A 131,992-nucleotide genomic window follows, 5' to 3' on the forward strand; every position below is an offset into this window, starting at 1 on the left:
GGATTTAGCCGAATTCCGAATGCAGGGCGGAGCGCAGCAAGCTTCTGGCACTGTGTGTGTGTATGCATGTGTGTCTGTGTGTGTCTGTGTCTGTGTGAGGCTGCCATTCGAACAAGTCCACGCCACGCCCCGCATTAGCGCGGCCGCCATTGTGGGGATTTGTACGACCCGCGGGGCAGGAATTTAAAATCTGGAGTGCGTGTTCTCTTTCATTTTTGCTGCCCTCGCCTCCCCCTCTTCCGCCCAGGAAGTTTGGGCGCTCTTTTGTTGTTTCGAATCCGCGCGCGCTTTGGGCTTAGTCCGGGCCAAGGGGCGACACGACGGGCAGACGGGCGGACCGAGGGCCAGACAGACAGACAGACAGACAGACAGACAGACAAGACACGACAGACGACACAGACAGACAGACAGACAGACAGACAGACAGACAGACAGACAGACAGACAGACAGACAGACAGACAGACGGGCAGACGGAGAGCGCTGCGGCGGCGGCTCGTGGGTGGCGGCCGCGATGCGTTCCTTGGGGACTTTCGGCGGGGGTTTCATACAGAGCAAGAAGGAGAGGGAGTTTGATTCGGCTGGTCCGTGGAGGGGGTAGCTCGAGGCAACGCGAGGTAACGCGAGATGAACCGAGGTAACGCGAGGTAACGCCGAGGTAATTATCGCCGCTGAATCGGGAGAACCAACAAGCGGCCCGACTCCACTTTCAACTTTTTGGCGCGGCGCGGCCGATCGCTGCCCGGTCCGATCCAACTCACTCCGGCGCGCGCGATCGCCGGTCCGCCGAGGCGTGAACAGCGCGCGCTGCACGAGGGGAAATCACGGATTAATTAGAAAGTTGGTTTTGGCGTTTTGGCGCGCGGGGCGTGGCGAAGGGGAGGGGGAGACCTGGAGGGCAAAAATGCAAGGCTTTTCGGGGAATTATTAAATTTGTCAGCTGGCTGCGCGCGGCCCACGTGGATCCCACGAAGGGGTGGCGGACCTCGGTGCAGCGCTGAAACGCACACCCGGAATTTCGGTGGGAAACAATTGTTTTTTTGTTGTTGTCAGTGTACCCGCGGCAAACCAACAACGCGACGCCTCAATGCAAAATTAAAACTGCGCGTACGCGCCGCGTTTCGAGCCTCGCGGGGTCGTTGGGGGCGAAGCCAGGCGAAGCAGGGCGGAGTAAAGTTTGAAATCCACAAACGACTGAATAAAAGTTGGGGCGGAAAAAGCCGTCCTTGCCGTGGAAGAAGAATAGAAAAGCAGGGACAAAACGGGCTGCGGCGGCAGGGGGCTGGGCTGCCTGGGCCGGCCGGAGTCCCTGCTTTTGGCTAACTGCTGCTTTCCAAAGACGCCCGCCGCCCCGCCCCGCCCCGCCACCGCCGCGCGTTCACCCGCCTCACTGCACCACTTCAATCACCCAAAGCAGGCGAAGCAGGCGAAGCGGGCCGTGACGTGCCGTGCCCGGCGGCTGGCGCTGGCCGCTGGCCATTCCAGCGGCCTTTTACTTTTTGCCCACGGCGTGTGCCTGCCCCGCCACGCCCCGCCCCGCCCCGCCCCGCCCCGCCACGCCCCGCCACGCCCCGCCACGCCCCGCCACGCCCCGCCACGCCCCGCCCCGCCCCGCCCCGCCACCCCATTGTGCGGCCACCTTTCTTTTTCGGGCCTATAACACCAGCAGCCACCCCCCGCGGCCCTGCGCGCCGATTGCTCAGTGGTGTGAGTGAGGGCCGAGGCGGTAAAAACAGAGCGGACTACACTGATGAGCCATCGACAGAGTGCCGCATGCACTACATCGGCAAGGCCGGGTGGATCCTGGTGGCGGCAGGCTGCTGCGTCGGTTCTGCCGCCACCGCCGCGTTGGCGCGATCTGTGGACGCCCGCCGCCTCCCTGCGCGTCACCTGCCCGAATTTTCCGGAAATCATCACCCGAATGGAAATTACTGCGGCCCTTAGGACTGGGCGCCCTCCCTGGCGGCCGGGCCCGGCCGGGCCGGGCAGGACGAGGGAGGGTGGGCGAGGCGCGGGCATGCAGACGAATCTGCCGGGACTTGATTAAAAGCTGCGTGGGTGTGCTGTGCTGCCGGTGGGCGGCCCCCGCCAGACTCCGGCCCGGGCCCAACCTGGAGCCAGCGGACCGGAAGGAGAATCTGACGGTGATCAACGGCAGTGCAGCGCCACGCCCACGGCGCCGGCCTTGATCGGGAAACGATTAACGCGGCCGGAGGCGAGGCGGCGAGGCGCGCCGTCAGCCCCAGCAGGCATCGGTCGGCATGCACGGGGCTCCCCGTGGCTGCGCAGCGTCCCGTTTTTCTCAATCTCCATCATCCGCGTGGTCCTGGCCGGGTCCCCGCGGAGTACCTGGGCGGCGGGCGCGGCGGGCGCGGCGGGCATTACCCCTCATCTCTTCATATCTCCACATTTAGCAGCGCGACGCTCTCCTGAGCCTCCCCCGGCCTCCCCTCTGGCCGTCTCTCTCGCTCCACCTGCATCACCGCCGTCCTCTCTCCGTCGCCCTCCCTCCCGTCGCCTCCCTTGCTCTCCTTCCTTCACATTTCCCTACAGTCGGGGGTCGCCGGCGGACCGTACACAATTCCTCCTAATCGTTGCCATGACGACGTCGACGTCCCCCCTCCCCTCCCCTCCCCTCTCGCGGCGCCGTGCCGCCGTGCCCCGCGTCCGTCAGGGGCGTGCATGGCGCAGCGCGGCGGCCCGGGGGCGTTTGAAGTGACTGTGTACGGAGCCAAGCCGAGCCGAGCCGGGGGTCGTTTACAGTGGCGTTGTGCGGCCAGCCGAGCGAGCCTGATGGGGAACGCAAACGTGCTCGACGCCGAGCTCGACGGCGCGCTGCTCCGATGACTCGACGACTAGTGCCTGTCCGACTAGCAGACAGACGCGCCCCGCCCCGCCCCGCCGGAGAGGTTATCGGCCGTTTCTATTCAGCGGTTCTTTTGAGGGATGGCCGGCCCGGTGGGCCCGGTGCCCGGCCGGCAGGGTGGACGACGATGACGACGACGACGCCCTTTTCGCCCTTGGATGGCCACTCTCGCCGAGGGCCGAGGGCGCCGTCTTGCCGCCAGCATCGGCGGGGCGGCCGGCCTGCCAGCCTGCCAGGGTGGCGGGGTGCGAATCCGCGGCCTGCCCATCATCCACCCTGCAGACCTGCATGGGGCGGGGCGGGGCGGGGCGCCATGGGGCGGCGTCCTTGTTTTATTGGTACTTAATTGCTTCGTTTGAGGGGAGGCAGTAGGGCCGCAGCGCAAGGCACCGAGGCTAGCCGAGGCCGGCGAGGCCCTTAGGGAGGACAGGGACCGTTATCGTGCAGCCTCCCGCCCCGCCCCGCCCCGCCCCGCCCCGCCGCTTTGATACGTGAGACAGCATGCCGCGATTCATTTAGGACCGCGAGCCAGCGGGCGGCATGCTCATTGCGAGAGAGACGGCGACAAAGCGCTTTCGGAACCAGCCCGCGGGGGGAGACGAGCAGACAGACACCGCTGCTGGCTGCCCCTGATGAGCGCAAATCGAGTTTCGCAGTGTCATTTTGTTTTGCGCACCTGTCCGACGGGGACGTTCCGCGTGCGCCGAGTGCAGCGGGACTCAACCCTACCGCGGGCCAAGCGCAGACTCCAGGGCCGGGCCTCGTCGCACCGGGCGCGGCGCGGCGTGTGCTGGACGCGGTCCACAGCGGGGAGGGGAAGGGGAAGGGAAGGGCATCTGTTGATGAAACGTTATTTCACCGCGGCCTCCCGCGCCGTTTGGTGGGGCTGCTTCCCCGAACGCCCCGCCGCCCTGCCGCCGACACGGCCCCCTGCTGATTGACAGATCTCCTCTCGCCGCACCTCGGCCTCGGCGCCGGGCTCCGCGCGCCCCGGAGCGTGGCGGAGTTGGCGGGCTCACGCCCCCCGGCTCCGTCTTGTCGGCGGCCGGGGCGGGCCGCAGGGCGCTGCTGTCACTCGCACGGCTCCTCTCTCTCTCTCTCTCTCTCTCTCTCTCTCTCTCTCTCTCTCTCTCTCTCTCTCTCTCTCTCTCTCTCTCTTACTCTTACTCTCTCTCTCTCTCCCTCTTGCCGTGGATGTGACTGCCAGGGGTCGCGAAGCAACAAGCCAGCCGCGGCGGTGTGCGAGAGAGCGCGCGGATAAGTTGGCGGTCTGATTGACGGCGGCCCTTGATACGACGCGGCGCGTGCAGAGCGAGGGCCTTGGCCGCCGCGCCGCCGCGGCCCTGGATGTCGTGGATGTAGCGGCGCTGTGTCGGAGTGCCGGAATTTGCTTCCCTGGCAGATTGAAAATCGTGGCCCGCGGCGACGGGCTGCCAGACTGCCAGGGCGGGGCCGCTGCGGCAGCATCTCGGGGCTCACGACGCCGGCGGCAAGCCTCTCGGGGTGCTTCGGGGCAGGCCGAGGCGACTACTGCAAGTGGTTGTCGGGGTGGGCGATCTCGTCGTAGAGGCTCGGGGGGTGCAGGGGCTGCGCGGGCTGCAAATCCCCAGAGCAGGCTGCAGGCCGCGCCTTGTTTAGATAGCGTCGGCCGGACAAACAGTGGCGCGGCACTGCCAGGGCACTGCAAGCACAGCGAAGATGGCGACTAATGCGCTTGCGATGTTCGATGTTGGACCCCACAAGACGGGGACTAGGCCTGGGGTGCGGCGCTACGCGGCGCAATCCGAGGCACGCGCCGCCCGGCCTTATCAGCGAGGCCTGCCGCCAACGAACGGCCGCGTCGTAGAGCTGCCGCGTTAGCCGCGGGCACTTAGTGCTTGACCGCCAACTTGCAGGTCTCTGGTTCGAAACCACGCACTTCTGGGCTCTATTTCAATTTTTACGTTTGTTGATGGGTCCGACTTCGAATTCCCTCTTCTTGATATACTTCTTGCTGTGCGGCACTGCGGCGTTCTCCAAACTGGTTACTCAGGTCGTCATTGGCACTTCGTTTTCGTCCCCGCGCAGTGTGCTCGTCTCATCGTGCTCTTTGATACGGTTCGCTTTTCTCCCCGACACGCAGCACGCTCTCGCCAAACATACGCACCCCGCCAGAACACATTTCCTCACTTAGCGTACTCGTGCCGGCGGGCTGGCGGGCCGGCGGGGCGGGGCGTGCATCCCTCGTCGTCGAGCTCCCTCGCGGCCTCGAGGGTGGCGGCGGTGGCGGGCCGCGCACCCAACCCAGACCCAGCCCAATGAGTCGCGGAAGGGCGTCTCCTTCTCCCTCTATCCCCATTAGCTTCCCGCACAGCCGGCGGTCTCCTTCTCCGTCGCTCGCATTTACGAACTTGCAAATTGGGCGCGAGAGTGACTCCCTCTCCCTGTCTCTCGCTCTCTCCACGAGGCCGCAGTGGCCGTGGCCGCGGGCCAGAGGGAGGTGCGAACGCGAGCGCCACGGCGGTAATCCAAGCCCCGCGCCGCACGCCCTCGCGGAAGGTTGCCGTGTTTTTACGCCGACCATCACGTCGGTAATTTGGCCAAACCGCGCGGCGTCCACCGGTGCGGTGGCCACGCCGTCCTCGCCGTCATGCACACTGTAGCGACGGCGGCGGTCGTGTCGCGTAGGCGTCGCCGTCCCCCCCCCCCCCCCCCCGCAGAGCCTGGCGGAGCCCTCGCCGGCATTTTTCTGCCCCCGCACAACAATGCCCCCCCCCCCTCACCTGGGCCGCCCCTGCCTCCGCGACCTTTGCCTCCTCCGCCATTAGGGGACTCCGTAGTAAATTTGCCGTCATAAAATAAATAAAGAGAGCGGCCCGGCGCTCCACTGTGCGCTCCGCTCGCCCCGCTCCGCTTTGGCGGTGCTGCCCCGCTATATAATTACTGCACATTAGTTTGCGGGGCGGCCGCCAGGGAGCGCCACCGAGGCCACAGTGCAGGTGCGGCCGCGGCGCGGCGACCTGTGGACGGTGACGGCCTCGACGGGGAGCCTGGCGGTCCTGCAGACTGTTTCCGAGAGTCGTCTTCGTCGCTCTGTCTCTCTCGCACCCATACGGCACGCACTATGAGTGCGAGAGAGACAGAGCGACGAAAACGACTCTCGGAATCAGTGTGCTGGCCGTCCTGGCGGCGGCCGTTACTCAACCCGCCGGCAGGCGGTCGTCCGGCCAAATCGCCGCCATTTTCGGCGCAAACCGAAATACGTCTCGTCGACGTCGTCCTCGTCGTGAAGGGTGAGGCGCCGGGACTCGTGGCGGGGCGGGCGATGGGAGGGGGAGGGGGATGGGCGACGCGGGGCGACGCAGGGCGAGGTGCTTCCCCGGGGACGACTTATCGCCACCGCCCCACGATCGCATTGTAATACCCCACAATGCCACACAGGCAGCACCAGGCGCCAGCAGGCCGATGCCGAGAGTCGCTTTCGCCGCTCTGTCTCTCTCGCACTTATGTGCGTCCCGTAACGGTGCGAGAGAGACAGAGCGACGGAAACGACCCTCAGCCTGCAGGCCGGCGTCCGGCGCCTCTCGGCTCCTCTCGCTTCCCTCTGATTCCTCTCGCCGAGTACATCATGCACGAAATTGGCACAAAAAAAGGGGAGGGGAGGGAATCTGACAGCAGCCGCGCGATGCACCGAACTGCCTCGAGCATTTGCAAGCTGCTTGTGCGGTGCAGCGCGTTTTCGTGCTTGTTTGTCTCGTCCCATCTTTTTCGGCAGAGAGATGGTATCCTGACGGAAGGCTGGTGCGGGACGGCGCGACGGCGGACAGGCGGGCGGCAACGACAGCAACTTTTAAGGCCCGCCGCCTCGCCGCCTCGCGCGCTGCAGCCCGCCCCGCCCCTGGCATACTCCAAATGAGCCGGTTATTACCCTTTTCGCGCACAGGCATTTGGCGTTGTTGCCGCCGCTCTCGCTGTCCTTGTCGTCTTTGCCGAGGAGGCGCCTCTCTCTCTCTCTTGGCGAGTCACCTCCCGAGCTGCGTCACCAGGCTTAATGTCAGCGCCGCCCCTCTCATCATCCGACGCCTACGCCCCCTCCCGCCTCGCACAGACGACACACACACACAGACACACACACACAACACACACACACACACACACAGACAGACACACACCCACACAGAGGGACAGACGCACTCACACACACACAGACGCACGAGGAAACAGACAAAGACAGAGACACCGACGCACGCACGCGCACACTCGGCCGTCGACATTTAGCCCCGAGTGGGCTGGGCTGGGCCGGGCCGGGCGTCTCCCGGAGGGCTTCTCATAATCTTTTCTCCACCGAACGGCACCCGCGGTCGATCCGCCGGGACAAGACTGCGGCGAGAAAATGAGAGGCGGAGTGCGGATTCGAACCCGAGACTCTGCTAAACCACAGACCAGGGTACCACACGCCAAAGGCAAGACTTCTAAAATGGCCTGGGTCCGGGCTGCACAGACGACATTTTCGGCGATGCTACCTTTAGATTCTAGCCAGACTAGGACCTAAATGCAGGGATTCTCTGTAGAACTTGAACCGGTAATAATCCACGTCTCCCGGGATTCCCATGAATCTCGGTCAGTTCCCAGGACTTGGCTTTTCCTTACAGTGTCCTGCGCGTCCGACTTTCCCCGCGGCAGGACCTGCCATTCCGCCGCGTCGTCTTGCTGCCGAGCAACAACGACGACGTCAAGCACAGTTTTGGCGCGTCATGAAATCTGGCCGGAGTGCTGCCGGGTTATGCGTCTGCTCGTATAAGACGCGCGTCGTCCGCGTGTTACGGCCGTACACGGGATAATGTGCGTGTGTGAGTGCGTGTAGCGCGCCCTGGCGCATGCCGTATTGGCGCGAATGCTGCTTTAGGCCCGGGTTTGGGACCGCCAGGTGCGTTACTTCCGCGCTCCGTCGTACCTCCACTGGAAACGCCTCGGAATCCGAGAAAACGGCCGACGTTCAACCAAATTAAGCAGTTTGACGTACAAGACGTATTTTGTCCTGTTACCCACCAGGTGGATCGAAAACCATTGCGAGCGGTAAGGGTCGTGGGTTCAACTTTTCATTTTTTGTTCAAACAAATTAAGGAGTGGCCTGTGTTTTTCGGAGAGTTTCAGGACGAGACTCCTCCGTCTCCCCGTCCTGCGTCGAGGCTGAGCTGAGCCGCCGGGCGACAGCGAGGCGCACTCCCGCTTCAATGCCTGAGTATCGCTTAATCCCATCTGGGAGACTAACTACTTTACACCTGGCCCCGCACGTCAGCCCGACTGCCAGGCCGCCTGCCTGCCTGCCTACCCGCCTGTCTGCCTGCCCGCCTGACTGACTGGACGTGTGTACAGTATTTGAATTTGGCACGGCGGTGCCGAGAGGAGGCCATTCAGAGCAGTAATGGGGCAATTTCCTGTGGCGAATTGAATCCCCATTGTGCATTACACCCCGCCCCGCCCCGCCCCACCCCTTGGCCGGCTACTCCCTGAGCGGCACCTGACTTGCAGCCCCTCCCCCCCCCCCCCCGCGGCACAAAGCGCCGCCCTCACACATACTCACTCACTCTTACACACTCCCTCATCACACAACTACTCCCCCACCCACTCCCCTCGCCTCATTCTCTCCTTTTGGCCCGGCCACCCCAGGCGGGGCGGGCGGGCCGGGCGGGCCGCCACCAGCAGATTATGTCTGCCATTCAACTTTTCGTTCAAAAAGTAAATTGACTCTTTGAAGTGTAAAACAAGCTATTACCGCGGAGTGCCAGCGCTGGCGGCGCGCACCATCTTGGCGCGCGGCGCGGGACCCCCTGCTGCGGCCCGCCACGCCGCCAGGCCCGCCACGCCCGCGCGGCGTCAAGGGTCGCGACGCGACTAAGCGCGCCAGACACACTGTAAGGCAGTGCACAGACCTCCAGGGCCTCGAACTGCGGTCATCGCGCAGTTACTTTTCTTTCCCAACACGTCACGTGTTTTCGAAAAAGAAATGGAACTGGAAACGCGGAGGAGTGCGGTGAAACGTTCACGTTCTTGCCCCACCTCCGTAACAACGGCGTGCTCGGTGTCTATTTGCAACAGGCTTATCCCCGGGCCCCCTGCTGTCGCCCTTCGTTTTCGTCACGAGGACGCCAGCGGGGTGGCCGGAGGAGCTTCTCGCCTCCCAGACCCCTCCCCTCCCCTCCCCCGCCTCGCAACCGCACGTCCCCCAAAGCCCACACAGCCCTTTTGGAGAAGGGCACAGGCCAGCCATCCCTGCATTAATATAAGTCAACCTTCCCGCAGGGAGACCCACACCTGTTTCATTCTCTGTCTGGGAGGGACGCCGCCAGCCGCCTCCCCCTGCCCGGCGCGCCTGACCCTGTTCCTCAAGGCAATATTTTTCCATTCCTTCCCCCTTCGTCATACGGTTGGAGTGCTTCCAGGTCCCGTCGCACACGTGGCGGGGCGGGGTGGGGCTGCATCCCTGGAGCCTCCAGGCCGGGGAGGCTTGGCGTCCCAGTCGGAACGCCGATGACACAGTCAAACGCGCTGCCGCCCTTGCAGTGCACGGTGCAGGCAACCGTTGCGGGCCTCGGCGCCTGCACGCTGCGGGATAGGCAACGCTGCGACGCGGGTGCGGCCGGCTTGCCTACCCGCCGGGCGCTCGGCGGCCCCGCCGCGCCGGCCCCGACCGTTAACCTTAATTCGGTCCCGGCCTCCCTCAGCCTCGGACCGCATGGGGCCGTGTGCCCGGCGGGTCCACGAAGGCCATTATAGTGTATCGAGGCCGCAGTGTCCTGCCGCCATGCTGCCCATGGTGCGTGGCGGCGGGCCGGGCCGGGCCCGTGTCCAAGCCTCGTCGCCGCGGGTCCACGGGGTCCACGACGGGGTCCACGAGGCCGCCGGCAGCGACAGCGCACGAGGCTAGGAAGCGGTGCCGCCGGTGTCTCCGGAGCGGTGAGGGGTCGGCCTGCCGCTCCTTGAGCCTGCCTGCATGTTAATTGCTAGTTAATGTCATTAAAGAGAAACAAAGCGCCCCCTCCCCCCGCCGTGATGCGTCTTCCGCGCGCACCGTCACGCCGTGTCGTCGCCGTGCCCACAACTCCACCAGTTGAACGCCGAATTCATCATACTACCCGCCGGCTCGACCATTCTGACCCTTTTTCGAAGCAGTTTTCCTCTTCCCCAGTGGGTCGGAAAACCGATGAGGTCGGACAAAACCGAGGTCGAACCTAAAGAACTTGGATCGAAAAAACGACGACGACGAACCGACTAATGCAGTCCCCTCCGAGCGCGCTGGATGGGTGGATGGATGGGATGGGATGAGTGGGATCGGATGCAGAGCTAGAAGCGGTAGCAAGACCGCTTAAAAACAGGTACCTAGCCTACCCTGCACCTCCTGCCCTGCTTCCTGCTCCCACTCCGCTTGGCTCTGCTTGGCTCACTGTGTGGCGAGGTGCTGTGTGGGGCTGCTCTGCCTTTCTCTTTCTGCGAGTGTCGGCTCGGAATGCGGCCCGTCTGGGTGACCCTCTGCTTTTATTTCCTGTGTTATTCTGGAATAAAAGTGAATGCGGGCGGCGCTGGCACTGGCGCTGCCTCGGCGCTGCATGGGGAGAATGAGTGGATTCCGCCGTGACGCGCCCCCGTCAGCCCCGCGCGCTCTCACTCCCGCTCCCTGCCCCGCCCCCGAGTCATCCCTCTCTCTTCGTCTCGCGCGCTGCCCACCATAGCCACCACAGCCCGGCCGCGTGGAATCCGCCGTATTAAAAGAAATGGCTCAAAAATTGCACAAGATTTTATTATTATTATTTTATTTTCTTCTCTTGGCGTCCAATTTTGAGGCGGCGAATTTGAATGACTGCCATATATTTTGGCGTCGATGGCTTTAGTGCGGCCCCACGGCGCGTGGTCCAAAGTTTATGGTGTGGGTGCCGAGCAGTTCCAGTTTTTATCAGAATTTAATTTTGGGGAACATTTTTTCATGCCCCAGTGTTGTGTGCGAAACCCATTGTAGTTGCGTGGTACTAGGCGAACTCTCGGCCCTGCAGCCCTCCGCCCTGGCCGGGCCGGGGCTGTCCTCTCTGGAATGTGATTAGCAGTGCCTCGGCCTCTGCCCCGGCACTGACAGTGCTTTTGGGCGGCGAGGCCGCGGCGGGAATGCCTCTCTGGCCTCTGACCACCCTGCAGACCGATTCCGAGAGTCGCTTTCATCTCTCTGTCCCTCTCGCTCGAACAGGGGACGTCTCATGAGTGCGAGAGAGACGACAGCGGCGAAAACGACTCTCGGAATCAGTCTGATGTGCTCTCTTTGCCAGTGGCGGAGCCAGATCTAGCGTGTGGGAAATTCCAGTGGAGTGGCCTGTGATGGCCTCTCGATGAAAAATTATTTTGAACGACTTGGAGGTTCGGACTCGGACAAGGTTGAAATGAGTGTGACACAACACAGTTTATGCAAAAAACATCGAATTTTAATAATTGAAAACAGTCGATCATACGATCAATATACCAATGTCTTACCAATGAGTACCGAACATTGAAACAGTATCTATTTTGTTTACAGCGCGCAGAGGCTGATAATACAGTAAAATGAGATTTTATCATGTCTAGACATCTAGGGTAAAAGATTGAGAGTGACACAAAGAAAGTTCTGATTACAAGTAACTGTGACGAGTTGTTGTGTTCTATAGAGAACTATCGACATTAATCGAATGAATTGTAACAAAACATAGCAGAAAAATTTGGGAAAAATTCCAATATGTCTCTTCACTTTGTCTCATACGTGACAGAGCTAAATGCCCACAATGATGGTCCAAGCAGTTTCTTTTTTAGACGTTCATGTTTATGAGGTAATACTGAATGTTTGAATAGTCTACGGCGACATGAATAGAATTTCTCCCAATAACAATAATGTAACACATGGGATAACAGAACAGGTATTTTCTCACTGATATTATTGGCACTAAAATATACACCGAAGAAGAGACGAATGCAACAAATATCGACAACATCTAATAAGGTACATATTAATTATTTCACAACTTAAAAAACATATAACTTCAATAAATATACTTTAATTAAAAATTCTTGACAAATAGTGGACTAATAAGAAGTATTCACAATAATAAACTAGTGGCAGTTGTATCCACTTTTTTTTCCCATTTGGGTATTTACGAACCAAAAAAATAAAAGTATCACATTAAATTGATGTAGCCAGAGTGGCAGCCGGGCGTCTCACCGCCAGGAAAGAACACTGGTTAACACGATCATGCATCACGGTATCACGAGGGGGTAACGACTTCGGGAATCCGGCTGACAGCAAATTGGTAATCCGTAATCCGGATGACCCGAAATTTTGAGGTAATCCGGGATAATCGGGGAAAATTTTGAGGTAATCCGGGGTAATCCTGCTAAATCGAAAGGTAACCCAGGAATTTTTGTTGTTGTATTCCGGAGGTAATTCGGGGGTAATCCGGGGTAATTCGGGGTAATCCGGGGTAATCCGGCTGACACGAAATTCACCATTCGTTGCCCCCTCGCGGTATGACCTCCACGTCCCCGTCCGAGGAAACGCGGTGGGCCGAGGACGCCGGCGACGTGTGCCGCCGGGTGCACCGCGTCGCACTGCGCGCAGGCCTCGTTGCGGGCGGCCTAGATGTAGTGGCCCAGGGCGGCGCTGAACTCCTGCAAGCCGGCCAGCAGCTGCGTCATGGAGGGGCGGTCCTCGGGGGCGGTCACCCAGCACGCCGCCATCAGGCCGTACCTGCGGACAAACCCCAGATTGTCAATCCCCCGTTGCGCCATGTTCACCGTGCCGGCTGTGTCGGTGGGACTCACAGTTCGTCGGGGCAGCTGGCGGGCTGCGACAGCCGGTAGCCGTCCCGGAGGAAGTCGGCCATCTCGAAGGGGTCCACCTCCTGGTAGGGCTGTCCCGCCAGCGTCACCAGCTCCCACAGCAGCACTCCCCACGCCCACTGCAGGCAGGACGACTCATTAGACCATCAGGCAACGCGCTTCCTTGACGCTCGTCTCTGTCTCTCTCGCACTCACGGGGTGACGAAGCGCGAGAGAGACAGAGCAGCCAAAACGACTCTCGGAATCAGGGCGGCGTACTCACCACGTCCGACGCGGCGCTGAAGTGCCGCAGCAGCAGGCTCTCCGGGGCCAGCCAGCCGAGCGGCCGGTTGTCCGAGTCGCCGAGGCAGTGGTAGTCGTTGGGGAACAGGTCCCTGGACAGCCCGGGGTCGGCGATCTTGACTCGCAGGTCCGGGTCCACGCTGCCGACAAGGAACGCAACGCGAGCCGTGGATTAAGGGGATCAGCAACAACAACAGCGTGGCGCCGGCGGGCCGGGGGACTGGCGCCACCCCACCCCCACGGCCCCCGCCCGCCCCCGTCCCCGCCCCCGCCCCCGCCCCCGCCCCCGCCCCCGCCCGCCCCCGCCCCCCGCGGCGACAGCGCGACGGCAGCGCGGCGGGAGGCTTCGGTTTCACGCGGCGCCACGGGCGGAGGCCGCAGACACCGAGCCGATCACGAGGCACCCGATGCGCTCATCGACAACAAGAACCACCACCACCACCACCACAAAAACAACAACAACAACAACAACAACAACAACAACAACAAGTCAAGACACCTACATGCAGTTGCGGGTGGCGATGTCGCGGTGCCAGACGCGGTGCGTGTGCAGGAACGCCACGCCGAGCGCCACTTGCATCGCCATGTGCACCATGTCCTTCGTCAGGATGGCGAAGTGGCCCTCGCCGCCGGTGCGGTTCTGGATCAGGAACCTGTGCAAAACGCGACAAAGGTGTCAGTACGCTTGGAGTGACCTGAGGAAAGGTGAAACAGTTTGGCGTTACCGACCTCTTGAGGTTGCCGTACTTGATGCTGACGGAGTACGCCAGCAGGGGCCGCTCGCCGGGCTCGACGGACACGGCCCTGGGTGCCAGGATGTGCTCGTGGCTGAGGCCGGCCAGCGCCAGGCCCTCCGACAGCAGCACCGAGATCTGCAGCTCCGAGGCTTGGTCTGCGGAAGCAAAACGATTCGCAATTGTCACCAAACGACGCGCCCAGCAAGCGGGCAGGCATGCGCACAGTGGGCCAGAAGCACGGTGGCCAAAAGACTGGTGGAGGCGGCCAAAATTCCGAGCGCATTTTGAGCTCCAGAGTCCCTGAAAGAGACTTGAACCGAACGTGTGACTCCTCCATCAACGGATTGCTCTCCGAACGAGGAACTCATTGGTGGGGTCACACGCTCGGTTCGAGTCTTTGTTCAGCGACTCTGGAGCTCAAAACGCTTTAGAGTATTGGCTGCCTTTGCCGGTCTTCTCGCCCACTGTGAATCGGCGGCGAGACCTTACCTGAGACAGTCTTGACGATGGCGTCCTCCTGGTGGCCGGGCCTGGCGCGCCAGTGGCCGCGGAACACCTGGCCGAAGGTGCCCTCGTACAGCAAGTGCGTCGTCTCCAGGGTGTGGCGCGGCACGGACAGCAGGCGCACTCTGTTGAGGGGCTCGCGCAGCCGCGCGTCCACCATGGGCGTCATCTGCAATCAGGGCGGCAGAGAGTCAGAGTCAGGCCGGGTGTCGTCAGCGTCAGCACCGCCCCGCTAACTACCCCGGACGCCGGGCCGGGCCTCCAATGAGCGCCCCGCCAGCCTCGCCCCGCCTTGCCCCGTCGCGTCGCGCAAGTTTTATTTCGGCGGCACTCTCCAAGACTTTGCCGCACTTTCAATCCCGACTCGACGCGCCCGGCCGCCGCGCCGCCACCCTCCGCCCGGACGTCCGAGGGCGCCGGCAGGGCGTGGTAACTTAACCGAAATCATGAAATAACGTTAAAGTTATTGTTAAGGGGTACAATTTTATTCCATAACGCACGGGAAGGAATTAACGTTATTGCTTTGGCTACAATACAGCCCGTTACAAAATTACCGGTTAACAGTAATAACTTAAAATGACGCAACGACATTGTTATTGGGTATGCCTGTAACGTTATTATGATAGCCGAATAATGGCCGGTATCATTTAATGTTACAGAAGAATAACGATAAATATATCCCCCGAATATTTTCGTTATGTTAATAACGTTCTTTTACCCTGAAATTTTTGTTCTGTTGTATTGAAACAAACCGTTTTCGTCTGTGGAAATACCGGCTCCCGCTGGCACCGACGCGGTGCACTCCCCCATTCTCACTTTTAAGTTCAATTGGGCGATTGGAATCCCATTTCGAATTTTGTTTGTTCTTTTCGAACCTGGCGCACCAATGACACTCAAAGATATAGGTGACAAAACCAAGACTGAATGTCTAAGCAAGCCAACAGCGTCCGCGTGCGTTCTGCATGCCTGCCAGCTGCCCTGCGGATCAGACGTGGGCGATGAACCCACTGTCCGACCGTGAGCCGGCACCTCAGCCTCAGAAACCCTCACAGCCGATGATCATGGATACTGAGAAGGGTTGGTGGGTCGCGCATCCCTGCGTGAGGGAGAGACCGTCCCTGCACTGATTGAAAATGTAAGAAACCTCTAAACGCGAGGGAGGCGCTGTGAGGCGACGCGCGCGCCACCTAGCGGTACACTGTTATTTACCGAATAAGACGTCATTTCGCTGAATGTGAATTGTGTCACGTCCAAACGATTGATTAAGTATACTTAACGGCCGTGCATCGTTCCAATAAATGTGACATCGTATTCAAACGAGCATGACAAAATACACATTCAAACGAACATGACGTCACATTCGTTGAATAGTACGCGTCGGGCACGGGCACTACGACTGCTTGTCCAAGCAAAAGCCCCAGCCGTCGCAAAATTTCTCCAAACTTCTCTAGTGGTACGTTGTTGCCATGTCAACGTCAACGCTGTCGATCGAGACAGAAATATTTCTTTCCAGCATCATTCGAGACAGAAATTTGAACCTGGCGGGCAAGAAATGTGAGGTAGAACCGAGCCCAAGTGGCAAGCTTGCAGAAGAACAGAGCAGTTTCCTCATTTTTTTAATATAATTTGATGCGTTTTAACGCGATTGATCGCCACCAAATCGCATTGAAAGTCACGCACCCGATGGCCGATGTCCCAATACGGCCTTCCGTAGTGGTCAACAGCAATGCCGCCGCTAGATGGCGCGCACGTCTTTACACGGCGCTTCCCTCGCGATTGGAGGTTTCATGCGTTTTTGGTTAGAGGAGGGAGCGTTCGCATACCACGCGCGACCAGCACGGGCCGTCGCATGAACGTCTGTGTCACTTCTGCTCAAAAGGTGAAAGACTTGGAGCCTGTCCTGTCCGCCTAGGTCTGCTGCATGGCACTGTGACCGATCCACAACCTTCCACGGACGGATATCACTGACAGGAAAATTCAGAAAACAAACTCTCAAAAATCACCAAGTTACTGGGTAGAGGAATTAGGCACTCTGAATCAGGCCGTCGTCATGGCCTTGTCAATAACGTTATTAAATTTGCGTTCCCTGGTTCTTGTTATAACAGTATCAGAATATGATACATAATTTTCGTTATTGTTATAACTTTAACATTAAAGAAACGCCTCAAAAATTAACGTTAGTTGAAAAACAACTTAAACATGTTACAAGTATAACGGTTACTTTCATCCCGACTTTATTTTTTGTTACTCTTTTATCGTTATTTCGATCACTTTTAAGTGCCTTGGTATCTGCTTAACGTTAATGCAAATGATGCCCGATTTATGAAGAAAATATATACCCAACCGAAAAAAAATACCAAAAATTCTGGGTATCCTCGAATTTACGTTATGTTATTGTTATGTTAAGTTACCACGCCCTGGGCGCCGGCCGCCGCCGGGGGTGACGGCGCAGCGGCGACGCTGCCGAGGGACGGTGACCCCACTGCGAAGCGCTGCGGAGCTTAGCGTCGGCCCGTCCCACTCCCAAACAGTCTGGACCGGTGCGCGGCACACTGGCAAACTTGCGCCGCCTCGGCGCGCCCACGCGCTCGGCCCTTGTTCTTGGAGCGCCCCGCCGCCCCTACACCGCGTGATTGTCCACGGCGGCCGCCAGCAGACTGATTCCGAGATCCGTTCCCGTCGTTCTGTCTCTCTCGCACTCATGGGGCTTCCCGTATGGGTGCGAGAGGGACAGAGCGACGAAAACGACTCTCGGAATCAGTCTGCAGGCGAGGGCGGGGGCGAGGGCGGACAAGCAGGGCGGGGGGCGGACGGCTCGGGTGACCAGGTGGCAGGCGAGCCTCTCCGGTGTCGCGGTGTGGCGCGGCGTGGCGTGGCGGCCGCGGGGGACGAGGGCTGAAGCCGCAGGGGAGGCTCTGCCGCTCCGCCGCTTGCTGCTCGCGGTCAGGAGTTACGGGAGTTACGGCACCGGGCCGTTCCGGGAGAACGCGGCGCAAGTTTCCCTTAAAAGAACGCAGCGGCCGCCTTGGCGCGGCGTTGCTGGACGACGAGGACGTCGCCAAGCCGATGCTCCGCGTCTCCGCTTCCCTTTGACCGTAAAGGCGTCCCGCCCCGCCGCCCTGGCCGAGCAGCCAGCACAGCCGGCACAGCCGGCAGCGACGCCGAGACAGAGGGGCAGAGGGCCCTGGCCGCCCAGGCCACCCTGGCCCTATAAAAGCACATGGGCGGCCGACTCGGGAGACTCGGCCGGCGTCGGAATGCTCGAGGGCCTGCAGGACGGGGCGCCGGGGCTGCGGGGGCCGCGGGGGCGCGGGGAAGGTCAAAGCGGACTCGAGTGTCGCCCCGACTGCTCTGCCTGCTCCGAGTTTCGCAAATTGCGAAGACACTACAACCGAGTTTGCACTGCACTGCGCTTCTCGCTGACGGGCTGCCCCGCCGCGCTGCTGCAGGCTGATTCCGAGCTCTGTCTCTCTCGCACTCGTGGGGCACCCCGCGTACGTGCGAGAGAGACAGAGCGACGGGGAGAGTGCCGCCTGAAAAGCGCAGCGGGCCATCGTCGGAGCAACAGGCCCGCGAGCGTGGCGGGGCGCGGCGGCGCGGCCGGGCAGGGCTCCATCCACAATCATTCGTTTGTCTGTTTGTGACGGATGTTTCCATTTCCGAGGCCAGGCGAGACGGGCGGGGAAGGGGGGGGAGAGACGATATGAAGAAGCGCGGCGGAGCAAGCGAAGCGGCGCTGCGACAACACGGACTCCTGGGTGATTATCAGCGTAGGTTGTCATTTTAGCCCGAGGATACTTTTGAAATAAAAGGTTCCCGAAAAAATTTCTTTTTGCACGGAGGCGATATGGGACTACTAGAAGGATAAAAATACGAAGCCTCCGCGAAATCGGCCCACGGGTTTAGAAATGACAGCCCAAAAAAGATTGGAAGAAATTAATAGTTCATAATCAAATTTCAAATTGCTGTTTTTTTCAAGTTCTAAGGCTAGGTAACGGTCGTAGATTATGCCAAAGAGTGGTCAAAACAGAAGTGGAAGAAAGTAAAATGATCCCCAGCTAAGTGCACAGCACAGCGCTGAACAGAACAGAGAGAAGCGCCGGGCAAACCGGCAACCATAGGTGTATGGGTGCCATGCGCCGTACGGCAATTTGAGGTTATGTTCGCCATTTCCCCTTAAAAAAAAAAAAAACGATTTAAATGCAGGTCTGAGGAACTGTGGTGCCTATTAAGTGCATTTAAGTGACGACACAATTCATTCTGATCAATCTTGTTACGGGACAACCTGATTTTTATGCTGAAATATGCAGTTTGAAAAGGGGTGGACGGAGTTCATTTCTTGTACCGTTTACAACCACTGTATCTCGCCACGCACTGGTCGCTAGGCTGAGATACGATTCTTCCGACCAAGCGCTTATCAAAGGGGCCACTAAAACCTAACTTTTGAAGAAATCGGGGCACTTTTGGAACATTGGTTTTCGAGAAAAGGGGGTGGACGGAGTTCGTTTTAAAAAACATACGCAGCGGAATCGAAGACTAAATTCCACTTGGACTCCCTTCGCGCAACACCAGCCAGCTGATTTTGGTGGTGGCGGATGGAGAACTGAAAGATGCACAATTCCCGAGTCGGGTCGTGTTATTAAAGCTATTTTAGCGATTTTGGTGCCTAAATAAGCACTGTGGACGGAGTTCACATGAAAACTGGGGGAACAATTTTGATGACGTGCTGTTTCACGCTTGTTGCTTTCAGAAAGTCACCGTGGCCGATGATGTGACCCCACATACTTTTTCTTTCATGTTGGTCAGAAGAAAGTCTGCTTTCATCTCGCAGGAGGTTGTTAAACACCACTTTTCGAAATCGACTTGGTGCGGGAGAAGTGGACGGAGTTCACTTTTTGACCACTTCTCGATATTATTAAGGCCGATTCAGAAGTGGCAGCTCAAAACTCAAGATTGAAGGTGGTAAAGGACCCCAAGGGGCGACCTCAAAACAAATTTCAACATCCTATGTGGTCTAGTTAAGAAGCACTTCCCCGGGGAACGCGAGTGACAACCTACGGTGATAATCACCCTCCTAAGACAATTTGTTTTCGGAGCGGCGGCAGCGGCGCGGCGGAGAGGCGCTGGGAAGAGCAGCATATTGAGAGCGAAACATTCCTTTATCAGCACTCCACTGGCTGGCTGTGCCCCGGCAGTGCCGTGGCAGGCAGTGCCTGGCAGTGCCGCCGCCTCGCTCCGTTGTTCGCCTGGCAGGCTCTCCTATCGTGATGACTGCCTGCCTCTGCCGCGTCGCGCCGCCCCGCCGCCCCGCCGGCCCGGAGTCAAGAGACGCGCGCTACATTGTACTGCTCGCTTTCGCTGCTCGCGATATCGGAATTTTATTATCGGCGAGGCGTGTCGGCGTGTCGTCGCGCCCATTAGGGCCGATTGCCTGGCCATGGCGGCCCGTGGCCGTGGCGGCCTTTGGCCTGCCTGCCGACTAATGAAAAGGGAACAGGGTGATTATCAGCGTAGGTTGTCATTTTAGCCCGAGGATACTTTTGAAATAAAAGGTTCCCGAAAAAATTTCTTTTTGCACGGAGGCGATATGGGACTACTAGAAGGATAAAAATACGAAGCCTCCGCGAAATCGGCCCACGGGTTTAGAAATGACAGCCCAAAAAAGATTGGAAGAAATTAATAGTTCATAATCAAATTTCAAATTGCTGTTTTTTTCAAGTTCTAAGGCTAGGTAACGGTCGTAGATTATGCCAAAGAGTGGTCAAAACAGAAGTGGAAGAAAGTAAAATGATCCCCAGCTAGCACAGCACAGCGCTGAACAGAACAGAGAGAAGCGCCGGGCAAACCGGCAACCATAGGTGTATGGGTGCCATGCGCCGTACGGCAATTTGAGGTTATGTTCGCCATTTCCCCCTTTAAAAAAAAAAAAAAACGATTTAAATGCAGGTCTGAGGAACTGTGGTGCCTATTAAGTGCATTTAAGTGACGACACAATTCATTCTGATCAATCTTGTTACGGGACAACCTGATTTTTATGCTGAAATATGCAGTTTGAAAAGGGGTGGACGGAGTTCATTTCTTGTACCGTTTACAACCACTGTATCTCGCCACGCACTGGTCGCTAGGCTGAGATACGATTCTTCCGACCAAGCGCTTATCAAAGGGGCCACAAAAACCTAACTTTTGAAGAAATCGGGGCACTTTTGGAACATTGGTTTTCGAGAAAAGGGGGTGGACGGAGTTCGTTTTAAAAAACATACGCAGCGGAATCGAAGACTAAATTCCACTTGGACTCCCTTCGCGCAACACCAGCCAGCTGATTTTGGTGGTGGCGGATGGAGAACTGAAAGATGCACAATTCCCGAGTCGGGTCGTGTTATTAAAGCTATTTTAGCGATTTTGGTGCCTAAATAAGCACTGTGGACGGAGTTCACATGAAAACTGGGGGAACAATTTTGATGACGTGCTGTTTCACGCTTGTTGCTTTCAGAAAGTCACCGTGGCCGATGATGTGACCCCACATACTTTTTCTTTCATGTTGGTCAGAAGAAAGTCTGCTTTCATCTCGCAGGAGGTTGTTAAACACCACTTTTCGAAATCGACTTGGTGCGGGAGAAGTGGACGGAGTTCACTTTTTGACCACTTCTCGATATTATTAAGGCCGATTCAGAAGTGGCAGCTCAAAACTCAAGATTGAAGGTGGTAAAGGACCCCAAGGGGCGACCTCAAAACAAATTTCAACATCCTATGTGGTCTAGTTAAGAAGCACTTCCCCGGGGAACGCGAGTGACAACCTACGGTGATAATCACCCAACATCGACCCGGCGCCCTTCGCTTCGCCGCGCTTCGCCGCCTCGCCCTCCGGCCGCCACACTCGCCTTCCTGGGCGAGAATGCCGCGCAATCTAGCCGAGTTCGTCCAGTGCCGCGGCCGGACGGCCGAACCAAACGGCGGGCTGGTCGACCCGGTGGCCGCGCCCGTCACGATAATGTTTCTGGCCCGCTCACCGCACTGCCTCACGGCCGACAGCTGGTTGCGGCGGCCCGGCCGGCCGGCCTTACCTGGGCGCGTACCTGCCAGCGCTCCACCGGGCCGCCGGGCCGCCGGGCCCCCGGGGGGCCTCGTCAGCAGGGTCCCACCCCACAGGGACGGGCGTGACCGGCCCGCAACCACCCCACCACCTCCACCTTCTCATCCTCAGCAGCACGGGCAATGCAACGACCGCCGCCACCGCGTCACCATAACACCACCGCACGCTGCCGAGGGGGTATGCACTCGCGTAATAGTCGGTACACTCTATCTGTAATAGCACGCGTAATAATTCGCGTAATAGTCGCGTAATAGCCGAAATTGTCAAAATTTTATCAATTTTGGTGTGTTTTAGGCCGTTTTTAGCTAAATTCCGATGAATTTGTGGCGTAATAGAGCGTAATAGCGTAATAGTCGGTACACAGGTTCAGAGAGCGCATACCCCCTCGCACGCTGCACCTTCGCACTTCGCCCTCCTCGACCCCCACACCCACATGCCGACGGCCGCAACACACAACGCACACGCACGCGCGCCCTCACACACACGTGCAACTTGCGCAAACTAACGCTTGCCCTAGTTTGTGTTCGGTCCAGATGTCCCTCAGGGACTGCGTGTTGCCGTCCGACTCTGTAACGACGGGGGGTTAGTTTAGACAGGACCCTGCGCTGTCCCCCCTCCCTCCCCCTCGCTCCGCACTTTTGGCCGTGCAGGTAGTTGCCTTGTAGTTTGACGATTCGTACAGGCGAGGTTAACGAGGGTTTGATTCTGGCCGCGGCGAGGTGAACCCTGGCCGTGCGGCGCCCCTGCAGCCCCCTGCAGCCCCCCGCCCTGCTCCACGTCCTGTGCGATGCAAATGCGAGGCAATGCACTTCCAGGCGGCGGGGTGGTGGCGCTGGCGCGGCCCTTGCAGCCAGCCATTGTGGCTCGGAGTGAGATATCGCTGTAAAACCGGTAGCCGTTTGCGTGTCGCCATGTCAGCCCGCTGCACACCTGGCCGTCGTGCACCTGCAGCCAGAGCCTGTCTCTCTCGCACTCACGCTGCGTCGCGTAGGGGTGCGAGGGAGACAGGGCGACACACGGCCCTACACGTGTCTCCGCGTGCTACGCCGTGTTCCGCAACGTGGTGCCACCGCACTGCCAAGGCACGCCTGCCTGACCTACTTGAGGCATTTCCCGGCGCCTAAAAAGGCGAAGGGCAGCGTTCGTACGGCGCGGCCTATCCGCGGCCCAATCTCTTTAATTGCCGACCTGGAAGGCCCTGGAAGGCCGGGAGCCGCGAGTGTGAAGGATGGTAATATTTTAAGGGGGAACGTATTTCTGCGGCGAGGCGGAGTGGCGTGGCGGCGCGGCAGGATGGCAGCAGGGCTGGCCTGGCGCGGCCTGGCGGAGGCATTATTTGATGCTCCTCGGCACGCGAGGGACCGACAGCACGGCCGGCGCGCCGCCGCGGCCTCCACGCCGTCCTGTTCCTCTGCCGGGTTGCCTACCTGCGCCTCAGCGGGTTGGAAACAACCTTAGGTTGTGTCGCTCCCCGTGTGGGGTGGTGCACCCTTGCTGGCACAGTACAGTGGCCCCTCCCCCGCAGTGATATGTGTGCGCTAGGGATGCGAAGGACGGTAATATTACCGGTAATTACCGGTAAATAACGGTAATTTACCGTAATTTACCGCGACGTCGAAAATCCGGTAATTAACGGTAAAATTCAATTTTTGGCCATATAGTTGTTTTCGTAAATTAAATGAACTCGGGACTCAAATAGAAGCAAAGTGTAACATATTATCATCGTAACGGATTCAAACTGACCGCCCTTCACCACCAGGGCCTTGTGAAACAGTCCACATAGGAGCTTTGGCTAGCTAGCAAGAAGACTGTGCCTGCTGAAGGGGAATACACCGCTGCTTTGCTCGTCGATCTTTGTGTACGACGGCACTGACAATCCAAACGCTTTAAGTATAGCGTCAATTTGTGCAATGCTTTTGCATTGCCTTCCCATTCCCATGCATATGGCTATGGCATTGCACGTATGGTGCGATATCTCAGTGCATTGCACCATACGTGCTATACTCATAGCGTTTGGAATCTCAGTGGGTTTCTTGTAAAATTCAAATTGGTTGATCAGTTAATAAATATTGACCCTATCTGCTGATTTGTAAATTTTGTCGATTTACTGTCATATCAATAAAAATAACCCCTTTTTACATTTTAAAATACATAGGAAAACATGAATATTTGATAAATCAGCCAAAAACTCGAATTTTACCGAAAATTACCAATTTTACGGTAAATTACGGTAAATTACCGTTTTTTACGTAACGTTGAATTTTACCGGTAATTTAGCATCCCTAGTGTGCGCGCACACATCGGATCTGGGCGTGGGCCGCAGCGCATAGCGCATACCCCGGACCGGTGGGGCAGGCCGGGCAGACCGCACACATTAAGCTATATCGACCGGTATCGAGGCTTTCATCGGCCGGCCGAGGAGCACCGAGGAGCCTCGTAAATTAGGATTGCTTGCAGGCCAACGAGATGCCCGGCGTGGCCAGCGCCGTGCGGCAGCGCCCCGCAGAGCTATCAGCTGCAGCCCTGCGGCGGGCCACACTGCCCCGATGAACGACGTCCCCGCCGTGCCGGCCCGGCCGGCCTGCGGTACCGGACGTCCCCCCTTTGTCCGGGATCCCCTTTCTCTGGGCTCATCTACTTGGGTCCGGCTGCCCGCCCGCCTGGCCGCCTGCCTGGCCAGCTTGTCCGCTTGGGGTGCTCCATCCCGACGACCGGCCGCACGGCCGCACACCGGATCGGCTCAGAGCACGGGGCGGAAAATGTGGGAACGCACAGCAAAGCACGGCCAAGCCCGCGCGCTCCATCGCGGCGCCCAAACTCGTCCAATGCGGTGGCACTGTCAGGGCGTTTCGGCCTCAGCGGCCTCGACGGCCACCCTGCGCGCCGCGCCTCGGCAGTGTCGCCGGTTTACGGTGGCCTCGGCGGCCTCGACGGCCCCGTCGGCCTCGGCAGCAGCACGCTCCATGAATCAAATTAAACTGACGTAATGGCGCTCCGATTTGACGGGCCGCCTGGCTGGGCCTGCTGCCTGCTGGGCGTGCACGCAGCGGCCCCGGCTTAACCCTTCCGCCCCGGCCTCTGCCCCCTCCCTCTCCCCCCGGGGGGCTGCGCTGCACCCGTAACCCACCTCACGGCCTGCTCGGCCTGCTCCACCTCCACGCCGTGTGATTCATGGACTCCGCTTATCATCATCATCGTCATGTCCGTGTCAGCGCGGCGCGCGCTCTCCGTCTCTCTTATTGGCTTTCAATGAGCCTGACGGCGGCATGATGCGCTCCCTCTCCCTCCCTCCCCGCGCCGCGCCGCGCTGCCGTGATGCGGTGCTAAATCACTGGCCGCGGTCTGTAGCACCGCGCCAGCCGCAGCAACAGCAGCAACCTATATTTCCGAGTTATCCCATAAACTCGAGCAAAGTGCCCTCTCTCGCAACCTGCTATGGCAGCGTAGGCCTCGGCTCCGCGCTGGCTCGGTGGTGCGGCCGGGCCGGGGTTGGGTTGTAACCCCGCAGCGTGGCGCGGCTTATACCCTCCCCCCTCCCCCCGGGGTGCTAAATCCGGGTGGCAGCGAATCACTCACGTATACCTTTACGAGCCCCTCCCCCACCCCGCCCCCGGACACAGATCACGGCGGGCGTGCGCCGCTGTCATCACCCATTTCCGTGGGCGCCGCTAATGATGGTTCTGGCCGCGTGGCGGTGGCGGCGCGGTGCCGAGGGCGGAGCGATACGCCGCCGGATAAAACGTGTTGGCGCGGCGGGGCGCGGCTAAACCGCGATGAGCAGATTCGCCCTTCGCTCCGCCAGGCCGTCACCACCGCGAGGATTAAGTACGCACTGCCGCGGGTTCAAATCCCGCAAGGCCAAGTTTTTGGTTTTTGGAGTTTTCAAACGCTGCGCTACTCACCGCTGGCTTTCCGAAGGAGTTGACGCTGGAGGCGGCGTAGTAGGCCACCCTGCGCGGGCAGTACGAGGAGTAGGACGAGTAGGCGCTCTCGGTCTGCGGCGTGGGCGGCGAGGGCGAGTACAGCCTGGTGACGACGGGGCCGGAGCCGCCGCCGCTGGTGGCCACCACGGAGGTGGCGTAGGGCGAGGCGGCCCTGGACGAGGCCGGCTGGCCGAGGCTGAGCCCCAGGGCGCTCTTGGTGAGGGAGCCGCTGGCCAGGCTGGACGCGCCGAGGCCGCGCGACGCGGAGCCACCCAGCGCAGACCCGCCCAGCGCAGACCCGCCCAAGGCGGACCCGCCCAGCGCCGAGCCCAGCACGGAGCCGAGGCCGAGCGCCGAGCCCAGGCCCACCTTGTGGAAGGAGGCGATGGTGGCGTACGAGCCGCAGTCGCTGTCCGAGCCCACGGCGCCGATGAAGGGGCCGCGGCCCGAGCCCGGCAGCGGCGGCTTGCTCACCAGCACGCTCGGCGGGGACCCGTACGCGCTGGCGTAGCTCGTGCTGCAAAGGACACTGCGTTAGGACACTGTCGGCCAAAGCAGAGCTGCACCTACACTGTCACCGCCAGCGGCAGCACTCACTATTGGCACTCCTGCGGCCGCATCTTGGAGGTGTCCCTGCGCTTCCACACGAGCACCATGAGGAAGGAGGACAGCACGAAGAGCGCGCCGGCGATGCCGCCCGTGGCGTAGAGGCCCTCCGTGGCCTCGAGCAGGACGGGCCGCCAGCCGTCGCCGCCGCCCGCGCCGCCCGCCGCCCCCGGCACCGCTGCGCCAACGGAACCGGCAGCGCCGCCGCCCGCAGCGCCCAGCGACTGGTGGCCGATCTCGTTGGGGTGCGGCCTGCGCGGCCGGTCGTCTGGAAGCACAAGGATAGCGTGATGCAGACTGCGAGGAAGACTTTCCGTTGAGTCACGGCCACTGCATGGCGGCGGCCGCCCCGGTGGCGCTGCGAGGCGCGGCGCGCAGAGTCACCTCAGTTCGCCGCGCGGCCTCCGATCCGATCCATCATTTCTGTTCCGCCGCGCCGGAATGGATCGGAATGGACGCCGCGAGAAAAAGGAGTCGTTCTTTTGCCGCGATCCATTGCGAGGATAAACGCCGCGGTTTTTCATACATCATCATCAGCGACGGACGCGAGACGTCACTCACCGAACAGGCAGATCTTCTTGCGCATGAAGTTGAGCACGGTGTCGTTGATCTTGCGGTTGGGCGACGTGACGTTGAGCTGGATGAGCACGTCCACCTCGGCGGCCTTGCGGCCCGTGCACGGCAGGTGCACCTGGAACGTCTCCAGGAAGTCCGGCACGCGGCCCCGCGGCGGGATGTCCAGCGTCGGGGGGTCCATGGCCTCCTTGTCGCCGCGCTCGAGTCGGAACTGGTACAGCACCTGCTGACACACGAAAAAACACGGCACATGAAACACAAGGACCAATCCGCCGCGCGTGTTCGACAAATACATCGGCACCAATTTCCCTGGGCTTTCTTTTTCGGCCTTCCAACGAATGCTTAACCTCTCCGCCGATGCGCCCCACGCGACCCCGCGCGCCGCGCCGGCTCCCCCAGAGGGCCCCGCCCCGCCCCGCCCCGCCCCAAAAGCAGCGGGCATTAATTAAATTCTGCCCCTGATGACTCCCCAGAGCGACGCGCGCCCCCCGAGTCTTTCGCGCTTTCCACAGCAGAAGACTTTCCCCCTTTTCCTCCGGTCAACGGCGTCGCAGGCGGGAGAACTCTGGGGCTACTCCGCGCGCGAAGGCCACTTTCTGGCGACCCCGCGCGGGGTATCGTATCGACGGGGTCACCGCCACGCACGCCGGTCCGCGCCTCGCAGCACCTGTTTTCGGGCCTCTCTCTCGCACGCATTGTGGGGCCGGTGATGGATTAGCGGCGGCTTCTCGTCAGCCCCGCGCCGACGCGCCGCTGGAACACTTTGAGAGTCCCGACAAAAGTTGGCCGCGTAATGACTGCCATGAGCCTCGCAGCCCCGCCGCCTCGCCTGCAGACTGATTCCGAGAGTCGTTTTCGTCGCTCCGTCTCTCTCGCACCCACACGGCACGGCCCATGAGTGCGAGAGAGGCAGAGCGACGAAAACGACTCTCGGAATCAGTCTGCAGGCCGGGCCGGGGATGATCGCGGGCCAAACGAGGGGCGGCGGAGCGGGGCGGTTCATCAACTCCAGTTTGGCTAAAAGCCCTGCCGGCCGGCGACGCCCCCCCCCTGGGTACTTTCACTTAAGGCTGCAAACTTGCTGCCGGCGGTTAAAAGGGTTACCGCGTACAGCGAAGAACGCAATCATTTTCGCGCTAATCCGAATAAATGGATCACCATTGTAAACTCGATGTCACGGGCGCGGCGCAGGTCGCCCTGGCGTGCCCTGGCAAAACGTCGTTCGCGTCCCTAAGGAGATCCACTGTCGCTGCTTTGTTTTTTTTTCGCGAATTAATGGAAAACGGAGGCCAAATAAGAAGGCCCCACGGAGCGCTCCGGTGGCCGTAAGCCCTTCACTTGGCGAAGCAGGTAACACGAGGAAGGGCGGAAGAAGGCGCGCCGCTTGAGCGGGCTCCTGTTCCTGGTCCTGGCGGCCCTGGCGGTCCCGCCGAAGGGTTTCGTCTTCGCTCTGTCTCTCTCGCACTCGTGGGGCGCTCCGCAAAGGTGCGAGAGAGACGCGGCGAGGAGAACGACTCTCGGAATGAGCCCGCTGGAGGGTAGGCCGTAACGAGCTCGTCGATGCCACGCCACAGTGGGCCAGAAGCCGGTGGAGGCGGCCAAAACTCTAGACGCGTTTTGAGCTCCAGAGTCGCTAAATGGGACTCGAACCGAACGTGTGACCCCACCAATGGATTCCTCGTTCGAAGAGCAATCCATTGGTGGGGTCACACGTTCGGTTCGAGTCCCATTTAGCGACTCTGGAGCTCAAAACGCGTCTAGAGTTTTGGCCGCCTCCACCGGTCTTCTGGCCCACTGTGCCACCCCGGCATCGCCGCCGCTTCCCGCTCCCCACGGCCGATTACATGGCGAAAGCTCGTCGAACCGTGTCGCATTAATTCGCACGCAAACTTGTGTTTTTCCGTGAGGCGGGCGCCCCTCCCTTCTCCCCCCGTCGTCATTTAGCCCCGCTCGAACGGGCTAAGCAACCAAACCGCTAATGTTTTTGTTGGCGCGTGGGAGTGCGTGCGTCGCGTGCAACGAGCGCGGGACGCGGCCAATCTAGATTACACATCGGCGTCGTGCCGAGGAGAGAGAGAGAGAGAGAGAGAGAGAGAGAGAGAGAGAGAGTGAGAGAGAGAGAGAGAGAGAGAGAGGAGAGAGAGGGGGCGGAGGGAGAGACTAAGTGAACACTCGTTTTCAAACCCCCGACGAGGAGCGGCGCGAAACTAAGAGAAAATTGTAAATTGGCGGTGGGCGCACTGGACTGCAGGCCTTGCAGTGTGGGGCCGCGCGCGGAAGGAAACACGTGGCGGACAGGCGGCGTCGCGGCGGCGGGGCGACGGCGGCGGGACAAGTTTAAACGACGCCATATAATTTCCCCTGGGCAGCCCACCCCGCCCCGCCCCGCCGCCCCGCCCCGCCTGGCCACCGCTCAGACAACACGCCAGACTCCTTTCATAGGCGGCGGGCGTCAGGGCCGCGAAGAGCGCGAGATGGGCTGAGCAGCTCGCACCACGGGGCAGCCCCACCCCACCCAGGCCCGTACACAGACCCCCTCACTTATTCACCAGGGGGGCTGCGCCGGGCTGCGCGCTGCGCGGGGCGTCGTCCCTGCGGTGGACCCCGGCCCGCCTCGTCAGAGTGGCAAGAAGACGACGGCCTCGTTCGCCATCCCCGCACACACACTCACACACACACGCACACGGCATTAACCGGCACTTTATAGCGCCCCGCCGCCAGGCCGCCAAGCCGCACAACGTTCTACGGGCAGATCCGCACCGCCCGCCGCAAACTTCCGCCATCGGGATTGCGCACGCACGCACCACTCACATTGGGCGTGTTTTTGCCGCGGCGGTCCGAGGCCGTGCCTTGGCCGTGCCTGATGAGGCGCAAGGAGCCCATTGAATCTTGCTGAGAGCAGTAATGGGGCCTAATCATCCCCCCGCGCCACGCCACGCCGCGCCACGCCACGCCGCGCCACGCCACGCCGCCACGCCGCCACGTCCAGACATAAACCCCGGCCGGATCATTACTGGCAAGGCCGACGGCACGCTGCGGACCTGGCGGACCTGGCGGACCCAGCGACCCCGGGGAGGGGAGGGAGGGGGCGGTGGGGTAATAAGGCTGGCCTATGCAAACCCCGTGCCCCGCGGGGCCCTGCACAGTGGGCCAGAAGACCGGCGCCGGCGGCCAAACTCAAGGCGCGTTTTGAGCTCCAAAGTAGAGGACTCGAACCGAGCGTGTGACCCCACCGAAGGGTTTCTCGTTCGGAGTGCAATCCATTGGTGGAGTCACCCCTTCGGTTCGATTATCAGCGACTCTGAGCTCAAAACGCGTCCGGGATTTTGGCCACCTCCACCGGTGCTTCTGGGCCGCCGACGGGATGCCTCCGAGGCCCCGCCACAAAACGGCGCAGCTGGCCGCCGGGCGAGGACTGGCGGCCTCCGGCCTTGCCTTTGACGGGGACGTCCGCGCTGAGATACGGCTCTGTGGATGCTCGGCGCCGAACAGTCAGGCAGCGCAGCCGGGCAGGGCAGGGCAGGGTTGACCACTGCCTCGGCCTCGGCCCGCTCACTGCGACTCACTGGCCGGGCCCCCCGTTGGCCGTTTTTGCCGGCGCCGGCGCCTTTGGCTTCGCAGAAACGGGGGGGGGGGGGGGAAAGGGGGCTGCCTGCATAATGGATGCCACTGGAACATAAATCACGACGTCAAAGATCCCCGCCGCCGCCAAGCAGGCCGCCGAGCAGGCCGCCTCGCGGCAGTGAAACGCCTCGCTAAACACTAGGCGATTAAGGCCGCCCGCCTTGAGGCCTTTGGGCCTTTACGCCGCCCCCCTTGAGATTCCAAACGCGCTGCTCCAGGAATGAAGACCGTGCCGCGGCTTTAATTCACACGCGAGAGAGAGTAAGCGGAGAGTGAGAGAGACTCAGCCTTCCCGCAAACAGTGAGCATAGTGAACGTCTCCGAGGGGCCAGATGCCGCCACGGCGCCGCGTTGGTGGCGGTGCGGAGATACGGCCCCAGACGGTGCTCGCGCTGCGCTGCGGGTTGCCTGGAACACCCTTCCCTCCTCTCCTCTCCCCGTGACGCACGACACCCATATCTCTGGCGCGACGTGTGACGCTGCGCTGCGGCGCTGCGACGCCTTGGCCACGCCCTGGCGACGCCATGGCGGCGCCCCCCGCGAGGCGCCGCGACGCCTTCCGTCTGCCGCGGACGTGCGGCTGGCGTGTGTCGCGATATGCAATTCCAGATTTATTCTCGGGCCGCCTTGCCGCCTCGCCGCGCGGCGCATCTTGACGCCGGGATCAGCGGCAGGGCCTTCTCGGCGGCGGCGGGGAAGAGGGAGAGTCCGGGGAAAAGGGTTGCGACAGGCGCTGTATGTCAGTGTGCCGGACAGATAGCCGTGATGGCCACCCTGCCTTGTATCTGCCCCCCAGGCCCCGTCCCGTGGCCGTCCGGACGCGTCCCCGGGCCCCTAAGCGCCGCTCGGCACGCCAACGCCGCGGAACAGGACAACCAGCACGACCGGCCTACGAGCAGCGCATACCACCCGCCCCGACAACGGAACAAGGCTGTTGAAAACAAAAAGCTGATAATGCCTGCTGCTGCAACTCGGCGAGCCCGAGGCGAGCCACAAAAAGCACCAGCGGGCCGCCCGCTAACGGCTAACGGCCAGTGCAACACCAACTACTCCACTGGGAACGGCATTACAGACATTACACGGCCGGAGCGCGTTTTCTCGCGGGGCGAGTCAAGTTCCGCTTCGTCGCCGCGCCGCAGACTGATTCCGAGAGTCGCTCTGTCTCTCTCGCACCCATTCGGGACGCCCCATGAGTGCGAGAGAGACAGAACGAGACTCCCGGAATCAGTCTGCTGCTGCTGCGGTCGTCGAGACTGCGCGCCGTGCCTGCACGCCTCGGCACGCACAGTGGGCCAGAAGCCGGTAGAGGCGGCCAAAACTCAAGACGCGTTTTGAGCTCCAGAGTCGCTAAATGGGACTCGAACCGAACGTGTGACCCCACCAATGGATTGCTCTCCGAACGAGCGATCCATTGCTGGAGTCACACGTTCGGTTCGAGGCCTGCTTCGCGACTCTGGAGCTCAAAACGCGTCCTGAGTTTTGGCCGCCTCCACCGGCTTCTGGCCCACTGTGCGCCGGCGCCTGCAACGACTGCAGCATCGTTGGCATTCCGGGCCTCGGCCGCATCGGCCTCGGACTGATGACTCCGGGCGGAAAAAGCCCCGGCCGTTCGGGTGCCGCCACGGCCAGCACGGCCAGCACGACCACCGCCCGGAGCGACGGGGACGGCGACGACCTCCGCGGGGCGCGCTTTGTTTTCTGTCGGCGGGCAGCGCGGAGGCACAATGGGTGTCGGCGAGGGACTCGAAACAAATAGCCTCAATTACTCGCAGCAATTAGGTCAGCAGCGGGCAAACAGGCCGAACCGGCGCGGAGGCCGAGAGGGCCGAGAGGCTCGCAGAGACCGATGAGGGCAGCCCGGCGCCGGCGGGGGGTCGGCGGCACACTGATTCCGAGAGTCGCTCTGTCTCTCTCGCGCCTACACGCCACGCCCCACGCGTGCGAGAGAGACAGAGCGACTCTCGGAGTGAGTCTGCGGCGGGGAGTCGCCCCCGGAGTCGGAAGCCCGGAATAAAGCGACAGGGATTATGAACCGGAAACGCGCCGAAAGGGAAAACGCGCCGCGCCGCCGGAAACTTGCCTCAATGCTCCTCGCCGGGGACCTATCGCCGAGCTGGCGGCCACAGCGCGACGGCCGGGCAGACCGAGCAGCCAGGCGTCGTAACAAACGACCCTACCTCTCATTTGACATGCTGCCCGCCTGGCCTGCCTGGCCTGCCCCACTTTTGTGGCAACTGGTTGACGGACGGGTGGGGCGCGGGGAGGGAAGGGTGGGAGGGAGGACGTGCGCCGAATGATAGCGAGTATCTCCTCGAGGCAGCCCGGCGCTGGCGGGGTGCGAGATACCGGCCTGCTTGTGGGCGGGGCGGGGCGGGGGTCGGGCCGAGTTGACCCAGAGTGGCGTTTGACGCGCTCAGTGATTTATCGCAAGGGCGACCTCCAGGCCTCCGGGCTGATGAGAAGGACGGCGACGAGGTCCTGGGTCCTGGCCTACTTGCACGCCGGGACCTGCACTAGCACAACAGTCCGCCCAGCCACCGCGGCGAAGCAGAGCAGAGCAGCCCCTGGCAACTGCCTAGCCTGGCTGCGGCAGGCTGCATGGGCCTGCAGTTGTAGCCCGTAATGAAAATGGGCCCAGGGCCAACCGGGGCCAGCCGGCAGGCCGATTCCGAACGGTGCGATCCTCTCTCTCTCTCTCTCTCTCTCTCTCTCTCTCTCTCTCTCTCTCTCTCTCTCTCTCTCTCTCCCCTCCGGACCGCTCCGTGAGTGCGAGAGAGACAGAGCGACAATAGTTGTGAGTGCAATCGCCTGCCGATTGCCGTGCCGCAGTGCGGTAATGACGCCGCGACGCGTTTTAGTAACGCGCTGCACTGTAAGCCGAGGCTCATCCAGCAGGCGCTTCCGGCCGGCCGAACCGCATTCAGAGCTTTCAGAGATTTCAGAGATTTCAGAGTGGCAGTAAAGCAAAGCCAGCGCACACCGCCGACGCGCTCGCTGCCGTGAGCAGAACAGGGAGGACGAAACAACAAAAAGAACAAAACACCACCAACAACAACAACGTGCGCGGCAAACTCGTTCGGCGGTGCTGCCCCGCGGCAGGCCGGCAGGGACATGTAAGTACTCGCGTACGCCGAACACGCCGTGCTAGTACACTGGCACGGACACGCTGCGCTCCGCCAAGTTAGTTACTCCCCACTAAAGCGGGCGCCGCAACTTAGCGGGCCGAATTCTCTCGCCGTATCAGGCGGCCCTGCCCTCGCATGCAGGACTCGCCCTTCTCTCCCTAAACCACTTTGGCGCTGCTGTCTCCAACAACGCCCCGCCCCGCCCCGCCCCGCCCCGCCCCGCCCCGTTCCCTGCGGCGTGCTCGGAACAGCACCTCCCTCATGCATCGCCGCAGCCGGGCGGCAGCCACCTCACATACCTGGCTCCCCACCTCCCCTTTCCCGAAATCAAGTCCCCCAGCGCCGCCACTGAATTAGTTTCGCACTGGCGCTGCATTATGGACGCAGCGTTTTAAAATTAACCCACTCGAAGGCTGCTCGGCTCGGAGGGTAGCCCCGTTCCCAAGACGTGAATCCCGGCCGGATCGGCTCGGCTAGGCTCGTCCTTGGAACTCCGTGACCCTCCCCTCCCGGCCTCCGGCCTCTGCGGGGCCATGGGCGGCGCGCAGCTGACCCTCGCGGTGACCCTCCGGCCGGGCGAGCGGACGGAACGCACGGACAGACAGACGGACAGACAGACAGACTGGCGTACGGCCTCTGCGGTCAGGTCAGGGGATTGAACAGGACAAGGGCTGGCGAGGTTGAGGGCAGTGTTTGCCGAGTTGACCAGATTTCCGGGCTAGGGCAGCGAGGCGGCGGCAGTGACGGCGCGGCGCGAGCGCCTGTGACCCACGGCATAGGCAACCCGCGGACACGGCCGCGCTGCGGGCCTGCCCCCCTGCCGGGCGCTGAGCCGAGCCGAGCCGCCCGCTGAAGCTCAAGCTGAAAGGCTTGAGGGATTTCCCTTTCCACCGAAAGCGATGCGGAAAATGCGATGACCGGGCGGCGGGTGGAAGGGGGGGGGGGCGGTGGCGGGGAAGGCCGAAATTGTTACCCCCGTCACGCCGCGGTGCGCAGCGCATGCCAAGCCGAAGGTGAAATCTTGCCACACCCTGCCGTGCCCGTGCAGGCCGTGCCGGCCGTGCCGGCCGTGCTCGAGGGCCCGGACCGCACGCGCGCTCCAACCCCAGCCCGTCCGCCCCGCCCCGCACTCACACACGCACTTTCACACGCATCAGCCCTCGGAGGAGAAGAATAAAGGGTGGCGCTGGAGACGCTGCTACTTGAGGGTCCCGCGCAGCAGTAGCGCAGCGAGGAGTGTCAAGTGTGAAGAAGAGCGGGAAAAAAACAAATAAACAACGTTTCGCACAAAAGGAAGGCAGCCGTGTTTGTGCACGCCCCGCCCTCGGGCCGTCCTCTCGCGCGACGCCACGCCGGGATCGCTTTGCTTCCGCCTTCTTCCTGGCCGCCTGCCTCTCCTGCACCCTCGCTGTCCAAACTCCAACTCCATCAGCGGCAGGAACAGGAATCAAACACCAACAAACAGACCGGCCCGGCCCATTCCGCAGGACCGCGTCGTCGCTCTGCCTCGCTCGCTGTCATGGGGCGGCCCGTAGGAGTGCGAGAGAGACAAACCGGTCCACCGGAGGCTGGGGGACGCGGTCCACTCCACTCTGCTGCACACCTTGCCGGGGAACGTCGCCAACCCTTGCTTTGCTTATTCCCGTTCCATCAACACGCCTTGCCGCGCCCAACCCACGCAACTCCGGGCTGCCGGCAAATTCCTATCTTATTAGACTCTGTCTATTCGCCCGCTCGACGGCGGCGCACGGCGGCGAGGCGCACGCGAGGGCCTCGGTACACTGGAGGGGGAAAGTGTCTCCGGCGCGCCTAACCACACCACACCCACCGCGACACCGTAGAGGGCGAGGGGAAGGGAAGGAGGGACATCCCTTACCGCCCCGCCGGAATTGAAAACGGTTGAGGTGGATGGTCGGAGTATTTGTCACCCCGACTTGCCGCCCGTCCGTCCAGCTGCCTCATCCCGTCTGTCTGTCTGTCTGTCTGTCTGTCTGTCTGTCTGCGCCTGTCTTCTGTCTGTCTGTCGGTCTGTCAGTGTGCCTGCTTGCGGACTGATTCTGTGAGTCCCGTCGCCTTGTCTCTCTCACACCAATACGGCACGACCCACCAGTGCGAGAGAGACAGAGCGACGAAAACGACTCTCGGAATCAGCGTGCTGTCGCTCTCCGAGCGACACGCTAAGATTGATAATTGGGCACAGTGTGTGTAGCGCCGCTCGCCGCTCCACCGCGCCTGACGGACTCCCCAACCCACCCCTTCCTTTCCGGCGATGTCCACTGGACCGGAGCGACGCAACAGTCGCTAATAGGATTGCCCAGAGTGCGGCGCGGCACGGCGGCGCCGGGGAGTGGAAAAGAGGAGGGGGGAGCGGGGGGGACACCGGGGACATCTCACCGTTCAGGTGCTTCGGCGCGTGATGCCGCTTTCTATGGATTCGCTCGGTAATTTGCATCGGGTAGGAGCAGAGCGCCCGATTCGTCGCTCTGTCTCTGTCGCACTCACTCGTGGGGCTCTCCGTGAGGGTGCGAGAGAGACAGAGCGCCACGGCGCGGCGCGCGGCGGGTTCAAACACCTCGCCGCGGCGGTGGCGTTCTTTCACCTCGTTCCGGGAACTGCCGTCATCCCCTGCAACGCGCGACTTGCGCGTACCTGGCGCCGCGGAGACAGGGGAGGGGGATTGTCTTTGGGGACGGCGTCGTCGGAGGGGAGGAGGATCAGACGACGGGCCCGTCACATAACAATCGGAACACGATAATTACACCTCGCCTCGCCGAGACACTGGGGTGGCTGCCTGCCTGCCGGGGACGGGGCGGGGCTCCAAACGGCCGTAACAAGCATGCTAACGAGACTGGCGGGGCTGGCGGGGCTGGCAGACAAACAGGCATAACGCCATTGCATTGATAAAGGTGGGCCGCCCCGCGCCCCGCCCCGTGCACAGCGGGGCGCAGCGGCCCGGGCAACCCGGCGCGGACCAGAGCCGTACGCGGACGGGCCGCGCGCACGAAACTGAAACACTTCTCCTCCTCGGCTCCGTGGCTCCATGGCGCGGTGCGGCGCGGCCCCGCGGCCCGTGCAGGCAGGCAGAAGCGGCAGCGAGGCGTGCGTACAATCGCAGCCAACACTCTGGCAGCAGGGGCTCCGGCAGCTATCCAATTTCGCCGAATAGAAACACCGTCGGGGAAAGCCCCCTCCCCCTGCAGGCGCTGCAGGCCGCCTCGGTGCCCCGCTGCGCCCCGCTGCAGTGTACCGCCGCTCCGCCGCGAGGCGACGAAGGCCGCAAAGAAGCGCGCCGGGAACACGCTCTCGGCGATTAGGCCCTCGATTAAGTCAAAACCGTGGGAACGCGGCGGTGGTGTCTCTCTCGCACTCGTGGGCCTGCCCGGAAGGGTGCGAGAGAGACACGACGAGAGCGACTGGGGCACTGCTCGGAATGAGAATGCACGGGGAGGGGTGGAGGCGCCTCTGCATTCTGGGCGATTCTGGGCACGTCCCGGGGATTACCCAGAGGGCAGTGGCGGGGCAGCCCGTCGGGGCGCGGACTGGTTGCCGCGCCGGGGCGGTAAGGTGACCCTCCCAGCCCCACCGCGTAATGTACCCTAATCGAGAGATTAATTCATTGCCACCCACGACCTCTCTCTGTCTCTGTCTTTCTCTCTCGCACTCGCGGCGTGACGGGTGCGAGAGAGAGGGGCCGGGGCCGGCGGAACCCCCACTCGAAATCAGTCTGCTGGAGGCTTTCTGTCTCACTGCAAGGGCGGGCTCGCCGAAAGGAACGCAGACCTCACCACTGGGAGACGCGTGGTCCAAGACCGACTCCAGCAGCAGGGGCGCTGCCCTGCCACCGGGCACCGGGCCCTGCCCTGGCCTTCGAAAAGAGAGACCTCATCGGTGTGCATATATTTGCACACAGGAGGCAAGGCGGCAGGCCCCGTTCCACTACACGAGATGGGAAGGTGCATCGCCGTAGTTCGGCGGGGAGGCCAGGGGAGGGCGAGGCGCTGCCTGCAAACAAACGCCCTCCTTGGCCTGCCTGAGCCCTCGGAGCCCCTCAGCAGGGCGGTTCCGCGAGTCGTCTTCGTCGCTCTGTCTCTCTCGCACTCATCGGGCGTCCCGTATAGGTGCGAGAGAGACAGAGCGACGCAAGCGACTCTCGGAATCAGTCCTGCTGCCCCTCAGCCCCGCGCGCGCAGCGCACAACAGGACGCCGCCCCTCTTCGACGGGAATCCTCATAAGGATGTGAATCCGCTCCCAGATTGTGCCTCGGGAAGAGGCGAGTAATACAGTGTAAGAGACGACCCCCTCATCCCGGCTCGCCCGGCCCGCCCGCCCCACTCCAACCAGACTACCAGGCAGCACGGCGCGCGCCCGCTGCAGCAGCGCAGCGTGCTGCAGCAGACTGATTCCGAAAGTAGTTTTCATCGCTGTCTCTCTCGCACTCAAGAGGCGTTTCGTACAGATGCGAGAGAGACAGAGCGACGTAAACAACTCTCGGCATCAACGTGCAGCAGCACCGGCTTAGGCGAGGACGACTACCAACTGCCTCACGAGGCGTTACAACAGAGTAAAACCTCACGCGAAACAGGAAAAAGAACACCAACCTGATGCTTGGCGACGACCTGCCAGTTGAAGGTGAGGTTCTGGATGGCGGCCTTGACGGTCACCTTGAAGCCCAGGGCGTACGTGTTGACGACGCCGTCGCGCACGTAGTACAGCTCGTGCGACGTGCCTGCAAGCAGAGAAGGGAGACGTCGGTCAGGAGGAAGTTGTCGGCCAGAGCAAGCACGGCAGCGGCCGGGGCGGTGTACCTCGCGGTGTACGTCGCCCCCTCCGTCTACGCCGTCTCCGCGACCCAATCTGCTGGGCGCCGCCCTCGATCGAGTCAAACAAATGCAGCGGAGACACTCGAGCGCGACGGGGCGGGGCGGGGCGAGTGAATCAAAATCCCCAGCGCCAGCGCGGTGCCAAGGAATCCGGGCGAGCGAGGGGAGGCCGCGCAGGCAGGCCGGGCAGGCGGGCAGGCCGCGTTACTCAAAGTTGCCGCAACACAAATACGGCCGGGGACAACGGGGCGGGGCGGGGCGGGGCGGCAACGCATCGGCGGCAAACAATGGGAAGATCATTGGATGCCGGACGGCAAAGAAACTCCCAGCCTTCCCCGCCATTCAGCCAGAGGCCGGAGGCGAGGCGAGGCGAGGCAGGCCAGAGGGCCAAGTTCCCGATAAGTACCGCCCGCCTCCCCGTTCCCACGATCCGCGCTCCGGCAAAGCAAAAACCCGAGAGCGTCGCCGCATCTTCTGTCTTTGTCGCGCTCATGGTCGAGGCCTGGCGGCCCTGGCCCGGAAGGCCGAACTAATTTGATTGGCTTCCGCGCCGCGCCGAGAGATGTTGAATTCCGCGCAGTTTTCAATCGACGGCTAAAAAACGCGGGAAGAGTTCAATTTCATTAACTTTTTTTGTTCGGTGCGTTGCGCGGGTGAGTTGGGATGGGACTCCGCGCGCCCGTACTGTCACTGTCACTCTTCGGCGCGGCCATGCACCCCGTGACAGAGGGTGTCTCTGTCGCACACTGACGGGACGCAGCGTAAGTGCGAGAGAGAAAGAGAGCCGTGTGCACAGTGGGCCAGAAGCCGGTGAAGGCGGCCAAAACTCGGGACGCGGTTTGAGCTCCAGAGTCGCTAAATGGGACTCGAACCGAACGTGTGACCCCAGCAATGGATTCGGAGACCAATCCATTGGTGGGGTCACACGTTCGGTTCGAGTCCCATTTAGCGACTCTGGAGCTCAAAACGCGTAAAGAGTTTCGGCCGCCTCCACCGGTCTTCTGGCCCACTGTGGTGCGGGGCGCCAGGGCGGGCCGACAGGTGCGAGGCGTCAATCGATGCGGCGTTGTAGTGCGGGCCTCTTTGAATCCCCCTGCTTGCCGCCACAGCGCCGAAGGGGACCCCGTCGCCTTTGGCGCCCCGCGCCGCCCCGCCCCGCCCCGCCCCGCCCCGCCTTCCCTCAAAGTTTCCGTCGCGGTGCGCAGCCGAGCGGAAGGCAATATGCCCAGCGCGTCGCGTCGCGATGAAGACGCAGTGGCAGGTGCGTCGCGAGGGTCCCTTTCACTTCCACCCAATCGCCCGGACGGAATTCTTCCGCACCGCGCCGGGCCCGGCAGACAGAGACACAGACACCAGTGTAGCGTCTCTACCGCCGTCCTCGTCTAACGCTTTCCGAGCGCGCAGTGTTTGCGCCACCACTTAGTCCGACGCGCAGAGCGGCACGCCGGCAAAGCCCTTGCGACGACCGACCGACTCGTCATAAATCGCGGCGAGCAGCACACTGATTCCGAGAGGCGTTTTCGTCGCGCTGTCTCTCTCGCACTCGTGGGGCGTGCCGTACGGGTGCGAGAAAGGCAGAGCGACGAAAACGACTCTCGTGACCAGTCCGCAGAGCGCCTCGCGTCGCGCTCACTCCCACTCCCGCGGATTGCCCCTGTCAATAAAGAAGGCAGTGATAAAAACAGAGACAGCGAGAGAGGAGGGGATGCGGCCGAGGACGTGGCGCGTGCGAGGATGCAGGCTCCGCGAGCGCCGTGGCGGGTAGGCCATCCACCAGCACCCCTGTCCGCCGGGACTGCCTACGCGCCATTACCATTACCACTAAGGGATAGACCACACATGATCGTATGCCATTTCGGGCCCGGACTCATGCTCGCCTGCACTGCAAAACGAGACAAGGTCGTCCTTACTAGGGTGACACGTTATACCGGCGGGAGAAGAACCTCAATTGGCTACGGTTACCTCCGCGCAGCTTGATTGCCACTCTCAGAGGATCTTTCCGTCGTGCTGTCTTTGTCGCACGCACGGGGCCTGCAGCAAGGGTGCGAGAGAGACAGAGCGACTCCACGCGCCGCTCCAGCCCGCCGTAGCGATAATGGCCCCTTCGACATTTTGAACAAACACTTCCAGTCTGTTTACCCTCCTCAATGTTTCCATAATGTCTCTCGCCTCGGCGCGATAACTTGCCCCCGCAGCGCGGCCAGTCGAGCGATGCCGCTCACTCTGTCTCTCTCGCACTCGTGGGGCGTGCTGCGGGGGTGCGAGAGAGACGGGACTCGGTCGACAGATACCGCGCCGCCATCAACGAGGGCGAGGCCACGGAGCCGGAGAAGAGAAGACTGCTCTCGCCACAGAAAACGCTTTGCGTGGGCTCGTTTCCTGGTGCGCGCCTCGCAGTGTAGTGTCTGCAGCAGCGAGGCCGCCGCCAGGACTGCCGTGTTCCAGGCCGTGTAGCGGAGCAGCCAGAGCAGCGAGAGGAGCCAACCCGTTGACGACGTCGCGCCGCGGTATCTGATGTGAACTGTGCGCTCGTGCAAACACACGCTCACACGCGCGCCGCTGGTTCACACACACACACGCACAGACACACACGGCCTCCTCTCTACCCGCTAATACGCCTCTTTGTTTCCGTTCCAAAGTCGAGACTCTCTCCTTTGTGCCGCCGAGTTTCTCATTTCCCCCGCATCGTTTTATTTGTTTCTGCGCGCCACACGGGAGTGGATGAGGGGGACGGCGGAGGGGGACGACGCCGAGCCGCGCACCTCGAGCCGCGCCACCACCAGCAGCAGCGGCACCAGCACTGGGAAATGATTCCGAGTTGGAGGCCCGGCATAATGCTAACGTATTCATCCAGCACGACGCGCCTCCAATCACTGGCATTCATCTTCGGAGAGGCCGCCGCACTTCGGCTGCGGCAGCAGCACGGCCACGAGGACGACGAGGAGCAGGACGCCCTCTGCGGCGACAACTTGGAATCTGTTCCTCCCCGGGCGTCGTTTGGGCCCCATTGACGCGCCGCGCATCCCGCCCCGCCCCGCCCCGCCCCGCCATCCATTCTGCGGCACGTCCAAGGAGGCCGTCAGCCACAACAAAAACCGCTTGCCGCCGGAATCGAGCATCGGGGCGCGGCGATCAATCATGCGGCGGCAATGCGGTCGACGGGGCGACGCCGAGGAGGCGCATACGCACCGCCCCCGCCAGCGCGTGCATCGTGCATGCACTCGGCCTGCTTCTAGCGCGCCGGCAGTGCCCCGCCCGGCTGCAGCAGCCTCGCTGCACAGTGTGGCGACAAACTGAGAGCATTACGCAAACCGCACCGTCGCCGAGACATCTCCCTGCAGGCCGCGACACCCCGACGGCCGGTCCGACGGGGAGGGCGGCCGGAATGGAACTTTCGTCGAGGGGGCCACCACCCCCGTAATCCTGTGTACAAGTTTGCTGGTAATCTCTGGTAATCCAGACTAATTTCCCCAGTCCTTGACAATTTTGTCATTTTCAACGCCTTTGAGATTTTCCAAGTTCGAGCGATTATTCAACGTTTCGAACCATTGTCGAAAATTCACGGGATTACCCCGTAAATTCCCCAAACCCGACTTGTGTACGCCTGAAGCAGTGGCCGCCACCACGCTTTCGTGCGCCGTTCGCACCGCGCGACAACCGCACGTTCGCGTTGCCCTTCTCTCCGCAGGCTGATTTCGCCGTTGTGAGTCTCTCGTCCCGGGGCCGAGATGAATGCGAGATGGTAGGCGCGACTCTCGGTCAGCGCATAGCGCTGCCGAATGAAACGGAGATTAACCTTTCCTTCGCCCAAAAAACGCACACGGCCCCGCCCGCCTCGGCCACGGCAATGGCCGCGAACACGCATGGGCCCCCTGCACCGTGGGGACAAAAGCGGGCGAAGCCGAGGCGGGAAATGTTTAGTCAGAGCGGTGGGGCTGTGTGTGAGTGTGCGTCGGTGTGCCTCGATATGAATGTATGTATGGTTGCGCGGTGCGGCCGCGCGTTAGCATGCCGGGGGATCATGGCGGGCGGACAGACTGACTGACTGACAGACAGACAGACAGACAGACAGACAGACAGACAGACGGATGGGCAGACACATCGACAAAGCCACACACAGCTGGGCGACAAAAAGACGGCGAGTCCGAGCGAAAGGTTTAAGGGGGCAGTAGCGTCATTTGCACGTGTTTTGACGATTTTCGAACCTCCTGTTTAGACGCTAATATAAAGATAAGTATGAATGCCAGAGACAACGGCAGGCACCATTTGAAAATAAAAGTTTTTACAACATTCAAAAAAAATATTTTTTTTGCATTGATTAGGATGTTGTGTTCTATGCAAAATGGTCTGCAAAATTACATGGTGTCACTGCGCGCACGATTGCAGCCAAAGTTTAACTTTTTACCATCGGTAAAATGCATCTGAAAGCATGAAATTGCCCATAAAATGACCCTGTTCAATATTGGGCAAGAAAAACTATTGAAACGCTCATCTTCAACGTAAGACCGGAAACGAGGGGCCACATTTTTGACTGGATTCCAAATTAAAAACCCCAAGGGTTTGCTTTTATTTTCCGCAATTTCCCCTGCTTTTTCAGATGCATTTTACCCGATTGGAAAAAGACGAAGACTCTCTGCAATCGTGCGCGCAGTGAAACCATGTAATTTTGCAGGGGCCGTCTCGCCCCGGAACCCCAAACGCATCCTGCCCTTCCCCAGCTACAACCCCACGTCGTTGCTTTTTGAAGCTGTTGTGAGCTTTTATATTTAGTATGGTTTCCTGGGGGCCCTTTGCCTCTGGCACAGACTGATCAGATTAACGTCAAACAGGAGGTCGACACATCGACAAAAACACGTGGGGAAAAAAACGGGGACTCCCCTTTAACGCCAACAAGCACATCGCGTTCTCGTGCCACGCTAACACACTGCGCCAGCCATTACTCGGCGATCGTAATCCGGTCCGCAAACCAACAACAAACAACAACAAGCGGACTCGGCAGTGTCGGCGGCCGTGCAGGATCGGACGTCATAATTGATGAACGCGCAGTGATCGTACACTGCGCTCCGCACTCCGCACGCGTGCGAGAGAGACGGAAAGAGAGAGAGGGCGCTGCAGCACGTCATCGAGGCCGTGTCGTGTCACTGGCCGCTGTTTGGCCTGCCGGTGTAGTGCATCACGCGCTACATCACGTCGGCCGTCGGGTCCAGCACCTCATTACCACACCGCCGGCAGGCTTTGCGTCCGCGCGCATGGCGCCCCGTCTCTCTCGCACTCGTGTGCCGGGGGTGCGAGAGAGACAGAGCACGTTTCGGAATGGACACGCGCGCGAGGGCTAATTGCGTGACGGCCCAGCGCGTCGTCGGCGTGCTCCACCGCACCGCCGCCACCAAGAACCGCGCCAGCGTTCACAGTGTCGCGGCCGTCGGATCGGATCGCGAGCACGCCGCGCCGCGCCACGCCGTCGCGCTGACAGTGTCAAAGGATTTGTCCCGAATCGCATTTCCGAGGCTGGCGTGGATACAGCGGCAGGCAGAGCGAGGCAGCGGGGCGCCCCTTAAGCCTTTTATTCCCGTCCGGCAGACCGACTCCGAGAGTCGCTGTCGTCGCTCTGTCTCTCTCGCACCTACAGGGGGCGCCCGTGAGTGCGAGAGGGACGAAAACGACTCTCGAAGTCGGTCCGCCCCGCAGGCACGAGGCGCGGCGCGCATAGCGGGCCGGGCAGCGTCCAACGCGCCGCGGGGGAAGAAAGAATTTCCGACGGCGCGGGATAGGACGGCACGTCGCGGGCCGCCGAATCTTCAGGCATCCCTTTTCATGCTTCGCGGGCGGAGCGCGACGCGACGTATGCTCTGCACAGTGGGCCAGAAGCCGGTAGAGGCGCACGGAAAAAAAGGATTAGTTGTGACAACTAACATGTTAGTTGAAAAGCGTCCAAAGAAGATTTTAGTTTTCACGACTAAAAGTTTGCTGCTCGAACGAATTTATAAGTTGGAACGACTAAAAAACTACAGTTGGCTCAAGGATAAAGTTGATTGTGCCTACACTATGTTAGTTGTGATGACTAACATGAGCGTCACGAGAGAAAAGAAGCTTCGTATAAGAAAAACCTTCAACGGGTATCGATCGCGGAATCTGTGATCTGAGAGCTGCTGAGGCTATCCACTGCGCTGTGGTGAGCTGATAGCGGGAGAATGACCAATGACGCTGATACAGCAAACTGACCGATGCTAGGACAAGCGACGATTAAATGATCGCCCGAAAGTCGGGTCTCCTAAGAATGTCCGCAGCGCAGTGGGCAGCGTCTCTGATTGACAAGCGGCGCGTCCTTAAGTTTATTCCCGTCCGGCAGACTTTTTTTCGTGTCGCTGTCGTCGCTTGTCTCTCTCGCACCTACGGGGCGCCCGTGAGTGCGAGAGGACGAAACGACTCTCGAGTCGGTCCGCCCACAGGCACGAGGCGCGGAGCGCATAGCGGCCGGGCAGCGTCCAACGCGCCGCGGGGAAGAAAGATTTCCGACGGCGCGGGATAGGACGGCACGTCGCGGGCCGCCGAATCTTCAGGCATCCTTTTCATGCTTCGCGGGCGGAGCGCGACGCGACGTAGTTGCACAAGCAAGCCGGTGGGGCGGCCAAAACTCAGGACGCGTTTTGAGCTCCAGAGTCGCTAAATGGGACTCGAACCGAACGTGTGACCCCACCAATGGATTCCTCGTTCGGAGAGCAATCCATTGGTGGGGTCACACGTTCGGTTCGAGTCCCATTTAGCGACTCTGGAGCTCAAAACGCGTCCTGAGTTTTGGCCGCCTCCGCCGGCTTCTGGCCCACTGTGCTCTGCCTGCATGCGGAACGGGGAACGTGGAACACACACCGCAAAGCAAACACGGCGCTCCCACAATTACAGACTAATGAAGCGGCATGCCAGAGTCTCCCTCGGCGGGCAGGTGCTGGCCGACATCGACTGGCACGCGCCGCGCACGCCGCGCACGCAGGGGCCGAGGCGGTGTGAATGATTGACGCGCTGTCGTCACAAGACACGTGCACCGCTCCGCGGCCTCCACGTGGCCGCTCTCGGTTTCATTTCCCCACCAGACCGATTCGTCGCCGCGTCTCTCTCGCACTCATGGGGCACCCCAGCGGTAGGTGCGAGAGGGACAGAGCGACGAAAGCGACTCTCGGAATCAGTCTGCAGGCGCCGGGCGTCCAGCGCCGCCCAGCGCCACGCGCCGCTCAATGCTAAATGAGCCGCTGCAGTCGCCAGCAGCCTGGGGAAAAAAAGAGTGTCGGGGTGATAATGAAAAATGAAGCGGCAGCAAATTGTAACGAGTCGCGAGAAAAAAAGTAAAAACGGTGGTGGGGCTCATTTACGCGCGAATCAATAGCGAGATATGAATGGAAAGGCCGCGTTATTCCGCCACGTTGGCCGAGGCCGGCAGACTGACCCCGAGAGTCGTTTTCGTCGCTCTGTCTCTCTCACACCTGCAGGGGAAGTCCCATGGGTGCGAGAGAGACAGAGGGACGAAAACGACTCTCGGAATCAGTCTGCTGGCCGGCGCTGCTTGGCGAGGCGAGGCCCGCCGCCTCCCCTCCGCATTTATCACACGCGGCGTGCACTGCACGGCCTCCTCCGGGAGCCCGGCACGGCCTCGGCAATCAAAGCGCTCTCTGCTGGAAAACGAGGCCGATAATGCGCCCTTAACGCGCTGGCCGAGGCCAAGGCCCGGGCCGTGCTGGCCGTGCACAACCTGGCCGTCGCGCCCGTCACCAGGCCTCGGTCAAACGGCTACGCTGCACGGCCTCGGCCGCGCGACACATGTTTTCCCTGACGGCCGTGAAATGTGGCCCAAATATCGGATCGGCGTGGCGGCGCGGCGGGCGGGGGCTCGGCGGCAGTTCGCCGTGCTCGCCTCGCGCTCGGGGTGCTGTAGCTCTTTCCCGCGCTGCCTCCCCCCTCCCCCGCCCCCTCGCGGCGTTAAATCATCCGCGGCCGAGGCATGCTAGTGGCACACCGGCATGCCTGCCCGGCCCGCGGCCCGCCCGGCAGGCCCCCACTCGTTCCTTTTGTTTGGCCGCCTCTCGGCGCGGACTCGCGGACTTTGGGATGCAGCGCTGCAGGCCATCATCAGTTCAGCACTGATTCCGAGAGTCGTTCTCTGTCTCTCTCGCACTCGGTGGCGCTCCGTAAGGGTGCGAGAGAGACAGAGCGACGAAAACGACGGGCGTGGCGCGCACCAGCATTCCGACGCACGTGCGCGCGGCCACGGCGCGAGGAGCATTGCATCACTCTGGCGCTCGGGTCACTTGGGAGGGGAGCGGTGCATTCTCATCGACATTCATGCATCATAGCGCGCATACGTCGATAATGAGGCGTGGCGGGGCGGGGTGGGGTGGGTTGGGGCGGGCTGGGCGGCGAGGTGCTACCCCCATTCGGCGTTCCTTCTCGTGAATATCGAATGATGCGCATGCAGCCTTGCATCCCCTGCCCAGCGAGGCACCGCCGGCCTTTTCGATATATCGTTTTGTGGCGTATCGGACAGAGGTCGGGTCTCAAGTGGGTGCCATCGAGTCGCCGGCGATGACGATGACGAATCGATTAACTATTTACTGCGTTCAAGTGGAGTCGAATGGAGTGCTGCTCCGCACTTCCACTTCACAGTGGGCCAGAAGACTCACGCAGGCGGCCAAAACTCCAGACGCCTTTTGAGCTCCAGAGTCGCTAAATGGGACTCGAACCGAACGTGTGACCCCACCAATGGATTCCTCGTTCTGAGAGCAATCCATTGGGGGGGTCACACTTTCGGTTCGAGTCCTGCTTAGCGACTCTGGAGATCAAAACACGTCTAGAGTTTTGACCGCCTCCACTGGTCTTCTAGCCCACCGTGCACCTTCCGCAGGGTCGAGAACACAGCCGCCGCCAGCGAAGCTGCAGCAGTAGCAGCAGTTAGAGGCCATATTTCTGTCGACGGCGAGATTAAAGCGGCCGCGGGTACGTATTTACGTTGCGCCTCGGCGGCCCTGGCGGCCCCGGCCCGGCCGCGCTTGACGGACCGCGAAGCGCAAGTTGCAGTGCGGGGGGAACGCCACCACCAGCGCCGCCCGGCCGAGACGGCAAAGAAACGCAAAAACACGCCGCGCCGCGGAAAAAGGAGTTAGTTGCGGAGTGATTTTCTTTCCCCCGCTCCGTACTTCGTAATTCCCTTGCCGGGCGTCCCTGTGCGTGCCGCTCGGCGTGCCGCGCGCGCAATTTAAAACGTTCATCTCGGAGCGCGGCCCTAATCCGCTCCGGCCCCGCGGGAAAGCGCCGGAAAAGCCGGAAAACTGGCGGCCAAGACGGCGGGAATCGTTCCAGGCGCTGCCTGCCCCTGGCCCTGCGCTGACGGGCTCCTCGTCCGCCCGCCTCCGATTTCCAAAATTTCCGCGTACTCGTCGTTGTTGCCCCAGGAGGCCCCGGCAGCGCCCGGTGCGGCGCGGCGCGGCGGGGCCCGTTCCGCCACGCTGGGACAATATTGGTCGCGGAGAGGAAAAATTGAGGGAAGCCCGTGGGAAAAACGGGAAAACACGGGCGGCCTTCCCTGCGGCGGACGGGACGGGCCGAGGACGCGGCACGGGGCGAGTTCGGCCGTTCGGCCACGGCCTCGGCCAGGGCCCTCCCTCGGACTCAAAGCCCGCGGCGCGGGGACCGCGCGTCCCGATTCCCTCCGCCCCACTCCGCCCCGATCGTCCTCCGGGACAAAAGCACGCTGCCTACGGTTTAACAACGGGCACACGTGAATGCGGCCTTGTGTGTGTGTGTGTGTGTGTGTGTGTGTGTGTGTGTGTGTGTGTGTGTGTGTGTGTGTGTGTGTGTGTTGTGTGTGTACGTGTGCGTGTGCGAGTGCGTCCAGGCTTGCCGTTATTCGCATTCCGAGTGCGCTAGCGACCCCCTCATTAAAAGCCCTGCCGACGGTGGCGCTGAGCTGCGCTAACAAACACGTGTCTCGCTGCACCTGCCGCACAGTGTTCCGTCGCTCCGTCTCCCTCGCACCCTCACGGCCCTACGGCGCGCCTCGCGAGAGCGAGAGAGACGGAGCGGCACCAGCCTGCTGCAGCTAACGACGCGCTGGCTGGCTGCGCGCTGATCGCCCCCAAGGCGGCCCAATCGAAGAGCCCGTCGCGGTGTTCGAACGGTTTCGTCGTCTGTCTCTCTCGCACTCATGAGGCGATGCGTAGGCGTGCGACAGAGACAGAGCGACGAAGCGCCGTGCCGAATTGCTTTGCTCGGATGGGCCCCTCGCGTGGGTAGCGCCAGTCAATCCACTGTCTGTTCTAATCCTGATCGCCGCGCGACCCCGTCAAACCGGCCGTCAAGCTAAGTGGCGACGCGGGTGGTGGTGGTGGTGGTTTTTGTGGTGGTGGTGTGGTTCTTGTGGTGGTGGTGTGGTTCTTTTGGTGGTAGTAGTGGTGGTGTGGTTCTTGTGGTGGTGGTAGTGGTGGTGTGGTTCTTGAGGTGGTGGTGGTGTGGTTATTGTGGTGGTGGTGGTGGTTATGGTGGTGGTGGTGGTGGTACTGGCGGTGCTGGTGGTGGTGGTGTCTCGCACAGTGGTGGTGGTGCCGTGCGGGCAGGTCACCGCGTCACCGCCAAATGCTGCCGTTTTAGGGCGTTCTTTTGGCTGGAACGCGAACCTCGATATCCTGCCCCAAGCACCTGCACGCCGAGAGGGCCGGCCGAGGTGGACGACGGGGTGCTCGACGTGGGGTCAAGGAGCGGCGGCAGGCCCGGCAGGCGGGCCGGGGAGCCAGGCGGTGGCCTGCAGCCAAAGGTCCCCTAAAGGGCCGCAGAATCTTATTCCGCTGTGTTCAGCAAGGGACGGGGCCGCCGGGTAAGGTCAGTCTTTGCAGGGAAGGGAGCTGGGTGGGGCGGGGTGGTGGGCGCGGTGGGGCTGGCGGGGCGCGTAGCGGTGCAATCCCGGGAGACGTAAAACGGGACATGCACACAGCCCTGGTGCCCTGCGTGGCTGCGTCCGGGAGGCGGGGCCAGGGCGGGGCCTCGACGGCCACCCCTCGGCACGACGCGGCCTCCAGGCGGCCTCGCTTCGGACGCGGCCAGGCCGCACAGGAAATGCGTGGCGGCACGGAAACGGGCGGCGGCGGTGTTTGTGGAATCCCTTGTTTGTCAGTGCGCCCAACGTAAAAAAAGAAACGAGGAAAAAAAAGCAGGAAAAAAGTAGGAGCGATTTTCTTAGTCGGTTTGTCTTGTTAGCCGCGCAGACGATGATGCCGATTCTGATGATGGTGATCACGGAGCGTGAAACAGGCTGAGGCATTTGTAGACGGAGTGGGCGGGGTGGCGGGGCGGGGAGGTGGCGGGCAGTGCCGCGGGCCGTTGCCTCCAGTCGACTTCCACCCTCGCTTTGATAAATCGGACATCTGCGGTTTCGCCTCAAACCGCCGCGTGGCGCCGCTTCCGCGGCTAACTGTCTCCGCGCACGAAGGGCCCGGCGAAGGGCCGTCTGTCTCGGATCGTGTCTCTCTCGCACCCCTGCGGCACGCCCCATGAGTGCAACAGAGACAGAGCGAAGAAGCGATCCCCCGGAATGCGGCGGCAGACGGGGGAGCCGCTAGAGGTGAGCAGCGAGGCAGCAGACGCGCCCCCACCTTTCTTTCCCGGTGACCTGACGGCGGCGCGGACCCCGGAAATAAACCCCGCAGAAGTACCTCCGGATCAAACCGCGCGGAAAATACGCCCCTCTGCTCGGCTGGACCGCCGGACGGCGGCGTCGCGGCGCCGGGGCAGGGCAGGGCAGGGCATGCCAGGGCAGGGGTCGGAAGGGCGGCGGCCCGGACACTGGCAAGGGGGCATCCAGGCATCCTGACGGTGGGGTTATACTGCCGCCCCGCCCCTCCCCGCGACCAATCCCCCGACCTGTGCTGCTGATCCGAACCCCGCAGCGCCACCGGTCCTGCCCCGCCTCGCCCCGCCTCGCCCCGCCTCGCCCCGCCTCACCCCGGCCCGCCTCACCCCGCCCCGCTGGCGGCGCCGTCACGTCCGAGAGCCGCACCATTCCAACACACACATACACACACACATACATACACACACAAACACACACGCACGTGCCTTGCAGATACAATGACGACGGATTTTCCAAAGTCATGTCATATTTTACTTTCTCATTTTTGTTTTTTGTTTTTTGCGTTTCATTTCTGGTGCTCTTCATTCCCGCCTGCCTGCTCACCCTCGGCCAGGACCTTCAGCCAACCCTACGCTTCGGGGTCGCCGTCCTGTGGAGTCCTGGACGGGCAGAAGAAGGTCAGAACGTCGAGAGGGAGGACATGTTTTTGCAATATCGATGAACCGCAAGCTGAAAGCTGAACGCCGGTCGACGTGAAGCTGGCCCTGGCCGCGGTCCTCTGCGCGCCAACTGTCCGCCCCAGGGGTGCCGCACAATGGGCCAGAAGACCGGCTGAGAGGCCAAAATTCGAGACGCGTTGAGCTCCAGAGTCGCTAAATGGGACTCGAACCGACCCGTGTGACCCCACCAATGGATAGCTCTCCGAACGAGGAATCCATTGGTGGGGTCACACGGTCGGTTGGTGTCCCATTTAGGGACTCTGGAGCTCAAAACGCATCTCGAATTTTGGCGGCTCCACCGGTCTTCTGGCCCACTGTGTGCTATGTGCAGCTGCCGGCCTCCAGTGCTGTGTTCCTCGCGACCCCAGCGCGGCCCTGCTGGTCCTGCTGGCCCTGCCCCTCCCCGTGACCCTTGTGAACCACAACATGCTGCCGGTTGGCCCTGCAGTGCCCCGCCCGCGCCCGTCCCGCCCCACTGCGAGTCCTCCACGATTGTCCGCCCGTTCGCCAATAATTCCGCGATTCTTATGCCGCCGCGCTCCGCTCTGTTTTCCTTGGCCGTTTACACAACTTTGCTTTTTGTTTTTGTTTTTGCTTGATTGGTCCGCTTGTAGTACGGAATAATATATGGTCGGCGGGGCGGTCCACTGAAACAACAGTTCATCAAGCATTCGATATCAGCAGGCGCGGCCGATTCCAGGGCGAAATGCAGGCAGAGCCGCGCCGACCGAAGGCCGGGCTAAAAACGGGTTCGTTTTATCACCGGTCCGTCCGTCTGTCCGTCCGTCTGTCTGTCTGTCAGTCTGCCCGTCCGTCTGCCTGCCGGCTGAATGCCCCGCTAATCAATCGGAATTAAGGATAGTCTGCACAATAACTCATCCGCTCCATTCGTTGCCGATGTTTGTCACGTCCTTTTTCGCGGACGTGCGCGCGCGACCCACTGCAGGCTCGGCTGACTCGGCGGACGCCGCTTTTATTGTTTTATGTCCGTTTCCGGCAGCCACCGGGGATTCCGGATTTGGGACTCGGGATTCTGGCGGCCGCAGCGAGGACGGCAAAGCTCACAGTGGGCCACAAGACCGGTGAGGGCGGTCAAAATCCCGGACGCGTTTTGAGCTCCAGAGTCGCTAAATGGGTTTCAAACTGAACGTGTGACCCCACCAATGGATTGCTCTCCGAACGAGGAATCCATTGGTCGGGTCAAACGTTCGGTTCGAGTCCCACTTAGCGACTCTGGAGCTCAAAAGGCGTCTAGAGTTGTGGCCGCCGGCACCGGTCGTCTGGCCCACTGTGCAGCCAGCGGCAGGGACCGGCGGGGACAGCACGGCTCAGTGAAAAAGCATCCACAAGGGATTGCCGGGGAATTATGAACCCCGAATCGGTTTTGATTTCCAACGCGCCGCACCCGGGGAGTGGAATCCGTGCTCCATGTGGCGCCTGCTGCACACAAACACGGGCACACACACAGACCCACACAGACAGACAGCGCGTAACGCCATTCCATAGTTGTCGCTGGGGAGCAAGCGTGTGCTGCGAATAATCATCCCCTCCTGCCAATAAGCTTTCTGCCCTGTTGTTCCCGCCACATTATGAACGAGCCCCGCTCGGCCCCGCCCCGCCCCGCCCCGCCACCGAGGGACACGACACGGAGGGTTGATACGTCGCCGTGCGCGCTGTGCGCTGTGGATGTGGCTGGCCCGAGGACAATGAGGCCAGGCCGATAGACCGGGTTTGCGGGATCAACGCTCCGGTCAGCAGAGCTAGCCTAGCTCACGGCGCACACAGCGCGCAGTCTCGCATCGCGCTGTCTCTCTCGCACCTCTACACTCTCAGACTCGCTTCATGAGTGCGAGAGAGACAGAGCGACGGTAAACGACTCTGCAGCCTAAATAACGAGGAAGGCAGTCACCCGCCGCGCAGTGCGCGTTGCTTTGCCTGCCGCCTCTATGAGCGAGCACCTGACGAGGACGTCTCCGCCGCGCAGATTCACTGGCATGGAAGTGCAGACGGACGGACAGACAGACGGACAGACAGACAGCAGGCGGGCGAACGGCCGGGCTGCGGGGAGACAATCGCGCGTTGTTTCCGAGCGAGTGGCGAGGAGCACACCGCCGTGCCGTGCCGCCGAGCCGCCCCTGGACGCGGACGCGCGGCGGGCAGGATTAGATCTTGATCCAGCTCTGTGTCTGCACCTCGCGCTCCGCCGCGCTCCGGGGCTTTTGTTCACATCCGCCAAGGGAGGGGGGCGGTCCTGTTTTGGAGCCGGCGGTGCGGTATTGCGGTTCGATGGCACATGGCACGGCAGGCACGGCGCCCCACGTGGCGCGCGACGCCCACACTGCAGTACGCGGTGGCGCCGCGTGGCCAGCGCGCCGAACGAACAGCGGTTTAATCCCCCAGGCGGCCACCCCCGCCGCCACCGCGGCCCGACGCCCTCGCCGCCCCCAAGCAGCCACCCTCGGAAATCCATAAAAAAATCTATTTGAATCAATTTATGCCCAGTCCGGGCGAGAAATAGCAATGGGCTGGACTGCGGTGCCGGGGCGGCCGTCGCCGCGCCTCATCGAGGCCACAAAGTAGCAGGCAATGCGGCGGCGTGGCGCGGGGACGGAGGATCGGCCTGTTCTGCACTTTGCAGCTCCGCCGCGTGGCCAAGGAGGGGGCCGTCAGCTCCCCCGATGCCCCTCTCTCTATCTCTCTCTTTCTCTCTCCAGGCGCCCCAAGGTTATTTTTCCCCTATTTTATGCGAGTCGCCATCCGGCGGCAACCCCCCCCCACCCCCTCCTCTCTCTCCGACACCCTCCGAGAGGGGCAATCCATGTGTCCTCTCGCCCCCGTCACTATATTTCTCCGGCCGAACTGGCTGCTGTCCACATCGCTGCGGAAAAGACGACTGCAACTCAGATGGGAGAAAGGGGGGGGGGGGCGGAAACGGGGGCACGGTGCAGAAAGCAGGACGCGGAGCAGGCCGCCCCCGCGAGGAGGAGTGCCTTGCCGCGCAGCCTCGCGTACTTATGTATCCGCCAACACGCCAGCAATGCTTCAGGCAGGCCGACCCACTTCCCGAAGTTTTGCATACGCGAATATGTTGCGCACTGCCTCGAAGTGAGGAAGGCCGTGACCTCCGCCACCTCTCTCCGCACACAACACACACACACGCACACGCACACACACACACACACTCACACACACACGCACGCGCACACATACACACACACACACACTCACACACACACACGTACATACACATACACACACACACGCGCGCGCACACACACATACACACACACACACACACACACACTCACACACACGGCACGGCGGACTGTGCTGACTTTGTCGAGCGGTATTGAAGGGCCCGGCACACTTCCATATTTGCGCGCACACACACAGACTCACCGACTCACTCACACACGCGCACACGTGAGAAAAAGTAGCGGCGCCCCACACCTGCGACGACAAAGTTGGCCTCGGCCCGCGGTGCCGGCCAAAGCACACACAAAGCACACACAGGCATAAGGGATCGATTCTCTTTCTGGCTGAAGGTCTTTCTCGAGGGGCCCGCTACGCCCCACCCCACCCTACTTCGGACGGAATTAAATCAAAGTCTTACATAATAAAAGCCGCGCACCCTGCCGTGCTTCCGCAGTGCACCTCCGCCCCGCCCCGCCCCCCTCGGCCAGCTATCACGTATTGAAAAACTTTCCCCTGCACTGTGGCGACTGCTGCTGCTGGCTGCCTTCTCCCGCGGCACGCCGAACGCGGCCGAGACCGTCATGTCCTGGGACAGACGCCGCGTACACCGTGAGTGGAGACGGCACTGGCGGGCGGCCCGGCGGCCTCCAGAGGGCAGCACACTGCCGTGTCGCGCGCCGCGCCCTGGGCCACATTGTAAGAATTCTGAATAAACATGAGACGGGTCGCATGTATGTGTGTGTGTGTCTATGTGCGCGCGCGCGTGCGAGAGAGATGCCAGAGCGAGAGCCTGGGACTCATATAGGCGGAACAAGTCGTAGCCCTGCAGGGCCCAGCAAGATGAGGCCGTCCAGGCGGCTAGACGTGTAATAGGACACACACACACACACACACACACACACACACACACACACACACACACCACGATGCGCTTCAGGCTTTCTCCAGCAGAGGCGCATGTGAGTGTCGCGCAGGCCCCGCCCGTCCTGTATCCTGGAATTACTCCCTGGAAGCTCCAGGGAATCCGCAGGCGGCGGGTCCTTTTATAACAGCGAGCAGCACAGTGGAGACTTCCAACAGCGGCGTGGCGCGGCAAACTCCAGCGAGACGGGTGTTGTTGTCTGGACTGGAATTTTCCAGTGACCCCGGCCCGGTGTGCCGTCCACTGTGACTCGCGGCGTGCGCGACCTCCTGGAGCGGGCTGGAGGGGCGGAGCGCGCTGTGGAGTCGGTTTGCGTTCGGGCACGCCGCGCCACGGGGGTGCTCGGTGCGCGCTATCGGCAGCACTGCCAAGCGATTCCGCGCCGCCAACTCCTCGCTCTGTCTCTCTCGCACCCGCTCCATGAGTGCGAGAGAGACAGAAAGCGGGTGGCGGAACCGCTCGACTGGCATCTCTATTCGCAGGAAAGCGTGCAGGCTGCTGTGCGCGCTGCAGCGGCTCCTCGACCTCGCCGAGCAAGCAGGTCGCGCTGTCTCTCTCGCACTCACGGGGCGTGCCTAGGCGGTGCGAGAGAGACAGCGCGACGAGGCGTGAGCGTGAAACGATGAAGCGCCGAGAATTACAGCGTGCGCCGTCGTCGCGGAAAGGGAAAGGAAAGGCTTTCGGGAAAGTCCGACTCAGCCTCGCCTGTCACCACCAACTTCTGCGCCGGCTACGCGCCATTAAAACAGCGGCGAGAGAGAGAGAGAGAGAGAGAGAGAGAGAGAGAGAGAGAGAGAGAGAGAGAGAGAGAGAGAGAGAGAGAGAGAGAGAGAGAGAGAGAGAGAGAGTGAGTCTGATTTGTGGCCCGGTGCGGCCTAACGAAGATCTAACCACGGCCTGTCGGCCTGTCGGCGCCGAACTTGACTCGCCGCCGCTTGTAGTGTCGTGTCGTGTCGCGGTGCCGCCGATGGAGGCGTCAAGGACGCCGAGGTCGCCGTCGACGCGAAGGCCGTGACGAAGGTGCTGTCATGTGACGCAAACTATCGGCAAAAGTATGGACTGGGCGGCACGCGTGGGGAGGGCCACGCGCGCCGCCGGGCCGGAATTCTTTTTTGAATGACTCAGTGAAAACTTTGGCCGAATCGAAGCCAAACCGAGCACGGGGCGGGCCCGCCAGGGCGGGGTAGGCCCCCAAGGCCCCGAAGGCCCCGAAGGGGGACCAGTGTCTTTAAGCCAAACGCTTGCGAAGCGAGCCAAAAAGTGTGCGCCAGCCGAAAAGAATATTCCAAGTCGTCGACGCAAGTGAGAGGGGAGCAGGGCGAGGGGGCAGAATCCATGCCACGCAGAGCGTCCCGCTCCCGCTCAACTTCCTCTCCAGTCGGCTTCGATCAAATTTATGAGCGGTCGGCATCGCTCGCGTCAAGTGTGGAGTGGCCCCCGGGAGGGCGTGTCGCTTCGCAGCGCGCGCGTGTGAGAGAGAGTGTGTGAGAGTGTGTGCGCGTGTGTGTGTGTGTGTGTGTGTGTGTGTGTGAGAGAGAGAAAGAGCGAGAAGGGGCGGGCAGGTCAAACAATAGCCGCGAAGTAATAGACCCCCTCGAACGACTTCTCTATTGCGATGCATGCGATATGCCTCAAGACCCTTCCTATTTTCAGTCTCTCCGCTCTATTACTCTCTCACTCTCACTCTCTCTCACACGCGCACACGCGCACGCGCGCGCACACACACACACACACACACACACACACACACACACACACATTCACAGTGAGCCACACCTCCACCGCAGGCCACAGCCGCGCCCCCGAAGCCACTTGGCCCCGCTTCCTCGACTCCGACTCGCCCCACCCCGCCCCGCCCCGCCCCACCCCGCCTCCAAGCCATTCAATTCCGACTCGAGTTCATATCGAGCCACTCTCTCAAACTGTCCTAAACCTGTTACAAGTTCCGAGATGAGCGCCACGCCGCCGCCAGCGCACTCTGTGGGGCGGACGAGGAACCAGACGGCACGACGCGACGGGGCGCAAAACTAGTCGGTGCGTCCCCGCCGGTCCCCGCCCCGCCCCGCCCTGCGACAGGCGCGCTGTAAAAGCGTAACCAGGAACATGACCCGCGCGCACACCTGCCCCTCGACCGCTTGGCATCAATTTTGAATTTACGGCACCCAGTGCAGGCGAGGCCCGGCGAAGCCCAGGCGAGGCCAGCCAGGCCGCCAGGGCGTTGCGTGATGGGCCAAGCCTGGCGACCGTCCCCGTCGTCCTCGTCCCCGTCCTTGCCCGGCGGCTGTTCCGGCAGTGTCCCCGCCGCATGCGACGCCAAAACATTTCTCCATTTTTAAAATCACAGACGGCGTTTTCGCCGTCGGGAAATCGATGATGCCAATCCATTATGCATGTCTCCGTCGTCGTCGTGGTCGTCGTCATGGTCGTCGTGCCGTCGTGGTCGTCGTCGTCGTGATCGTGGTCGTCATGGTCGTCGTGCCGTCGCGGTCGGCCCGGAGGGGACGGCGGCACAGGACAGCCTGTAGCGACGAGTGTCACTTGGCGCTGCGTTCCACGCATTGCCCAGAAGCCGCACAAGGGAGGGGCGCACCCACCGCGCAACGCACACCGCGCCAGCAAGCCAGCGAGGCAGCTACACTGCCGGGCGGCCCGCGGCCAGGGACTCTTGTTTTTTGGCGGGACAGGTGTACAGTGTACAGGCGGGGTGGAACACAGGAGATGGATTCCAGCGCTGCGGGGGCCGTGCGGTGCACCTGAAGCATTTCCCGGCGAAATGAACATCTCTCTCTCTCTCTCTCTCTCTCTCTCTCTCTCTCTCTCTCTCTCTCTCTCTCTCTCTCTCTCTCTCTCTCTCTCTCTCTCTCTCTCTCTCTTCGGCCCGGCCGCCCCCGCCGGAAACGCCACAGCAGATTCAAACCGCAGTCCGCATGCAGTGCCGAGCTGGCGTTGTGTGCGTCAGTGCGTGTGTGTGAGTGAGAGGGCGGAGAAACCATACCGGAGAGTAGTGTGGGGCCGGGCGGGCCGGGCGCACTGCGCGATGGGTAAGTTGGACGAAAGGATCGCCCGGTGGCGCACGGAGGGCGCGGGGGGTTCAGGGGTGGAATGCAGGGCTGTGGGGTGGGTCATACTGGCCACATCCCAAGCCAAACACGCCGCGCAGCCAAGGCGTATACCTCATCCGGCAGAAAGCTCTCCCCACCCCCGCCCCCACGTACACTTCCCGACCTCGCCCACAGGTGTACAGCGAAGGCCGTAGGTGAAAAAGCCGGCGCGGCGGCGGCGGCGCCTCAAATAAACTGCGGGTTTTTCTTGTGCGGTTTAGAAACACGCGATCCCTCACTCACGGACGCCGCGCGGCGAGCAACGACCGAGCTGCGGCGCGCACGCGGGCATGTTGGCGAGCAGCAGACTGATTCTTGCGTCGCACAGTGGGCCAGAAGACCGGTGGAGGCGGCCAAAACTCTAGACGCGTTTTGAGCTCCAGAGTCACTAAATGGGACTCGAATCGAACGTGTGACCCCACCAATGGATTGCTCTCTGAACGAGGATTCCGAGGGGTACCTCACTTCGTCTAGTCAGTGTACACCCCTGACTCTAGTCACTGCCTTGTTTCAGTCTAGTCACTGAAAAAGTCGGCAAAACCACGTAAATTTGTCCCAATTTTAGTATTTTTGCAACGCATTTCGTGATATTTTCAGTCTAGTCAAAGTGGAAATTGAGTATAGTCACCAGTCAGTGTACACCTGTTTTCGAAGTGAGGTACCCCTCGGAGGATTCCATTGGTGGGACGCTCAGTTCGAGGCTTGTTTACCGACTCTGGAGCTCAAAACGCGTCTAGAGTTCTGGCCGCCTCCACCGGTCTTCTGACCCACTGTGCGTTGCTCTGTCTGTCTCGCACCCAGCCAGGACGCCCCATGAGTGCGAGAGAGACACTCTCGGAACCAGCCTGCAGGGCTGCCCAGGGCGGTCCGCATCCTGCAGGACCTTGCTCCCTGAATAATGGACGGGAGGACCGGGACGCGACGGCCGTGTGGCCGAGGTCCGGGTGCCAAGCAGCGCCAAGCAGCGCCAAGCAAAGGCACTGTGGCGCCGACTCAAACTTTGTTAATATCCACGAGGAAAGCCAGTCCGCCCCTTTCTCCCTGCCCTCGCCAGCGGCGCCACACCACAGCAGCAGTTGGCGCCCAGCTGGTGGCGAAGGTCAGCGCAGACACTGCGAATTCACTCGAGTGTTGGGGACCAGAACCCCGACAGAGCCGCCCATCACGCACGACGGAGTAGCGAAAAAAAAATGTTGCGTGCGCAGCCGGGTTTTGAACCCGAGTCACTGCGCGGGCGAGAATAGTTAGCGACCCCGTGACGAACTGAGCCGCGCGTAAGTTCTCCGCATTCAAAACCAAGACGGGAAAAAGAAATATCCGAAAGCAATTCCGTGCAAGCTGTGCGCAGTCACTTCACACATCGTTTCTGCGGCGTGCCAGCCGCGCCGCGGCAGCATGCCTTGCCAAGCCGCAGCAGTTACCAGCGAGTTTCACAGTTTCACACCTCTCCATCAATTAAGGGCAGGTGTGGCGCTGGCCGGAAAGGCCGTGGGAGAGAGAGAGAGAGAGAGAGAGAGAGAGAGAGAGAGAGAGAGAGAGAGAGAGAGAGAGAGAGAGAGAGAAATTGAAATTGAAATTGTTTATTTAAAGATTATATACAATAGGGCTATGGGAGCCCCGTTCCCGTACATAATCTGCTCTCTTTAAAAAACTTAATAGACATATAGAACAAAAACAAAAACATCTTTAACATAAATAAACCTATCTTGCAGCTCAAAACGGAGATATATACATCAACTCAAGAAAAATATCAAAAACCTAATCATAATCACAGCAGGCTAAGGCTCCCTAAGGAGCATCTCCTTCATCCTCATTTTAAACCGGTGGTAACTTAGGGTGATGAGATCATATATTTGATACTTGTTCCATATTTTGGATGCAACTATTGTAAATGACTTTCCATATTTTACAGTTCTGTGCACTGGTATAATTAGCATTTTATCTGATAGTCTATTTTTTCTACTGTTTACTTGAGATGACATTTTGATAGTTTTAAAAATATACATAGGAGTTTGCGACTTCATTACATTAAATAATAATGATGCTGTTGACATGACTCTCCTTTTCTCAAGTTTTAGCCAGTTTAGCTGAGTATAGTACGGTGTGATATGATCATATTTTCTAACATCAAAAATAAATCTAACGCATGCGTTCTGAGAGAGAGAGAGAGAGAGAGAGAGAGAGAGAGAGAGAGAGAGAGAGAGAGAGAGAGAGAGAGAGAGAGAGAGAGAGAGAGAGAGGAGAGAGAGAGAGAGCGCGTGTGTGCTGCGCACTCCAGCCGCCACTCCGCGACCTGGAAAAGCCTGGAACCGCTCAGCCTCGCGACGGCCCACCTGCGACAGAGCCGCCTGCAATTTGAAACATTTTTTCGCGGTTTTTCCGCCTCCGGTTGCTTCAGCCATAGCGGCGGTGCGCGGCAGCGCTCACCGTGGGAACGGATCGCTGCGTGCGCTCCCCACACCGCCACCGCCACCACATCGCGCAAAGAGGAGAGGGGGCTGCAATTTGTGGAGGTGCGCGGAATTTTGATGAAAGGAGTGTCTCACCGGGGCACGGCTGGCTGCGGCTCCGCTCCTGCCTGCCACTTCTCCTGAGAGCTCCCCCCTCCGCCCTTCTCCCTCCCCACCAATCCCTCCCCGAGGCCCGCAGCTCTCCGTGGGAAGAGAATCAAAGTCTGCCCGCCGTTTTGACGGCACGTGACGCCGAAGAGCCCGGGCACTGAGCTGTGGAGGGAAGGAGGAAGAGAGGAAGTATGGACTGACAGCAGCGCAGGTGAGACAGCGAGACTCTGTCAGTTTCATTGGTGCGCGCTGCAGACTGATTCCGACAGTCGTTTTCGTCGCTCTGTCTCTCTCGCACCCATACGGGTCGTTCAATAAGTGCGAGAGGGTTGTAGCGGGACCTGAACCGCCTGGACCGCCCCCAGCAGGCCCTGCAAGCCCTGGAGCACGAGGAGAAGGGCGCGCCGAAGGGCTCGAAGGACACGCATCAAAGCGGACGGGACAAGTTTCCCAGGACACACGTCACAGGGCGAGTCCCTTCAGAGGCCAGCCATCCGTGTGGTGGACCTTGGCGCTCACCCCGCGGCACCGCGACGGCCAGAGGGACGGGCGGACGAGGCTGTGGGCAAACACGGACGCGGCGGCAGCGGCCCAGGCCTGCATCCTGCCGGGCCTCGCCCCCACCCCGCTGTGTGGACACGGGCCGGAAAGGGATATTCGGTTTCCTTGAGCGCCGAGAAAATAGAGCAAGGGCGAGCGAGGTCCTTGCCGGAGGGCCGAGGACCGTGTAGGGACGCCGAACGGCAAAAGGTCCAGACGGCACACACAGACTCACTCACACACACACACACACACACACACACACACACACACACACAGCTTCCGTACTACGAGGAGGCCAAATTACGCAAATACTGGTCGGAAGACACACACACAGACACAGACACACACACACACGACGCAGTGGCGACGCTCTTCCCAGCCAATTACTGGAGCGGCCGTCGGGGCGCCACCGGCGCAGAGCCAGGCCGGGCCCGGGGCCGGGCGGTTGAAAGGTCAGGGCGGTAACGTGATCACCGGGCTACTTGGGCCACTGCTTGGGGGGCTGCAGGGCCGCAGGGCCGCCACCCTCCTGGCCGAGGCCTTAGCCCTACGGGCCTCGCTCGCTCCCCTTTCAAACGCACCCCGCGGCCCTTTTTGAAACGCTACACCCCCACCGCGCCGCGCCACGCCCGCCACGCCTCGCCGCGACAGGACGAACACTTGGCGCGCATGAACAGCAGGTCGGCCTGACGGCGTGCTCGGCCTTATGATGGCGTGCTCGGCCTGTGACGGCGTGGCTCGGCCTGTGACGGGCGTGCTCGACGGCGTGCTCGGCCTGTGACGGCGTGCTCGGCCTATGACGGCGTGCTCGGCCTGTGACGGCGTGCTCGGCGGCGTGCTCGGCCTGTGACGGCGTGCTCGGCCTATGACGGCGTGCTCGGCCTATGACGGCGTGCTCGGCCTATGACGGCGTGCTCGGCCTATGACGGCGTATTCGGCCTTATGACGGCGCGCGGCATGACGGCGCACGCGGCATGACGGCGTGCTCGGCCTGACGGCGTGCTCGGCCTGACGGCATACTCGGCCTGACCGCCATATGGAGGTCAGAGGGCGTGGCCGCACGGCCGCCGCTCTCTCCCCTGGGGCCCTTCAACGGGGACCCTGCAGGCGGACCCTGCAGCCCTGCACCCCACGCCCTGCGCCCTGCGCCCTACAGCCCGGCAAACAGAAAGGTGGGCCAAGGGAGCGCCGGGCCAGCGGGCAGGGCTCCAAAAGGTTAATGTTTATAGACCGGCGTGTTATTCTATCGTACCGCACGGCAATCAGGTCCGCGTGTAAGAGTGAGAGGGAGAGAGAGTGGGGAAAGTGAGCGAGGAAGGACCCCAGGTTGGATGCCATTTCCTACAAAGAACAGCGGCCAGGCGGACGGTAGGGGTACGTATGGGAAAGGGGGGAGGGGTCAACCCAACAGCCCGACCGCCAGGGCCACGGCGCCACCAGCGGTGCGGAGGGGCAACCCTAGGCAGCCCGCCGCGTCCGGCCACGCATGAGAATCGGCTTGTCGCCCCATATGTGTCCCCGCCGGGTGTGTTTCCTCCGCGGTTCGCACAAGAGAGAGACGGAGAGAGGAGGGGGCGAGGAGGCCTGTAGTGTAGTGTGTGCCCGCCGGCCTGGCGGGACGGCGATAGCAGGTGGATGCAGTCAGGGGGAAAGTGGGCGAGTGGCGGCTGGAGAGTGGCTATTCATCCTCGTTACGTGTCCAGCCTCCCCTCCCCTCCCTCCTCCCAGACGGCCAGAGTGACCAGCAGCAGCACGGCACCCCGCCGCCGCCGCCCCGCCACCAAGAAAAAGAAATGAGCCTGTACGACAAGCAGTCAAACGGGCCTCTAATTCCGGACTGGAGGCTCATTCCGAGCTCGGCTTTCGTCGCTCTGTCTCTCTCGCACTCGCGTGGCGCCCCGTAAGGGTGCGAGAGAGACAGAGACAGCCCGCTGGAGATGGACGTCCAGGCGGCCGAGGTGGACGGGGGTCTGCTAATAGCATCACACGGCGGATGCGCAAATCCCCGCCGATGAGTTCACCGAGGCCGAAAAGCAGCTCGGCAGTCCCTTCCCTCCAGGCCTTCGGGCCTCCAGGCCGCTCCAGGCCGCGCCGGGCCCTCCAGGGACTTACAGTGATAGGGAGGGCGGTCGTGCTTTTTGTCGTGCTTTTCATCATTCATTTCTCATCTCCACCAACTCCGCCCTCATCATCTGCGCGAAGCCTACAAAGTTGCACATCAAAAGGGGCCGCGGATTTACTACTTTTATTTTCTTTTTCCGGCGGTGCGCGCGCGGGACGGGAAGCTGGCCGCAGCCGCCGACGGCGGGACTCGAACCCGGGCCAGCAGGCCATTTTGCCTCATAAGCAGTGAGGCGGCGAGGGCGTTAGCCGAAAGGTGGCGAAATGAAACGATATTGTCCACCCGCCCCGCCCCCACACTGCACACTCAGCGAAGATGTAGCAATAAAACGGGCGGCCACTCGAGACGCCCCTCCAGTGCGGGCGCCGTGTGCGACTCGCCGCCGAATCCCCGACGAGGTGCTCCAAGTCGTGTCCAAGGCCGATACCCGCGCGGCCCGGCCAGCAGACTGATTCCGAGAGTCGTTTTCGCGAGAGAGACAGAGCGACGAAAACGGAATCAGTCTGCGGCTGGCGATGAGCGAGCGGCGAGTGAAAAGCAAGCGGCCCTTCGCCGCCTTTACGACGGCCTTGACGGCCTTGACGGTCTTGACCACCGCGACGGCGTGTTCCAGTGTTGTGCCGCCCGGCCCATCCTGGAGGTTGTGGCCCTTGACGGGAGTCGTTCATAAAACAGGAGACGGCGTCTGGGCCGCCAACCACTCGCCGCAAACTTTATTCCACGACTGTCGCGTGCCCCCTCCCCCTCCTGGTGGAGCAAGTAGTGCAATCTGGGCCAACGCGACGTCCTGCAGCTCGAGAAGAGTGTCGCCGTGCAGCCTAGCCGTGCCGGCAAAGCACCCTAGCGCATCCATGGCAATCTGCACGTCTGAGGCGGAACCCGCTGAGCAAACAGAAACAGCGCGAAGTCTTGGCCTCGGCCGGCACGGCGCCCACCACGCGCCGCGTAGGCAGCCCGCCGCGCGCAGCGCCCTCCTCCCCCCATTTCCATGATAAATTTACAACCGGCGGCGAATTAAGCAACTCCAACGACGAGCCATCATCGTGCCGATCCGTAAACGGGCCGGCGACTCGGCGCGACGTTTAGCCTGAGCGAGCGGCGAGGCGACGGGGCGACGGGCCGAGGTCCTGGATGGGGTGCTAGGCCGCCACTTCCAGCAGGAGTGAGGACGGTATAATGTCTCCACAGAGAGAGATACTGGCTGGTCGTTTCTCTAAACGCCCCCGCTGAGCTGCGGGCTGATTCCGAGAGTCCTCGCTCTGTCTCTCTCGCACTCATGGGGCGTCCTGTGTGGGTGCGAGAGAGACAGAGCGATGAAAACGGCGCTGGCTGGCGCTGCTTTGCTTTCAGCGGCTCGGCTCGACGCGTCACGCCGAGGCGCAGCCTTCTCCTCCTCCTCACTCATTGTGCCTTCCGCTTTGTGCCCGGCGGTTTACGACGCGTCGGGCGTCGCTGCCGGGAAACGCGCGGCACAAATTCCAAGATGGCTCTGTGTGGCGCCCGCGACACTGCTGCCAGCACTTGCCGCGCCCGTCGTCTGCCTGCTGCTGCGTTGCCGCCCACCCGCGCAGCCCTGCCGTGCCGTGGCCTGCGCGCCTGGCTGCCTCCCTCGCCTGCTGCTCTGCTCTTGCTGCCTGCCTGCGCTGCCTGCCTGGGTGCCGCCTGCCTGCTCTGCTGCCTGCTCTCTGCCTGCATGCCGGGTGCCTGCCGCCTGGCCTGCGCTGCCTGCCTGCCTGCCTGGCTGAGCTGCCTGCCTGCCGGGCCTGCCGGGCCTGCGCTCCCTGCCTGCCTGCCTGCTGCCTGCCTGCTGCCTGCCTGCTGGCGGGTGCCTGCCTGCCTGCTGCCTGCTGCCTGCTGCCTGCTGCCTGCTGCCTGCCTGCCTGCCTCAGCTGCCTGCCTGCTGCCTGGCCTGGCTGCCTGCCTGCCTGCCTGCCTGCCTTGCCTGCTGCCGGCTGTCTGCCTGCTCCTGCTGCTGCCTGCCTGCCTGCCTGCTGCCTGCCTGCCGCCTGAGCCTGCCTGGCCTGCCTGCCTGCCTGCCTGCCTGCTGGCTGCCTGCGCTGCACTGCCTGCCTGCCTGCCTCCCTGCCTGCCTGCCTGCCTGCTCTGCCTGCCTGCCTGCTGCTGCCTGCCTGCCTGCCTGCCGCCTGCTGCTGCCGCTGCCTGCCTGGCCTGCCTGCCTGCCTGCCTGCCGGGCCCTGCCTGCCTGCCTGCCTGCCTGCCTGCCTGCCTGCCTGCCTGCCTGCTTTAGGCCGGCGACCACCGCCTTCACACCCCACAGGCAATGACGGTGCAGGTACACACAGGGCGGTGCGCTTGCCGCCGGCTTTTGGGCGTACATGTTGTTTGCCCGCGTGGCGGCGCGTGGCGCCGAATTTGACAATGACGTGGCGCGGCGCAGCGCGGCGCAGCGGGCCCTACAAGCAGGGCGAGGCCCAGGCCGGGCCGCCGCGGGGTGCGGCGCAAACCACACAACGAAAAGCCCCCGAGGCCGCGCGCCCCGCGCCGGGGAGGGGTGACGGCGGCTTGCTTAATTTTTCATCATCAATGGTAGTTGTGGGCCCGCCGCGCCGAGCGTGTGCGGGGGCGGGGCGGGCTGAGGTGGGGCGGGGCGGGGCGGGGCGCCTTTCACGGGATGAAAGCGCCCCCCGTGGGGCACGGCGGGCACGGCGGGCACGGCACACTGCGCCTTCCCTTCGACCGCCGCCTGTCCTGCTGGGGACGTCGGGGACGTCGGGGACGTCGGACGCACCGCAATTAGATGGCCCCGGCCGGTCGGGCTGCGGTCGCCTCTCCAAGTACCGCTCCGCCCCACCCCGCCCCGCCCCGCCCCGCCTCGTCATCTGAAGAGACCGCAGACTGGGCCTCGACGGTTGCGGCGCGGGTTGCCTGCCACCGCCCTGATTTCAGCTTGTTAACTTTCCGCCGGGGACGCCCCCCGCAGTCCCCCACCGCCCCGACGGCCGCCGACGGCCAGGGGAAGGGGCAGCACCGGAACGCCAGTAACCGCCGGCGAGGGCTCGGGACACCGCGGACAGCGAGGCACGGACAAGCCACTTCTAATCAGGCCGTGGTTTCGACGGGCGGGGCCCGGCCAGGCAGGCAGGCAGGCAGCCAGGCAGGCAGCCCGGCATCGACGGCTTGCCGCACGGGCAAAGGGGAGTCGCGGCGGAAACGTCAACCAGATTGGGAGGGACGAGGCCGGCGCGCCGATTAGTGATTAGTTACCTAAAAGCGCCGCGGCCAGCGGACCGATTCCGAGAACCTTTTCGACGCTCTCTGTCGCACCCAAGAGGTGCGAGAAAGACAGAGCGACGAAAAACGACTCTCGGAATCAGTCGGCTGCGCCCTCGCCGTCGGTCCCATTCTCGCAACGAGTTCGGGCGGGTTCGGCCGCGTGGCGGCGGTCGACCGTGGCGTGCCTTTTTTCGGCAGTGTACCCGCCGACGCGCGGGAGGCCGACCACAAAACGCAAGTCATTTGGTCCCGGTGGGCCGCAGCGGCGGACTTGGACGGCCGCACGACAGCCAGGCCCCTGCCGGGACCCCGCTGCCGCGGCCCTGCCACGGCCCTGCGACGGACAGCCCGGCGTGAGTTATAGTCCCCCTCATCGCGGCGGGCGACGTCCCATCGCGTCCCGCCGAGTCCCATCGCCCGATAGGCATTTCGCTTCAGCGGCCGGGAAATTCCGGGAAATTCGCTGCAGCCGAGCGCGCCTGAGGCGAGTCGCTCCGCGTCGAGCGGGCCGAGGAATGAACCGCCATCACCCGCACGGCCTCCTTTATGGGCCTCGGCGCGGGGGCCACGTCGCGGAGGCCACGCCGCCACGCGCGCAGACTTCCCTCCAGCGGGGCCTCGCCGAGTTCCTCCCTCCGACAGCAGTGGGCTCATTCGGAAGGATCGCCTCGTCGCTCCGTCTCTGTCGCACTCACGGCGCGTCCCGGAGGTGCGAGAGGGACAGAGCGACGAAAGCAGTGTAGCCTGCAGGGACTGGCTGGCGGCTCCGCGGCGATAAGGCGGAGGGCCGTCCGCAGTTTGCCGAAAGCCGGGAGTCGAAAGCCGTTGGCAGTTGTCGGCGGCAGTTGTCGGGCCGCGCACAGTGGGCCAGAAGACCGGTGGCGGCGGCCAAAACTCTAGACGCGTTTTGAGCTCCAGTCACTGAACAGGCCTTGAACCGAACGTGTGACCCCACCAATGGATTCCTCATTCTGAGGAGCAATCTATTGGTGGGGTCACACGTTCGGTTCGAGTCCCATTTAGCGACTCTGGAGCCCAAAACACGTCTAAGAGTTTTGGCCGCCGCCGCCGGTCTTCTGGTCCACTGTGCCGCGGCAGCCGAGCCGAGGCGCCTGCGATGCGCGGGGTAGGCCACGCGCCGCGCTCCGGCGTCCGACCGCTGCTCGGGTTGCCTACGCCGCCGTCGGCGGGCGCACTGGGCTGGGCAGCCTGCGGAGACAGCGCTTGGAAGGCAACACGAGACGCGCTTTCTGGGAGGGGGCGTGCTGGGGGGGAGGGGGAAGGGGGTGGGAAGGAGGGGGTGCCGAGTTCATTTCCGGCTGGGCGTCCCTCTGCGGACTGCGGCGACACACAGTGGGTGACCACACGAGGACACACGCACACACACACACACACACACACACGCACGCACACCCACGCGGCCCCTCTTCCCCACGCGTCGCGCACAGCAGCTGGGGAGCGCGTCGGGGCGTTTACTCCAGCGCCCCGCATGGCCGCATGCGATTCTCATGCCGCCTCAGTACTCCACTACACTGTCGTGAGTGTAGGACTCCGCGAAATGATTTCTCCAGCTCCACTCGTTCGTTTAGACTCACCCATGAGCTGGCGGACCTCCTCCTGACTGATGAACAGGTTGAAGTGGCCGAGGCAGGTGGAGGCCGAGGCCAGCAGAAGCGCCAGCCACAGGCACAGCCTGTGCCACGACGAGGCCATGGCGGTGGCGAGGTCCGAAGTCCGAGGTCCGAAGTCCGAGGTCTGCTTGCTGGCTTCACCTGGCGGCCGGGGCGTACGGCCCGAGGCGGCGCATGGCCGTGGACGCCGTCAGGGCCGTCAGAGCCCACCTGCAACACACCGGGAGGGCGTGAGGACAACTACGAACTGGTGGAGGCAGAGCTCCCGCACCCAATCTTCTCCTCCTCCTCAGTGTCAATAGCAAGCAACGCGATAAGATGAAGTTAAATGAAAGCGGCCGCTGCGCCGCGCCGCGCCCCGCTGTCCCCGGCATCCATCAGTCTGACTTTGCCGCGTCCGCGTCAAGATAGTGCTTTGTTTTTCTTTGGCGACGACGTGTCTCCTCCGCCGCCAGCCGCTCAATCATAACTTTCCGCATAAAACACGGACCGCGCGTAAACAGAGCGAACGGAGTGCTGCGTCGGCGAGGTGGTGCTGGGGCGGGGCGGGGCGGGGCGGGGCGGGGCGGGGCGGGGCGGGGCGGGGCGGGGCGCGGGCTTAAAGGGTGGCAGTTGGTAATGACTGGCGAGACGACGACCCCTTCCCTGGAACGGCTGCGCCGCGCTGCGGACGCGACGGGACGCGACGCCCGCGGCGGCAGAGTCACCGCCAAACGCAATAAAAAAGTTTAGAAAAATTGAGGATGGTGTATCCGAGCGCGGCGCTGGCGCTGCTGCCGCCGGCCGCACCGCCGCTGTCGCAGCGAGCAGAGCAACCAGCAGCGCAGAGGGGGTAAAGCATCAATTCACGTCGTACCCCTGGGGGCAGCCGTGGCGGCGTGGGGGCGGCGGGGGCAGGCGCGGGGGCGGCGGCGTGGTGCAACTTTTCGCTCAGCCGCACACAGACTCGCAGTACAGCCGCAATAATCCCGAGAGTAGCCGGCCAGTCCGTCTGGACCGAGGAGGCCGTGCAGGCCGAGATCGACTCTGGGCACGTTTGTGCCTCCGCATTCCTCGAACGGGACTCGAATCGAACACATGACCCCACCAATGGGCTCGTCGTTCAACGGCCGATCCGCTGGTGGGGTCAAGTGGTCGATTCCAGGCGGGCTTCGGGGCCTTCGGGGAGATGCAGAGCAGGATAGCTTTATCTCGCCTTCTCCGAAACATATCCGTCCGCGTCAAAACAAACCGGCAGGGCGTCTTCATTTCCGCTCGGCTTATCGCCGCGACACGCCGTGGCGCCGTGACACGCGGATTTCGCTGACGAGGCCCCAACGCGCGACGCGCGGCACAACTTGCGCAATCACGGCATGTCGCGCGGAACGAGCGAGGCGGCGTCAGGGAGACGGACGCACGGCCGGGACGGAGGCCGGGACGGACGGACGGAAAGTTTGCCGCGGCGCTGGCTGGCTGGGTATGATGAAGCGGCGCGTCCAAGTGGAGCCGGAGCGGAGCGGAGAGGCCGCAGGGCGTACACCGGACCGAACGCGGGCTCGGCAGGCCGGGCGCAGCTGCCCCCGCCGACGGCCAACGCCGGGCCCCGCCGGCCGACGGGCAGCCCAGCCAGCCGCCCCACTCGGCCGCCACCTTTACTTTCAATTCCGTCAGCACATCCATCTTGAGGAGGCCGTTGGGGGAGGCAAGGCGTCCACATTGGAACGGTTTGGCGCGCCTCGTACCCGCGGGCCTGCAGGCCTCGGCCTCACACGTGTGGAGCGGCAGGAAGCCGGGGAGGGCGAGGAGGAGGCGGAGAGCACCGCGCCACCTCCGGGGCCGCCCCGCCCCGCCCCGCCCCGCCGAGCCAGTTCGCCGCTCGATTTGAATATGAAGTTTGTGACACGGGCGATGCGGGGCGACGCCCCCAGGTCCCTCAAGCCGTTGACGGCAACCTGCCGTTGTGAGGCGGGCGCCTCCCCGTCCCAGGGGTGCCTGCCCGGCCGCCTCCATCGAGAGGGTCATGTCGGCGCGACGGCTCCCCGTCATCGGCCGGCACTCGGATTCAAGCCCAAGAGGGTTGCGTTGTTCAAGTCCGCGCCGCCGAACCAGCGGCCCCGAGGCCATCACCCGGAAGACAGGTGCGCAGCACAGTGGAGAGAAAAAAGAGAGAAGGAAAAGAAAGAAAAACACAAATGAAAGAGAAAGGGGAGCGTGCGCGAAGAGCCAGATCAGGTTGGAGAGCCTGGAAGCCGGCAAGCCGGCAAGCCTGGCCAGGGAGCTGGACCGCCGCCAAGCCCCCGCGGTGAGCCCCCCCTCCCCTTCCCCGCTCGTCCTCATCGAAACGCCGTTATATCAGGCTGCGGCCGTCTAGCCGCGGGCACTCCATCCCCTAACTCATCTCTCTCTCCCTTCAATTCCGCGACTGTCGCTTGCGGCTAGAGAGAGAGAGAGAGAGAGAGAGAGAGAGAGAGAGAGAGAGAGAGAGAGAGAGAGAGAGAGAGAGAGGGGGGAAAGACAATGGCAGCGATAGAGTGCGTTGACTGATTGCCCCAGTTGAACGAATCACAGTGGAGGAGGACGCTCGCTGGACGAACAAGTGTCGCCCGGATCGTGATCGGGACCGGCGTCCAATTTTTTTTTCATGTCTCTTTTTTTTTGTGTGTCGAATTTCCTCTTTTTTTACACAATAAATCCTGCGCGCACGGCGGCGCTCTGCTTAAACCGACGGTGGTCGGGGCGCAAACGCCACGTCGTCAATAAAACGGCCTCGGGGGGCGAAAAGGGGGGAAGGGGGTGGGGGGGTCTAAGTGATGATGCAGCGATAATTTCGGCGTATTGTTCGCGACGGCGCTGCGCGATCTGTGCCGTAAACCCGCGGCGTCGGCAAGCAAAGGGGGAACTGGGAGCCCCGCCGCGGTACACTGCCAGCGCTGCCAGCCTCCACCTGCTGGAGGACGATTCCGAGGCTCGTTTTCGTCGCTCTGTCTCGCTAGCGCCTATACGGCACGCCCCGCGAGTGCGAGAGAGGCAGAGCGACGAAAACGACTCTCGGAATCGGAATCAGTCTGCTGCGGGCGGGGCGAGGGAGTGAAGGGAGGGGCCCGACGACGGGGTGCTCGCCGACAACAAGCCAGCCGGTCAGGCCGTCGGAGACACTGTTTTGACAAGCAGCACGGCCAGCCGCTGTCCACCCCGCAGAGGGTCGGACACGACTGTGACGGCATCGCTCACACTTTGCCACCGCAAGGCAACACGGAGATTTCTAAATTTACGGCAATTGCTGAAAATAAGGCTGACTGTTGTTTCTTTTTTACAGACACCGTCTGCACCGTGGGAGGTGCGAACGAGGCCGAGACGCGTCAACACAGAAATAGACGGGGCGTCGTACTGCCGCTCCGTACTGCTCTCGGTGCGTATGCACACATACAGACACAGAAGCGCCCCCCCCCCCCCACACACACACACACCACTCACACACATGGGCCCCACACCAGAGCCTGCGATCGGGTGGGTAAGCTGCCGCGTTCTCACCCGCCGTCCCCGGCCGGGTGAGCGCTCTTACCCGGTGCCAGCACAGGTTCAGTCGGCGCTGGCCGGCCCGACCTAGACTGACACACACACACACACGCACACGTAGCAGCCAGCGGCGGCGACCAGCGCCCGATCGACGAGCCACAGCGCCGACGGCGAGGCAAAACCAACCACAGCCGCGCCAAGCGACTGACGGGCGTCAGGCGAGTGGCATCTCGCTCTCTCACTCCCATAAGCAGCCAAAGAGTGCGAGAGAGACAGCTGTGTCGACTGGCGGCTCGCTGACTGCCGCCTGCCTCGCCGGCGACGGCTGCGGGCCGCGCTGGGCTCGGGACGAGCCGTCGTCGGCACGCTGGGTCTGTTCACCCGTGGTGGGTAGCGCGTTACCCGGTCACCTCAACAGCGGGTGGGTCTGGGTCTGGGTATGGGCCGGCTGTGGCCGGGTGAGCAAGTCAAAGAGAGCCAGGCCGGCCGGGTAGCGCTCGGCCGCCTTACCCACCCGATCGCAGGCTCTGCCCCACACGATTCCGCGCGCGACGCATCAACTCCGACACAAAACGAGCCCCCCTCTTCATACGCGCGTTTCGACGTCGTTGTTGTTGCTGTTGTTGTTTTTGTCGCTTTTTATTTGATACACGCGGAGTGCCCCCGCGTCCCCATCGCACAGAGGGCCGCGCGCGCACGTGTCATCTACAAAACCATCAGGGAAGTGAGCGAGTAGTAATATTTTTGAAAGCAAAACGCTTTTCATACCGCGCGCGGCTCGCGCTGCCGCCAGCGATTTTTGTTTTTCTTTTTCGTTTCGTTTTCCCCTTTGTTTTGTCCCTGCGGCGGCGCCGCGTGCGTTGCCAGTGGGGCGCGCGGATTACGTCGACGTGATCAGGCGGCCAGTCGGGGCTGGAAGCCTTGTGGCAGTGTGGCAGGCAGCATCGCAACACGGCGACATTGCGGCCGGGGAAAAAATCCGTCCTTGTCGAACGCGCTGCTGGCGGCTTGGTGCGATAAATTTGTCCCGAGCGACAAGACGGCTCGGATGGCCCTGAGGACAGACAGGACGCGTATCGGCAAGAAGTCCGCCGCCGCCCCACAGTGGGCCGGAAGACCGGAGGAGGCGGTCAAAATCCCGGACGGGTTTTGAGCTCCAGAGTCGCTGAAAGGGACAAGAACCGAACGTCAGTGTGACTCCGTCAATGGATTGCTCTCCGGACGAGGAATCCATTGGTGGGGTCACACGTTCGATTCGAGTCCTGTTTAGCGACTTTCGAGATCAAAACGCGTTTAGAGTATCGGCCGCCTCCACCGGTCTTCTGGCCCACTGTGCGCCCTCTGCGACGCACTTCACCCCGACAGGCGTAATAGGCGGCTCCGATAAAGAGGCCGTCAGCAAACGCCGCGCCTTCGATATTCGCCCCATTCGCCAATCCTGGAGACAGCCCGCTCGACGCTTGAAGCGGCTCAGCACGAATAACGCGTTGCTTGCTCTCGCACTCTCGCCGACAACACTACTCACACAGCACAAGGAAATACACACACTGCAAAACCCACACTCGCTAAAAAAAATCACTTCGACATTTACCGTTGTTCAAAACATTCTACGAGGGAGAGCGACTTGTCATATCACCAAATAAAACCAGAAATTCAACACACATGTTCAAGAAGTCCAATGATTTCTGAAATGTTTGTGACGCACAGTGGGCCAGAAGACCGGTAGAGGCGGCCAAAACTCGTTTAGAGCTCCAGAGTTGCTGGACAGGACTCGAATCAATCATGTGATCCCACCGATGGATTCCTCGTTCGGAGAGAAATCCATTGGTAGGATCACACGTTCGGTTCGAGTCCCATTCAGCGACTCTGGAGCTCAACACGCGACGGGGACTTAGACCGCCTCCGCCGATCATCTGGCCCACTGTGCGCTCTGGCCGATCTTCTGGTTCGCGGGACAAATTACTGGCAAGCAGCACGCGAAACACAAGAGCCGCTCCCCCGCTACCGCCCGCTACTCCATCACCTCTACTAACCAAACGCACGCAGCACGCACTCGTCTACGTCGTCTACGATGGGCGGCTCCGCGGTGGCCGTCTACGCATGCCACACAAACCACACGCACGCCACTCTCCTGCGGCCGAGGCGCGGCGTCGGCGCGACGCACTCCCGGGAAAGTAATCCACAGTCACACCATCGCGACGTCCTGGTCGTCGTCGCGACTCGGCACGACTCGTCGGCCACTTGTTGGACTGCGAGTCGCAGCACGCGGCGCGGCCGGAGCGCGGCGCGGCGCGGAGGCGTGTGTTCGGGGCGAGCGGCGCCGGCGGACTGCGGGCTCCGCGCTCCGTGGGGACCGGCAGCGGCGCGGCCAGGGCGCACCAGGGCGCACGCAGCCCCACCAGCCAGCGAGAGGGGCGGCCGCACGGCGGCGGCCAGGGGCGGAGCAGGGAGCGGGGTGCAGCCGCACCAGCAGCACGCACAGCGGGGCCTTCCGCGGGACCAGCCGCCAGCCAGCCGCCGGGTTGCGTGGGACTTTGGGCCCGGGCGGGCCCAAAGGAATATCGAGACGCGACTTTATCGAGGGGGCAAAAACTCGCGCAATCATGTGTACACGGCCCCCGAATCACACCCGAATCATTGAAATCACGCGAAAAAAAGCAATCCGAAATCACCCAAAAATCACAAATCGACCAAAATTAGGCAGAATTACACGAAACCAGGCCAAATCAGTCCAAAATCATTTCTTTCCGAACACAATCACACGCAATCACGCTCAACATCACCCTGGTGCGTCGCGAAATAAGGCAAAATCAGCCATGAAATCAATTAAAACCATGCGCAATCATTGCGTTTTCCGAATCATGTGTACACGAAAATCCCGAGTTTTTGCCCCCTCGGACTTTATTCTGTCGGCGTGTCGGCAAGCTGCGAAACGCACCAACACACTCCCTCCTACTGCAAATATTCCGGTTTCATTATTGTTCGACTCCGAGTGCTCGCATCGAAGGAGCAGGGTGACCTTCCCTTCCAAGTGACAGACAGCCGTCAGGGTGGCCCAACGCGGTGGCGATTACAAGAGTGCATTGCAGCCACCTACACCTCGCCACAGCCGCCCGCTGCCCGCCCCGCGACAGTGCCTGCAGACTGATTCCGAGGGTCGCTTTGTCTCCCTCGCACTCATGGCGCGTCCCGTTCGGGTGCGAGAGAGACGGAGCGTCGAAAGTGACTCTCGGAATCAGTGCGCTGCTCCACCCCTCGCACAGGGGAAGCAACAAAAAACAAGGTCGTTTTGATTGATTTGGGCGGCGCGGCGCACGGTGGGGCCTGCCAGGCGGGGGGGGGCGGGGCGGGGCGGGGGGGGCGGGGCGGGGCGGGGCGGGGCGGGGGGGGGCGGGGCGGGCGGCCGCGCGAAGAGCGTCTTTTGTTCGACGGCGTCATAATCAACCCGGCCACCTCGCCGCCAGGCTCCGCTTGCTCCGCTACAGCAGACTGATTCCGAGAGTCGTTTTCGTCGCTCTGTCTCTCTCGCACTCATGGAGCGTCCCTTCTAGGTGCGAGAGAGACAGAGCGACGAAAACGACGGCAGCGCGGACCGCCATGACAAATGGAAGCCGTCGTCGCGTCTATTAATTCTGTCAAAACTGTTTCAAAAACGCGCCGCGCCGCACCTTGGGGGAGGTGCAAAAAAACTGCTTTAAAGGAGGGCGTTGCTCATCCAGCACGGCCATCAAGTTCATCCAGGGGGCGGTCTCGCCTTAGGCGGGATGGCAAACTCGCGATAGGGAAAGGGGTAACACCACCAGCACTATAAACCACGTCGATGCCCGCCACGCCCCGCGCGTCGCGCGTTCTGTAACATAACACTTGCGAAATAAAAATCTGCCCCGCTCCGCTACAAACTTGTCGTGTCCGAGGCGGTGGCGGCGTCGCGACGCGCTTTCGTATTCCGGCGGGGGGCGCGCTTTCTTGCCCGGATATTTATGCGGGGCGGGGCGGGGCGGGGCGATACACAGCATTGCCTTGCATTGCCACGCCGCGGAGCCCCACCGCCGGACGCGCGGCGCGTAGCCCCACCCCAGATTTATGCTCATAGTTCCGCGCCGCACACTGTACATACGCGCGTCCCGAACGCACGCACGCGCCGACGACGGGGCCTCGCAGGGATCCTCGCGCGGCGCCGCGGCATTCGAGTGCAAATAGAGAACACGCCCGGCAAAGTGCGCCGGAGATACCATCGCTACGCGCGTGTGCGGGGCGGGCGGGGCGGGGCGGGGCGGGGCGGGGCGCGGAAAGGGGTTGGTGCGGCGCGGCCGGACGGGCCCCACCGCGCCGAGTCGCGGCGTCCTCCAGCGCCACGCTTATCATGTCAGGGAAGTCCCCCTGCCCGACCGGCCCTAGCCCCTAGCCTAGCGTGAGAGCAAACACTTGTGGCGTATCAAAGTTTTTCGATTGAGACGGCCGGGCAATTTGTACGACGGGCTTCCGGGGGAAAACAACACCAAAGAAGCAAACTGTGCGTGGTGCGCGCTTTCCTGACTGTGTGTCGCTATGTGCTGCGTGGACGCTGCGCAGACGGGTGGAGGTGGCCGAAATTCTGGACGCGTTTTCAGCTCCAGAGTAGCTAAACTAGACTCGCGCCGAGCGTGTGACCCCACCAATGGATTCCTCGTTCGGAGAGCGATCCATCGGTGGGGTCACACGTTTGGTTTGAGTCTTGTTTAGCGACTCTGGAGCTCAAACACGTCTAGAATTTCGGCCGCCTCCAACGGTCTTCTGGCCCGCTGTGCTCAGCGTCACTGTTTCTCCTACACCGTGAGCCACCTGATCCACAGGTGAGGCCGGTGTAAAACGCGGGCCGTAAACCGGGTGCCAAGGAGGATTCCTCGCGGCAATACGCTCGCGGAGAGAGAGAGAGAGAGAGAGAGAGAGAGAGAGGAGAGAGGAGGAGAGAAGAGAGAGAGGAGAGAGAGAGAAAAGAAGAGAGAGAGAGAGGAGAGAGGGAGGGGGGGGGGGGGGGAGACGGAAAAGGAGAGCTAGAGAGCGCTCCTTTGACTCCGATCAACAATAACGGCGGCATTATGGGGTTTGTGCCGCCATCCGCCATTCTTATGCATGTATTCCTCTCATTGCTCGGCCTGGCCGGGCCCGCGGCACTGTAGGGAAGGCCTTCGGTATCTCGCGTCACGCAGCGCGCAGCGCCCGCCCAAGGCCCCGAAGGCCTCGAGGAAGAGGAGAAGAGGGCGCCGCGGCCGCTTTGCGCTGAGCCTCGCCGCCCTGGGGACGCCGCGTCGGCACGGGCGGGGCGGGGCGGGCCGGGGCGGGCCGCGGAAGGGCGCGACGGGCGGCCTCCAAAAAACCACGATTCCAATTTTTAAGCGTTTTGCCGCGCCTTTCGGGGATTTTCGGGAGGACTAGTTTTATTCAAGTGCAGCGAGGGGGCCCGGGGCCCCAAAGGGGCCCGGGGCCCCCCGCGCCCCGCGGGACGCCCGGCATTCCCGGGCCCCCCCCCGCCCCGCCCCGCCCCGCCCCGCCCCGCCCCGCCCCGCCTCGGGCCCGGCGGATCGGCCCTCCGCGGGCCCAGTTTGTAATTTCCCCGGCATCCGCTCGTAAGCCCTTCACCACTATTATGCAAGCCGACAATAAACAAAAATTCATCTCCTTTTCCCGCCATTTTTTCGCCGGCCTCCCCCGACGGCGGCCCCGGGGTGGTGGATCCCTTCGACGGCCGGGGTGACGGCGCGGCGCGCTGCAGCAGGGATGCAGCACCTAATCTCGTGGATCAAGTCGACGGGGCGCGGCCCCGCCAGGCCGTAGCCCAGGCCGTAGCCCACGGCGCAGGGAGGCAGGGGGTGGCTCGGCGTCACGAAGTAGGGCTTGTCTCGCGTCGCAGCGAAATTGATTGAAAGACTACCGGGCTGAGGTACGGCGGTGCGGCGCCGAATATGGAGGGGACTCTGTTAAAGTGGGATTTGGGCGCGAACGCCGGGCCGGGCGATGGTGTGGGGTGCGGTGGGGTGCGGCGGTGACACGCTGGCCCGCCGCCAAGGCTGCCGACGCGGGGCGCGTGCAATCGGGCTCGACAAAAGCGGAGAAGTGCATTCAACGCCCAGCGACGCAGTGACGCAGCGAGGGGTGTCTACGGCCTGCCTTCGCCCTGCTGCCGAACGTCCGCGGCAGAAGAAGCTTCCTGATTAACACAAACTCCAACCCTGCAAAAAAAAACCGAAAAAACCACCAAGGAAAATAATTGTGAAGCCGGGCCGATGCCTATCACTGCGCCGCTTTCCCTCACTTTTTGTTCACCAGCGGCAAACTTCCGCGTCGTCGGAAAAGTGTCGCCCGACTCGAAGAAGACGGCCTCGAAGAAGGAGGTGGCCTCAATTACCTCCCCAGCCCCCCGCCGCGCCGAGGAATGCTAAACGTTATATCCGGAACAGCCGAACAAAGCGCCTGGCCGAGGAGTGGCGTTTGCTCCCATTGCCCCGGGCGGCTAAAAATAGAGAAATTGGAAAAGATGAAAAGGAGGGAGGGGAGAGGCCCAAAAAGTTGGCGGGATTTGGAGCCTGAGTCGTCCTTTCAGTGCAGCGCCGCGCGCGCCGCCCCTCCTCGCCGACAAAACGTGTCACTTTATAGGCAGGCGGTGTGACAATCGGCCATCGAGGCGCCCGACAAAGGGGCCGACGCCACGCCGCCGTCTTTTCAGGGACAGGAGATCGCGACGCCGCGGCAGAGGAGTCGAGGGGGTAACTTCCAGAGTCCCTGAACAGGACTCGAACAGCGAAGCGAACGCGTGACCCCGCCAACGGATTGCTCTCCGAACGAGGAGTCCATTGGTGGCATCACACGCCCTGGAACTCGAAACAAAACGCGCGTCCGGGAGTTTGGCCGCCTCCACCGGTCTTCTGGTTACCCCTCTCGATACGGATGCACCAAGCCTCCGAGGTAGCTAGTTCCTGCGGCTTCTGCCCGTGGCGGTCCGATAGGAGAAACTACCGTCCGTATGAGACCGACGTGGCGTCTGAGTGTGCCTCTGTGCCGGCAGACGAAGGAATGTCATCTCCAAGAGGAATGCGATTAGAGTGGCAGTGTGGACCGTGGAGCTGTCTGCAGACTGACTCCGAGAGTCGTTTCAGTCGCTCTGTCTCTCTCGCATCCATACGGAACGGCCGGTGAGTGCGAGGGAGACGAAGCGACGAAAACGACTCTCGGAATCAGTCTGCTGACGGCAGCCATCACGCGAACCGAACGGAACTGGGCCGAGTCCAGCACGGCAGCCAGAATGCCGCCGCTGCGCGCTGCGCGCTGCACCGCCCGCTTTCAGCCAAACGCCAATCTAGCTCCAGCTGCAAAGGGGAAACGAATCTCTGTCCACTCATTGCAGTGCAGCGCCCTCGTCCACCGCGACCCCGCGGGGAGCGCCGCGTGATTGGAAACCGGCTGGCCAGCAGACGGATTCCGAGAGTCGCCTTCGTCGCTCTGTCTCTCTCGCACTCATGGGGCGTTCCGTAAAGGTGCGAGAGAGACAGAGCGACGCTCGGAATCAGTCCGGCCAGGGCCAGACCGGCGCGACTAGAACTACTCCAAACTGGACGCGGTGCGGTGCGGCGGGCTGGCCGCAGTGCCTGTGGCCGCGCTCCGCTCCTGATATCGTCCCCATCCAACTTTTGAGCGGCGAGTGCCGGTGTAACGGGTATGGTGTACCCCCCTCGGATGTGTACCCCCGGTACACCAAACCTAGGCATGGTGTACCCCCCGGTACACCATTCCTAGGAATGATGTACCCCCCACCCTCGAGGCCAGGGGGTACACCAGTCCTAGGAATGGTGTACCGGGGGGTACACGATTCCTTAGGCATGGTGTACCGGGGGGTACACCTTTTTTAGGCATGGTGTACCCCCCCCCTTGAGGACAGGGGGTACACCAGTCCTTAGGCATGGTGTACCGGGGGGTACACTATTCCTTAGGCATGGTGTACCCCCACCCCCGAGGAAAGGGGGGACACCATGCCTAAGGAATAGTGTACCCCCCGGTACACCATACCTAAGGAACGGTGTCCCCCCCGGTACACCATACCTAAGGAATGGTGTACCCCACTCGGCGTCAAGGCCTTTATTTCCAGACATTTTTTGGAAAAAAATTTTTTCCAGATATTATCTGGAAATGCCTTTTGATTTCCAGATATTTTTCTGGGATTTAACATTTTCCAGATACTCTCTGGAAAAGGTAGACATTTCCCGACAAAATCTGAAAAAAACGGCATTTCCAGATAATACCTGGAAATGCAAAAAAAAAATCTGGAAATTGCCAGACATCAAATTGACCGTGTGTCCTAGAGGGAGGGGGTACACCATACCTAAGGAATGGTGTACCGGGGGGGACACCATGGGGGGTACACCATGCCTAAGGAATGGGTACCCCCGGTAACTATGCCTAAGGACTGGTGTACCCCCCGTCCTCAAGGGAGGGGTACCCATGCCTAAGGAATGGTGTACCCCCCGGTACACCATTCCCAAGGACTGGTGTACCCCCCGTCCTCGAGGGTGGGGGGTACACCATGCCTAGGAATGGGGTACCCCCCCGGGACACCATACCTAGGTTTGGTGTACCCCCGGTACACGATGCCTTGGGTATGGTGTACCGGGGGGACAGGCCAGCCGGGGGGTACAACAACCCGGAGACACCGGCTGTGCCCGCCAACCCCTCGCCGCCCGTGCTGGGGCCGCTGGGGGCAGCACACTGATTCCGAGAGTCGTCCGTCCCTCTCGCACTCATGGGGGGTTCCGTGTAGGTGCGAGAGGGACGGAGCGCCGAAAACGACTCTCGGAAACAGCCCTGCTGAACCCCCGGGGCGGCAGAACTCCATGCTTGCGTCGGCGCCTCTTTGAGCTGCAAGAGGAATGTTTCCGTTTGATAGCCCCGACCTCGCGCGCGCCCAGGGACGACCCGGCGGAGCCAGGGCCCCGGCTGGGGTGCTGGGCTGCGCTGTCCGAACAGTCAGCGCCGCCAAGCGCTCGGCAGCCAATAAGCGGCCCGCCCCGCCCCGCCCCGCCCCGCCCCGCCCCACCCCGCCGAGGCCCCGCGGGGCAGTGGGCGCCACCAGTCATTAAATTAATTCCAAAGCTGGCCGTTTTGTCCGCGCGCTTGCCGCCCGAACGAATGCCACTGGAATGATATTGAAAATGCGACAGTGCTGGCGGGGCGGGGCGGGGCGGGGCGGGGCGGGGCGCGGGCCGGGGCCGGGCGGGGCGCACCCCACCAGTCCGCCGGACGCACCGCCGCTGCGCGAGCCACCCTTTCCGAATTTGTTTGCCGAGGCGACGGATAGCTCGGAGCAGAAAACTTGGCGCGCCGCGCCTCCCTTTCCAGTCTTTCAATGTAACCGGCCGGGCCGCCCTCTCATTATTGTCTTAGCGATGCTAACAGGGGCGGGGCGAGGCGGAGCGCGGCGGCCGCTCAACTTGGCGATCATCTTCTTGGAGGCCCAGCTGCGGAGATCGACCGACCGTGTTTCTCGGCCAAGCCGCGCCAAGCTTGCCATGCTTTGCCAAGCTTTGCCGCAGCGCGCCGCCTGTCGCTGTTTATCCTTCCCAGACCATCCCCGCCTTCATTTTTCAAACTCCGTCTTTTCGAGTTTCCAGTTATTTTGTTTCGCTTTGCCGCCGCCAGGTCGCGCGCCGGGTCGCGGCGGGGCCAAGGCGGAGATAGCGATAAAGAGGTTCGGAATTAAGTGGCGCGGAGCGCGGAGCGACGGAGGAGGAGGAGAAAGCCGAGCGCCAGCGGAGTCGTTTTCGTCGCTCTGTCTCTCTCGTACTCACGGGGCGTCGCGTATAGGCGCGAGAGAGACAGAGCGACTCTCGGAATCAGTCTGCTGGGGGCGGCGGGAAAAATGTCGCCGGCCAGCCGAGTGACGGCCCGGCGGCCACACGACCGCACAGCTTTGTCAAACCGCGATAGCGTCCGAGAGCTGTGCCGATAAAACGGTGTAGGGGCACCGCGGGCACCGTGACCGGGGCCGAACGCGCAGCGCGCGCAGCTACCCTGCCCGGCGAGGCGCGGGGCAGCAGCAACAATCCACCGAATAAATTTGCATGCTCCTCGTTATTTTGACGCAGTTTCACAGCCCGGCCGGCCGCCGCCCTCCAGGCCGCTCCGCTCCAGGCCCTGGAGAAGTGGAAGGTCCTCCGTCTTGCAGTGGCGGCGTGGCCGAAGCGTGGCCGAAGCGTGGCGGCCCGAGCTTTGGGCACCAAATAATTTCCCCGACTAATCAGCCGGGCACGCAAAGTAAAAGGGTTGGGGGGCGGGGGATTTACAGTGGCCTGCGCTGGCCGAGAGGCTAGACGCTCCAGCCGATTTTTCAACGTCGGAACTCCAGCGCGAGGCGGCAGGGCACTGCGTCACAGACCGCGTCACGGACCGCGTCACGGAGCCCCGTCACGGACCTCGTCACAGACCTCGTCACGGACCTCGTCACAGACCTCGTTCAGGACATCGTCACGGACCTCGTCACAGACCTCGTCACAGACCTCGTCACGGACCTCGTCACAGACCTCGTTCAGGACATCGTCACGGACCTCGTCACAGACCTCGTCACAGACCTCGTCACGGACCTCGTCACAGACCTCGTTCAGGACATCGTCACGGACCTCGTCACGGACCTCGTTTAGGACATCGTCACGGACCTCGTCACGGACCTCGTCACGGACCTCGTCACGGACCTGGTTCGGGACATCGTCACGGACCTGGTTCGGGACATCGTCACGGACCTGGTTCGGGACATCGTCACGGACCTGGTTCTGGACATCGTCACGGACCTCGTCACAGACCTCGTCACGGACCTCGTCCCAGACCTCGTTCAGGACATCGTCACGGACCGCGTCACAGAGTGCCTCGTGGCGATGCGCATTAATTAACTTGTAAGCAGCTTTGACCCGGCAAGAGGGCAAACAGTGGACCGTCTTAATGAGCCGTGAGAAAGCGACACGTGAAAAGGCAGGATTATTGGGGCGAGGAACAAGGGCAGCAGCAGGCTCTCCCTCTGGTTCCCTCCGGCCCGTCGTTACTCGTGTACCGTTTTGTCATCTTTCTTTCCCTTCCGCCTTCTCTTTGTCTTCTGTCTTTTTCTCTCTTTTTCAGGCCGTTGGCGTGGCGGAAATTTGCAGGATTCGATCCAACGCTCGCGTCGTCTCGCAGCATTATATCACCATCTTCCTGCCGGCGTCCCTCCGGCCGGCCGTCCCTGCGGCGCTGGAGCGCGCTGGAGGCTCCAGCCGCTCCGCCCGTTCGTGCCAGCAGACTGACTCCGAGAGTCGTTGTCGTCGCTCTGTCTCTCTCGCACTTGCCCGGGACGCCCCGTGTGTGCGAGAGAGACAGAGCGACGAAAGCGACTCTCGGCATCAGTCTGCAGCGCTGCCGATCCCGCATCAATCCAATCGGAAAATAACGCGGTGCTGAGGTAGCGTCGCTGGTCTACCTGCCCGCGCTGATTCCGAGCCGCGGGGGAACGGCTGCCCGGGGGGCGGGGCGGGGCGGGGCGGGGCGAGGCGGGGTGGGGCGACGACGCAATGCGATTCCGGGAGAGGAGCCCGAAAGACGGCGGCGAACTGGTGAACGCACCGCAGCGCGGGAATTCACTTTTTGGCCGGGAGGGGGCTCTGCGTAGCTCTGCGCCGCCCTGCGCTGTGCCGCGCCGCGGGGCCCCAGGCGTGTCGGCGTGACGGGACGGGTCGTTGGCTGCCCATGGGCTGGAGCCAAGCGAGCCAAGCGAGGCAAGCCGCAGCCCGCCGCGCTTCATTGGCGGCCCCCGTCGAGGCCCCCGCCGAGGCCCCCGCAGCCCCAGCGCCGGGGATGCGCGGCAGAGCTGCCCAAACTTTCGCCGTCCCGAACCCCTTTCCGTTATTTTCGCGTCTCGGTATTCAATTATCGGGAATCAAGTGCCGCGGCGCTGGAAACGGGTGCCGTCGGAACGTCGCGCAACTCGCGAACGAGCGGAATTACGCGCCGTGGAATGCTGCAGACTGATTCCGAGAGTCGTTTTCGTCGCTCTGTCTCTCTCGCACCTGTACGGGACGCCCCGTGAGTAGACAGAGCGACGAAAACGACTCTCGCGGAATCAGTCTGCTGGCCGTCATCCCACAGCTGTTCCCAAAAAAGACGAGTGGCTTCGGTCTCTCGGAACACGCAACGCACCTGGGGCGCGTGCATATTGCCAAGAATTACTCCCCCACCAATTGGCAGAGTACACGCAAGGTGGAGTGCACCTCGTGTGGACCGCGGTTTGAAATACGACTTCCCTTCCCCGGGCCCTCCTCGTCGAGCCCTCTCGCGGGCAGGTGTGCGACTGATTCCGAGAGTCGCTTGTCTCTCTCTCGCACCTGTGCGGAGCGCCCCATGAGTGCGAGAGAGACAGAGCGACGAAAACGACTCTCGGAATCAGTCGGCTGGCCACTTTTCGAACGCGGCGCGCGCTGCGTGTCCTCCTGTTTGCTCCGGGACTCTTGGTGCTCCAGGAGAGGGGAAGGGGGGGAGGGGGATATGACAGCCCAAGAGAAACAGAAGGGGGGCGGGGAGAGTCATGTTACGGCGGCGGGAAGAACTTTCCCCGCCAAGAAATAAGAGGGCCTTGAGCAAACAGCCGCCCCGCGCCCTGCCAGGCCCTGCCAGGCCCGGCCACGTCGGCCGCCTCCTGGAGGCGCCTGGAGGCCAGCGGCCCTGGTGCTGCGCGCTGCCTTACTTGTGCTCGCCGGCCGCCGCGCCACTTCTCACGTCCGCGTCGTAGAACACGTGCGGTGCTTCCAGGACTTCCAGGACCTCCAGGGCCTCCAGGACCATCCAGCAGACTGAGCGTCGTTTTCGTCTCTCTCGCACCTGCAGTGCAGGACGCCTCGAGAGCGCGAGAGAGTGACAGAGCGACGAAAACGACTCTCGGAATCAGTCTGCAGGTTGGTGCGCGCGGACGCACGTCTAAGGTTGGCCTTTGCGGCCGCCTCAATCTTTCATCCTGTGGACACGGAGGCCTGCTTCTGCCTTTGCACTGCTCCGACTATATTTGCCCTGCCCTGCCTCCTGCGCGCCGCTCTTCATCAAGGCGGCGCGGCGCGTTAAACATTCACGTGGCGGGGCGAACCGCGGCGGCGTGTGTCGACGCCGTCCTGGGGCCCCGCTCCGCCCCGCCGCCACTCCCGGTAGCTGCTAACTAGGGTCCCACACAGTAAGACTTTGCAGTGTGGGACTCTACTGCTAACCACCGCAAACCGCCGCCGTGAGCCCCAAGCTCCGCGTCAGCGACATGCACCGCACCGCCGCGGACCAGCCCCGGACACGAGCGCGACGTCGACGGCGACGTTGCGGCCTGCCTGGCGGTCCTGGCGGGGCCGGCGGGGGCGGGGGAGGCCTGTCCTGGAGATAAAGCCCGGCACAAGTTTGGCCGTTCCTCTTCGTGGTGTTGCCTGTCGCCTGGCTGTCTGCCTGGCCGCCAGCGCCGCCAGCGGGCCCGCCCCGTTCGAATTCGGGCGTCCGGCCAGCGAAGCAAGCGAAGCCAGCGCACCGGTAGCGCCGCCCGCCAGCCCGCTGATTCCAAGCGCCGTTTCCGTCGCTCTCTCTCGCGCCTACACGGGACGCCCCATGAGTGCGAGAGAGACAGAGCGGCGGAAACGACTTCCAGGCAGCCCCGGGGTGATCAGTTTCAGCGGGGCCCTGTAGGGCGGGCCGACTGCTAATTACACTGCAAGATTATTCACGCCGCCCTGCTACGCCCAGCCTAGCCTCTGCCGGGCCGCCCGGGACGCTAAGCCCATTTCCCGGGGCCTTTGATCGGAGTCGCCGTCAAAAGATTATTAGCCGCGTGCCTCGGAGCGGCAAACTGGCAAGAAGCGAAGGCAGTTGCGGCAGTTGCACACCAAAGAAGGAGAGGACGATAAGAAGGAGGGTCGCGATCCATGCCCATCCAAATTCACCGAAATGTATCGCTGCCACACTCGAAAGATGGCACGCACTGCACACTAGAACGTGCGAGATTAATCCGCAGCCATCTGCTTCAACTTACAGGTTTCAGGCTTAAAAAGAGAAAAAAAAGACAACGCTGTAACACCATATACAAATTCATGTTGGGCGTTTTAAGTTTTAAGTTAGCAGGCAGCACCTGCATCGTCTTACCCTCTGTGTTGGCCGGACATTTGCACATTTCAACATGTCAACACACAAAAAGCACGTTCACTCCCCTGCCGGTGACATTGATTCGTACTTTAAAAGAAGAAAATATACTGAGCACTTGTGAGAGCAGCCGCTCTAAAATGGACAAAACGAATCACTGGAACAATCGGGAACAACGCAATCAAACAAAAACAACCGGGAAATAGGAGTGCCAACATAAGAAGACGAAATCCTCAACTCCTTCCCAACGGCCTCCTTTGCTCTTATTGGAGGATTTCGTTTCCTTATGTTGGCACTTCTCTTACCAACACTGTCGTTGTTGTTATTATTGTTGTTGTTTGCTGTTGTTGTTCTTTGATTTATTATTTTAAACGGTTTCTCAAGTGCTCAATGTAGTTTCTTCTCTAAAAGAAGAAATCAATGTCATCGGCAGGGGAGTGGACGTGCCCCGCGTGAGTTGACAAGTTGAAATGTGCCTACATTGAAGGTAAGTCGAGACAGATGGCTGCCGACTAACCTAACTTAATAGGCCCTACATGAGTCTGCATAATAGAGTGTTACAGTGTTGTGTTTTTTAGTCTGAAACCATGCAGCAGGCTTAAAAGAAAGTATGAACCTGACTAACAATAGTACTAGCCAGTAATTTTGAGTGGACGCAGGATACATGTATGTATGGTGAGTTTTAAATCCGTACCTGCTCAGGGGGCCACAATCAACATCAATTCAGTTGAGCGGTGAATCTTTTCTGCGCCTGTCAGTGTGCATATAATAGCATGCAAATTTTGAATAGATATCCAATTTCTGTGAACAATTTCAAGAGGCCCAGTTTTTCCGCAGCCAAGGTGACCAGTTTATGAGTGCCCAAGGCGCTTAGGAACTGGGCACTGTTGTCGATGCTCAGGTACTATGCACCCTTGGGTCCATCTATAGCAAACGAATCATGATCTATCTTGGAAGGAGGCCACTGGCTGGATTATTTGGGGACCCTGAAAGTAGGCGACAAAGATGCCCTAAAAAAAACTGAAGTGGGCTAAAGGCGCCCAGTTTCAGGGCATGTCATATTTTGAGTGTAGTTAGAGGGGTGTTCTCAGTGTCGTGCCCAATTCGAGCGGCTTGATCTTCTTCTTCTCCTCGCTCTCCGCTCGTCCGCTTCCACGCCGTTGGCCGCGCTAGGCCCCATCAGCCCGGCCAGGCTGCCCAGGCGAGTGGAATTAAACGGCCAAACTTCCCCGCGGACTTCCTTGCCTCCGAGGGTTGGTGTTTTTAAGACGAGAAGTGGAGGCTTTTTTTTTTCTCCGTCAAAAAGTCGAACTGGGTCAAAGGATCAATCTACAGTCGGCACGCCAAGTTTGGCGTCGACGGATACGGCGGCGGGTAACTGTAGCTGCTTTGGCGTGGGTTCAACTCCTCCGCGGTATCTTCCCTATTCCCAAGCCGTGCATCGTTCACTCGCTAGCAGGCCACTTAGGCCCAGATGATGATCTCCGGACTCTCATCCAACCAAGATCAGGCCTTGGCGGCTTACTTTCTTTCTCCTAACGCGGAATGTTTGTTGCCCGTCCATCCAACGATAGCCGTCCCCAGTGGGCCACGCCACCTGTATTTCTCACTTCTTTATCAGCTCCCGATCGCGGCCGCGGCCTTCTCTCTTACTCGAGGCCGCTCTGGTCGCCATCGGCCCCTATCTATCTCCGTCTGACTAAAGCCGCCCCGCCCCCTCCCAGCACCACTGACCTCCCCCCCCACCCCGCCCCACCCCGTTCGGCCGTTCGGCTTATCCCCGGGGTTGTTTGTTTTCCTGAAAGGCCCGAATAGGTGAGGCTTTCCCAACTGGAAGCCCGGCCGCTCCGTCTCGACTCCAGCAGACTCCAGCGGACTCGATCCTCGCCGCGCCAACGCCTTCACTTCCCGTAACTCCCTCATCCAGCACACTGCCTCGCAGTGCCTCCAGGAAGTCATCATCCCCTGCCGGACTCCGCAGCACTCGCTGAAAACGGCCCAAAAATTGAATCGACTGCAGGGGAAGGGGTGGAGGGAGGCCACTGATTGCGAAGCCCCGCGCCCCTCATGGAGGGCCCGCCAGCCTCCATGCAGGCCGGCCGCTCCAGGCCGCCGGGGTGGCGCTAGGGCCCAGGGTCCAGCGGACGGACTCCTCGTCGCTCCGTCTCTCTCGCACCCCTACGGGACGCCCCATGAGTGTGAGAGAGACAGAGCGACGGAAACGACTCTCGGAATCAGCCTGCAGGGTCCAGCACTTACTGCCCCATCGCACGGACCGGCGCCCCTCGCTCTCGTATCGCCCACCCTCTCCCTCCGCCGCATTTCACCGGTGTGACAAGACGACGAAACCGGCTGCGGTGCGGTGCGCCCGAAGGCCCGAAAGGGTTCATTCACGTATTACGTTACGTCTTCTGTCTCTCTCGCTCTCACCGGCAGTCCATCAGGAGTAACAAGGATAGAGCTGTGGAAAAACGTCACGTAATAAGTGAACAGCGCCGCCCCTCAGATCCACGCTAATAAAATGGCGGTTATCTACCCTCCCTGCCCTGCGGCCCTTCGTCATCAGCAACAACGTGCCCTAATCCCCGCCAAGCCCGGCCAAGCCCCGCCGATCCACTGCATGCAGCGAGGACGCGTGCCGGCCGTGGCGTGCCGGCGGGGCCTGGACCGGGACCAGGTGGAGGCAGTGGCCGGCAGGCAGCACCACTGCAAAGCGTGCGCCAGGTGGCAGCAGTGGTGGCACCGGGGTGGAGGGTTGTCCCTTCTGCATGCCCTGCTCCTGAAAACTCGTTCCTGCGGTGTTCCCTGCGAGTTGCTACGGGTGAAGGTGCCCCGTCGGCCGGTTCACGCGGCGGGCAGGTGGGGCGGTGCAGCGGGTTGGAAGCTGCGGACTGATTCCGAGAGTCGCTCTGTCTCTCTCGCACCTAGACGGGTCGCTCTACGAGTGCGAGAGAGACAGAGCGACGGCTCTCGGAATCAGCCTGCTGGACACTGTAGGCTGGAAGCGGCCGGCGGGGTCAAGCGCAAGCGGCCCATGTAATGCATTACGCACACGTGCGCCATGGAGCGCCACCTCGATGCCCAGCGCGACCTTCAGGCCGGGCCGGGCCAGGCCCACAGGCCAGAGGTGTGCATAAAATTACGCCCAATGCGAGGACGCGTGCCGAGGAACAAACGAGGCGGAAAATAATGTCCCGCTCGCCCATCTCCAGCTTCTGACCCTGCAGACTGAACCGGAGTCGTTCTCGTCGCTCTGTCTCTATCACACTCATGGCACGTCTTGCGCAGGTGCGAGAGAGACAGAGCGACGAGAACGACTCTCGTAATCATTCTGCTTTGCCCTGGAGGCTGCCGCGGCGGCACGGGTGGCGGCACTGCTAGAGGCACCCCGAGGCGCTGGGCGGTGCGCTGCCTAGGCACTGCGAAAACCGCCAGAATGCCTCGGCCGAATAAATTCCGGGCAAACGCCTCGCCGTCGCCGCGGTCGCCTTTATTCGCGGCTGGAAATGGAATTGTGTTGGCAGGCAGGCAGGCAGGCGGGTCGCGGAACGGAACGCGCGGAACGGTCGCCACCTTGTTTTGTGTGTCGCGCAGAGTCATTGCCACCCTTTTCCATTTCACTTCCGGCCCCTCCTTCCTCTCTTCCCCCTCCCCTCCCCTCCCCGAGGCGCGCGGCGTCACCCAAGCCAGCGACGACGACGACGGTGAGACGAGGAAAAGGAACTCGACCCGGAGGCCTATTTTCGCCGCCCCCCACCGCCCCGCCCGGCCCAGTGTTGCCACTGTCTTTCCCCCGCGCTACAAAAATTTGACAGTCTGAAAACGCGCCCCTGCCGCCCGCTCGCCTGGCGCTAGGGTTGCCGACCCCTCGAGGGCGCGCCCGGGGCGGGTGGCGGCGGGGCCCTCCGCTCATGCTGCGGTGTAGGGTGGCCACTTGTACCCAGAGTGCTGTCTCTCACTGACCAGGTCAGTCGATCCGCGGACAAGAGGCGCTGCGTTTCAAAGCAGCGCGCCCCTACACCCCGGGGACTTTAATGAAGTAGTCCGCCCGCTCCCTGCCCCTCCCGCCCACGTAAGTCTCCATCATCCTCCATCACCATTCCATTCCGCGCTCAATAATTTATGCCGAATACTCCGTGCACTCCTCTCTCTCCCTCTCTCTCTCTCCCTCCCTGCGGCCTCCGCGGGTCCCTGGTGTGCGTCCCTCTCGCCCCGACAGGAGGCACAGCGGCTCACGACGGCCACGACAGCTGACTGGCCTAGCCTAGCCACACGCGCTACGTACTCGTTGTCGCCCGGCTGGCTCAGCGCTCAGCAGCGCTCAGCTCGCCAGTCCACTGTCCAGCAACCGCCTGCGAGGTAGGCAAGCGCCTCCGCGCGCTGCAGCCGTGTCGTCGGGTTGCCTACCTGCCGGGCGGCGAGCGCAGCGAGGCAGGAAGCAGGAAGCACATCGCCCTCAGACCATCTCTCTCTCTCTCTCTCTCTCTCTCTCTCTCTCTCTCCTCTCTCTCTCTCTCTCCTCTCTCCTCTCTCTCTCTTTCTCTCTCTCTCTCTCTCCTCCCCTCCCTGTCCATAAGCCATATCTATTTCCGGGAAATAGACGCAGCAATATCGGCGGCCAATTACTGCAGTGCCGTACGTACTGCATGCCGGCCGATGGCGGCCGATGGCCGATCGGCGGACAGCGCCATACAGCGGGCAGCAGACCGATTCCGAGAGTCGTTTCCGTCGCTCCGTCTCTCTCGCGCTCACGGGGCGTCCCGTACAGGTGCGAGAGAGACAGAGCGACGGAAACGACTCTCGAAATCAGTCTGCTGGCGGGCACTTGGCTGCAGCCAGGCCGAAAAATGGGTGGCGGCGTTGTGCGCCCGTTGGGGACACGTGTCGCTGTGGAGGGGGAGGGTCTTCAATATAATTACTCGGGCGTCGCGTTTAGCTGCACCGGCTGCATCCCACACTGCGCAAAGGCCACACCGGGCAGTTTCGGCCACACGCCCTAGAGTGTGGTGCACACGCCGGCCTCGAGACACTGGCCAGGCACTGTGCGTCCCGCCCGCGCCCTGCAGACTGTTTCCGAGAGTCGCGTCGCTCTGTCTCTCTCGCACTCACGGGGCGTCTCGTGTAGGTGCGAGGGAGACAGAGCGACGACAGGGCGGCCCAGGGCGTGTGTCCACAGTGTCCGCAGTGGTCGCTAAGTGCAGGCCGGACAGCGCGCAGAGCCGCGCCGCTGAGTGCCGCGCGTCGCTCGCCCCGTTCGAGGCTGCGGCCAAACACCCAAAAAGCCCCGCGCCGCGCCGGACCGCTCTCGCAGAGAAAGAAACCAAACAACAACAACAACACTACCACCACCGCCAACAACAACAACAGGGCGACGCGATTCGGCAATTACCTTCTCGCTGGCGACGCGGCCGACACCACACCAGAGAGTCGCGCTAAAAGGGAGCAGCGGCGGGCAAAAACAACAACTAGACTCGTCAGTAAAACACGACGTGGAGGAAAGAATAAAACAACAAAAAACATAAACGAGAGACTTTTGGGGGACAAAATGGGGTAATGGTCCGCACTCGGCGTTGTACACTGCGTCACTTTGATTAGGATGCAGCCTGCGTCGTCTGCTGTGCATCGGGGGGAGGGGAGGGGGGAGGGGAGGGCGGCGGGGGCCTTTGCGCTGTCGGCCTGGTCCTCGGGACGCAATTAATTTCATCGGCAGAAAACGGCTTTGCGGATCCTGGCTGGGATCCTCGAGGTATCAGAGCAAGCCGGACAAGTCGTCCCTCCGCCGCCCCGCCGTCAAAGGGCCACTTACGCGCCGGATAGTGGGTCAGCGCGGAGGGGGAGGGGAGGGGGGTAGAAACGTAATCAAACCCCCGCGTGTCCGGCTCGTCTCTGACTGTCGTCCTCCGGAGCCGCGGGCCCCAGAGCGCCCTCCATGCAGCAGACTGGTTCCGAGTGTCGTTTTCGTCGCTCTGTCTCTCTCACTCCAAGGGGGGTCCCGTATCGGTACGAGAGAGACAGCGACGCAAGCGACTCTCGGAATCCGTCTGCAGCAGGATATGATGATGGTCGAGACAGGCGGACAGGCAGACAGGCGGGCGACGGGTGGTAGGTGGCCACGCAGGCGACAGCGCCGCCGATGACACAGACAATGATGCGATAATGATTATGGTAATGATGGTGATCCGACTTGGTGCACAACAAGGACGCCCTGCTGCCATTGAGTTGTGGCGGGGCGGGGCGGCATGTTGTCGCACATTACCCGACTGCGCGTGTGTTTGTGTGCGTGCGTGTTATCGTGCCGCGACCGCCGCATGCGTGTGGGAGGGCAGGGAACGGGGCACCCGGCGGGCGGCAAGCGAGTCCCTCTGAGGCTGCAGACTGATTCCGAGAGTCGTTTTCGTCGCTCTGTCTCTCTCGCACCCACACGGCACACCCCGTGAGTGCGAGAGAGACAGAGCGACGAAAACGACTCTCGGAATCAGTCTGCTGCCTATGATCACGGCCATCATACCTCCCCGCCCGATCTGTTCTAATCAGAGGCCTGAGTCTGTCGCATTAATTATGGCCGTCCCCAGTAGTTGCCTCCCCGCTGCTGCGGAGGTGTGGCAGTGCGCTAATCACGAGGGCAGGGCGGCAGGGCGGCCTCGGGGCTGCCGGTTCCGCTGCTGGTCAACAACGCCGACGGCGAGGCGAGGACACTCTCCGGCGCGTGGTTTCAAATTAGCGGCAAACTGGCATCGGAATTGGCAAAGTTGGCGGCCTCGTCGGGGTGCTTTTGCTTCTGCGGCGTCATCGGTGGGATGCTTGTGCTTTTGGGTCGACGTCAGCAGGGTGCTTGTGCTTCCGGGGGCGTCGTCGGCGAGGTGCTTGTGCTTCCGGGGCGTCTTCGGCGAGGTGCTTGTGCTTCCTGGGAGTCGTCGGCGAGGTGCTTGTGCTTCCGGGGCGTCGGCTGGGAGTTGCTTGTGCTTCAGGGACTCCGTCGGCGAGGTGCTCGTACTTCCAGGGAGGCGTCGGCGGGGTGCTTGTGCTTCCAGGCCGTCGTCGGTGAGGTGCTCGTGCTTCCGGGGAGTCGTCGGCGGGGTGCTTGCGCTTCTTGGCGGCGCGGCGTCACACAGTGTCGCTGGAACTTATCACGGCGGGGACGGGGCGCGACGGTTTGCAAACGAGGAGCGGCGCTCCGCCATAAAAAGGAAAAGGTGCCGTTATCGCGCGTCGCATTCCGCGCCGCGGACTGGAGCGGAACGACCGGAATAGCCGGGGAGGCCATTCCGGTGTAGGCCCCGCGGGGTCGCGACTTGCCGCGCCGCGGACGGCCGTGGCGGCGCGACGCGCGCTTCTGCCGGGCTGCGCCCAAAATAAAGTATTCCGGTGCGGACGTCGACGGGGGAGGCCGCGGGGACGCCACAGCAGCGACGAGCCGCCGACGGGGTGCTAAAGCTGGCGGTCGCGACCCTCGCCGTCGTCCACCAGGACGACCTTGGCGACAGTGGCCGCACGGCGATCTCACGCTGAGCCACCCCGGCATGTTCAGCCCCACGGCCGCCTAGGGCACAAAGGGCCGGTAACACGAGTGCGGTGCCCGCCGGGCTGCCAGCCTTGCCAGACCCGGCGGCCGGGCCCGGCCCACGGCGGGGTGTGCGGCGGGGCGCCGCGCTTTGAAGTGTTTTCGGCCGAGCTGTTCCATCACGGCCCAAGGCAGCCCAAGCCCAAGGCAGCCGGAGGCCCGGCCCGGAGCTTGCCCCGCCCGGCCTCGCCCAAGGCGCAGGGCCCTCCGTGTGATTTGAAACCTAACATCCCCGCCCTCCCCTCGCCACGTCCACACCTCCAGCGCGCGCGCACACTCACACACACTAACACAGCGCCGGCGCGACACAGTGTAAGTTACCCGGCGCTCTTCGCGCCGCTTCGCGCGCCACACAAAGCAAGCACTCATTAAACGCCGGCCGGGCGGCGCTGCGCGGCGCGAGACGGCGAGATGGCGAGGCGGCGAGATGACGGCGCGAGTTTCGCGCCTCGCACTCCGGCGGCGTACTTTGGCGGACGAGGCTCCGCTGGCGCAAACAGCTTGTTCAGCGCCGAGGTGTCGCTTGCCCGGCCCCGCTGGAGCAATGAAAGCCGGGACCAGGCTGCTACAAAATCGGAATGAAACACAAAATGCAGACTGTTTATTTTGGCAAGCGATCACGCAGTATTGAGCGCTGGCTTGGCCGAGCCCTGCTGCTGCTGCAGGCAAGCTTGTTTACCCCACCGCTCATCGCAACGGGGGGACAGCCAAATTAATTGGCATCCAGTCATTTTGTAACCCCGACCCTCTCTCTGCCCCTTCCTCTCCCTCCCCCTCTGTGTCTCTCTCTCTCTCTCTCTCTCTCTCTCTCTCTCTCTCCTCTCCCCCCCCCCCTCTCTCTCTCCTCGGGGCACATGCCCTCTGTGTGGCCGAGCTCATTATGCGCTGCGGACTCTCTCTATCCAGAGCAACAACTTTCCATGTGATCAAAAACTCACCCCCCACCCCTTCATTATTTCTACACAGAGTTGCTCTTGCCTTTCCACAGCGACATGATGATCAACATTCGGTGACAGGGGACGGACGGACGCCGGACGGCCGAAAAAAAAACAACGTATCAAACGAAAACGAGGAGAAAAAATCCACTTTGAAATCGAGATGCCTCTCTGAAATCAGCCGCGCCGCTCCTCGCCGCTCCGCCGCAAAAATTTGACATCGACAGATTCACCCCCTCGAGGCGGCAAAGACGAGAGCGGAACGCAATAATGCAGATTTGGGGCGAAACCACGCGCGACTCAAAGGATATCGTCTGTCTGCCGCGGCGCCTCTTTCTTGCAGTGGGACCCTCCCCTCCCCCCTTTTTTCCTGCGTTCCAGGACCGCCTTCCTGGAGTCCCGTGTGCCGATCAAATATCAGGCGGCATGCGTGGCCGTGCGCTGCTCTGCGCCAATCCTTTGATATCCAATCAGCGTGAGATTTGCAATCTTCCGTCCCACTCCCACTCGCCGCCCCGGGCCACACCGCGGCCCGCTGCAACCCTCGGCTCGGCGCGGCGACGGGTGGAGACGCGATGGGCCTCGATGCGGCAAATGCAATATGTGCGCCGCTGCAGTCAGCCCGTTCGGCCGCAGGGCGCACTTACGCCCCCACCCCGACAGCACTTCCCCAAACCACCAACCTCGACCAACCCCCGAACGCCGCCAGCGGTCCGGACTCTGCTGGATCTTGGGTCTGGGTCTCGCGAACCTCCAAAATGCTCCATGACTGCCGAAATTTAGTTTAGTCGCACCTGCACACAAAACCCAAGGATGGGTAAAATTTCCACAATCGAGGGCGGTATTCGTTTTACCGCCTTTTAAAGTGAGGTATTCGTTTTACCGCCCATTGAAGGTGGTAAATTACCACCTTCCACAGTTTTATCGCCTTGAATGTTCCGTTATGGAGGGAAATTTAAGGCGGTACAGCGGTGAAAGGTGGTAATTTTACCGCCTTCAATGGGCGGTAATTTTTGTACCACACTTGCAAGGCGGTAAAACGAATACCGCCTTCGTAAGACCATGTGTACTGCCTTTCGATTTTGGGTGTGGTATTTCTCAAGTCATACCTTGTAGTGATGTTAGGTTAGTTGTTTCGCATTTAAATACGTTCGGTACGCCCAAAGTTGCCGATCTCCATCGCTACTTTACCTGTACAAAGCCAGAAACGGAGCCGGAGTCGCGAGGCGAACCCCCTCCCCTCGGTTCGGCCACGACGACGGCACGGCCGCGATTACAATTACTAACTCGCGGTCCTCGAAAAACGCGCAGCGCGCCGCCTATTTTTCACCGGGCCGGTTGATATGCCGCGTCGTGACAAAAAGGGGCGCCCCGAAAAAGGGCCGGGGAGCGTGACGGGGCGCAGGGCGGCCCAGCAGACTGATTCCGAGAGTCGTTTTCACCGCTCTCTCTCTCTCGCACTCGTGGGACAGACAGAGCGACGAAAACGACTCTCGGAATCAGTCTGCAGGGCGGCGGGGGCACGGCACGGGGGGCTTTGGCGTGTCAAGGCGACGGGCGCGCTACAAATGAAGTGGGTGTAACGCGGGGGGATTTAATCCCCTTTTCCAACAGCTTTGCCGCCGTCGGGCCGCCCTCTCCTTTCCTCGCTAAACGCGCCGCGCTGCTCGGCCGGACGCCGGACGGTCTCCGCGCCACTGGAAGGAAAGGCGCCGGTTTTTCGCGCGGACGTCGTGCTGGTCCGTCAGCCGGAAGTGAAAGCGGCGAGGCAACGTCCCGCCAAGAACACAGTCCCAGTGCCGCCAACCAAAGACGACGCCAGTGCTGCAAACCGAAACGAAAACGGGAGCCCACCAAAAAACCCAGTCCCAGTACCACCAACCTTGAACTTTCGGCCGACACTGGGACTTTGGTCGTGGGCATTCGTTTTCATTTCGGTTGGCAGCAACTGGGGTCACACTGACTAGCCCCGGTCGCCAACGAACAGACGTCCCGCCAAAAACAGCGCCCCAGTGTCGCCAACCCCCTCGGCCGATATCGGATTCGCGGCACGGCGGCACTTGTTGCGACGCCCACATGATCGGAAAGCAATTGCTCCAGTTAGTCTGCGGTCCGTGACAGCGTCCAGAAGCGTCGTCTGGCTGCGCCGGGCTGCGGCGCCCAGTGTCGTGGTTGGCAGCCCTGCGCTGGGTCAATGTGTCGCGCGTCCGAACGCCCCGCAATAAATTAGCGCGCAGTGCAGGCTTACCAACTTAATTTGGCGGAGGGGGCGAGGTTGGCAGCCGAGAGGGATGCGGCCGTGCAGCCCTGTGCTAAGCCGGGGAGGGAAAAGAGGGGGAAGGACACGGCGCGGGCGAGGCGGCCGGGGCCGGCAAGGCGCTGTGCAGGGGAGCCAACGCAACCACACCCGGACAGGTTATCCTTCCTACATTACGCCCCCCTCAAGCAGGCTTGCCACACACACACACCACACACACAGAGGCACACGCGGATATAAATTTCGGTGTGAGATTTCCGGCCTCCACTCGGCCGAAGATGGCAGGACTGTTGTGTGGGCATCCCTTGGCGGCTTGGCCAGGGCGCCGCCGCTTGGCCGCATCCCTCCCGGAAAAGGGGAGTTTTGACACTCTTTTGTTTGTTCCTGCAGTGTTTCACGGAACTTGGTCATTTGGCGGCGTCCAAACTAAGCAGCGCGCGCGCGCACACATGCACACACACACACACACACGCGCGCGCGCACACACCTACACTCACCCTACACTCACACACTTAGCGCGCTTTCGCCCAGGGGATGATCCGCAAAGTCCCGGCGGAGCGAAAACTGAAGCGAAGACGGTCCAAGCAAACGGGCGGCGAACGGGCCGCAGTCGAAAGGAAGATCCGAGCCACGCCGAGCCACGCCCAGTCAACAGCTCTCTGGCAGCCAGTTTGCGAAACAGAGCCAGCCGGGGCGGCGGAGCCTGGCAGAGCCTAGTGGAGCCCCGGATGAGAGGCGGCCCAGGCCGGGGCCAGGCAGGCCGGCGGGGGAAGGCCAGGATTGTGGAGATTGGAGCCGGCGGGTGAAAGGTGTGGGAAAGGAAAGGGGCTTGTCCGGGATTTACTGGCGTGTCAGAGAGAGAAGGTGCACCGCCTTCCTGGCCGGGACCTAGCTGCCGCACGACGAGGACGTCCTCTATCTGATTCACTGGGCCGCGCCGCCGAGCCCCGCCTCAGCCTTGCGGCTCATTCAAGACTCGCTGCCGCAGACTGATTCCGAGAGTCGTCGCTCTGTCGCTCTCGCACCTATGCGCGACGCCCCATGAGTGCGAGAGAGACGGAGCGACGACTGTCGGAATGAGTCTGCTGTCGCTTGACGAGGCATTTAGGTGTGGCTGCGAGCTTCTCATTTCGGCCGCCTCGGCGCCACCGTCTCGCCCTCCCCTCCCCCTCCCCCTCCCCTCGCAAACGTTTATCTGGAGGGGCCAGTTTGCGCCGCCCCGCGCCACCCCGGCCGTCTGCAATCAATTCGAAGGTACTCCCTGAAAACCAACTGCAGCGCAACTCAAACACGAGACGATGGTCTCCGCCTTCTCTCTCGCTCTCGCGGAGCGTCCCCTGCGGGTGCGAGAGAGACAGCCTGCGCGGGAATAATGCCGCGACGTCGTCGAAATGGAATCGCTGAGGCGGCGGCCCGGCGGCCACGGCGGGGAGCACGGTGCTGGAGCAAACTTGGCGACGAGACGACGAGCGCGACGAGACGACGACAACGTTTCCAAGTTGAAGTTGAAGCAGATCCAGGCGGGGCGCGGCGGGGCGCGGCAAGGCGCCTCCCTTGTTTGTGCAGCCAACACTCCTCTCCTCGGCTGCCTTGCCGAGCCGGGCGCCCCGCACCACCTCGCCAACACGTGTCCTTAACGCGGCGACACTGCCATGGCGATGGCGGCACTACGATTACGACGCCAATTATTGGCGCGATTAATCAGACGAATATAAAAGGCAAACGGCGCCGAGTGCGGCAGAATGGCCCGCTTATTGGCTGGAATGGCTGTTGCCACGCCGTTACCGCGTTGTCCCTGCCAGCGCGCCGCGACGGCGAACAGTGCCGGCATCGGCCCCTCGGCCGGACGGCAGGGTTTATGCCGCACATGTGAGCGGGTCCGGCGGGGCGCCTCCGCGATGAGCGGTAAAACCGGAAGACGCCTTCCACAAACGCCATTCCGGTTGGCCATCCCAGTGTAAGCCACTAGAGAGACCAAACGAGCGGACTTGGCTGTCCGTTTGACCGGAAACAAACGAAGGTGCGAGCTTCGGCTCGTTCGGCTCCGTTTCGTGCCGAGCCGGGCGGGCGGACACGGCAAAGCTCGCCAGGCTCGGACGCCGAAGCGACCCGAAGAGCGGCCGACGGGTCGCTCGGAGCCGAACGACAGCCGCTAGATTGAACCCTTGCCTACCAGAGGGCAGCACCTGTCGGGACGGTTTGTGACAGATAGCAGGCGAGGGGTGAGGCGGGGGTTTCTGTTGGCCTGCTTCCGAAAAAGGCGGGTGTCGACCCGGAAACACAGGTTTCAACCACCGTTCGGCATCGAGTTCGGGTATCTTCGGAAGCCGAAAAATGCTTCGGCTCGCAACACGTCCCGACAGCAGTGTCCGCTCCGTCCGCTCATTTGGTCTCTCTATGAGCGGGTCCGGCGGGGCGCCTCCGTGATGAGCGGTAAAACCGGAAGACGCCTTCCACAAACGCCATTCCGGTTGGCCATCCCAGTGTAAGCCACCCTGAAAGCAGTTGGTCAGATCGCAATTCAGGGGGGCCGGGTTCCCGGGTTTCACGGTAACCCGGGTCGGCCGGGTGCGCGTGGGCGTTTACCCGGAGACCGCCGCCCGGGCAATAGGCAACACGCAGTGCGCTCGAGTTGACCGTGTTGCCTGCCTGTAAGGCGGTCTCCGGGTTGACCCGCAGACCCGGTTCAATGGTTCTACCGGGTCCACGGGTTGCCCGGTTACCCGGATCTGCGCGCGGAACCCGGGTCTTAGGTTAGCTGGGTGACCCGGTTTTTCAAGAGCTCCTAGTTGCTGAATATCGACGTCAATCGAAGATGTGTGAAAGATGAACAGAACATTTCTTGGTGACTTTTTTTCTGGCGAAAAACAGACCAAACAACGAATCGACGTGATGTCATTTTTTTTTCGCGTAGGGTGCTCAATGTGTCGTTCTCAATAATACTTTTTTTCCTGTTGTTTGACTTTTTTCCCGTATATCCAGCTTGCCCTCGCCCCGGCCCTGCGCCGCCGCCGCTACAGTCCGTATCGAGACAGGCCCGTCAAAAGTACACACGGGATGACGGCGGCGTGGGAGGGGAGGGGAGAGGTAGAGGGGAGGGGAAGAGGGGAGGGCCGGCGCGTGCCGCCTGTGTGCGTAGGGCGACTTGCACTGTAGCTGCACCCCAGCCCCGCCGTTCCGCCCGCTCCGCCCCCGACGCCTTTGATAAGAACGAAAAGTGCTTGTTTTATTACACCGTCACGGCGCGCTGCCCCGGCCAGCATCGGCCATCGGCTGCAGTTTCGGCCAGATTGGCGCGGGCTGGGGAATTCCACCGGCTCTACCCCACGCGTCGGAGACTCCCAGTGACGGGCTTATGGGCAGTCGCATTATTGACATAGTCGGAGTCGGTCTGCATTTTCGTATACGTATTCGCGTCTCGGCGAAACACTTTCGTGATTTTGGCGGACCTTTGCGACCTTCGTGCACTCTGCGCCCCTGCCTCGAAGCACGCCCCAGCCCCAACATGAACAGCCCCGCCCAACGGGTCCAACGGGTGCAAGCAGCGCCAACCCGCCCGCCGCCCCCTCCACCACGCGCCCTCCCCGCGCGCCCACCCACTTCGGCGGCGGCGTCTTATGAAAGGGCAACAATATGCTATGCTGTCTGTGAAGCGACTTAATTTTTCACTCAATAAAATGTGCCGGCACTTGTAGGCTCCTCCCCTCCCCCTGCTGCAGGGCTGCTGCATGCGGCCTGCACTGGAGCCTGCACCCAGCCCACAGGCCGGGCGCCGTCGGCCGCCCTCCCTCCGTCACCCCTAGTTGACCCGCACCACTTCGCTCCACCCGATACAGAATGATTAGGGCGCGTTTCTCTGCTTTTAGCGTCCCGCGGGGCGCTCGCCCGACGCACGCCGAAAAAATGGGGAGCTGCGCGTAGTTCTTGCCGAGCGGTAACAAACGAGAGGAACGCAATTTTGCTCCGTCATTGAATGGAGTCTCGATTCCGGCAGCAGACTGTGTCCGAGTCGTTTCCGTCGCTCTGTCTCTCTCGCGTCCATACGGGACGCCCCACGAGTGCGAGAGAGACAGCATAGTCCGCTGCCGGGCGGATATCCTCCTTCGGCCAACATGGAGTTCCCTCCCCCTCGACCCTGCCGCCTCGGCCGGGATGGCCGGGATGAAAAGTTAGTTTGTCGAAATACCAGTCGGGAGGAGGCGCTGGAAAACACGGGCCGAGTTGGGCGAGTTGTAAGAACTGCGCGTGCAATCTGCCAGCGCGGCGTGGCCCTGGAGTCCCACAGGCAGAGGATTGGCTTCCAGACGCAGCCGGCAAAGTCTCACCCGGAGCTTGATTGCAGGGGGTAGCGACGGGGAAGTCACTTGAAATATTCTCTCTGTGCACGACGTGGTTAGAACTGTTAGGCCTCTAAATTCTTCTGCATTTCTTACCCTTCGCCTCCCCGGACCCACCCGCCAAGTTGATCAGGCTGCAGACCTCGGCCGCCTCTGCCCGGCCCGCCGACACCTCACCGCTTATCACCGCGCCGCCAGGGCCGCCGAGGCCGCCAGGGTGACGGGCTCGTTTGGGGCCGCGCCCCCGACGCCTTCATTTCCTAATTTCGATCTCATTTTCTCGCTTTTGTGCCTCCGCCGCCACCGCCTCTGCTCTGCCCTCCGCGCGCTCTGTCAACACCGCTGCAGCATGGTAGCGCGGCGCGGCGCCGGTGGAAATCTAGTTGCCGCCGCCGCCCCTCCGCCCTCGCGGCGTCTCTTTTAATTTCGGCGTGCTCTCCGTGATGGCGATGAACCTATGAACCGTGGAGGACGGCCCATGAGAGTGGCTCTGTGCGCGGCCTCGCTATGCGACCAACCAACCGACTGCAGACTGATTCCGAGAATCGTTTTCATCAATCTGTCTCTCTCGCACCAAAAGAGAATGCCACGTGAGTGCGAGAGAGACGGAGCGAAGAAATCGGAATCAGTCTGCCGCTCCGCCATGCCGTCATTCTCGCAGAGCACTGCGATGACTGCAGTTACTGCAACCACACTGCAATCGCCGTAAAAAGTCCGGCCGGGAGAATCGATTGTTTTGTACACGCAGCGAGGCACATCGTATCGTGGGCTTTTCCTCAATAGCATGGATGTTGCGTAGATTTGATTGCGTTGAGTGTAATTTCGATGTGATTGCCGACAACACGCCAAATACTCGAATTTCGAGGTGCCGCAGCCGCCTGCGTCTAATATTTCTCCTGCTGTTGTTCGTCGTCGCGCCTTTTCGAAGCTCGTCCGACGCGCGGCCGCGACTTGGCCGCCCTATTGCTTTGTATCGGAAGCAAAACAAGAAGCTTCTCACTTTCAAAGCGCGGGGGAGGGGGGGGGGGACAACGCGACACAGGGAATCAGAAACACCCCCGCCCCGCCCCGCGTCCGTTCATTTCGTTTCGCCCTTTGATGGCAATCACTGCGGTACGGCCCAGCAGGCCCAGCGGCGCGGCGTGTATATTTTTTTTGCCAATTTATTTATTTATTCGACATTTTTTTTGCTTCCAGTGGCGCCGCCCCGCTGCTTTGAAGGCCTCCCAGCCCAGCCTGCCCGGCAGGTGGCGTCACCCGGCAAGTCTCCCGCGATGATTGCAGGGCAGGCGCCAAAGGCGGGCGGACCTCCCTCGTCGCTGTCTCTCTCGCACTCGCGGGGCGCTCCGTAGGGGTGCGAGAGAGACAGCGGCGGAGCGACTTTCGGAGTGAGTCTGCAGGGCGGCGAAATGAAGACGACGAATAAATTCCCCTGCTCCCGGCAAGACTGATTCCGAGAGTCGTTTTCGTCGCTCTGCCTCTCTCGCACTCACAGGGCGTTCCCTATAGGTGCGAGAGAGACAGCGACGAAAACGCTGGCAGGCCGGCGGCCCGGCGCGGCGTTCACCCGCCAAATCAGCTCTAACTGGGGGTCGCCTCGACGGAGACCTCGACGTCCACTCGCGCGAACATGATGACGGGGGCAGCCCCGCCCAACGCAAAACGTCGCGAATATTCTGATGGAAAACGTGGCCCAATTTGAAAGGTCCATTTGACGGCCGCCCCTCGCAGTGTAGGCAGCAGCTCTTCCGGCGCAGGGCCCCTGCAGGGCGGCAGGCAGGGCACACACGACGACTCTCCCGCAGTCCCCGCAGCCACGGCAGCTACACCGTCTGAGTAATGGACTCCAAGTAATTCACCATTAATAAACTTTATTGCTCCGCTTGCACAAGTTAGTTCGGAAGAAGGAGCGCGCGTCCCGGAGGCGGCGGGGCGGGGCGGGTGTGGCGGGGCCGGGCGGGGCGGGGCGGGGCGGGGCGGGGGCGGCGCCGGGGGCGGCGGGGAGGCCGATAGGGCGGCGCGAGGGGTGTGCGGCTCAGCCAGCCGGGGGCCGCGGAAGGGTTTATTTCGGCGAACAATTAGATCTTGATCTTGGTTACACATTGGTCTCATCGATGGTATCTCCCCCGGCCCGGCCGCGGCCTGGCCGGCACCCAGCCTAGTTGGGCCAGCCGCCGCGGCAAGCGGACTCGCTCCGAAAAGATGTCGTGGTTTCGTCCGTTTCGCACTCGTGGGGCGCCCCGTAGGGGTGCGAGAGAGACTCTGATTCGGACTCGGCCCGCAGAGCAGATCCAGGTCCGACGGCAGATTTATAGTAGTACACGACAGGGAGACACTGCGCTGGCTATCTGCTGTGGGAATGATTACACGGCATGCCCTTCGTCCTTCCGCTAAGGTCCGGCCCGCGCCCTACGGCGGGCCCAGGCGGTCAAAACTCTAGACGCGTTTTGAGCTCCAGAGTGGCTAAACAGGGCTCGAATCGAACCTGTGACCCCACCAATGGATTCCTCGTTCGAAGAGCAATCCATTGGTGGGGTCACACGTAAGTCCTGTTTAGCGACTAATGCGCGTCTGGAGTTTTGGCTGCCCGCACCGGTCTTCTGGCCCACTGTGCGCCCTTTGCACTTCCCACTATACTTCCAGCACCGGAACAGCAGCCGGTCGCGCGTCGCCACAAATCAAAGCCGAAACGCGTCGCCCCGATCTGACGACGTCGTAATGCAGTGTCACAATGTTCGAGCAGCACCCCGCTTCCCGAATATATCGTCGCCCCTTTCTCCCAACCCGACACACCACACACACACACACACACACACACACACACACACACACACACGTGGTCTACATAGTTGCTGTCACCGCGCGCCCCCTTGCCCCTCCCGGTGCCCCCCTCGGGGCCCCCTTCCGCCGTGCGGCTCGTTTTTTTCGAGGAAAAACAAAGCGCGCGGCGGGGACTCGAACCCGGGGCCGCGGTGAGCTGCGGGGCCGAACACGGCGGCTTTCGTGGGAATCGGGGAGGCTGTCGGAAACTCCAGCAGCCATAACCATAAGGGGGTGGCGTGGACCGCGGGGTGGACACCGCCAGCCAAAAACGGGACGGACGGGGAGAGGAACGGGACCACGAACAGGACGCATTGGGGACCGCGCACCGCCGCCGCCGTCGCCGTGGCCTTTCGATTGACCGCACCAGAAACAAAATACAGGCGGCGGGGCCATTCCGGCTGGACGGTCCTGGACGCGACACGAGTCAAACTTTTCCACTTTTCGGTCCTTTGTGTCGGTGTGCGCGCGGGCCGCGGCCTCGGCCACGCCACCGTTCGCGGGGGCGCGCCTGTCAACGGGGCGTGGCGGTGCACTGTACCCAGCAAACAACGCGACCCACGCGCCCCGCCTGAGGAGCCGAGCCGGCACAGAACGCCGCCGCCGGAAAACCGTCGCGCACAGCAGCCCGAAATACAAGAGTGATATTTCAATCGTCGCTTGATTTGTGGGGGCGAGACGGCGCACCCCCACCCCCAATCTGTTTCGCAGCCAACTGCCCCCGCCGACCCCCAGGGAGCGCGAGGGGGTGCGCGCGGGCCCCCGACGTTAGTGTTGTGTGTGTGTGTGTGTGTGTGTGTGTGTGTGTGTGTGTGTGTGTGTGTGTGTTCCCTCTACCGCGCGCTACCGCCATACAAGCGCGCCGACATACGTTGGTTGTAAATTACTCCCTACTTTCCTTTCACTGTGACGTTAATTTTCCGTCTCTCGAGATTTATCTGTTCTTTTATGTGCTTCGTATGTGCTTTACGCATACATGCACACACACGGACGCGCGCAGAGATATGCGGCCAGCCGGCAGCGGATGTGTGAAGTTTCCTTTTCAGCTACATCTTGCTCTCTTTGCACACACAAACGCACGCACACTCGCACACATTCGCGCGGCTGTTTCCAGAGAGGGGGCCGCTAGGTGCGCGCCGAGATAATGCGCGTGTTTTTATTTCGCGGACATTTCCGCGGAATGACATAAAATTTGGACCCCTTTCTCTCGCTCCCTCTCACTTCCCTGCTCCCCGTGTATGAGGCCCTGGGCCCTGGCCGCCGCCGCCACATTGAGCAAGGTTCCGGGCAGACGGCCGGCAGGCAGGCAGGCAGGCAGGCGGGCAGGCAGGCAGGCAGGCAGGCAGGCAGGCAGGCAGGCGGGCAGGCAGGCAGGCAGGCAGGCAGGCAGTCAGGCAGGCAGGCAGGCAGGGCAGGCAGGCAGGCAGGACAGGCAGGCAGGCCAGGCAGGCAGGCGAGGCAGGCAGGCAGGCAGGCAGGCAGGCGGGCAGGCAGGCAGGCAGGCAGGCAGGCAGTCAGGCAGGCAGGCAGGCAGGCGGGCAGGCGGGGCTGGCAGCCAGGCCAGGGGATGTGGCGCGACTTTCTAAACTCAATTACTCGCCGCCAGCTCTGGCAGTGCCGCCAGCACCGCCAGGCAGCCTCCATGGCGGCAGCGCAGTTTCGGCCGTCAGTCAGCAGTTGGCACCGGGGCGGGGAAATTGAGTGAGCGGGGCGAGGCGGGCGAGGCGGCGAGGCCCCCGCGGTGCACGGTCAGGATGGTCAGGGGCTGCACGACGGCGCTCCGGGAGGCGCGCCCCGGGTCGCGGGGTGGCGGTGCGGCGCGGCGCGGCGTGGCGGGGCCTGCCGAGGGGACGTAACAGATGTTCGCTACACATCGAGGAGTTACAAAGCATCCAGCAACTTGTTGGCGACAGGACCGCCCCGCCCCGCCCCGCCCGTCTCCCCGGCCGGGCCGGCCTGACGCCAAGCCAAGCTTAAAGGTAGTTTGGCGGGCACTTCCGTATAACTTAAAAGTAAGTAGGTTCTGCAGCGGGCGCCAATTTACAAGTTAACAAGCTCGGTGCCACTGGCCCGGCTGGCGGGGCCCGGCGCCCCGGACGGCAGGCGATGGGCTGCTCCGGGGCCTCCGGGGCCTGCAGGGCCTGCGGGGAGAGCGCTGACGATACGTCCCGAGACGGGGGGTGTCTAAACACCCAACTTGGCGCTGGCCAAACTACTGCACCAACAGCAACACACTTCGCGCGCTCGACGCGCCCTACAGCCCTAAAAACAAAAGTGGCAAAGAAGAAGAAAAACTTGACCGGCTATCGGACAATAATTCGGGCCAAAGTGGTAAGGCGATAACAGAAATCGACATGTCGACACACACGAGCGCGCGCACTCTCTCTCTCTCTCTCTCTCTCTCTCTCTCTCTCTCTCTCTCTCTCTCTCTCTCTCTCTCTCTCTCTCTCTCTCTCTCTCTCTCACACACACACACACACACACACACTCACTGCTCGGCAGACTGCTGTATATTATTCGGCGAGGCGAAATCAATAAATCTCCATTTCTCGGCAGCAGCCTCGCAGCCTCCACTTGGCCGTCGGGTTTATCACGCACGCGCCCCCTTGGTCCTTTTCGTCCTTTTGTCGGCGGCGGGGCGGCCGTGCGTGCGCGCCGGCCTGCAGACTGATTCCGAGAGTCCTTTTCTTCGCTCTGTCTCTCTCGCACCTATACGGGACGCCCCGTGAGTGCGAGAGAGACAGAGCGACGAAAACGACTCTCGGAATGAGTCTGCAGGCCCACGCCCTGGCCCACTCCAAGCGCGGCGCGCGCCTTCCCCGCCGAGGCGCGCCAAGGCAGCCAAGGTGCCAAGTTGTCGCCCTCCCCGCCGCCGCGTCGCCACTTGACCCAGTGCCCCACACGCAGGCCCTGCAGGCCGCCCTGCAGGCCCTCGTCCAGGACGGCCTCCCCTCCTTATTCACTTACACTTCGTAAGCGCGCGCGTCTGAGGGGGCTGTTGCCACCGCGGGGCGGGGTGAGGCGGGGCGAAGAGGGCGCCGCGCGATGAGGCTGTTGTTGATTTTCCCCGAGATTGCAATTTCACCGTATTCATTTATTCATGAGAATTTAATGCGGAAGTGCGCCGCGAAACGCTGCCGCGGAGCGCCGTCATCTCCCTAGCAGTGACGTGCCGACGCCGACGTGCCTCGCAGGATGGACACCCGGCCGGACGGACGGAGCTGCAGCCTCAGCAGCGCCTCGTCGCTCTGTCTCTCTCGCACCCCTGCGGGACGCCCCGCGAGTGCGAGAGAGACAGAGCGACGAAGACAGTGTTCGGATTCAGCCGGAGGCGAGGTTCCTTCCGGCGGGATTTGCCGCCTCGGCCGCCTACACTGCATAGCCGGCATGGCCCCGCCTGGCTGCAACTTCCTCTGGAGATTATTTTCACGGCGCGGCGGCCCGGATGGCAGCCCGATGAATTTCGAAACTTTATGAATTTCTGAACCTGCTTCATTAAATGTTTTCCCTCGGTGTTCGCAGGTACGTTGCGAGCGGTGCCGCACGGACCCGACGGCAGGCAGTGTATCCGTTTCGCCACTCGTGCAGAACGACAACAGCAGCAAAAGCAACAGCAGCAGCCGCCGGTCTGGTCCAGCGAATTCTGCGAATCTCTCTGGGCGTCGATTTCGAGGGAACCACTCCATCAACTAATTAATTTCCCGGCGGCCTCGGAAAAGAATGACGTTTTAGCGAAGAAAAACAGCGAGTGCGCCCGGAAGAAGAGACTCGAACCCTCGCCCCCGCTGCCGCCCCCGCTGCCGCCCCCGCTTCCCAACCCCGCTGCCGCCCCCGCTGCCGCCCCCGCTGCCCCGCCCCCAACCTCCTTTCACCTTTCTCCCATCGCTCCCTCGGGATCTGCGCCGGGCGCTCCTCCCCGGAGGGAGAGCCCAGCGGCCCCGCCGGAAATGGGCCGGCAAATTTGAAACTACAGCGGAACACAGAAAAAATAATTAGCTCCTCTTTTTGGGGGGGAAAAAAGAAAAACGGGGGGTATCAGCAAAATGCTCCTTCGCCATACACTAGTCACCCTTTTTCTGTCTTTCTCAAAGGGAAAGGGCAAAGTGAGGCGTGTTATTGCGGTCCGGATTCGGAGGCCGGCAGGCCGGCAAACGAAACCGAACCGCAATGTGTCGGCGGCAGCGGCAGCAGTGGTGGGCTCAGAGGCCGCCGGCGGCCTTTGTGGTTTTCAATAGGAGCAGCGCCTGGCGAGAAGAAGAAGAAGAAGAAGAAGAAGAAGAAGAAGAAGAAGAGAAGAAGAAGAAGAAGAAGAAGAAGAAGAAGAAGAAGAAGAAGAGGAGGAAGAGGAGGAGGAAGGAGGAGGAGGAGAGGAGGCGAAGAAGAAGAAGGAGCAGAGGCCAAATAACTTGCCTCGGCGCAAGCTTCGCAAGCTTGGCGAGATAGTAGCAGTATCGTAACCCCGGCCGGCCGGGTTTACGCGTGTTATTTGCACGACCAACTCCACCGCGGCGCCGCCAGCAACGCGGCAACGCTCCGCCGAGGCCGCCGAGGCCCTCACACACAGCGCCGCGTTGCGCCAGGCCTCCAAATATTACGAATCTGCGCGCCCAAATTAACACATAAGACCAAAAATAACTGTTGCGCGCGGCGCGAGAGAGAGAAAGAGAGAGGGGCCGAGGCCTAGCGAGGCCGAGCCGGCGCGGCGAGGGGGGCGGCGGGCGCCAAGGCCAGTTAGTTGGTATTCATAGGGGCGCGCTCAAAGTCGCTCGTTGGGAAAAGCTTTTCTTTTCCAATTTTGTGTGCGGCGGGAATACAAAGAGCTGCCTCGCGCCGGCGAGCATCTTACGGCCCGGCACACACGCACACAAACAAACACACACACAGACACACACACGCACCGGATTACCCGCACTACTTTGGCATGATCCCCGCGAGCCTAATTGCAGCGAGAGCTCCGTAAGAAGGGCAAGAAGACCCCGCGGCCTCGGCGCGCTCTGCGCCTCCACGGCCTCGATACAGTGTAGGAACAAGCTCCCCTCCGGGACTGCACACTGCGTCCTACGTGACGCCGTCGAGACGCACTCGGCACGCGCCGACGCGCCGCTCGCGCTGCCTACAAGTAGTGCCTCGCGCAGAAAAAAAATAAAGGGGGGAAAGTAGGGCGGCCTGGCGTTAGTTTAATATCAAATTGTAGGAAATTCTCTTTGGAGGAAATCCCGCCTGGAAGGGGCCTCCAGGCCTGAAGGCGCCTGAAGGGGCCTGGAGGGGCCGAGCTACAAAGTCGTCCTGCGTCGGGCCGCCGTGGTGAAGGGGCGGGGAGAGGCTGAGGTGGCAACGGGAACGGTCCCCGGCGAGACCCGGCGAGTTCAAGTCGTTTTCCACGCCTCTGGGGAGGAGAAGGGGTGAAACAAACTGCCAGCACGACCCCCCCTCCCGCCCCGCCCAGGTGGCGAGAGAAAGAAGTGCGTGGATTGAGACACAGCACTACGTGATCGCGGTCGCAGTGGTAACATTACCGGGAATTTATCGGTTCCTCGTCTTTTTCAGATCCTGCGAAACTTGTCGGAATTTCCCATCTTTTCAAACAACAAAGATTACTTCATGAAAGTAAAATCTAGTCTAGCTCAAAAGGTCTAACGGGTTAAGTCAGTGTAGTTTGTTCTTTGGGGTTTCCGGTTCCTGTTTCTTGGGCGTGCCCGAGGCTCCTTGAACGATTCATTAGCACCGACCGCTCGCTGGCGATACGTGTGCCCTGCATAATTCCCAGTGTGCCACGCGATCGGGCGATTGGCCCTTGTTAATCTCGACATCAATTAGACTTCGACTAGTCGGGGCGCTTGGCCACCCTCAGGCCGCAGGCCGTCATGCGTAGTTAATGATCACCGCCCCGGCACTCTAAGACCCCTCCCAGACCACAGCGAGAGGAACAAGTTCTTGTTGTTGCTTCGAACAGTTTCGAATTTTGTTTTTGTTTTGCGGGTCAGTGTGCGCAGTTTTGCCGCACGTTGTGTATATACAACTGCGTTAGTCCAATGAGCAAGCAGGTCCGCGGCTGGCTATGCCGCGCCGAGAGGCAGTCCCAGTCGGTTGCCTTGCTCTGCCTTGCTTGATTTATACTCGACCTCGCGACGTTTCCACTTTGCCTTTTCCCGCGCTTTCCTCTCGCGAGCCCCCCCCCCCCCCTCTTCGATTACGGCTCTGATTAATCGCTGCTTCGCCGCGTGGCTGCGTCACTGCTCTGCCTGCCGCTGACAACATCCTTAATTACAACGTTGCCGCCCCTAATGATGGCGAGCACCTCGTCCAATCAGAGTCCTGCAGGGCATGCCCGCCTCCGCGGCCCGCGAGCCCGCGACTCTCAGCAGCGACTCACGGCCTCCTCCTGCCACATGACCTCAGCCTGCCTCGACGGCATCCTCGACCGGCCTACACTCTGTTCCAAGGCCTCCACCACGACCTGCTTCACGGCATCCACGACGGCCGGCTCCACGGCCTCCACCACAACCTGCTTCACGGCCTCCATCAGGACCTACTGCACGGCCTACCCTTGCTCCTCGGCCACCACGACGACCTGTTCCACGGCCTCCACGACGGCCTGCTCCTCGGCCACCACGACGACCTGTTCCACGGCCTCCACGATGGCGTGCTCCTCGGCCACCACGACGACCTGCCCCACGGCCTCCACGACGGCGTGCTCCACGGCCACCACGACAGCCTGCTCCACGGCCTCCACCACTACCTTCTTCACGGCCTCCACGACAGCCTGCTCCTCGGTCACCATGACAGCCTGCTCCTCGGCCTCCACGACAGCCTGCTCCACGGCCTCCACCAGGACCTCCTCCACGGCCTCCACCACGACCTCGAGCGCGGCGGCGGTAAATTGGAGAGGCTTTCATTCCGGCGCGCAAGGATGAGCAAACAGGGCCTCCGCCTTCGCTTGCGCAAACACGCCGCCCTCCATTTCCCCAATAACTGACCGCCGCTGGAGCCAGCGCCGCCAGCAGACTCACCTCTGCCCCGCGTGGCTGCGTGTTTGCAGAGAGCTGCAGGCAGCGGGGGCGCGAAGGGCGAGGCGGGCCGCGGCCGCCGTGCTGGTGGTACCTTAATCGTTTTCTTTCGCTCCATTTTTCCTCCGCGCTGTTTCTTGCGGCAAGAAGACGATGATGCCGGCGAGATTCGGCTCAGCCGCCAGGTGTGCCTGGGCAGCGCGATGACCCCCGCGGGGCCCTGACTGGGGCCCTCGACGCCGTGGCCGCAGCCCAGACGCGTCCAAAGCAGTCGGTCGGACCGACTGGGCGGGCCGGCCACCCCGCCGCGTTCCGTCTCATTACGCCTCGCTGGAATAATGAAAATAAAAATAATCTGCAGCCATTGAGGGCCGCACACGCCGCGGGCTGTTTGCGCTGCTGGCGCCCTCGTCGTCCGGCCCTTCATTTTGATAATCACACAGAGAAAGGGCGAATTATTTATATTTCATATCCGCAGTGATGATGCGGCGATGTGGCGGCCAGTGGCGGCGACGGCCGATAGCGGGCCGCCCTGCCGCCGTGTCCTTCCTCCGGTCGGCCTCCAGCAGATAAGCCAAAGAGTAAGCAGGAGGGGGAAATTGCGTATGGCGGGAAAAACGCTTGATGAGAGCGCGCTGCTTCGGCTGCTCTGGGAAGGGCGGCGGCAGCTTTCGTGGCGGTATGACAAATCGCGCGCAACGCTCACGCACTGGCAGTGGCGCCTCCACTGTAGGACGCTGGGGGGCTGCACTGCTCGTTGCGCCGCATGCGACGACAATCTTGCAGAGTCGCGTCTCCACGACAGTAACTGCCAAGTGCAGTGGCAACTTGCAGCGGCAACTTGCTGCCGTCTGCAGCCCCGCGTCGCCCTGCGTGCAGCGCTACTTCGCCGCAGGCCGATTCCGAGAGTCGTTTTCGTCGCTCTGTCTCTCTCGCACTCATGGGGCGTCCCGTATGGGTGCGAGGGAGACAGAGCCACGACTCTCGGAACCAGTCCGCTGCTCGAGTTACGGCCGGTTACGGCCGCGCCGACCGCCGACCCTCCCCGAAATCCGAGCCGAGTCCGGCGCCGGACAAAAGCGTGGCGCGGAAAACACAATTGTGTCCGAATTGTATGCAAATTGTAAACAATTATTCGCCAAGTTTGCGGCGACGCTTGGCTGCGGTGCGCGGTCCGGCCGAAGGGTTGCAGGGGGCGGGGCGGCCGGAAGCACCACCACAAGCCCCACTATACTCGGGGCGACTCGGCTGCACTGCCGGCCAAACACCCCATCGGATCGGCCCCTTGGCAGGGCCCGGCCATGGCCCGGCCGCCCCCACAGTGTGGGCCCACACGGCAGCTGTGCCCCAGCCTGCCCTGCAGACTGATTCCGAGAGTCGTTTTCGTCGCGCCGTCTCTCCCGCACCCTTACGGGACACCCTATGAGTGCGAGAGAGACAGCGCGACGAAAACGGCTCTCGGAATCAGTGTGCTGGCCTGGCCGCCCCCGCACTGTGTGCGCACTGTGTGCGGCCGGCTTTTCGATAATCGTACATTGGTTGGGCCGGGCCGGGCTGGGGCCGGTAGTGGCGGTTTGACCCACCGCCATGGCGCGCCAGCCATCCCTGCTGCCTGCCCTGCCTGCCCGGCCACGGCCAGCCGCCCCGTTAGCAGTGCCGGCCCCGGCCATCCAGACCGCGGCAGAGATCGCCTCGGCCCGGCCGGGATGGGGTGCGGACCAGTGCGGACCGCGGGCCGAGCGGACCGTGTGCCCGGAAATGCAAACAAGCACTCCGCACCGCGCGCCAAACTCAACGACGGGGAAGGGGAAGGGCGAAGCCAAAGCGGACAAAAAAGAGGACGCGGCCGGTACTCGAACCCGGGCGACAGGTTTACTCGGCACGCGTGTCGCCGCTGCAGAGCTACAGCGACGCAAAGAGCCAATCGCCAAAAGCCGCGATCACGGGCCGTTCCATGTTGACGACGGCTGAGTAAGGGTTCGGGGGCCGGGGATATTGGGGCGCTAACGTCGCCGCCGTGCCGCGCCTCGGCCGCGCCGCGCTGACTTGACTGCTAACTATACGGCAGGTGTAAACCTCCGGGTGTAAACCTCCCGGTGTAAACCCCAGAGAGGGGGCATCGCGTCGACGTGCCTCCAGCTTCCAGGGACTCCACAATCACTGCCGCAGCCCCCGCACCCTTTCGGCTGGACACACCGGGTGCCGCGGCGGGGAGGGCCCTCCGGCCCCGAGCCCTGCGAAGGCCGGTGGGGTGAGGGTGAAGTGGCCAGGGCCGCCAGGGTTAACACAGTCATGCGGTGCATACATTACGCCCCGCCCCGCTACACGGACAAAAATTAACGGTCTCGTCCGATGTCCGATCTGGATTTGGATCTATCTTACAAAGGCCATGGTCGAGATTGCAAGCTCGGGCACCGTTCGAAGGGGTAGATTATGTCTTTGTCTCAGTTTTTGTGAAGAGTAGACTAGTGCTATCAACGACCTTGCTAGATGCCGCCGCACCCCTCACCAAACCATTGGCCTCGCGAGAAGTCATCTTGTAGTCGAGGGGAGTTGAAAAGCGTGTGGCCCCAGATGACTGCGGGGGGGGGGGGGGGGTGCGAGTACGCGGCCGGCCGGAACTCTGCCCACCAGGGAACTCCCTCCCCATTTACATTTCACTTACATACATACCTCGGCACGGCGCCGCGGCCACCCCGCTCTCTAACGCTTTGTGCCATTCTCCATTCTCCCCGCACAGAGACCACACACACACACACACACACACACACAGAGTACACGTGTGACACGTGCCGCCGTGTACCGCGGCGCACACACCTCGCCGACTCCAAACCCATTACTTTGAGTCCTTGTCGCGAAAATTATCGTTTGCAGGCCTCGCCTCGCCACGCCCCACCGAGCGCCACTGCCCCTATTTATAGCGTGCTTGCGCTTGTCACCGTCCCGACGGTCGCGACAGTCTCGACGGGCTCGGTGACGATGACGGCCAACACGGCCGGGACCTTGCAGTGTACCCGATCGTTCCGGTTTTGCAGCTGTCAAAATTATTATTCGCCGCCCGACACGCTCTTCGGCCTCTCCGGCCGAAAAAAGAGCGCCGCTTTCGGTGCAGTTCCTTTTTGGCGCCAAAAAGGCCGGAGCTATCATTGGCCCCCCTGCGAAAAGAGAAAAAGAAAAGGACGGACCGATACGCCGCTGCCGCTCGAAAAAGGAAAAACACTGATTGAGGCTTTTTCTTTGCGTTGCGCTTTGCTTCGCTTTGCTTCGCATTGCGCCGCTTCGCGCTGCGCGCTGTGCAGTTTGCCATTTCCCAGTGTGTCCCCTTTGCCGGCTTTTTCAGGCCGCTGGCTGGATGGCGGATGCAGCAGACTCACCTGACGAGTCAGCAAACGCACCGCACCACTGCACCCTGGGGCCGCGCCGGGCCGCCCCGCCCCCTCCCCCTCCCCGCGCATCACGCCCGTGTGCATCCCTCGGCGTGTTACACCACTCTGCTAATAGCCCCTGAGCTCAGTGGTCACGGGGGAGTCGCGACGATGCGACCGCCGGGGCGCCCCGCCACCGCACCCCGCCGATCTCACTCCGGGGGGCACGGCCGCAAATCCTCGTAAACCCCCCGGCATCGGCCACACCGCCACGCCTGGGCCGAGCTAGACCTCATGCAGGCCGTGACCAGATAGTCCGCCAGCCCCCCCCCCCCCTGTCGCGCCTCCGGCCATGCACCTGGGGAGCACAAAGCTCAGCAGAGCGCTGCCTGGCACTGCCTTGTGTCGTGTGTCCAGAGCGCCCACAGCAGCGTCCAGCCTGGAGGGGCGGGGGCGGGGCAGTCCATTGCCATTAGCAAATCACAGGGGCTGCGACGCGCCCCGCTCAGTCTCGCCTCATGGACAGTGTAGGGTTGCCAACTGGGGCACGTCACAAACTCGTGTCGCCTCCGACTGTCGTTTTCGTCGCTCTGTCTCTCTCACACCGAGACGGGACGCCCCATGAGTGCGAGAGAGACAGAGCGACGAAAACGACCCTCGGAATTGGCAGGAATCAGTCTGCTGTGTTCAAATCGCCGCACGGCGTCCGCGGAGCCTATTGGTCGGTTCAATCGGTCGGCAGGACACGCCGCGCTAGCAAGCTTGCCGCCAGGTCGGCCTGGCGCATGAATACTTGACGGAGAACCACTACAGGATAATGGAAATGGACCGCGGGGGAGTGCGCACATGCATGTGGGTGAGTACGTGTGACGGGGAAAAGTGAGAGCAGTGCTGGTAGCGAGTTGACAGAGCGAGAGAGCGCGGGCAATGCATATGCGCGGTGGTGTGAAATCCATATCACATGTGTGAAACATGCAAGTGTTTGCGTGTGTGCCCCAGTGAAGCTGCGCGGCGCTGCGAGCCCCAGCGCAGAGTGGCGGCGGGGGGTTTCGAACCCGCGACCTCAGCCGCCACCGCCGGAGAGTGCCCTTTGGCTGAGACGAGGACGACGTCGGCGGCGGATGGGACGCCGACGACGCATCTTGACAAGGTGGGCTGCGTGCGGCAGCGCGCTGACAGTGTGTCTCTCTCGCTCTCACGGGGTGGCCCGTCCGCGGGGGTGCGAGAGAGAGAGAGAGAGAGAGACTCTGTTCGGAATGAGCCTGCTCGGCGGCGCCGGCTCTTGCTGCATGCGTGTGGCTGGTGCGGCGGCGTGCGGTGGAGATAGCGGCGAGCAGAGCAGGGGATCTGAAGGAAAACATGATGGGGTGCAGCGGGGAGGGGGAGGGGGAGGGGTAATGAAGGAGAGATGGCAAACTCAGATGAAAGGAGAAGGAGGGCAATCAGCGGAGGCGCGCGGCACAACAACCGCAAGCACGGCGGGCAGATTCCGAGAGTCCTTCTCGTCGCTCTGTCTCTCTCGCACTCGTGGGGCACCCCGTATAGGTGCGAGAGAGACAGAGCGACGGAAAGGACTCTCGGAATCAGTCTGCAGGCCGACCACACGAGCGCGGCGTGGAGAGCGTGAGCATCCGCAGGAAATGTTTGTGCAGCCATGCTGCGGCGGCGTAGCTGCGCTTCCTCCAGGATGCTCCACGCTCTAAAATGCAGGACGCTCAGCCGACTGCCACGCGTTCAAACAGTACTACAGCCAGGGTCAAAAGTAGAAGACAAGTAGTCTCCCCGCATCGCATGTTGCCCTAGCGCTGCCCGGAGTGGGGAGAGAATGCGAACATGACCTGGGGGCGGTAGGGAAGGGGGGGGGGCAATTTAGGGCTTTCGGTGGGGCCGGGGAGCAGGAAATACGTTTCACATGTCGCGAGCGATCGGTCTCCGGCCCGGCAGCCTCTCTCCCTACACTCCACAACGGGCCGGCCGAGCCAATGGAAATTCAGGCCGGTCGGCAGCCCATGCACGGCACGCCGACGGCACGCGGCCCAGGTAGGGGCGGCGGCATTTGTTACCTGGCAGCCTCAGGGAAGGGGAGCACTTTACATGCACACACACACACACACACTGCGGGAAACGATGGTCCACGCAGATCGTTCGAAAGGACCGAAGGAAAAGCGCAGTAAATCGGGCGACAGCGTGCGGAAAAGGCGCAGAGAGAGAGAGAAAGAGAGAGAGAGAGGGAGGGAGGCAGGGAGAGGGGAGAGAGGGGATATCTGTGATCTCATCGGCGGCCCCACCGCCACCACTCATTGAAGCCATTGGTCGGCCGAGTCGGCCGTTGTGGCGCTGCCTCTGTCGCACTCATGGGGCGTCCCGCGGGGGTGCGAGAGAGGCAGAGCGACGAAACGACTCTTCGGCAGGCCTGGGCGGCCTAGGCCCGGCGGCTGGAGATACGCGAGAAAGATGGTGGAGGGGGCGCGCCGCGGCCTGGCGACTTCGGAAAGAAGAAAACGGTCCTGCGGGCTGATTCCGAGAGTCGTTTCCGCCGCTCTGTCTCTCTCGCACTCATGGAGCGTCGCGGTGACGGTACTAGAGAGACAGAGCGACGACAACGACTCTCGGAATCAGTCTGCCTGCCTGCCGGCTGGCTGCACACGAAACAAAAATACCAGCGCCTTTCCCGATTCCGCCGCCCGCTCCCGCGCTGCTGGCGAACATGTGGCCGAATTCGACGCCACCGCGGCGACGACGGCGACGACGCCAAGGGTCGCCCGGGGGTCGCGGGGACCAGGACGACGGGGAGCTGTCAGGCAACCCCTCGCCGGGGGGCACGGCGATGAGGCGTCGACGCGCGGGGCGGGGGCGAAAGGGGGAGGCAGTTAGGTGACGCGAGCAACTCTTCCTCGTCCGACTTGGCGGCGCGCGGCGCGGGGAAGCGGTGTCTTCCCCGGTGTCTTCGCACTGCGCCGAGACACGGAGACACGGAGACACACGGAGAGGGACGGACGGGCAGACAAGGGTCTAATAACACGCCCGCTCAAGTGTAAATACCGCGCCGCGAGTCGTCAGCCTGACGAGGCGCGCGACAGGGGGGGGGGGGGGCGCACGGATTCAAATGAATGAGACACCCCGGCAGTGCTGCCGCGCCTTGTGCGACTCGATGCCCTCCTGCGCCCGTCTCGGTCCCCGTCTTCACTCACCGTGTGCCTAGGGATGCGAAGGCGGTAATTACCCGGTAAACTTACGGTAAATTACGGTAATAACGTAATTTACCGAAGAACAAAAAATTGGTAATTAACGGTAAAATTCGAATATATCGTATTTTGCAAAAACACTTTCTTCCCCATATTAATGATAAAACGCTATTTAAAACGCTCAAGCACATTTCTGAAAAGGGTGACGCCACTTAGGTGACGATTTAGAAGCAACCTGCTACACACCTTTAAAGGTCATCTTGCAAACGCTGAGACTACGTAGTGTGGCGGCACTATTTGGTATCAGGTCAGAAAGTATCATCAACAAGTTTTAGGTCTGTGTACAATGATCTATAAGGAATCGCTCCTTGACATGTGGCCGAACGACGCCACCGCGGCGACGACGCGACGACGCCAAGGGTCGCCGGGGCGCGGGGACCAGGACGAGGGGAGCTGTCAGGCACCCTCCGGGGGGCACGGCGATGAGGCGTCGACGCGCGGGGCGGGGGCGCGAGGGGGAGGCAGTTAGGTGACGCGAGCAACTCTTCCTCGTCCGACTTGGCGGCGCGCGGCGCGGGGAAGCGGTGTCTTCCCCGGTGTCTTCGCACTGCGCCGAGACACGGAGACACGGAGACACACGGAGAGGGACGGACGGGCAGACAAGGGTCCTAAGTAAATCACGCCCGGCTCAAGTGTATAATATACCGCGCCGCGAGTCGTCAGCCTGACGAGGCGCGCGACAGGGAGGAGGGGGGGGGGGGGCGCACGGATTCCAAAGTGAAATGAGTACACCCCGGCAGTGCTGCCGCGCCTTGTGCGACTCGATGCCCTCCCTGCTGCCCGTCTCGGCCCCGTCTTCACTCACACGTGTGCCCCGCGACGCCAGGCCAGCCAGCAGAGTCGTTCTCGTCGCTCTGTCTCCGTCGCACCCATGGGAGACGCCCCGTGAGTGCGAGAGAGACAGCGACGAGAACGACTCTCGGAATCAGTCTGCAGCCAGCCGGCCCGGCGGGAGGGGAGTGTTAAGTGCGTAACGCGTGCGTCGCCTCGCCTCATATGCGTCGTAATTGGTCGCACACATGCGGACCCTAACCTGGCCCCGCCTGGCCCGGCCTGGCCCGGCCCCCGAAATCTTCTGCTGCGCCCTTCCCCTCTCCTTCTGCCCCCCCCACTGTCTGTCCTGTCTGTCCGCCTGTCTGTCTGTCTGTCTGTCTGTCCGTCTGTCTGTCTGTCTGTCTGTCTGTCTGTCTGTCTGTCTGTCCGCCTGTCTGTCTGTCCGCCTGTCTGTCTGCCTGTCTGTCTGCCTGTCTGATCACCGCCGCAAAAACAGACGGCCCCGCACCGCACCAGCGCGCCACTCCGTTTATTTTGCATTTTGTTTCATTTAATGCGGATTTATTCGGATTTGCCTATCTCCGTGCGCACTGCTCGCACTGCGCGGCAAACACGACGAGTAAGCTCTCCTCGCGCGGCGCCCAAAACCGAAAGGGGCTGTGGCACTGGGAAAAAATGGGCTGTAGGATTTCTTTTTCGTGCGACCAACTTGGCAGCATTTTGACACTCCTGGCGGAACGTGAATCCAGCAGCGCGTCTGCTAGCAACGCTTGCATAGCTATGCACAGCCCGCATGGAAAATATATAGAGATGCGTACATTGCACGCGCGCGCCGCCCAATTCACTGAAAAAGGCTTGTGTACGTCCATAAAATACAGTGTCCCTGATTGTGGCTGGAGGCAGCCACTTTGCTCGGCTTCCTAGAGCCCTGCGGCTTGGCGGGGGAGGGGGGAGGGGGAGAGGGGCGCTTTGGAGTACAAGGGTCTCGCAGCGGGGAGGGGGAAAGGAGAAGGGGGTAGATTTATGGGCTACTGACAGCGCGGAGCCCCACAGCCTCGCATACGGTCACACATGCAAAACACACACGTACACACACGCACGCACACATAGCGGAAATAGCACAAACATTTACGCATTCGCACAGAGGCCAGCCAGCCAGCAGCCATACGGCATGCAAAACTTTTGCGCGCTGCAATCGGACGGCCAGAAAAAAAGGGGGAGAACAATGAATGCCGGAATTGGACGGCGATTTTGACGGTCATTTTCGGTCATTTCCGTGCCGGCCGCCGCGCCTCGTCCCCGCGCAATAAGACTCGCTAGTATCGCCGCGACAGATCGAGACTATCGAAGCGGCCATAAATCTGGCGCCGAATCGGAACCCTTTCGGATTGGCGCGCCGATTCGGGATTCGCGATTCGGCTCGGGATTACGCCACCTCCGCCGTATACAAAACTTGCGGTGCGGGGATTCCCCCGGGGCCGGCACTGGATTAAGCATTAAGCCCGCGGGCTTTGTGTCACACATTGTCGAAAACAAAAACAAAAGCAGCAGCAACGACAACAAGGGAGCGAGACGGCGGCAAGAGCGGCTTGACGAGCGGCACGCCCCTTCAACTCGCGCGGCAGTCTCATCTGCGGAACAACTCGCAAAGTTATGGGTGATACAAGCATAACAACGGCCTGCCCAAGTTGGCGGCACGGCGGCGTTCTTCTTCTAGGCGGTGGGCTCCTCGCCGTGCTCCAGTAGCAGCGAGAGTCGTTCTCGTCGCTCTGTCTCTCTCGCACTCAAGGGGCGTCCCATGTAGGTGCGAGAGAGACAGAGCGAGGGAAACGTGTCTCGGACTCAGGCTGCAGCAGCTTGCCGGCGGCCTCCAAATGAGCCGCGGGACGACATGTCGCAGTGGCGGGGCAGAGGCAGCGCGAGCCGCGGCGCGGCGGGGCACAGCGGAACAGTACAGGCAACTCTGGAAAAAGGAGGGGGAGGGGAGGGAGAGAGAGGGCGGAGGGGGCGCCGTTGTTTACGGCGGACTCGACTTGCCGCCGCAATTGTGTTAATTATTTCGTACATCTGTTCCCGTCAAAACCGAGCGGCGGAAAGGCGGGCGCCGTTTTTCACAATTACTCTGCGCTAAGTCAAGTCAGCTGAGCCGCTCGGCGGCGCTAGTGCTCTGCTCGCCGCTCCGCTCGTCGGCCGGCTGTAGACTGGTTCCGAGAGTCGTTTTCGTCGCTCTGTCTCTCTCGCACTCGCGGGCGTCCAGTATGGGTGCGAGAGAGACAGAGCGAGGACTCCCGGAGTCAGTCTGCAGGCGCTGCGACGCGCTGCGGCGCCACGCCCAGCTGCTGCCTCCCTCCGCGCCGCGCCCCGCGTCACCGCCACAAAGCCATGTGTGGCCGCGCTGTCCCCGCCACAAAGGACCAACGGCCAAAAAGCCCGGCCGGCCGGTACTCGAACCCGCGACCAGGCGGTCCGGCCCGGGCCGGCCTGGCCCAGATAGATAGCCAGCCGGCCAAGTGAACTCCACTGGCCGCGCGGTGCATAAGTTATCAGGGCGTCGGGCGGCCTGGTGGCGCCCTTAGCGTGCGCGGCCAGCGTCCTGTGGGAGTAGCGCCCCGGCCCGCCACGCCCCGCCCGCCCCGCCACGCCCCGCCCTGCCCCGCCCGCCCCGCACGCCACGCCCCGCCCCGCCCACACGCCCCGCCCCACCAGCCCGCCCGCCACGCCACGGCTGGCTGGCCGCGTCGCGTCGCCACACGACACGTCACTTTTGAGCAAGAAGGATGAGGGCGAGGCGGAATTAATGCGTGCGAGATGGACACGTGGGCATGCAGCACTTGCGGCACCCGGACTCGGCGTCGGGGCGCCACCACTGCTTCGAGGCCACAATGCACACGGGGTGGCCGGGCCACGCACCGCCTCGCACCACGCACGACGGGGACCTCCCAGGCGGCCGTACGGGCCGCACTGCCACAGCATTCATCAACGATAAGCAGGCGGCAGCAGCGGCTGTCCTGGACGAGGGCCCTCTCTGCGAGGGCCTCGACGAGGCCGATAAGCCTGGAGGGTGGCGGGGAAAACAGTGAAAGGGTTCAAGGAAAAGGAACCGGATGGAAGTTTCGCAAATTACCTGGACTTCCCAGTGGCCGTTGCCTCTTGCCGTTGCCTCCGGCCGCCTGCGCTGCGCTGTTCCTAATATTGTTTCGGGCCGGCTGGTGCTGCGGAGGTGCGGCCTGGCGGCGGCGCCTGTCCTCTGCTATTTCGCGCTACTAATTTATTACATAATCTCTTTATTATTTGACGCCGGTGCGGGCCCCCGCCACGCCCCACCACGCCACGCCACGCCCCGCCCTGCCCTAGTTCGGCCCCCAAAGGGCCCGCTCCGGCCGCTCGGCGCTCACGACCTCGCCCCGGAGTGCGGCAGGGCCTCGGACCCGGTCGCTCGGACGGTATTTATTTACGGGCGAGGCACGCCGCCCAGCACGCAGCACGCGGAGATGGCTATCACGGCGGAGGCAGAGCGTCCACGGCGACCTTGGGCCTCGAGGAGCCACGGCCTCTGGACCTGGGGCACGGACACGGCCTCCGCAGACTGCGCGGGGAATCGGGGCTAGCACTGTTCTCCGCGCAATCTACATTTTTCCGCCCCACAACAACAGTCCAACTCTCCTGGCTGGCGGCCTGCTCCGCGGGGTTGTCGTCCTCCTCCTCGTCGTCGTCGTCGACGACCTCCCCGCGCGTCGCGCCGCCGCAGAAAACTTTGGCCATAATAATCGCCCCCCGGGGGATGCCTTTGCGGCGCGATGCACGATTAAGTCGCACGTTGTCGCCTTTCTTTATGGCGAGCGAGATATCTGGGACCGCGAGGCGCGGCGCGGCGTAGAGGCGGCCGCCTCGAAGGCTGAAGCTGAAGGCGGAACTCCAGACCGTTTTGAGTTCTGATGTCTTCGAATAAGACTCGCGGATCGAACGCGTGAGGGTACCAATGGCTTCCTCGCTGGAGGGGCAACGCATAGTGCCCTCGTGTGTCCGATCGCAGTGCAACGCGTCTCGATGGCCTTTTCGGTGCACAATGCACCACCTCGACGCCCTGACCGTCGACGGCCGCGTGCTGCTCCCGTGCTCTCTTATTTCGGCAGCGCAGGCTTCAAGGCCATGAACGCAGGGCGAAAGCTTCCGCTTAGCAATTCAAACGCACAGCACATCCCCGCTGTAGGTCTCTCCGCTGCAACACGTGCTGGCCGCACGAGCCGCACGCACACACACACACACACACACACACACACCGACGCGCGGCGCAAAGTTGGCGGTGGGCGGCATTTGCACACCCTGGACAATATCCCGTGTCCCCGTCGGTCCCCGTCGTCGTCCCCGCACCTCTCTTGTTGTGGCGCCCCAGATGGCGGCAGTGCAAATGTATGCGTCGACAAGTTGAGGTGCGGCGGCGGCAGCCTGCAGCAGCCTGCAGCCCCTCCTCCACCCTCAAAACTCGCAGATAAATCGGGCGGGACCCGTTAGAGGCGGCCAAACTCTCTGCCGCGCGCGACTTGCGAGGCAGTGTGGCGCAAAACTGCAGCGCGCTTCTGCGACACCAACTTCAACTTCTCGCCGCCGGATGTGTCCCTCCCTGAAGGAGCCGGTGCCGGCCGGGGCGTCTGCTTTCGGGGTTGGTTCCGGGGTTCGGGGGCTAGTTTCGGCGGGCTGCTGACGCAGGGCTACGGCCACGGCGCTGAAAGAGAGAGTCCCCCCCCCCCCTTCGCCGTCGTCCCCGGCCGAACCCGGCCCGGGCCCGCCCGGCATGTTTTATTCATAAAGCCCTGCAGCACTCAAATATTGGAGGACAGGCCGAGTGGTCACCGCCAAGCGCCGCCGAGCGCCGCCGAGCGCCAAGCGCGCTAAATAAAAGCCCTGGTCATTATGACGCGCTTGCCCGCCAACAAGGCCAAATTGTGGATGTTACGGCGGCAGGCAAAAAAGAGGGACCAAAGAACAAGGAGGGTGGAAAGGGAGAGCGGAGTGGAGGAGCGGGGCAAAACGAGGAGAATAATGTTCACTCTCTGTCGTCGTCTTCGTCGGGGGAAAAATTGCGGCTGATCACACATGTTGCCGCGGCGGCCCTGCCTGCGTCCTGCGTTACATGAGGACGTGTCGGCGCCAGCAGGGCGGGGCAGGGCGGGGCGGGGTGAGGCGAGCGCCTGCAACCGAGCAGCGCGGGAAAAATCACTTTTCCCTCTTTTTTGTGCTTATTTTCTCTGTTGCAAGATTCAGGGACAGGACTACACTCGCGGCGCCGAGCCGTGCGGCGAGACTCCCTTACAGGCTGCGAACGCGCTACTGCGTCGTGTGCTCTGGCGCATCTGTGTTGGTGCAGCGCGCCGCGCGTCGCGGACGCCCTCTATTGACACGCGTCACACAACTACTTGTATCTCCAGCCGGCGACGCCCCAGGACTCATCAGGGACGGTCGCCGCAAACAAACCCCCCCCCCCCACCCCCACCCCTCCCCGTCGCTCCTGCTGCTCCTGTAGCGCGGCGCGGCGCCCGGCGACGACGCCTTGTCTCAATGCGCGCTCCTTCCCACGAAACGCACTGGATCGCACTTATCGGAAATGGAGCTTCCGAAAGCGCCTCAGGAGGGGGTGGGGTGGGGGTGGGGCGTCAGACCGGGGGATGAGCAGGGCCGCGCAAACGAGGTGCCTAGCGCCGCCGCTCCAGAGACTCCTATCCAGCGGCAGGGCGGCAGCGGCGGCCCCCGAGTCTCCTAGTCTCCAGCACGGCGCGCATCATCACGACCACAGAGGCGAGATAATCACGTGATTCCAACGCGGCGAGGCCCTGAAGGCCCTGAAGGCTGTAAGGCGCTGTTTGGGCGCGCTATTAGTGGAAGGGTTGAGGGGAGCCCGCATCGCCGCCCCGCCCCGCCCCGCCCCGCCCCGACGAGGACGAGGCGTTCGACGGGGTGTTGACAGTGACCCCCTTATCGCGAAGGCCCGTCCAGACGGTCTCTGGCTGAGCGCGGCGCTGGCTGGCTAGCCGGCTGGCTGACTGGCTGGCCGGCTGGCTGGCTGGCTGACTGGCTGGCTGGCTGGCTGGCTGGCTGATGGCTGGCTGCGCTGCCGCCTGCCTGGCCGTACTGCAGATTCCCACCGCCGACTCCGCCGGTCTGTAATTGAAATATTTATGAGAATCCGATTCCGAATCCCCGCGGCGGCAGTGCGGCAGCGCGACACGTCACAGCAGCTGTCGCCGACAAGGACTCGCGAAGCGCGAAGCGCCGAGAGCGAAAGTGAGGGAGGCGCGCGCCGCCGCGAGTCCCGGCTGCCAGTGCCGCCGCGACGCACCCCGATGAGGCGGACGATCACCGCGGCGAAGAGGAGGAGGCGAGTTTGGCCGCCGAGCGGGAAATGCGGGCTGTCACCGATAGACTCCCCCCCCCCTCCACTCTTTCGCTTTCGCTCGGGCTTTGCGAGAACGAGGCGCGGAACACGCGGACAAACTCTTAGAGGACTTGGAGAAGAACAAGAAGTCAGACCGCGCGAGACCGCGAGACCGCCGCCGCCGCAAGCGGGGAGTACACAACAAGAGGACCAGGAAAATATTGATGAAATGAAAAGAGTTGGGCAACTGCGGAAAAGAGGGAGGGGAATCGTTAGTGACGAGGAAGCTGACTTCTGCCGACTGGATTTATTTCCCGATTTTCTGTTTCCGCCATGCGATCGGAGAACCTCGTCATATCACCAGCACGAAACACATTTCATTCGACTTTTTTCCTCTGAGCACACTGTACAAAAAATCCAAGGGAAAAGGTACAGGCACAGTCTGGTAGACAATTGGCCTGACCTGGTACCACCGTACCTCAGCCAGTACGGCTTTTGGGGTACGGACGGTTTTTCATAACATGGGAAGCACGGTTTCTGGGTACAGTTGTTCTGTACACCGTGAGGTACGGTCTAGCCGTACCTTTTCCCCTGAAATGTACGGCCTTTTTAACGGTGCATGAGTCGAGTTCTTCTCCAAAGACCGAGCCGAGAGGAAGGTGCGAATAGCCTGGCCAGGTGCGGAAGCCCCTGGCTTCGTGGCGATAGGCCGGCCCGCCACGCAGCCCTGTCCGGCGGGCCGGCCTGCGCGCACGGCGCTCCCGCCGGCCATTGCCATTACCATTAAGGGCTAGACCTCACATGATCGTATGCCATTTCGGGTCCGACACATGCCCGCCTGCACTGCAAAACGAGACGTGGCCGTCCTTACTAAGGTGACACTTTATCGCGACCGGGTCGTGAGCACCACGGCCACGGCACTCCTTGTCAGGCTGCCGCTGTGGCGAGGGAGCTCTCAAGGACTGCCCGTCGGAAAAAGAAACAAAGAAGGATAGCGAGACTTGAACGCTAGTCATCTGGGTCGGTGGTCGACGGCTCTGCTCTCGTGGGGTTCCAAAGCAGGAGAGCAGGATTCCAAACCTGCGGAGCCCGCCACCAAGAAACGGAACGGCGGGCAGGCAGTTTCACTTATCTCTTGGTCCGGGCCGCGGGTCGCGCCGGCGCGTTTTATGCGAAAACTTGCGCGTGGAGATCTGGACCGCGTTGCTGTGCGGTGCAGGCCGAGAGGGGTCCGCCGGCCGCCGGGCCGCCAGGCTGGGCGACAACCGCGCCGACACCGTCGGGCTTATTAACTTGGAGTTGAGACAGGCAGGCAGATGGGCCCGCCCCGCCGGACTGGTGGGGCTGGCGGGGCTGGCGGGGCTGGCGGGGCTGGCGGGGCTGGCGGGGCTGGCGGGGCTGGCGGGGCTGGCGGGGCTGGCACGCGGCGGGGGTGTCAATACAGACAGCCCGTTCCTCATTCCTGTCCGTCCGACTGCCTGCCCCGCCCTCCGTGTTTCCCTCTTTTAATTTCGAAATTACGGGCCGGCCTCGGCGACGGCCTCGGTGACGGCGACGGCCTCTGCGACGGGCGCAGCGCAGCGCTGCCCGCCAATCCGCGGCCGCGGCGTCGGAATGCGGGGACGCCATTGGCCGTCCGTAATGAGAGAGCCGGAGCACGACGGACAGGCGGCGCGTTTAATCAGAGATCGCCCCCGAGGCACGGCGTCGGCACGCCGTCGGCACGGTGACGGACACGGCGTGTGTGTTCAGGCGTGCTGCCACGCCCCGGGCCGCGTCTGCAGACTGATTCCGAGAGTCGTTCGTTTCCATCGCTCCGTCTCTCTCGCACCTATACGGAACACCCCATGAGTGCGAGAGAGACAGAGCGACGAAAACGACTCTCGGACTCAGTCTGCAGCGTCGTGCTCATAATCACGATCGCCAGCGCGCGAGCAGCTCGCCGGAACGAAGCGAAAAATAATTATTGCAAGTGCACGGCCGAGCAGGGCGAGCACCGCCACCCAAAGCCAAAGCCGGGCCGCCGGGATATCCCGTGGCCAGGTGAGGTGGCGCTCTATCGCCCCGTCGCCATGGAAACGACTTACCTGAGCTAATTAATTATGTCGGTTGATTGGGTGTCAGCCGCACAGCGCGGCGCGCGGGGGCTAATGCCCAACTTAATTACATTGAGGCTGCAGGACAGGCAGGCCTGTTTGCCGGGCGTGTCGGCGCGTCGCGGCGCGTGGTGACGAAGGGACAAGCCACCGAGCAGCGGCGTAGGGGTGGGCAGCGGCGTAGCTAAGGGTGGGCAGCGGCGTAGCTGGAGGTGGGCAGCGGCGGAGCTGGAGGTGGGCAGCGGCGTAGCTAGGGGTGGGCAGCGGCGTAGCTAAGAGTGGGCAGCGGCGTAGCTAGGGGTGGGCAGCGGCGTAGCTAGGAGTGGGCAGCGGCGTAGGGGTGGGCAGCGGCGTAGCTAGAGGTGGACAGCGGCGTAGCTAGAGGTGGGCCCCGGAAGGCCTTTCGGTCCCGTCCCCACCGTTGTGCGGAAGCTACGAGGGCGAAGCGCAGATTGGACTGCAGACGGCAAAGGTCCCCGCCAATAACGACATTCCCGGCACGTCAAACCAGAATGTCACTTTTTCCCCGCACACTTTTCCTCCTTTTTGCCGGCCTTCGCCTCCCGACCCCGACCCGACCCGGGACGGCCGGGCTGGGACGGGACCCGCTGCTGTTGCTTTCTTGTCGACGGCTCCAGGTAAATGGCTGGAATTGGAAAAGGGTGCTGCAGGCGGGGTGGCGGCCGTGGCGGGGACGCCGGCGCGGCGGGCCCGCGCAGCCCGCGGGCTGTTGGCTGCTGGCCGGTGCGGGAGGCCGCCGCGCCAGCGCCATATTTCACGGAGTCATGGACAATGGACAGAAAAAGAAAACAAGGGGAGCGGGGGAAAACAAACCGGCCATCGAGGGGAGGAGGAGGAGAAGGAGGAGGAGAAGAACGCAAAACAGCTGTACGTAGTTGGGGCGTCGCCAGGCGTCGCCGGGCAGGGCGGGCTGGGCTCGCATTTCAAAGGTCTCCGGTTCTCGGTTTGGCTGCGGGCCGCGGACCGCGGGGAGCCTCCTCTCCTCGCCCGGCCCTACAGGGGGTTGGCGTTGGCGGGTTCATCGTCCGCTCTTTATTTTCGCAGGCACCCGTTTCCCTCAGCGTCCCTCTCGGAGACACCGCCGCGCACTCCAGTGAACCGCTGCCGAGATGAAGACAGTTTTTGGGGCGGAACTTGGAACCGGCCGCGCGACCTGTTCCGCGTAATGGCAGCCTGTCCGATCCGTGGCGCCCCGTCCCGGGGTTCGCGCTGGCGGCGCATCTTGAAAAATTGATGCCATGATGATCGGTAATGGCACGTCTCGAGACAAGTTGACCCAGAGCCCGGCCGGCCCGGCCCGGTCGAAAGGGGCGTGTCACTGTGTTTCTTTCGGTCGACTGTCCCCACCTGCCCCGCCTCCACGCTTCACTCTTCGACCCGGTCAACCATCCCTTGTCCTCGCGAAAGGAAACGAAAGCCGCGGCCGCATCGCACCGTGGCGTGGCGTCTCGAGTCGGTCGCCCGGGGGGCGGTCACGGCATCCCGCCCCGGTCGTGCAGCTAGTCAGCTAGTCGCCATCAACTTGGATTAATTACCAATAATGCCCGTCCCGTCCGGGCATCGCCGCAGTAATGGGCCGCGGACGCGACGGCGCGACACTGGACATGCATGACGGATGAGGGTTCCGGCGCGGCCAACGACGCCGTGCCCCCCGACCCGCACCACCCTGGCGCTGACGGCGGCCGATTTGGCCGACGTCGACGCCGTCCTGGATGCCCTGCTCCACGCCGTGCTCGACGCCTTCCTCGACGCCTTCCTCGACGCCGTGCTCCATGCCGTGCTCCACGCCGTGCTCCACGCCTTCCTCGACACCGTGCTCCACGCCGTGCTCCACGCCGTGCTAGACGCCATCCTCGACGCCATCCTCGACGCCATCCCCGACGCCTTCCTCGACGCCGTACTCCACACCGTGCTCCACGCCGTGCTCGACGCCATCCCCGACGCCTTCCTCGACGCCGTGCCCGAGGTGACACGACGGCCGCATTCCGAGCGGCAATAACGCGGACGTGGACCTCCGACGAGGCGCGCTGCTCCGCCGAGATAATCTTCGTCTTATTCTTTCCCTAATTTCTTTCTTTTTTAAGAGTTTTTTTAAGCTGAGCCTCCTTTCTCAAGCAGCAGCAGTAGCAGCGCGACGTCCACGGCGCTGCTGGGACAGGCGGGGCGTTCTAATTCGTGAAATTGCGGGCATTTATTCTCTTTTATCATAACATTTTTACCATATTTTAGGCGGCGCCGCGCTGCCCAGGAGGTGAGGCAGGGCGACGGCGTGCAGGGAGGCGTCGGGGAATAAGCGAGATTCCAGGGACTTTGCAAATCATTCCGCGCGGCACCACGCCGCGAGGAGGGACAGGACCGGGCGGCAATCTGTAGGCAATTATGGAGGGAGAGAGAAGAGAGAAGCCACGGCCGGCCCGGGTGCTAGACGAGGACGGAGCGCGAGGACCCCAGCCCCCCCCCCCCCCACTCCGCAACCTTTCTCTTTCGCGGCCCGAAAGCCCCCCAGCCCGGCCCTGGTGGCGGTGGCCTGCAATTTGGCTTGCTTGTTTGTGTGTTGGATAATCTGGGGCCACGCCGCACCACGCCACGGCATAAGCAACGCGCAACGCCCCGCAGGCTGCCGCAGGGCCCGGGCGCCGCTGAGGCTCGAGGGTCGCAGCGTCGCAGCGTGGTCCCTCTATGTACTCGGCCACCGCCGGAACTTGCACCACATCACCGCCCTGAGCAGCCTGCGCGCTTCGAGTTCCCCAGCTTTGGAGGGTACACTGGCAGCAGGGCTGGACCAGGGGTATGCACTCACGGAATTAGTCGGGACACGTAGTAAAATAGAAATAGGTTTTATCGGTTGTTTGGACTGTTTTCAGCAAAACCACGATGATTTTAAAGGTTTAGTAGGCCGCCAAAACGTTCCTGGACTGCGACTTTGCTCTGCGGCCCGACGCCAAATTTCTTCCCCCTTTCTCTTTCCCGCTCCCCTCCCCTCCTCCCGGCGAGCCGATGACGCGGAGGCAGAAGGGAGTCGGCGACGAGGCTACAGAGTGGCGCCCGGGGATAAGCTGGGAATATCCATCGGAAATAATGTAGCCTATCGAACTGGTGCCGTTCCGTCCCGTTGGACTGGAGTGGAGTGGCAGTGGCGGGCATAGTGGGAGGGGGAGGGTTCTGGCTCGGTTGGCCTGGCCGCCTTGTCCGCGGCGCCACGCCGGCGCGCCGGTCTGGCCAACGCAATGTTCCCCGCCGTGCTCGCCGCACCAGCTACACTGGCTGCACGCTCCAGACAGCGCCGAAATTAGTTTTAAAAATAATAATGTGATAAAGCGGCTAATAATAACTGTCCGAGGGATGCTCGCCGCCTCGCAGCTGCCCCCGGCCGGCAACAGGTCGCAGCCTCCCCGCGACCCACGCGGCCCCCGCCCCCCCCCCGCGAGCGGAACTTGCCATTCTCCGCAGCTGCAGTCGTGGCCCTGCCCCGCCTGCCCCTCGATGGAGTGCTGGTGGTGCTGGTGGCTCGCGGCCGGGTCCCCCAGGACTCAAGTCGAGTCCGCTCACAGTCATCCGAGCCATCCCCGTCCCCGCCCCGCCCCCGCCCACGCCGCGGCGAGGCATCCCGGCAGCCAGCGGGACCGGCAAGCAGTCTGAACGCAATAAAAGAGATTGGATGGAACAGCCGCAATATTCCATCCGTGGCGGTGAGGGTGAAAAGGGGGGGGATGAAGACACTGCCGCGGGTGACGTTCCTACGCGGCGGCGTCTCGCCGAGCCCGGGGGGCTGGAGCCTCGGCTGGAGCGGCCAGCGGACTGATTCCGAGAGTCGTTCTCGTCGCTCTGTCTCTCTCGCACCTGTACGGGACGCCCCATGCGTGCGAGAGAGACAAAGCGACGACTCTCGGAATCGGTCCGCTTGAGCGCCTGGGGGATGCCGGCGCGATGCCGGTGAAGGATTAGAAGGTACGAGTACCGCGGCGCGGGCGGCGCGGGGGAGATCGGGGACGAACGCCCCCTGCAGGTCCCCGCTGCAATCTGGCTCTCGGTGTCGGGGGGCAGGAGCCGCAGGAACGGGTTGGCAGCCGGGGAAAGAAAGCTCCGCGATAAGCGCATGATTTATCTTCAAGTGTGGGGCGGGGCGGGGCGAGGCGAGGCGCGGCGGACGGGACGGCGACCCCGTGTCGGCGAGGCCCCATGTCGCCCTTTGTTACCGCGGCACTGCGGGGGCGGAGCGGCGGCCCGGCTCGAGCAGCAGACCGATCCCGAGAGTCGTGTTCGTCGCTCTGTCTCTCTCGCACCTGTAACGGACGCCCCATGAGTGCGAGAGACGAAAACGACTCTCGGAATCAGTCTACTGCGGGTGCGGGGGCAGGGCCTCGACGTCCACAGCCAGGTAGACGAGCCGCGAGTGCTGGTGCCCGCCATCTCGCCTACAGTGCCGCTTGCAGCAGCGCCGGCCAGCCACCCAAACGCAGCAAGCAGTCATCATTTTTCATCATTTTCCGAAAAACGAAAAGCGTTCGACGAGAGGCACCCACGCCACGCAGTGCGTCCTGCGTCCGCCGACTGCCCCTCCTTAACACTGTATCAACATGCATGCGCGACGTGCGCTGCGGACGTGCGTCGACATGTGTACCGCCCCGCCTGTTTGCGCTGTCCGTCTGTCTGTCTGTCTGTCTGTCCCTGTGTGTTTGTCCACCCGCCCCCGCCGTGGCGCGGCCGCCCCGCGCAGCACAAACCTGTCTGATTGAACGCCAACGAATTAATCAATTACAGCCCTCGGCCGGACCGGGGGGGGGGGGACCGGTTGAGTCTGTTATCGCAGACAACGAGGCGCAACATCTGTCCAACCGAACAGGAACTACAACTTGATGCACGTGTCTCTATCTCTTTAAGCCGCCGAGCGTCAAAAGCCTTGTGCTAAAAAACACATTGGCTGTGAAATTCCATTTCCGGCCGGAACTTTGCTCTCCTCGCTGTTTACATATTCTGAAGACTCCTCGTCAAATTATTTTAGAAGTTGACACTCCCCGAACCGACCCCTAACCAATCTTCACCGAGTGTTTAATGTTAAACGGGTATTTTGTTTCACCCTTTGGGTCCGGGCGCGCGCCGGGATTCCCGAGATTCCCTGGATGGCATGACATCAGCAAGACTAGCCTTCTCCCTTCTCCCCCGCGGCTCCGAAATTATGGGCGGAAACATTGACTGCCAATCGTCGCCGGTCATAAAGGGCGCCGTTACGCGCGGCGGGAAAGCGGCCGAAAGTCCGCAGTAGACGGATTCCGAGAGTCGTTTCCGTCGCTCTGTCTCTCTCGCACTCACGGGGCGGCCCGTGTCGGGGCGAGAGAGACGGAGCGACGAGAACGACTCTCGGAATCAGTCCGCAGAGAAAGCGAAGGGCGAAGGGAGGGTGCAGACGACACACATCACTGCCCTCGAGGGCTTGTCCTGCGAGCTTCTTCCCCACGGGCACGGCCACTGTGAAAAAAGAAAAGAAAAGGATGGGGAGCTTCGCCGTGGAAATCAGAAACCTGAAGCGGCAGCGCCTTTTTTTCGGAACTCTTTTTCGGACGCGGAATTCATTTACCAAAGAGCGTGATAAAGATAAAGCAGAGAGTCGCGGCAAAGTGATGATCCCTTATCAACTTTCCGTCTCTCTCTGTCTTTGCCTTTGTTTGTTTTTGTTCGTTTCAGTTCATTTTCTTTGTTTTCGCTCCCTCGCTGGAGCACGGAGCACGCACGAGACGGGCGCTTTCTGGGAACGACCGATAGACAGAGACAGACAGTGGAGAGTGTGGAGATGGACACGGCGGCGACGGAGCGGGGGAAAAGGGAGGGGAAAGGGGGTACTTGGATGGAGCCAGAGAGAGACAGAGAAACGCGCAGACGAAAGCAGCGTAGCAGACGAAAGCAGCGTAGCAGCGGCCGCAGATTGATTCCTCGGTGACGAGACG

At 62.2% G+C, this 131,992-nt stretch overlaps 1 protein-coding gene across 2 annotated transcripts; it reads right to left on the bottom strand.

The window, feature by feature from the left end:
• Window positions 1–11,289: 11,289 nt before the first annotated feature.
• On the bottom strand, window positions 11,290–85,362 carry LOC117649648 (tyrosine-protein kinase Dnt-like). 2 transcript variants are annotated; one of them, XM_034392585.1, is made up of 13 exons: window positions 85,266–85,362; window positions 85,156–85,165; window positions 67,584–67,829; window positions 37,762–37,889; window positions 26,399–26,636; window positions 25,829–26,105; window positions 25,211–25,748; window positions 14,204–14,387; window positions 13,707–13,869; window positions 13,481–13,630; window positions 12,958–13,117; window positions 12,678–12,814; window positions 11,290–12,603 (listed from the first exon to the last, which is right to left on the bottom strand). In XM_034392585.1, exons 3-13 carry the CDS (start codon window positions 67,699–67,701, stop codon window positions 12,492–12,494), a joined length of 2,205 nt encoding a protein of 734 aa, XP_034248476.1. In that variant the 5' UTR covers window positions 67,702–67,829; window positions 85,156–85,165; window positions 85,266–85,362; the 3' UTR covers window positions 11,290–12,491. The 2 variants fall into 2 exon arrangements, with proteins under 2 accessions (XP_034248476.1, XP_034248475.1); XM_034392584.1 differs by lacking the exons at window positions 85,156–85,165; window positions 85,266–85,362 and adding an exon at window positions 73,148–73,403.
• Window positions 85,363–131,992: the final 46,630 nt, after the last annotated feature.

Source organism: Thrips palmi, unplaced genomic scaffold (genome assembly GCF_012932325.1).
Source record: "Thrips palmi isolate BJ-2018 unplaced genomic scaffold, TpBJ-2018v1 HiC_scaffold_4, whole genome shotgun sequence".
Lineage (NCBI taxonomy): Eukaryota > Metazoa > Arthropoda > Insecta > Thysanoptera > Thripidae > Thrips > Thrips palmi.

Excerpts from the sequence above, each read along its gene's own strand:
- LOC117649648 (XM_034392585.1), bottom strand. The coding sequence starts at position 67,701 with ATGGCCTCGTCGTGGCACAGGCTGTGCCTGTGGCTGGCGCTTCTGCTG. Across the intron at positions 13,631-13,706 it reads AAGTACGGCAACCTCAAGAG|GTTCCTGATCCAGAACCGCA; the intron begins GTCGGTAACGCC and ends CGTTTTGCACAG. Across the intron at positions 13,118-13,480 it reads ATCGCCACCCGCAACTGCAT|CGTGGACCCGGACCTGCGAG; the intron begins GTAGGTGTCTTG and ends CCTTGTCGGCAG.